This window comes from Dreissena polymorpha, chromosome 5, assembly GCF_020536995.1.
Source record: "Dreissena polymorpha isolate Duluth1 chromosome 5, UMN_Dpol_1.0, whole genome shotgun sequence".
In the NCBI taxonomy this organism is placed as follows: Eukaryota; Metazoa; Mollusca; class Bivalvia; order Myida; family Dreissenidae; genus Dreissena; species Dreissena polymorpha.
This window is the reverse complement of record NC_068359.1, coordinates 54134695-54259048: the sequence shown is the minus strand read 5'-3', so window position 1 is coordinate 54259048 and position 124354 is coordinate 54134695. Positions and strand designations below refer to the sequence as shown.

The following is a 124354-nucleotide window of genomic DNA, read 5'->3' as shown; positions in this document are numbered from 1 at the left end:
TCGTTTATCACCAATCGTGATACATTGACTTTCTACGAAATCTCCTTATGAAATAAATCGTCTGCTACTCCATTGTGGTTTAACACATGCAGTAAAAATAACTCGATAACCTCAAATGATCATGCGATGAGGTTACATTGTGTTATGTTACGGCAAAAATAACATAATTATGTCTCAAGGTTAAATATTTCTAAATGATATGCTTGTATCTTAACATATCATGCCCCTTAATGACAAAAATTTGAATAGTTTATACAAAATACGTGTAAATAGTTTTTATTACAGTTTTCTCAAATCAGCCATAGTTTATGGAATTAATGTGTACATTAGTGACACTTAAAAGCCTAGATAAACCTTAATGTATTTTTTTTTAAGGGGATCTTTGTATAAAAGTCTACTATTTATGCAAAATAAACCGTTTTTATAAAAACATTCCTATTAATGTTAAATGTTAGATACAATTAATTAATTGTTACTTAACAATGCTGCTGGCCTATTGTGTCTCAATAGAAAACGCCCAGAACAAAATCAAATATAAAAATGAGAAACCAGAGTTTCATCTTAAAATGTATTATTTCGGACAGCAATCAAAATTCCAGTTTCATAAAATGTGATGTAGCTATTAAAGGCATAGCTCCAGCAGCAATAGCTTATAGCACACGGCATTGAAAGTCCTTATTTAAAGAATTTGAGGACTCATAAATTGTATTATAATATAAAGAACTATTCTATAAAATGCATAAGAAAGGTTTAATTTGCTAACAAAGTTACAACAATATAAAGTATAATGTTAAAAGTATTGATCTAATAAATCTTCTCAATTTTAATAAACAGATTATAAGGTAATTCCAACAGAGTCGTAAACCAAAACGCAATAAGGGATTGGTGTGACCTATCTACAACCAACTAGCAAAAATGATGGCTTGATCGCGGAAAGATAACCCCATATGATGTGTATCACGTATGTCAAATTAACACACGTTTATTTGCATTTTTACTTTATGAAAAAATGCAGAAACGTTTTATTTTAACAATATATTTTCTGAACCCGAATTAAATGCTTAATTTTAAACTAAATATTGAACAACAGTACAATCATGTTTATTACCGTGTTCTGGTTTGGCCTTTTGTTTAAAGATATAGTACTTCATAACACGTCTTTTAACTATCAGTAGCATCATTTTCAATGAGTATAGTAACATAAAAATAGTGTAGTTCACTTTTCGTAATTTCCTTAGAGAATTAATTTTTGGCTAATAAAAACAAACTACAGAATGTATAAATGTATTATGAAAGGCATGCAATTTTGATCCTGTTATAAAAATCAATGCAATCAACCCTTACCTAGACTTTACAGTTTATTTCGCGATGAATGCGAACAATCTTGAATGAAAATGCATTTAACACTTACGAATGTTGGTAATCTGACCTCAACTATACAAACACACGTAACTTAATTGTAAACGATAGCTTAACCAGCATAAGGTTTAAATTAAGAGAGTGTTTTCTAGTGTATTGAAGATTTATGTGTGTGTCATTACGTTAACCCTGAAAATAAATGTTAAGTCAGCTCTAAACTAGCGGAGCTCGTCCGATAATATGGATCACCGCAAATATGTCATTCACTATATTGGGTCATATTTGTTTACAAACAAGGGTAATTATCCCCACGCTTTTTGAAAAAAAGGTGGGGATATTGTGGTTATCTCCGCCGTCCGTCCGTCCGTCTGTCCGTCCGTCCGTCCGTCCTGGCCACTATCTCCTCCTACACTAAAAGCACTAGAACCTTGAAACTTACACACATGGTAGCTATGAGCATAATTATGTGCGACCCTGCACTATTTGGAATTTTGATCTGACCCCTGGGTCAAAAGTTATAGCGGTTGGGGTGGGGCCGCGTCAGAAATTATCACTCATTTTTTTAGGTTATTTTACATTTACTTCTTTATTTCTACACCGATTCACTTCAAATTGATACTGGACCTCTCTTATGACAATACGGTCAATCTCAACCATGCATGGCCCCATTCCCAACCCTGGGGCGCCCCGCCCACATAGGCCACACCCACCACAAATTTCCATTTACTATAATTTTTTCATTTCTACACGGATTCACTTCAAATTGATACTGAACTTTTGTTATGACATTAGGGTCAATCTCAACTATGCATGGCCCCAATCCCAACCCTGGGGCGCCCGCCCACATAGGCCACACCCACCAAAAAATTCCATTTACTTTAACTTTTTTATTTCTACACGGATTCACTTCAAATTGATACTGAACTTCCCTTATGACATTAGGGTCAATCTCAACTATGCATGGCCCCATAACCAACCCTGGGGCCCCGCCCACATAGACCACACCCACCCAAAATTGCCTTTACTATAATTTCTTCATTTCTACACCGATTCACTTCAAATTGATATTGAACTTCTCTTATGACAATACAGTCAATCTCAACTATGCATGGCCCCATTACCAACCCTGGGGCGCCCCGCCCACATAGACCACACCCACCCAAAATTGCCTTTTACTATAATTTCTTCATTTCTACACCGATTCACTTCAAATTGATACTGAACCTCTCTTATGACAATACGGTCAATCTCAACTATGCATGGCCCCATTACCAACCCTGGGGCCCCGCCCACATAGACCACACCCGCCCAAAATTGCCTTTTACTATAATTTCTTCATTTCTACACCGATTCACTTCAAATTGATACTGAACTTCTCTTATGACAATACGGTCAATCTCAACTATGCATGGCACAATTACCAACCCTGGGGCGCCCTGCCCACATATGTCACACCCACCCAAAATTGCCTTTTACTATAACTTCTTCATTTCTACACCAATTCACTTCTAATTGATGATGAACTTCTCTTATGACAATACGGTCAATCTCAGCTATGCATGGCCCCATTACCAACCCTGGGGCACACCTAGGTCAAACATTCGGCGTGGGGATACGCGTCGGCCTCTGCCGCGCCATTTCTAGTTCAGGATGTTTTTTTTTCTATGGAATGAGTGATGTATTGGACGTCATCATTGATGACGTTCATTCGAACGAATGATAAAGGGGGCTAAGTTTCGTTAAGTTGAGGCATATAGCCGCGATTTGAGCGCCTTGAAAACTGGCCGAACACGTTTGCTGAAATTTGACATGTATATGGACAAGAATGCGATCTACCTGTTGGCATAGGCGTTATACCTGGCAAAAATCAAGTTTTCGAGTATTTTGTGTTTAAATACTTTTATGGGAAAGGGCACGCGCACAGATAAACATTGTGACGTCACTTCACAAACAGCGTTAGACATCCGCCATCTTGTAACGCGACAAAGAAACTCAGTGTTATTAATTCAATAAACACAGAAAATATGATTGTGTTTAATTATCATTAATACAAATGTCTATATTTTGTGCAGCGGATGTTTATTCAGACGGATACGACAGAATTACGTAAGTATCATTGTGTACTTTACAGTAGATTTTACTACGGAAGAAATTTATTATATCTTACTCAGTCACTGACAAAATGAGCTTGACACATAAACAACAACCGGATCGGATTTACATCCACATAATATTGTGCGAATCCGATGCAATTCAAATTACTAATGTTTGATAACGTTTGATGAATTCGTTATATCAATATGCATTAACTTTCAAGGGGAATAATTATAATTGAAATGTGCGATTCAATGACAGTGTTATATTGGGATAATTAGTCGTTTAGCCGTAACAGATAAGTATTTAGTTTGTTGTGTTTCATTTTCAACATAGTTTTACCGTTTTTTCCTAAAAGTAAAACAGTTCAGTCGTCATTATATCTTGAATTTTAAATATTGAAATACATGTCGGATATTTCATATTTTCGGACGTTGCTACGTAAGCTAGTTGTCAACATAATTATTAAGATACATATTTACCTTTTACCATACAGTTGTGCAGCTGTTGTCTACTTAATGACGCGCTGTTTAATGTCTATAATGTTGTTCTGCCCGTGATGATAATAAGTCTTTAAATCAACAAACCCCAGCAATGTCAATGGTCTGTCAACATTAGAAAAATATTAGCTAAAGAAACTTAAGCGTACAATTTATATGGTATTGACATACCTGTACTCTGAAGCCAACTCTGTATCGAAAGTCAACCAGAGTCGTAACATATTTATGTCACGCTATAAATCAAAGAATACTCATTTTCTTGGATACATTTCTACATATATTGGTGAATGAATATAAATTACTGCATCGAGGAATATTTTAAGGTTTAAATGTTTCAAATGCATTTAACAATAGATGAAAATAACTCTCATCAGTCTGAAATTCACAATTTTGAAGCCATTGTCGCTTTGTCCAAGACTAGTTTTCATTTGGATACTGTTGGATCATCCTAGACATCTTTTGCTGATATTGTAAACATTACCTTTGTTTTCTGAAATCTATTATTTGTGATTAACAACATACGTCTGGTGGATTATAAAACTGATTTCAGTGTGAATCAGGTAGTTTTAAATATTTACTTTGAGTTTGTATTTACACTACAATTTGTTAACAACACAAGCCAGAATATTCTAAAATACCGGGAAATGTCATTCTGAATTTGAAAACACTTGAGCACATGGTATACAAATATACAAATACAAATTTTATTTTAAGTCAGTTTGTACATAACAAGTATAACATTAACATCTACATTTTCACAACAATAACACGTATACTGAAAGCGCTTGGACAAAGCGGAAAGAATCCGGGTATTTCGGACCAGGGTATTTCCGGGACAGATTTACTCAATATGCAAAGGAAAAATATGATATGCCTAATCGACAATTTCAATTGGGTTTCGGAACGCATGGTTTTATTTTTCTATGCGTAATCGGCAATTTTACATTGGGTATTTACACAAATGCGCACCTAATTTGTAGCTCTGTTACAGTAATCTGTGAAACAACGTCATTAATAAAACAAAAAAATATGTTTGACCACAACGGTGGCTAATAATGTTTAGGAAAAATTACAAACAATATAGATTTATCTATAACATAACATGTTAGAATTTTATCATGCATTTATAATCACTCATAATGAGATTTCAATATACAGTTACATGCATAGACAGTTTTTTTAAGCCAGTGCCTTTTCAATTCAGAAAATAAGCAAGATAAACCATAAAATTGGGAAAAATAGATAGTAAACCATAAAATGGAGAAAAATGAGGCATTATTAATGTGATTATAAATAACAGAATCACAATAATATTGTTTTTAAGTGCATGATTTAGTGCATTTTTAAATTTATATTATAAAATGCTGCTTGAATTTCTTTTTACCTTTCATATGTAAAAAAAGAAATATTATCTGCTAGTGCAAAATATGACTGGTCATTTCGTAGCAAAAATGAAGAAAATAAGTGCATTAAATAAATGAATTAATATTTTTGTATCTGGAATAGTTGTATTTTAAATCGATCCTCCACCCTATTATGGCCGAATAAGGGCTAAATTGCTTTCCAACTTGAAATGAAAAGGCATATTGGTTGATCGTGTAGCGTTTATGTGCAAAATTTAAGGGCCAATTGATAAAGCTTGTTGATGCCAAAACAGGTAATAATAATAATTTATTATCAGGTACATGTACACAAGCAAATAAGTATATTTAACCCTTTCAGTGCGGTAACCGAATTTTAAAGGCCTTTGAAAACAGTTTGGATCCAGATGAGACGCCACACAACGTGGCGTCTCATCAGGATCCAAACTGTTTGCTATTCTGATAGTATTCTTTGAAAAAAAATCGAAGAAAATGCTAATTTTAGAAATTCAGCAGACGACATTTTAGCAGACGACAAATTTCCCAGCATGCAAAGGGTTAAGATGCTTAAGGTGTGGAAGACTGATAATCAGGTTTGGTGTCCCTCAAACCCTAAGCGTCTTGTTATTTCTTATGCAGTTTGTATAGATAGTGCCACATCCTGACACGTAAAGCTTGTGCTTTGTTGGCAGCGTTAGTTAGTAAATATTGGTGTCAATGTTGACAGGGAAACATCCGACTGCATTCACTGTAAGTATTGATTTTTAAAGAATTATTTAACTGCAAAGTACAGTTTATAACTAGTCTGAATTTCGTCAAAAAAATGTCTTACATTTGAGCGTTCTTTAAAGGGATGGGAGGGGGGGGTTGATGTTCAAACATCCCAAACTGAAAGCACGCAAGCATTAGAAGAAAGTAAAACAGCAGTCTTCATTTGTTTATTTGTGTTCCTCATAAATAACTTATTTCACTGCTTAACATTTCTTTTTTGATCAGCTGGCATGAATAACTGAGTAAGCAGCATTTTAGCAGTGATATAGTAAATTTTATTAGTCATATTAGCAAACTTTATTTCACACATATTGAAGGACGAGTGCATGTGTTTGCAGGACGAGTGCAAATTTAAGTGCACTCGTCCTGCAGTTTAGAAATATTTTTGTTTCCTGTAAGTTGCACACTGTTCAAAATTGTGAACAAATGACTTGTGACTGTTGGAAATTGTGAAAATAATTAATTGAGCATTGTTCAAATTTGTGAAAATATGAGTCTCAAACTGTTCAAATTTGTGATAGAAAAAAAGTCGCTAACTGTCAAAACATGTGAAAAAATGAGTTGCACACTTTTTAAAATACTGACAATTTGCATTGCAAATTCCTCTAATTAAAATACTGACCATTTGCATTGCAAATTCCTCAAATTTTTGCAAAAACAGCAATTGCTATTTATTAATTTAATAATAATCAGCGTTCTAGATAAGCTGCGTATCAGCGTAATATACGCATTCGAAATATCAAGATACGCTCAATTTATCATTTCCGTGCGTACATTTAAGCAAGCCAATCTGGACTTACGCTAATGCTGTAAATTCTTTGCGTACATGGTAAACAAAAAATAGAAACAGCTGATTGTCTTTAGCCAAAAAATGAGACTGGTTATCGTAAAAATTAGAGCTGGATTGTAGAAATAGTTAGCCAGTCGGTATGTATACTCTGTTTTATCTAGATGCATGGTAAATTTAGTATTGATTTTTTTACAGACAGTCAAGCGCTTATGTGTTTATTAAATTACATGAAGTGGTCAGCATGGCTTCTTCCAAGCCAACACAAATTACTTATCAAAGTACAATGGATCCTTTGTGTATGGCAAAAATTGTATTGAGTAATAAACTTGTACTGCCAATACTGAATGATTTAATTTCCTCTGTTTTCAAATCAAAAAGGAACCACTAAAATGCTAATAAAACTAGAAATGGCGCGGCAGAGGCCGACGCGTATCCCCACGCCGAATGTTTGACCTAGGTGTGCCCCAGGGTTGGTAATGGGGCCATGCATAGCTGAGATTGACCGTATTGTCATAAGAGAAGTTCATCATCAATTAAAAGTGAATTGGTGTAGAAATGAAGAAGTTATAGTAAAAGGCAATTTTGGGTGGGTGTGACATATGTGGGTAGGGCGCCCCAGGGTTGGTAATTGTGCCATGCATAGTTGAGATTGACCGTATTGTCATAAGAGAGGTTCAGTATCAATTTGAAGTGAATCGGTGTAGAAATGAAGAAATTATAGTAAAAGGCAATTTTGGGTGGGTGTGGTCTATGTGGGCGGGGCGCCCCAGGGTTGGTAATGGGGCCATGCATAGTTGAGATTGACTGTATTGTCATAAGAGAAGTTCAATATCAATTTGAAGTGAATCGGTGTAGAAATGAAGAAATTATAGTAAAGGCAATTTTTGGTGGGTGTGGTCTATGTGGGCGGGGCCCCAGGGTTGGTTATGGGGCCATGCATAGTTGAGATTGACCCTAATGTCATAAGAGAAGTTCAGTATCAATTTGAAGTGAATCCGTGTAGAAATGAAAAAATTATAGTAAATGGAATTTTTTGCTGGGTGTGGCCTATGTGGGCGGGCGCCCCAGGGTTGGGATTGGGGCCATGCATAGTTGAGATTGACCCTAATGTCATAACAAAAGTTCAGTATCAATTTGAAGTGAATCCGTGTAGAAATGAAAAAATTATAGTAAATGGAAATTTTTGGTGGGTGTGGCCTATGTGGGCGGGGCGCCCCAGGGTTGGGAATGGGGCCATGCATGGTTGAGATTGACCGTATTGTTATAAGAGAGGTCCAGTATCAATTTGAAGTGAATCGGTGTAGAAATAAAGAAGTAAATGTAAAATAACCTAAAAAAATGAGTGATAATTTCTGACGCGGCCCCACCCCAACTGCTATAACTTTTGACCCAGGGGTCAGATCAAAATTCCAAATAGTGCAGGGTCGCACATATGCTCATAGCTACCATGTTTGTAAGTTTCAAGGTTCTAGTGCTTTTAGTGTAGGAGGAGATAGTGGCCAGGACGGACGGACGGACAGACGGACGGACGGACGGCGGAGATAACCACAATATCCCCACCTTTTTTTCAACAAGCGTGGGGATAACAACTGTTGAAAGTTGGCAAAAAAGTTTTCCGTTGGCCACGGTGGTGGACAATAAGGACGAAGATCTTCTTAAATGTAATCTGCCAACAAGTTAAAATAACACGAAATTAAGAAACCTACTAATATGAAGGAATACAAATATAGTTAGTGGTTAATTGTGTTTAACATTATTAAAGTAGAGTGTCTGTACCCCGGCTATATTCTGGTTTTACTTTTAGCAAATTACTCTTCAACCAAGGCAAAATTTGACCATTTACCCCCATGATTTGAAAAGTGGGGGTATTTACCCCCATGGGTAAAAAATTATCTATAATACTCAATAATTGAGGGAAAAAAACAAGTCTATTATAAAAAAGTTTTCAGTTTAATGAAATTCGTAATTATTTTTTATTTAAAGTTGTTTACGGCCATTTCATATGCCTATATTTCTTTTTTTTTATAATGATATTGTGTGACACAGGTCCTAATTTAAGGACAACTTTTGTGTTTAAACTGTTAAACAAATTAACAGTATACTATATGCAAAGACTCACACTGGAAAAATTAATCATTAAATCTACCATGAATGGAAAGTAAACATTTGTCCCTCTATTTACATTGTTTTTTATCATGACAGAGGTTTTTTTTTCTCTAATCCGTGATATTAAAGAAAATATGAAACTGATCAAACAGCGAAGCTCATTCTCGTATGGTATGAAATTACTGAGGGTGTATATCTCATACACCATCACTCACTTACTAAGGCTAGATTGGTCATTGTCGGCTCGGGTACTACTTACATGTACCCTGGGTACTCTAAAGTATACTTACATGTACCCCGGGTACGGAAAATATACTTAAACGTACCCGGTGATATGAGACTGTACCTGAGTTGTATATCCTCCCAAAATCCGATGTCGTAAAACACGCTACTGATTACCGTTAAACAATATTGTTTACCTTAAACAAACTTTTATTTTAAAATATCTGCATCATGCTAATTTTTATCCCCACACTTTTTGAAAAGCGTGGGGATATTGTGGTTATCTCCGCCGTCCATCTGTCCATCCTGGCCACTATCTCCTCCTACACTATATGCACTAGAACCTTGAAACTTACACACATGGTAGCTATGAGCATATGTGCGACCCTGCACTATTTGGAATTTTGATCTGACCCCTGGGTCAAAAGTTATGGGGTTGGGGCGGGGCCGGGTCAGAGATTTTCACTCATTTTTTTAGGTTATTTTACTATAATTTCTTCATTTCTACACTGGTTGTCTTCAAATTGATACCGAACCTCTCTTATGACAATGCTGTCAATCTCAACTATGCATGGCCCCATTACCAACCCTGGGGGGCCCCGCCCACATAGGCCACGTCCACCCAAAATTGCAGTTTTACTATAATTTCTTCATTTCTACACCGATTCACTTCAAATTGATACTGAACCTTTCTTATAACAATACTGTCAACCTCAGCTATGCATGGCCCCATTACCAACCCTGGGGCAACCCACCCACATAGGCCACGCCCACCCAAAAATTACTTTCACTATAATTTCTTCATTTCTACACCAATTCACTTCAAATTGATACTGAACCTCTCTTATGACAATACGGTTAATCTCAACTATGCATAGCCCCATTACCAACCCTGGGGCGCCCCGCCCACATAGGCCACGCCCACCCAAAATTGCCTTTTACTATAATTTCTTTATCTCTACACCGATGCCAGTGCTCCAGCTAGGATTTGAAAAGGGCAGGGGGGCTTTTTTGTCAAAAGGGCACTTTCATCGCGCAGTATTTTGTGAAAAGGGCACTTTCAACGCGCAGTTTTTTGTGAAAAGGGCACGTTCGAGCGCGCGGGTGTTTCTGGAATGCTTTCTATTGCATGTTAATTTATATGTTATAAATAATTGTATTATTCCCATTATTATTAAACTATTCAAATATAATGTCTACAATGAGGATTAAACTAATTACCATGTAATAAGAGATTAATGAATTATCATATGTAAAAAAAAAACTTCACACGATACAGTCATTGTAGTTTAATTGAAAAACGCATCTTACAATGTGAGATGAGTTCTGGGTTCAAGCCCCAGCAGTGGCCTATCAAGTGTGAAATACAGAGCCATTATGATTAAATATACACAGTTATTTCTTTAAATAATACAATTAAATATAAGCAATAATGTTAAAGGGGCATTGTTGCTTAGCCATTTTTGTAATTGTATTGTGATTTTTGGCCAACTTTGACATTGAATAACAGGGTTTATATACATTCCAAGCATAAATGCTTCTGAATTTGTAAAAAAAACAAACAAGTTGAAGTTTGCAGAATATTAAAAATTTGCAACTTTCTCATGTCTAAAAGTAAATGCCACTTAAAGTTTAAATTTTTGTACAAAATGACCCATTTTGTGCTGTCCATTATCGGTTAATGTTTTACGCTTTCAGGTTCAAAAGTGCTCATTCTGTAGCTTGTTTCAACCATAATCTATAATGCAGCCAAGTTTCAGCAGATTTGGCCCAGTGGTTTTGATTTTATACGCCGTGCCTAGCTTTAATTGAGTATTACTCACTGATTTATGGATAGAAAGAGAAAGTCACATGCTTGAGTACATTTCAACCCATGCGCATTGAACGTTTTTTGGCAAAGAAAAAACAGTGGAGCGATACAGGGCCATCATGGCCCTCTTTTCAAATGATACTTTTTGGTACCCCGGTATACTTTCAGGTACCCGATATTTCCTTATAAAAAAAAATGGTACCCAAAATAGTTTGTACCCAATTTTTGTTCATAACCAATTGTTTTAGTACACACATTTTTTTTATAAGTGCCTGATAAAAAAAATTCTTTCAATAATTGAGATCATTGAAAAATTTAGTAAAAGCACAGCATTGATGTTCTTTAATGGTAATTTTTAGTGGAATAGTATGTTACAAATATAACAATTTATATTAATTACAACTATTGTATTAATGCATTTAGATTAGGTGACATCTTAAAAGGTGGATAGTCATTCATTAGATGAGATAAGCACATTCTATCATTGAAAAATATATAACACTTCTATGACTTACCATAGTAATATAAAGAAGCATAGAATCTGTTGCAGGTCATAAAATGAAAAACTGATGTTGAAGAAGCTATACAAATATGTTTCACTGTCAGCACTGATAATTTCAAAATAAAATAAAATTCCCTAGGCTACCTACCTACCTACCCTAGTTTTTTTGGTGCAAATTTAAATATTATTAATATCATTTAGTTAAATTATTAAAATATCAATATGTGATTACATTTGCTAATTATATTATTTATAATGAAATAATGTGCAAGGACAGTGCAATTCTGTTTAAATTAGTCTATATTAGCTATAAGTAAAAATGAAAATTTCAGTGACATCCAATAATTGGATTATATACATATTAATGCATGAATTCCACCAAATGACCCTATTTTATTGGATTAAAAAACAACAAATAACTACAGTTCCACAACCCAGCCCAAGTTTACTTAAACTGAAATAATTCATCAATTGATCCTATTTTATTGGATTTAAAACAACAACATGTATAAGATACTCAGTAAGATTTTGAGAATATTCCATTTATTCCAATAGTACACCAAGATGCATTTACAAATGATTTAAATGCATTCCTTAAACAGTTTAACAAAAAAATATGAACTCTAAATCCAAAGAAAACAACAAACAAGCTGCTTCATAGATAAAGTTAATTAAAGATTTCATAAGGAATATAATCATTTTGATAATAAATCAAGATTATACTTCAACCAAACAATTATACATTTATTGGGGGGGGAAGCATCAGCACTAAAACTAAAATGGGGGAGGGAAATGCTTGTGGAAAAAACGTCATGGGGGAAAATGTCTGGTGAGGAAACATCTTGGGTGGGGGGGAGATCGTGCGTTAATCCTGCTAAGGGTGACAGTATTGTTAATGGGCCTTTAGAAATATAAAAGAAATAATTGAAGGAAAGTACTCATTGGTGTATGCCCAACCAGAAGCATTTCTGAGCACAACAATTGGAAGAGCAATATTGAGTACATTTCAAAAAGATATCATATAACTGTTTCATGCATTGCTGTTGATGAAGCCCACGTGATCATTGAATGGTAACTTTTCCAATTTTATACTTATTATATACTCTATAATCTAGCTCTTTTGTCATAAAATGGTTTTATTATCCAGCAGGTTTTGTGTTTAAACCTCACAAATTTTCTGAGACCTAAGTCCCATCATATAATCATCATCACAATCATCAGCAGCATTATCATATTCATTATCATCATCATTAGCAGCTGCATCATTGTGTTGTATGAGCAGAATTCAATACAAATAAAAACACAACGATTACAACTACTACTACTGCTAATACTACTAATTAATTAACTACTACAACAAGAACAACAATAACTACTACTACTACTACTAATACTACTATTACTACTACTACTACTATTACTTACCACGCATTTCCATGTGCAACATAATTTACCTTATTACAAAAAAAACATGGACTTTGCAAAATGACTGAAGATGCTCTAAAAAAAATGCAAATTCGAAACAAAACAACCTAAGCAATACATAATTAGGAAACACTACATTATTGAAACACTGATACCTAGTTCTGGCTACCAAAACTTTAAATGTCGCTTTTTATGATTTTTGACTGGTGCGACTTTCAAGGCGACTAGTAGTAGTACATGTCTGTCAATACTATATAAACTGTACGCTGAAGTTTCTTTAGCTCAATGTGACACCTTATGTACCAGTCCTTTTATGTACCAAGCCTTTTATGTACCACTTTGAAGCTTTATGTACCACCTATATATTATATAGGTGTTATAGTCCATTAATTCATAGCAGTATGAATGGGCAATAATTATCTGTGCAAACAACTTTGATTAATTTGACTCGAATGTTGATTTAGTCAAATTTGAGTTAATCAAATATTGTTCCCACTATAACATTGCAAATGCAATTCATTGTACTGAATCAATTTGTTCTTGCTATCAAAAAAGTTTTAGTAATTTGGAAAAAAAAATAAACATGAAAGAAGAGTACCAAAAGACTAAGCTAAGCATATTTATTAAATAGTTAAACATGCTGTTAATGTATCTTTTTGTTTATACATTCATAAACTATTCTGGTTATGAATACATTTAGTAAATTATATAAAAATGAGCATAAACATTGAATGGAAAACATACAATATTATGTTAAGAAAAACAAAGCTGTAAAAATCCTACCTGTTTTACTTTGAGTTTGATATTGCGATTAGCACATTTAGCATTTTCAGTATCTACTGATCAATAAATATATGAAAGTGCCAAATGTTCATGATGAGACATGATGATACCATGACGACCTCCTTCAAATGTTTAATCCATTAACTTCCATTTGATTTCATCCCTAAATAATCCTCTCACAAATAACATGTATGTTAGATTCCTTGCAATGTTCACATCCGTTTATTTTGAATCGATGACGTCCTCAAAATTCAACAGGACTGCAGGTATTAAATTGTAAATATGTATTTATTATTTCGAAGATAACCGTCATTGCAACGTGATTAGTGAATATTACATCGATAGGCTGGCATGAATAGTAGCTCCTTTTGAAGCACAAACTGCATCCAAGAATATATCATGGCTGACCCGGTTTGATGAGGCCTGTTTTTGATAATAATTAATTACTATTTTTACTTCCGTGTTCATAATGTTTACGGGCGCCATGCTGGAAATAGTCCGTTTCCCACAATGCTAAGCGCGCATTTACAGCGTTGACACATTGGGTCTATACCGGGAAAAACCACGCGCCAGTTTTGGCGCCTTACGTCATCCCTCCGAAATTTTCATTGGCCAATTCATATGTAAACGTCATTGTATTCGCAAAAAAAGCGGTAAACTTTAAAAGCCAGACATTCAGGGCAAAGCGCGAAAGTAATATGTCTCGGATATTGGGAAAAAAAACGCGCGTGTTAGTCAGTTAAATAGTTAGATAGTTACTCATTTTGTTTAAAGTTCATAAATTTATATTGAAAAGTGTAAGGCAATAATAACTTAAACGGACTAATTGCAAGATCTTCCACAAAGTGACCAACGGACTGTCAGATACTAACGGTAAGAAAACATGCAGTTTATTGTCAATATTAACAAAAATCTGCGCAGATTTATTGGCTTTACGTGCAGATTTAAAAGGTTAAAATTTATTTCATATACCATTTCAGCGAAGTTGTAATTAAAAGCTACAAACTTTTTTTAAAGCTTGGCTTATTTGAACTTGCATTTTGCATGCATCTCGGTAGGGATACAAACATTAGCACACTGGGGGTGTTTACTTCAAAGTTAATAAATACACGAGTGAATATGTATTTTTATATCACATTTATTAATATATTATACTGGGACAGTATAATAACACTCATAAGTTTGTTTACATTTTAATGGAAAATCAACACTCAACCGTCAATACTTTTATTTCTGACACAACGTCGTACTATTTTTAATATCACAAACCTCTGTGATTAAACAAAATTTAATTATATGTATGTGTATTACGATTGAATGAAACCTATATATTATTAATATTAGCAACCCCAGCAGATCTTATCTTATCAGTGAAAGATCTAAGAAAATCAGCTAATCTGCATAGTGGTTCCATTGCAAGTTATTTTTATAAAGTATCTTAAATAAAATCAAAATAATATAAATGCAGATTGAAAGAAAAATAAATTCTCTTTAATATGATATAAATTTTAATAATATTTAGTTTATATTCGCTGCTTAACAATCTATATTGGATTCAAGTACAACGTCTGTGCAAAGACCTATCAATATACATATATTGTATATTGATAGGTCTTTGGTCTGTGTCCCATTTCCTTTGTTTACTGCATTTTCGAGTACCTGCGCTGACACCCGGTTGTTTACAACACATTTGCGACCTGACAAGGTCATTTGAATATTAATGAATGATATATTTATGTTCACCAATGAAAAACGTTTCCGATGATATTCGCGAAATTGTGCTATGTTAATTCTACGCGACGAAAAGTAGTCCAAAAGTCTATGAAAGTTTCTTCAAAATATAATGTTTTTTTTATTATTTTGCATAGAAAATCACAAAATATTAGCTCTGATGTTTCTTTTGGTACCAGAATTATAAATTGGAAACGATATAAAGTACGTTGCATTTAACATTAAAAAGCACGTGTTTGGGAATTTTCAACTAGGCCAGAGGTCGAAATAGCGGCGCCATATTGGAAAATTCGATTAAGCTGGTAGCGTGATCGATAACCGTGATTTCTTCAACAATTACTTTATATAAACCTAGAAAAACGATAGCAATCAAATTGTAAGTTATTTTTTATTTTAATTATGTTATTTTGTATGTTGATTTCCCTTTATTCATTACAAGACAGACGATCAAATTTCATTCAGATTGGTCGTGTGGAAATTCGTACTGAGTTTCAACAGTCTGCTGTCAAAATGCCTCTATTTATTGCATTTATGTTGCGTTTTATTGCCCAGTGTCTAGTATCCAGTGTGTTTTATCCCTAAATGTAATGCATGATTAATTATTATGTTGGTCAGTACAAAAGGCCTACTGAAAACCGCCGACGGCGTCTTTGTTTTATTGCTCAATCAAGCAGCGATAATATCTTTAGATAAGCACGTGTCGTCTGTCAAAACCATTATTTTATATGTCAGTAAATATATCGAAGTAATTCTCGTAAATGATCTCGGAAATGGGACTTGCTTTAAACTTTATTATTACGATATTAATTTTCATAAGATAAATGAGAACCAAACAAACATACACAGACAACATAAAATATAAATAATTATGACAAATTAAATGGAAAAAAAGCGGTTTATTTTCGAAAAATCACTTTTACTTTCTCCCAAATTTCCAGAAAATGACTTGTACATATTGCATAAAATCTAAATATAGATGACGCTGTTAATTGGTCGTTGTAAAAGAATATTCATGAACTGCACACGGCACTTTGTGTGCAATCAGATACAGTACAATAATTGTTGCAATATTTAACGAACTAAAAAATGATAATGATACAGCGTTTATTTTATTCAAGGAAATGTATAAATCATTTGCAAGATACCCCGATACTTAAATTGAAATTCAATACGAAGCTTTTACATCGTTAGCTGCGCTAAGCAGTTTTTGTGTTTAAATAAATACACTCACGCCTATTTTCGCACGCTTTTTGTCCAAACAAAGACTTGGCACGAAAATATCATGGGCATATACATGTATTTATTTCTGGCTACAATTTGTAACAGAACATTAACTGTACACGATGCGCGCACACCACATTAATTTATTTACGCGTGTTGGACTACCCTTGTACCGATTGGACACCTATTTGATCAGATCTTTAAATATAAACATATGCCGAAATTCATGTGATACTTTAGAAAAATGTCCGATGTTTGTGTTAATGAGTTTTTTAAGCACTTTGTCGTCAATATCAATCAGAATTTGCATTTGAAAATGGACATTGGGAATATACGGGATTATCGCAGGGCTCAACATTAACTGAAAAACCATTACCAGTACTTACAAAATCTACTTGCCCTGAACGTAAAGCTGCTTGCCCAAACATGAAATATCACATTAACTGTAAATCTCATAATTTTTAATAAAGATCAAGATGATACACCACAAAACCTTTTTTCTTTTGAACATTTAACAAAATGATTACTGCAATTAAAGTCTAAATTAAATGCTCTTTGTTCTTTTTTGCACTTGCCCGGGCGGACAACTAGATTATAAAATAACTTGCCCGGACCCAACTTTTACTTGCCAGGGGCAATAGGACAACTGTTAATGTTGAGCCCTGTTATCGGGTAATGGATAGACAAGGACAAATTCGCATGTATGCGGTAATCGATAGAGACGGTAATAAATGCATGTATCGGGGAATCGATAGACTCGGGATTACACGCATCTATCGGGGAAAGGGTTAAATAAGTCTGTGGTATAACATTTTTCTTTATATAAACCCATGCAAAACAAACACTGCCCAAACACAAGTTACAGCAACATTTTTGGCCGAGCTAAAATAGAGCCATGGGTATTTCATTTAATTCTTTAATTGTATTAAATGACGATTGAACTACAACTTTCTTACAAGGCTCTGAGCATTCAGTTGCAGATTTTGTGATTGACAGCCCTGGCATTACTTCTGTTGCTGTTACATTTTGCTGCGTAGTACGAGCCTGTATGTTCAGGGTTACTCGCGGCAGTAATTTCGGAAGATTCTGAGCGTTTCGAAAACATCGATGATGTCGTTACACATCCTTTAGCGTTTATTTTTCGTGTTTTTTAATATTATATTTACTAATGTGCGAAGCCATGATTGAAAATAAGTGTCTACAGATATGGTATAGAATGTGTATTGTGCGGCTCTAAATACTCTTTTGTATAATGCGGAACAGTTCGAACGTCATCGCTGAGTGTAAATGCATCCGGCAAATACACCAAAAATTCTGTGTCACTAAAGGTTTTATTACGTTGCGAAGGAAGGGAAGTCACTCTTTCGATATAAATTATGTTTACTTTTTAAGGTTTTGGAAGATTATCTATTTTGGAATTAGGAAAAACGCAATCAATATTCGATTGGGAACGGGTCTGTTTGCTTTGGGAATGCCTCCGTTTCCCGGAGGCGCAGACAGTGCTGAAAAACCCCTGCTGTCGGTTGATATTTTAAAATATTTTATGAATAACCTCAGTAATTTTGCGGCGTCGCTTTGCAAAAACGGTAACAACATATTTTATAAAAGTTCATATCAATATCAATATTGAACACATTAACAAAGTAGACATACCGTTGTAATCAGAAATCATTGAACTACTCGAAAAGTATAAAACTCAAAATCCAAATATTTTACCATAAGGTGGATTTTGTCACATCGCAGTATCATATCACATGTCATGCCAGTATATATATATATATATATCACTTGACAACTTTGGTTGCGAGCACCGGTTCCACGTGCTTTAAACTGCTTCTTGCCATTTATGCAACTGTATAATTCCCAATATTTTATTTCTTCCTTGAACACTCTATTTGGACACCTACTTTTAGCAGCTGCAAGACAACGCGAACTGCGTCTGTACATTTGAATTTTGTTAGCACTTTGATATTGTTCTATTTTACTCTGGAGACTTAGAAAAGAGGGAAATTGTTCCCCAACTCGAAAAGAGACGGCCACCATACTGTATGCTGGTATGTGCTCATATTGCACTCAATTTGTAATTAAAGGTAATAACCATTTCCAAAAATGCGCTAAAGCACGTCAGAAAGCACATTAAAGACACTGTTGGTCCTATTGAAGACAATTTAAATGTTCACACTTACCTTAAATTGTTTGCAGAAAGTAACTTCCATAAAGGCAATTACTAACTGTACACGTGGAAAACAGACGTTGTTTCAGTTCGGTAGATGTTTCAAAGTTTGACACGCTGAGTACACGCACATGCAAACTACCGAAGTTGTAAAGCCTTACCGTGTGTAAAGTTTGCCTTTGTTCATTTTAATATCTTAAAGTTCAATCGAATCAGCAATTAATACAAATAATTAAAGTTATTATATAAAAGTTCTTCAAATCAGCAATTCCTCCAAATACTTCAATTTAATTTAAAATGATACATTTCGAGGCAGAGCATTTTATTTAACAACGTAAGTATAATACATTCAGTATTGAAATACAGAAAGGTAATATTTTTTGTCTTATCATAAGATTATTTATTTTTTTAACAATTATTAAATTAAAATGCTCCCATCCGCGAGACGACAACGCTTTCACTATGTACAGAAGCAGTTATAGATTATACCATAACCGGTGTTACTCGGTTATTATTGCTGACCTGAACAATGTAAACAAACAAGTCCTCTCGACCGGATAAATTGCATTTGATTTAAAATTAATGTAAATACTTTGTTGTTATTGATCTAACATACGTGTGGAACAATTTAACTATGAAAAAGGGCATATAATATGTGAAAACGGGAGGTCCGTACCTGTAGCAAAACCCTAGTGGTTTTGGCTAGAAGTACGGATCCATACCCCTAGAACGAGATTCTAGAGGTACGGATCCATACCTGTAGTCACTTCCTAAACAGTTGTACATGTAGATATAAACCCATATTTTTTTTCTCAATAGATTCAAAACAATTATGAATAACAACAGAACTGGAAATACCCGCGGGCGTGGGAGACCAAAGAAACGACAGTTTCAACAGAAAAAGGTATGAATACTTACCTTAATACTTACTTACTTGACAACAGCGCTTTTATCTGTTTAGTGTAGCGGCCCTGGCCCCCTCACTCTGGAATAAATTAGTTGCTCATTTAAAAAAAAATTAACCAAATTTTCCTTATTGAAATAAGCAAACACGTGTTGTTTTCTGAATGTTATAAGTAGTGTAAATGACATTTTGTTAAATTTTCAGGAGAAGCTAAAATCTGTTTTATTAACATAATAAATACTTTTGAGTATTTCAATTTTATTATCAGTGTTATAGTAAAATTTGTAAAACAAAACACAACTACAAATTGAGATATCATTAAAAACAATACGAAGTTAAGAAAGAAGCATTTACCATAATTTTATCACTGAAATATTTTGAATGCAAAAAGTAGCATAAGTGCTCTTAATGTATTTCGGAAAATATGCTCTCCTGAAAAATATACAAAATGTTAGTTACAGAAGTTATTACATTCTGTACACGATATGATTGTCTTCACTTAATATGTAGACTTTTTTCTGAATACTTGAAATATGTGTTGATTGATTTTTTTTTAATGATAATAGAAAATTAAACTATTTACATTTATTATGCACCCCGTCGAAGAAGAGGGGGTATATTGTTTTGCACATGTCGGTGGGTCCGTCCGTCGGTTCGTCCACCAGATGGTTTCCGGACGATAACTCTACAATGCTTAGGCCTTGGATCATGAAACTTCATAGGTACATTGATCATTACTGGCAGATGACCCCTATTGATTTTCAGGTCACTTGGTCAAAGGTAAAGGCCACAGTGAGTGAGTGACTCTAAATAGTAAAATGGTTTCTGGTTGATAACTCAAGAATGCTTACGCCTAGGATCATCAAACTTCATAGGTACATTGATCATGACTGGCCGATGACCCCCATTGATTTCCAGGTCTCTAGGTCAAGGTCACAGTGACTGGACACAGTAAAATGGTATCCAGATGATAACTCAAGAATTCTTATGCCCAGGATCATGAAACTTGGGAACAGGAACATTGATCATGACTAGCAGATGAACCCTAATCATTTTCAGGTCACTAGGTCAAAAGTCAAGGTCACAGTGACTCTTAATAGTAAAATGGTTTTGGGATGATTACTCATCAATGCTTACGCCTAAGATCATGAAACTTCATAGGTACATTGATGATGACTGGCAGATGACCCCTGTTAATTTTCAGGTCACTAGTAATATACCTGCTTTATGTTCCCAAAACATACAAGTTGTATCAATCAGTAAAATTTATCTGCACCAGGGCCCTCACATTACTTTTGGGGAAGGGGTCCGCAGCCCTTAGGAGGTGGAATTTTCGCGGCGTTTCCCTTTTTGGGGGATTTTTTTACTTACTCTCTCATTATTTCATTTGTACATGTTTGCACTATATTCATTGCATATTTCATAATTTAGTATGTTTGAAAAAATTAAATTGAAATAGATTTGAGATATAATAATCAGGAGACACATCTTTCTATTAAAAAAAAAACATTTTTTTTTTTTAAGGGGAATTTTTTCCCCCAAAAGGGGAAAAAAGTATACTTTTCAGGTGGGGGACTGCCGCCGAAATTCGGCGGCAGATTTGATAGATTGAGGGCCCTGTGCACAGAAATAATTCCCGTATTACACTACTAACAAGTTTTCCAATTCCATATAACCATACTAGCCGGACTACTTTTAATGAAGTAACTTTGAAAAAAGAAAATTATAAGAGCATTCATTCTTCGTTAATTATGAATGCTTAAACTCATTTTTTATTCCCCCGAAGGAGTGCATAATTATAGTGCACTGTCTGTCCGTCTGTCCTTCCGTCACACTTTTACGTTTAGATTTAAAATTTCTTATAATTTGTATGTAACTTCACATTTAACCTTCACAGTTGGTATGCATGTGTATATGGACAAGGCCTTTCCATACACACACAAATTTTGACCCCTTTGACCTTGACCTTGAACTTAGGGTCCGTGTTTAGCTTTTAAAATCTTGGTTTAGGTTTCGAAAAAGTGTTGAATGTTATAAGTAATGTAACCGACATTTTTATACATTTTCACTTTTAAGCTCACTTGATTGCTCAGGTGAGCTTTTGTGATTGGTCTTGATCCGTCGTCTGTCCGTCCGTCGTCCGTCCACATTTGATTGTAAACAGTCTAGAGGCCACATTTTTTGTCCGATCTTCATGAAACTTGGTCAGAACATTTGTTCCAATGATGTCCTGATTGAGATTGAAACTGGGTCATGCTGGGTCAAAAAGTAGGTCAAAAACAAGAAAAACCTTGTAAACAGACTAGAAGTCACAATTTTTGCCCAATTATCATGAAAGTTGGTGAAAACATTGGTTTTATTGATATCTCGGACGAGTTCGAAAATGGTCCAGATCAGTGAAAAATCATGGCCCCCAGTGCAGTCTTTCCGAAATACCGTCGGTCCTCGGATTGTTCTGGTAATAATTTGGAAAATCCGGAAATGATTCTAATATTGACAGACCTGGTGTCCGGTAGTAAAATTATGGCGAAATTTGGAATTCCACAAGCTATTTCCAGAAAAGTTTCTAGGCAAAAGAGGCAATATACCGAGTTATTTATGAATACTCCAATCATGTAAAACATTTTTTTCATTTGTTGCATTTAGAATGACGTACAGTACAGGCAACGTGTACTTTGACAAACGCCACTCGTTGCGGTGTTCATTTTACGGTGTTCGCTTACCAAACGACCCCCGCGATGGGTGTTCAGATCAAATATTCGCTGGGGCTGTTTTCCATAAGGTGGAAATAATGTTTTTTACCAAATTTTCGAAATTGACATTACAAACACGTGTCATTTTCTGAATGTAAAAAGTAGCGTTACTGACATTTTGTTATATTTTGAAGAGAAGCAAAAAACTGTTCAATTAAAATAATAAATTTTTTCGTATTCAAATTTTGTAATAAGTATTATTATAACACTTGAAAAACGAAAAAAACTCCAAATTGATGTCTTTATTTTTAATTAAAAAATTAAACAAGGAGCAGTAATTATATCATAATTTCAACACTGAAATATTTTGAATTCAACAAATAACGTAAGTGCTCTTACTGTATGTCAGAAAATATCGGAAAATATATATTCTTGAACAATTCACAAAATGTCAGTTACCCTAGTTATGACATTCAGTAGATGATATGTCTTCCGATGGAGACGGCTCTTGTTTTTAAATTAAATGATTCAATTTTGTATATAATAAAAGGAATGTTACGCAAGTCAATTGTTACAAGTGCTTGTATCAGTCTCGTGGCTTGCGCTTTGATTGTAACCAACTTGTATTGCAAGCCGGAAAGAAAAAAATGCGAGTTAAAATTTTAACAACTTGCAATTTTTTTGCAAGTTGATAAAAAAGTAAATTATTGGAGTCCTGAGTCTGACATGCTACGCACTTGTACCCAGAGCTCCAGATAACATTTTGGTCAAATTCTTATTTTGCCCCCTATTTTAAAAATTAATTATTATTTTATCCCCTATTTCTAAAATTTTATCTTACATAACTCCTTATTTGTTAAATTAATTATTTCAAGCCAGGGCTATTGCTGTGTCCATGGCTCAGCTGTTCTCCCGGACAATGAACCTGAAGGTTTTTAACCGATTCAGATTCACAGTCATTTACGCATGAGCTTATAGGTTCATGAATTATTGACAAAACCATGCTTTGGTTATTTGGTTCTTGAGAATCTGGTTGAATGAATTCATGTGGTGTGAATTTTTTACACATAAAGGCTTTTTTTTGCTTCCGAAGCTTCAATACACCCCTTAAGTCGCCTCTTTTGATTTTTTATGTAATGACCATTGGAAATCGGAAAAAAGGCCCAAATTTTTAAGGAAAGAAAACACTGACATGGGTGTTTCAATTATGTCGACAAACATGTCCATGAAGGTGCTTCGTCTACCATGAAAGTCGCAGTCGATAATACAGTTGAGATGAGAGCAGCGCTTCCGTTAGCTTTTAAAAGTTGGAAGTCCTGAATTCCAAGCCTAAAATTTTGGACGTCCCAGACATAAATTTCAAAGTCCCACTTTTATTTTAGAATTTTAATACACGTACATGTTCCAACTCTATCCATTACCCGATAATCCAGTAGTATTACGATTTCTATTTTCAAAACCAAAATACGGACAATATTGACGTCTGCTACCATCCGCCATTATACACAAGTTGAATTATGGGATGGGGGAATTCCCATTGAACATGCGTTAATCACGTGACGCGATTTGAGAGAAACTAGCGAAGATATTTCGTCAATTGCAGTCCATGTCATTACCATCTGCTAACAAATCAGAAATAAATAAATAAAATACCGGAGAAAATCGGTACCAAATGAACATTTCCGAAATGCCGAATTCGTTCTCAAATGATCGCGCACGCGAACAAATTTTCGTAAATTGATAATTTGTCGGTTTATTTGCTATCTCCAGAGCCGAGATTTCATCGCATTGGCGATCAGGGGATGGGTTTATTATGCAGACTGCTTATTTTCAAATGCGTATAATCAAAGTATTATCCAAAAAAATCAGGATTTTACTATTCACGGAAAGTTACGAAAATTCTAGCAACAAATAAACATTTCTCGTGTATTTCGTGTACAGATGAAAATCATGCAAAAATTAGACTTCATGCACAACGTAACGTCATTCTTCCCGCGGGGAAAGCGTGGACTCTAATATTTGATTGCTGAATAAAAACTTCGTAATGCAGAGGTCGCTTATATTGCTAATATTATTGTATACAGCTTCACGTGGGGTCGGCGTGTATTCGGTTGCCTGAGAACTGATTGGCTGATGCGCTTACCAAGAAGACTTTGATTGAGAGCTGGAAAAATCAATATTGGCCACTCGCTGAGAAAATCATTGAAAACAGTAGCTCTTGTGCGGAGTAAACGGTCTGAATAACCCCATTTACTGTTGACATTTGAACGTGTTGTGTATTAGAAAATAGCGTACATTCATGCGGATTATCGGACGTCCAAGGGACTTCCACCATTTGCATAATTGACGTACGACTGCCAATTTCGGGCGTAATTTACGCCAGGACGTCCACTAACGGAAGCGCTGTGAGAGTAGACAATGATGCACATGAAAGCTTTCCAAGTCTTGAGTTGACATTTTGAATGAAGATTACTGTGTTGATGTGCATGGTTGCTTTGTGGATTATCAAAATGAAAGAGACTTAGTATTAAATGCTGCTAAAATCTTATCTCACAGAGTGCAATTGGAATTATTCATGTTTATTTTATGCTTTCCGATGGTTTATAGAGAAATATCAGTGAATTAAATCTGATAATTTCACTGTTTCAAACAATGAAAATTATCCGTTGAAAATTAATATTGCAGGAAGGAAGACCAGATGATGTTGTTAAAAAGGATAAGTATATGGTTGCTCAGTCTACCACACAGGAAAGTATAGAAAAATCCAATGCTAATACAAATGTAAATAAAACAACAACAAAAATTTTAACTTTACAAAATTTGCTTACTCTTGGCCCAATTAATGTTTTGTCCGTCACAACTGACTTTGGTCTACAGGATTCTGTTTTTGGACCCTGGGAGTATAAAAATGATCATAACTGCATCGTAAAGTATACCATTCAAGGCTCAGACATCAGTCATTCAATTCGCCTTGATAACATGTTAACAAGAGGAATACCAACTACTGAAAGATCATCCCTCGCTTTCCGTTGGTATTCATGGATTCGTTTGAAGGCCATTGCAAATCAAAAAAACTTACCAATAAACTCAGTGCTGACAAATGAGGGTCAATTTCTTTCACTTCTACACGAAGTAAATCTTTATTACACTAAATGTTCAAAAGCTTGTAGAGATGAAGGCTTAGAGCCAAATCGTGGACCACAATCCCATGAAGATGCTTGCAATTTAGAGCGCCTTCATTATTATGGAAAGGGCACAATAAAATACTACAGAAAAACAACTTTCTTGCAGCTAGTTGCAAAAAGATATGGAGAAAATGTAAAGGCTGAATATTTGGTAAACCCAACTACACGACTCATAAGTTGCACAGACTATGAGGAAATATTAAGGGACGTTCATTCAGAAATTATCCACAATTATTCAAGACACGAAAAGTTGTTAAAGAACTTTGCTGGGCCTCAATGTAATGAGGATCGTCCTAATAATGAAAGGATCAACTTTGATGTCAAATTTACATCTTCCTCTTCTAAGGCAAAACAGGAACTTAAGACAGACTCGGACTTGCCTTTACAAAAAGTATTAGAACCAACAGAAGCAGACACGAGCGAATTTTACCTTAGAAAATGCAATCTTTGCAGCAAAGTCCGATGGTTAGGAAAGAGAGCAGCTGAAAAGTTTGTCTTGGGCTCATATGTATATGGTAACCTTCATAAACAAGTACATTTCTCCTGCAATCTGCTTCATGGCACTTCATGTGATGAGGAAAATGACATTATTCCTCTTCCATGTTCTGAACAAAGTCCACAACTATGGGTAGCATACAACAGTCTGCACGAGTCAAAACTGACACCAGTTGCTTTTGTGTTGAAAACAATAAGCGAAGTTAGTGCAGGTGTTGAACATGTTCAGATAATGGCAAAATATGCATGCACGAGTCAAGAATTTGACATAATCAAAGGCATGGCAGTATACACTCAGTCTCTGCCTTCGGCATGTGTGAAGTTTGTTCAATCTTTGACAACTGGTCGATTTAAGTCTTATAAAGAAATCCCCCATTTTAAAAAAGGAAAGCTTAATATAACAAAACCACGCGAAGCTCTTGTTTGTCAATCATGGTTAGATCATAGCGAGCTGTCATCTGAAGACCCATCTGCTCGGCACACTGTGCTAAATCTAAGTGGAATTCGTGATCTCCATGCAACATATGGTGCCATGAAAATGATTCATTGCTCTCAATGTGGAATGTGTTCACCAGGATTTGAAGCAGATGCAGATAAATGTATACAGGTCCCTGAAGCTGGCCAACAGATTCCACTGTCAAACTCTTTTCTTCTGCAAGCTTTAAAACAGTCTCAGGTCTTAGCAGGGTCTAGTGTCACTCTCGACTCAGCATTTTCAAGTGCTATAGTTTATAATGATGAAACAGTAACAGGGATTTGTACAAATTGTTCAAAATTTTGTAAAATTGAGGATGGAATTGTAACATTGCTGCACAAAAATTCTGCTGCTGAAGAGAGTTCTCAGGGAACCACTGTTGACAGTCAGCAATCTATTAATGACAATATTTCAAATATAAACCCTTACGGTCCTGAAAATCTGATGGCTCTTGATATTTTTCAAGATGAGGCCTCATATCAGCATTCAATGTTCATGGACACTTTATCGCAGGCTGAAAAACTAGTTCTATCACCGATCCATGCTGTAATAGTTATATTGCGTTCTCGAACTAATAATATCCCATTCTCCAGATATGGATCAATATCTTTTGCGATAAAAGAACCAGTCAAAACTAAAGCTCTTCCTTGGCACACTTTTCAAAAGTTGCCATTTGTTATCATGGTCTCTAAGCAAGAAGATGGAAGCATTAATGAAGCTAAAATTAATATGGCAAAGATTGTTCATGCAAAAGAGCTTATGGAGCGTGAAGTGACTTGTCCTGTGTATGGTACCAAAAGACCATTTTACAGGTACTGTGATAAGGTTCATACACCTTTTACAGTAGCTGCCATGGAGAATCTAGCAAGTCAGCTATCAGATACAAGCACTGCTGTTTACCCAAATGGTTTGAGAAAAATCAATGTTGAGCTAATCCATGAGCGGGCTTCTAAAAGATTAACTATTCAGCTGTTCTCTGAATGGATAAACTCTGGTTTTATTATCGGAAGTGGCATAAAAGATGCGATTCTAATTGAAAATCAAAAAGCCACATCCAGCTGCCTTAACATGGAACAAATTGCAAATCTAATATGGAACGATCTAGCAAAGTTCATACTAGAGAGTCAAACTAATGACAAACTTAACCATGATCAAGATCCAAATGAAACCATAAAAATAACACTCACTGATGTTGTCTTGTACGGTGTTCAGAGGAAATGGCTCAATCCTAGCACAGATGTTTCAAATGCATCACAAAAAAACATTGAACAGGTATTATTACCTGAAGATGAATTGAAAAACCTAACCTACCTATGTTGTGAAGAAGTAGAACTTCTCCTAAGGGAGAGCAGCAATGATGAAGGAGATTCAGGTAGTGTTGCACAGGGTGGAGTTTCTAACTTGTCTGAAAACCCAGAGCAAATTCTCAAGAATGGAATGCAAAACACAGTGTTACAAAGGATCTCAGCACCAGATGTGGACCGCCAGAACCCTGTTGCTGAGGATACACAAGGATACCTACAAATGGCTTTCCCGGATGTCTTCCTCACTGGTGATGCATGTCCACACCAAGAACGTCCTCGTAGCATTAAAAATAAATCAGGCAGCTACAAATTTGCTTACCTGTATTGGGTATGCGCACAAAAACGAGCGATGGTCAATACTGAGCTTCAATTTCTAGTTCATAGCATGATTAAACGAGAACATAGCAAGGGAAAGGCCAAGCTCGCTCTGAAAAGTGATGCCTTTGAAACAACTGGAATACCTGTAAAAGAGGATTTAATGCAAAATGCAGAGCTTCGTGACTGGACCGTATCAAACCTAATGATGTTCAAGTCATCAATACCGGATACAGCTCCATTCTGGAAAAGGTCAAGGGATGATGCAATAGCTGTTCAACGGGATTGGGAAGAAAGTGTTCCTTGGCGAAAAGACAAAATGCCAATGTCAATTATGCTGTTCCAGACTCGTGCTCCACCGTATAACCATCACCCGGCAATTCACAACGTCTGTCCAGGTACAGAGACCCTCTCCATCCAGAGTGACCAAGAATTTTTGGAAGGTCGGCGAAGAAACGTACTACAGTATCCAAGCATCGTATCGTTTATGTGCGCATTGATGGCAGAGCTGGACACAACGTTTTTATCAAGAATTAGATATGATGGTGATGCCTTTTTTACACGGTTTGAATGGGGTGCAAATGCCAATCCACATGCTCATAGGCTGTATTTTAGTCGTGAATTCAGTCAGCACATGGACAGCTTGAAACTTAATATACAAAACTGCCTTCAGAGTGCCAAAGATGAATGTTTAAATACTGGCCAGGATCTCGACAATCCTCTTGTTCAAGACACTATCCGTACTAGGGTACTCGACTGTTGGGATCATGCTAGGAAGGATTACATTGAATATATGCGACCATTCTACACCAACTGGAATGCAGGTTTACTAGCAGATGGTAAAAACAAGACATTTGATTTCATCTATGAAAGGACCTCCGCCATCTGCAGACTGAACATGGCAAGTGTGATAGACAATGCCCTCACAACCGGTGATTTTTCAACATTGGACACAATATATGTGACTGTTGTCAATGGAACATGTCGCCACTTAGGTCATACAGGAATAAACGATCAGCCTTCAAAAACAGATAAATGTGCAGTGGTTAAGAAAAAGCAATCAACATGCAAGGAAACAGGGAATAAACAGTCCACAGAGGTTATTACCTGTAAAAGGCGAAAACCGCAACCAATGAATAAAGTACCCACCATTGAGCCTGACAAACACAATAAGAAAATTTTTCAACTTCAGTTTGAATGTAACGACAAATGGTTTAATGGTCATGATCCTTTTGAGATTCTGCATGTTCTTAGCAATGCTGATGACAAAGCTGTTGTGCCAGAGTTTCTCAGAAAACCTCCAGTAATAGAGGTTAGTTGTTGCCAAAATAAAGACAATGGGGTGCAGGACTTAAATCTTGAGTTCTTTTCAGATACTGGTGACTCTGCTACAGAGTATGTAACTAAATATGCCTTTAAAGATGCAATTCCCACTAAAACATCTAATGAAGTGCTCATAACTGCAATGGAGAAGTTGCAAGATGGTGAACCAATAAATCAAGGTGCTGTTCAAAAAATGTACAATAGCCATGCCATTGCTGGAACAACATCTATCTTTCAGGCAACTCACCTCAATCAAAATATCCCACATGTTCTTTCAAATGTTAACATCAAAAGTTGCAGTGTATCTGGTTTGTCTCTGCTGAGAACTGACTATGATAAAAAAGATGGCGAAGATTACATTCTCCCACCTCTCATTAAACAATTTGATGGGCGACATGGCACAACAGCTGTTTTCATCGAATGTGGCAAAGAGTCGCCAAAACTGAAGGCAGAGATACAATGCAACATGTGTCTACATCAGTTTTGTGACTTGTTTGATGTTAAAGAAATTAAACCCAATGATGGTGCAAGATTCTTACAATTTAAAAGAAGAAGTACTGCAAGAAATGGCAGATTGAATGCATTAAAGCTCATACCTTGCCATGGTATAAGAATGGCAAATCCCCGTGGAAAACAATATTGGCACTATTGTAGAACACTCTGCCTTTGGAAGATTCCTTGCCACAAAACTACTGACTTCTCACCAATTGCTGAAGATGCAGAATCTTTAAAGAAAGCTTGGATTGATCTATTCAATCAAACATTTCTTGATGGTAATGGACTTCCACCATGGGCATACAAATTTTGGAAACATCACCATCTTCCTCGAAACAACAACTCTGATTCAGATTCATCCTCAGACGAAGATGTCGAAGAAAACCAGCAAGCTTGTGCAGTAGATGCAACTGATGACACTAATCTTAGCAAAATTAAAAGCAGTAATTACGATTCCGCTTCAAAACCGATAGCACGCCCCGGAAATGAACAGTTTTATCAAAACCCCGTTGATCGCTTGCGGTCTGCCCCGCAGCAGGGCATAGATTCCAAGCCATGTTTCAGTGATTCTGACGTTTTAGCCAATCCTGAAGGTGTTGATTTTATGAAGAGCTGGCTAGGAGAGAATGTTATACCTTCTATGGCTGAAATACATGCTCATATTTCAAATCTCACAAACACACAAGGAGTTTTGTCAAGTAATTCATTTGAAGCATCTTCATTAAATGATAAACAAAAGATGGCTCATGACATTGTTGTTGATTATGTTAAAATTAGATTAAATTGGGAAAAAAATAAACAAGCACCTCCCCCAAACCCCTTGCGTCTCATTCTAATGGGCAATCCAGGTACTGGAAAAAGCTGGACACTAAAATGCATCATAAGCAGTGTAATAAGCCTCTTACAATCTAACCCTGATTCAGATGCACAGGTAAGCACTTGGACAGACAGAATCAAACTTGCAGCTCCCACAGGAGCTGCATCAAGTCAGATGTACTTCAAGTCAGAGACTTTGCATCGACTTTTTTGTATACCTGTCCATCTAAATGAAAAAGATTTGCGTCTGGAAGAAACATCTGCCACATATTCCAGACTTATGCTCAATTTTGACCCCAAAAAATTCTTTCTCCTCATTGTTGATGAGTTTTCCATGCTGTCACGAGAGATGTTTGCCTTTGTAACTGAACGACTGATTCAGTGCAACATTGATCTCGACAATATTGGCATTGTTCTTATTGGGGACCCAGCACAGATTCTTCCGATTGCAGCTGAACCTCTCTGGAGCGCTCGTTCTTACACGCATGAAAACAAAAAATGCAGTTCCCTTTCTATTAATGGTTTGATAAGGTTTAGACAGGTCTTCAAATTTCCACCGTTACAAACAATTCCAAACTATGACAAATGGCAATCGTTAACATCGCCTAAAGATCGTCTTTTATCAGAAGATATTACTGCTTGTCGGAAAGATCTGATGCTGGGCCAATTTGATGCTGTGTTTTTGACTGAAGTCAAAAGAACAGATGTTGATCCCATTAGTCAATGTTTCACTGGAAAAGTGCTTGTCAATATGAGGTATGGTAAAAAATGCAGGGAAAAAGAAATGCTTTTCCTTAGAAAAAACTGTGCAACAGAACGTGATATGAAGATGGACGGGAAGTGGAACAGTGCACATATCATCCATGGGTATCATTTTCATTCAAAAAACCATGAAAATAGGTCAACTGTTGAGTCTGAAAACGCAAAAGCTCTTCTCAGACATCACAAAATAACAGGAAATCCGATAATGCGAATAGACTCAATACATCGTCCAGCAGCAAAAGAAAACAAGCTGAGAGCAATGTCTGCAAAAGAATTTGAAGGTGCCCCACCCAGCTGGCACGCATGCAGGGGAATGAGAGTCATGCTCTTACGTAACATTGCTCCAAGTATAGGTCTCTACAATGGATCATTACATACTTTGGTGGGACCAATATATAACAGGGACAGCATTGTTGCTTCTTTAACTAGTGCAGATTTGAAAACAGGAGAATTACAGGACTGCATTACTACAAAACCAATCGATACATGTGGAAAAGTACAGCAGATTCCCCCAAAGAGTGTATTGCTTTCTGTTGATGATGTTCCTTATTGTAAGGATACTGTTGATGAGTTTCCTTCAGGCGTACACATGACCTGTAAGTTTCAGGGTCCTAGTAACCCACCAGAAATGCCTGATTTTATGGTAATACAAGCTTCCAATTACTCGGGCCCAAATATTTTAAGATTACCAGGATGCGAAAATTATGTCCCAATTCCTCCTGTTGAAAGTTACAAACAAAAAGCTGGGAAGACAAAGTCAAACATACCCATGATTAGAATCGCCTTGCCACTCGAAGGAGGAGATGCAGCAACAAGTTTTAAAGGACAAGGAGCTAATTTCCCATTGGCTGAAGTTGATCTGGATGGCTGGTTTCATGTGCCTGGCATATTCCTGGTTGCCATTTCTAGGGTTAGAAGTCCCGCCCATCTTCATATACGTACTTTTCCAAATTACATGGACCTTAAAGTACAAAGGCTTAAGGAAAATGTTCTTGATGCACAAGCATTTGAAGAAGCCGTAAAAGTTAAGTCTGAACGCATGTACCGACATAAAAACTGTGGCGACCCATTTTGGACTACTCATTATAATGATTTGGCAGACAGTATCATAGATAAAGCTTTTGCAAAAAGGTTAAGTATCAAAAAGGACAAAGAGGAACTGATTCGCATCGTGCAACTTATGTTCATAGACACCGATACAAATGTTATTATGAGAGTGCTTGAAAAGTTGATCGAAACCCAGGAATATCTGGTAGCTGAAGCAGCACCACACATAAGTCAAGAGGATTATGAAACCTTGACTAATTACCAAAAGAACAAATCTGTTAAACCAAAGGTTTTAAAAAGACAATTTGACGATAAGTTATCTCTAGGAGGCCCATCATGTGACATTAAGAAAAGGAAATTACCAACCCCAAAACAAAAATTGTCACCTCTTGATCCCATACCTAATGAAAATTTGCTGTCCCTAAAAACTCGACCTGATATTTCCAGACAAACATTTAAAGGTTTGCAAAACAGTGGAAATAATGTGTGCTTTTTGAATGCCCCAATTATAGCTCTTTGCCATACCAGAAGTTTTGATGCCTTCTTAAGGGAGTGTCAATACTTGCACCAGCAATGCTCTGGTTACCACCTTCAAAATGAGATTTGTCCTCTTTGTGCACTGAATGAGGTTGTAAATCGTGCCTATCGGCATCACAATTTACCCCTAAGGGATCTCCCTAAAATGCCAATTATAAAACTAACAGAGTCCCTGCTCCCTGGTTGGCGCCTAGGAATAGAACACGATGCGGATGAGTTCCTTGTTAAACTTTTTGACCGTCTTGATCAAACATACGATTGCCAAATTCACAAGGGAACTGTCAAAACTACAAAAACATGTCAAAGTTGCAGTTCCTCAAAAATCAAAGAACAATTCCGATCCCAAAGAATCTTAATCAATCTTGTAGATATAGAAGAAGCACAAATACGTATACAAGAGGGCATTAACAAATGGCTAATGGAACAGAAATTGCTTAATTGTGAACATTGTGGTGAAAAGTTACATGAGGTCAAACGTGAATTGGTCAGACCGCCCAGTCTCCTGATAATAAATATTCATCGTAGTGCACAAAAGAGAATCTCTCTTGATAATAACATTTTTATTAACAACGAGACCTATGAGTTCAAAGCGTCTGTCAATCATCACCACCAACACTACACTACTGTTGGGTGTGTTGATAATAATCACTATATTTTTTACAGTGATGAGCGTGTTCAATTGTGCCACGGAAATTTAGAGGAAACAGAACAACAAAATTTTTCCATAAATACAGTGAGAACACCACTTGAAGAATGTGCCATTGTTTTAATCTATGAACGACAATTGCATTTATAACTTAAAATTACATCTGGGAAATAAATACCATGTCTCTAATGCAACAAATTATATTCAGAAAACATGAGTACATGCATGTATGTAGGCACCTAACATACAACTGCTAGGCACATATAATCAATTTTGTTTACATAAATCTGATATTACAGACAAAATCATGTTCACCATCATATCAGAGATTTACGTATTAAATGCAAAGAGAGCCTGCGACGCAATGGATGAATCATCTTCGTCAAATCTATTTAACATATAAACAAAAAACAAAATATCTACAAACATGTCAAACAAATATAATCCCAATAAAAAGGTTGTCGGAATAAACATAGAAAATTTGTATCAAAATATAAATAGACTACTTATAACCTGTATCTTGTCAGCCCACTCTGACCCATCAACAATAGCCACGAGAGGTGTCGCTGAGCAGGGCATAGATGACAGGTCCCTCGACGCAGCGTCATCGGCTTCTTGTCTATTCGCCCTGCTCTGGCTGCATCTGTTGAAAGGCACATAAAATCGACAATTTTTACATAAATCTGAAATTACCATCGTCAAATCTATTTAACAAATAAACAAAAAACAAAATATCTACAAACATGTCAAGCATAAAAAATATAATCCCAATAAAAAGGTTGTCGGAATAAACATAGGAAATTTGTATCAAAATATAAATAGACTACTTATAACCTGTATCTTGTCAGCCCACTCTGACCCGTCAACAATAGCCACGAGAGGTGTCGCCGAGCAGGGCATAGATGACAGGTCCCTCGACGCAGCGTCATCGGCTTCTTGTCTATTCGCCCTGCTCTGGCTGCATCTGTTGAAAGGCACATAAAATCGACAATTTTTACATAAATCTGAAATTACCATCGTCAAATCTATTTAACAAATAAACAAAAAACAAAATATCTACAAACATGTCAAGCATAAAAAATATAATCCCAATAAAAAGGTTGTCGGAATAAACATAGGAAATTTGTATCAAAACATAAATAGACTACTAATAACCTGTATCTTGTCGGCCCACTCCGACCCATGATTTCAATCTTACTTTACTCTCAATATATGCTGGATAACGGAAAAGCATCTTCATGGGATTGAAGGGTGATGAGTTACATGAAAGTTTATGTTGTGTGTTATGTAAATATATACATGTTTCATTGGGTTTTTGTGCATGTAAATACTGTAAAATTAATGTTGTTTGTTATGTAAATATACATGATGTTTAAAGGTTTGTGTTAGCATTGGATATTAATTATTAATATATTATTGCATGTAAAATTGTAAATACTGTTAGATTAATGTTGTTGTGTTTTGTAAATATAATGTTCTCTAGTAATTAGTTTTTATGCTCTCCGAAATAAAATTTCGGCGGAGCATATAGTTGCCAGTTTGTCCTTCCGTCTGTCACACTTTTGTTACATTTTCTCATAGCACCTTTAAAACTTAACCAATCTCTTTCTTATATTTCCAATATTTCTATGAAAGTTAATAACAAATAATTGTTTTCATCATCAGTATATGTTAATCTGGCGAAACATGAATACATTTATTTATTTTTTATTATTAATACTTGTAAAACAAATCTTTATTATGTTCAACTTCTTTATTAAATTCATGTACATGTATGTATGAATATAACACTGTATTATGTGAATTTGGAATAAGACATCAAACTGCGAATGGACATCATTTTGGTGATTTTCTCAAACAAAACTATTCATTTCATGATCTACATATATTTTGTAATACATTATCTATAATTTAAGCTTAATAAGCAATTTTCCATGACTTTCATTAACAGTGATTGAATTTGTATCATTTAAAGTGTATTTTGAAACCGTGTGCATGCGCGGCATGGACACAGTATCATTTCATGAGTTTCTTTTTTTTTATTAATAAGAAATCCAGTTTTGAAGTATAATCAATTTTAATGATGCTATTATATATGCAAGTATATGTTTTAAGTATAATTTGTAAAACTAAAAAAATGCAACATATAAAACTGCATATTATGCACTTTTGATAAAACACAATTTATTCCCAAATTGATGTCTTATTCCCAATTCACATAATACAGTGTTAAATGATCTTTACGCGATCAATATGATGTTTAAATATTCTTATTTGTTCTCACATTGACTTAATGCTTTGTATAACTATTTTGTAAATGACAAAAAAACTGTAAAGTTTACGTCAATAAAACAATCTGTGTGTCTGTCTTATTTGGCATGTAAATACCTTGCATGGACCTCTACCTTATGATGAGGTTTGAGGTCAATGGGGTCAATGTCACTGAGGCTAATAATAGATTCTAATGTCTCACTTTTTTTACAGTTTGTCATAGCACCTTCAATAACTAACCGATCTCCTTCATATTTGGCACGTATGTACCTTGCATGGACCTCTACCTTTTGATTAGGTTTGAAGTTACTGGGGTCAAGGTCACTGAGGCTTATAATAGATTTTTCTGTCACTCTTTTGTTACAGTTTCTTAACAGATCTCTTTCATATTTGGCATGAAGGTACATTGCATGGACCTCTACCTTATGAATAGGTTTGAGGTCATTGGGGTTAAGGTCATTGAGGCTAATAATAGATTCTTCTGTCACACGTTTGTAACAGTTTCTCATAGCACCTTCAATTCTTTACTGATCTCTTTCATATTTGGCATGTAGGTACCTTGCATGGACCTCTACCTTTTGATGAGGTCACTAGGGTCAAGGTCACCAAGGCTTATAATAGTTTTTTTAGGTGGTTTTTAACACATAGATTGACAAAGCCCGTCATCGGGGAGCATCCATCAGTTTCACTGATATTCTTGTTTTTAAGGCTTTTGTCAGTTGATATTCTTAATTTTAAGTAAAATAGCATTTGCAAGCAATATCAGAAATGGAATAATTCTTTGACCGTGAAATAAAATTGTATAACTGAGCAATTGTTAAATTGCTAATAACATTTACAGGGTGCAGCATCAACGGGGTTCAAAATAATGTTGTGGTTACGGTTCCCCAACGGGGCCTATTATTTTGCTGCGACCCTACATCATTATATTCAAAATTAAAAGCCAAAATAAAAAAAATCGCGATAAAATTTAAACTGTACTGGAGGAACGTTTTTTAGCCACATCAACGTTTTTAACGGAGTGCGATTTTTATGCACGCACCGTTAGCATCATCGGCGAGGCACTTTATGTATTAAATGCATAGAGCGTCTGTGTTGCAATGGAGAAATCATCTTTTTTGTCAATGTTATTTAATGTTTTACGTAAATAGTAGTGCTGTGCCTCCGAACACAAGTGACACTCGGATTTTTTGTAGTGCTGTGCCTCCGAACACACGTGACACTCGGATTTTTTTAAAGTGCTGTGCCTCCGAACACATGTGACACTCGGATTTTTTTTAAAGTGCTGTGCGTCCGAACACATGTGACACTCGAATTTTTTTTTAAGTGCTGTGCCTCCGAACACAAGTGACACTCGGATTTTTAAACTACAAATGGGAGAAAAAGCCCGATAAGGTGATATAAGCCGAGCCTAGGAACATTGAATCGGATGGCGCCTGTTGATACCCCTGCCACTGAGCAGCTAATACGAGTTATAACTATAATTAAATGCATCGATTTGATTACCATGCCAATCCTACTAAATTTGATTTAATTCTTTAATATATAGCCATAGATAGTAGAGTGCCCTGTACTCTGACTATTTGATACAGAAAGGTCAATGTTTTATCTTTACCTGAAATAACAACGCGCGATTTGGTTAATTATTACTTTGGTCATCCAATCAATAAGCGGGTAACAGTCTACTTTCGGACAAAGAGTAAAAATGGCTGAAAAAGTTGTGGCCGAAAAATTGTAATAATCAGATGCGCCTATGAAGCTAAAATAAAAAGTGTGACAGTATTTTGGGTTTCGGGATGGTAGCCCTCCCTATAAAATTACATGTAAACTTTGCTTCACGGACCTGATTTACTCTATTTTTAGCTTACCTGTAACAAAGTTACATGGTGAGCTCACAGTACAGGCAATATGTACTTTGACAAAAACGCGTGTCCACGGTGTTCAATTGTCCCAATGGGTGACATTTTGGGGGGGGGGCGGACACACTACTGACCGCGGTGTTCAGCGAACACCTGAAATTGCCGCGATTGCACGCTATCGTAAACGGGAACACCCGTGATCACCGCGATGCTGCGCAGCCACCGTAAACACCTGTCTGTGAGAGTCATTCACACGTTTTAAATGTACATGTACAAAATAAAATCATATACTTTATGTACATGTTGATATTATGTGCACATTTTTTATGTGTACTTAAACTCGGGCAGTACGTTAAGTCGGAAACTGAAACTAAGCGTTTAGATAATCAATACTATTAACTTTTATGGTGTTAATCAATGCAATTGCCCTTTTTGTTTTCACAAAATCGGGTTTCATTTTTCCCGATTTCCAGAAAATGACTTGTACATGTTGCATGAAATCTAAATATAGCGTGTTACAGCGTGTTTGATTTTTATTTTAATCAGATGAAATGTCAATTCCAAATAATTCGCAAGCTACCCCGGTTCTTAGGAAGAAATTCACTACGAAACTTTAAATCGAAATTAAAAGATCCCAATGTTGTCTGCGCTACAAAGATTTTGTGTCAAAAATAAATACACCCATGCCAATTTTTGCGCGCTTTTTATGGTTCAGAACAAAGAAAATGAAAATATCATGGGCATATATACATGTATTTATTTGTGGCTACAATTTGTAACAGAACATGAACTCTACACAACGCGCACACTAGGCGTCAGGTGATTTACGAATGTTGCAATACACCTGTTCTGATTGGGCGCTTATTACATCAAATCTTTAAATAGAAACATGCAGAAATTCATTTGATAGTTTAGAGATATGGCGAATGTTGTGATTTTTGCGTTTCTATCACACTTTTATCTGTTTAAGCGAACACCGTAAAATGAACACCGCAACGAGTGGCGTTTGTCAAAGTACACGTTGCCTGTACTGTATGTGATTGTTTGTTGTCTGGCGTCCATGCGTGCGTCTCTCAACAGTTTGTGTGAACAGTAGAGGTCACAGTTTCAATCCAGTCTTTATAAAATTTGGTCAAAATGTTTATCTTGATGAAATCTGGATTGGGATTGTTTTAGGGTTGTCTGGTAAAAAACTAGGTCACTAGGTCAAAAACTAGGTAACTAGGTCAAATAATAGAACAACCTTGTGTAAACAATAGAGGTCACAGACAGACAAACAGACAGACAGACAGACAGACTTTTTTATTCAAGACTTGCACATTGTACATCGTCTAAACACATATATTTACAACTAATATGTCAACATGTTTTCATCAAATATGTATGAAATTAAGTCAGAATGTTATCTTGATGAAATCTGGGTTGGATTGTATTTGGGTCATTTGGGGTCAAAAACTAGGTCACTAGGTCAAATAATAGAAAAACGTTGTGTAGGCAATAGAGGTCACAGTTTTCATATATAATTCGATGAGAATGTTTATTTTGATGAAATCTGGGTTGGGATTGTATTTGGGTCATCTGGGGTCAAAAACTAGGTCACTAGGTCAAATGATAGAAAAACCTTGTGTAGACAATACAGGTCACAGTTTTCATCCAATCTTTATGAAATTTAACCGGAATGTTTATCTTGATGATATCTGGATTGGTGGTTTATTTAGTTCAAATAGGGTTAAAAACTAGGTCAAATCAACAACGACGGGTAAGACACCCCCGAACTCAGAGTTTCGGTTCGAGGGTGGGGAGGTGCTGATGTGTCACTCCTTAATGTGGCTTCCTGTGAACGCTTTGTTCTCAGGGAACGGTCCAAAGCCCGTGTAAACACAGATGGGGAAGAACACAATTTATGTGAGTAGGAATATAAACATACTAATGAAACATTTCCAATCGATGTTTACATTTAGCATTTGTTATGCGTTATTTTGCCATTTACAGGCGACTTTTCACCCAAGAAAAACTACATCGCAGTCAGCGCACCAGGTAAAAGGCCTGGTAAATGGCCCAAATATCAGCCTCAGCGTAGTTTCTTTTCCTGTTCTTCTTAACTTTAATTTTATTTGATATTGAAATATATGTATTATATATAATATGTTTTTTACACATTTTATATAAATTCATAGATATTTAACAAAATCGTATAATCTCGCTTTAAAATTCTTGTTGTTAGTTTAAAAGTTATTTAGCAGTTTTAAAGTTGTTCTGTTGACTCAAGTTGATGGTGTTTCTCCAACTGATGAGTCCCGGAAACACGGTACGAGTCGACAAAACATTAACAGTAAGTAAAGTTTGTAACTTCTGGTCATAAGCATTATTTCAATATGACCTACTGTAAGAGAAAGACGTATGGGAACCTTTTTATGCCCTCAAAGGGTGGCATATAGTTTTTGAACTGTCTCTCTCTCTGTCAGTCTATCTGTCCGTCCGAAAACTTTAACATTGGTCAATATTTTTGCAAATTTGAAGATAGCAACTTGATATATGGCATGCATGTCTATCTCATGGACCTGCAAATTTTGACAGGTGAAATGTCAAGGTCATTCTTCAAGGTCAAAGATCAAATATATGGCTTCAAAGTGGTGCAGAAGGGGGCATTGTGTTTCTGACTAACACATCTTTTCTTATACCCTACTTAAAAGCAATTATTAATTAATGTAATTTTTGTGCTTCATCCAGAAGTTCACAAGTTTACTTTCTGTAATATTGGGCAGTCTGCAAAATTAACCCAAAGCCTGATTGCCAATGCGATGAAATCTCGGCACTAGCGATAGAAAAATTGAATATATATTGCCTGAATTGCAATGAAAAAAATTCAGAGCAAATAAACCAATTACATGTTATAATCAATTACGCATTCCAGGTGTAAATTCTTACAGTGACAACGCTTAATTACTTCCCTTAATTTTCTATCATTAGTCATATCCATTAGATATTATAGAGAGTGTAAAGTCTGGCTCGCCTATTTAAAAGTAATACTTTTGGTAAACTGAACTTGCATTCTACGCCGATAAATAAAATAATAGTGCGAGGGGTTTTATACATTAAGTAAAACGTTTAAATTTCTTTATTACAATAGCTTTGAAATAACGAAATAACCGTAACAGTGTTTATCATTCATATCATAAATAATGAAAATAATATTTCAAAATATTATATTGTAAAAATCTCTCAGTGTCAGATGTGATGGAATAAAAGTTTGAAACCTGGGATACTGATTAGTATGCAATCTTACCCCCCCCCCCCCCCCCCCCCCAATTGCAATTGATATATAACGACTGTTGATATTACTTTCATAATAATGTCACTGTAAATTATTTTTTCTGGACATGAAACTCTTCTGGCTATGACATTTTCAAAGATTCATAGCCACATTGGCTATGAAGACAAAAAACTTAGTTTTGCAGACTGATATTGGGACGAAACACACCAGACGTTCGGGTCCATAATTTTCAAAATCCTCAAATATGAAATAGTTAAAACGCAAATTTACTTAAGGTTTTCCAAAATTTAGCAATTATAAATGTTTAATCATGAATTTGGTAAGTGTCTGGGGTGTCTTGGAGAGTACTTTTTTGTCAATAAGATAATAGAGCCAATGTTAGCACTATTGGTTTTATTTTCCCTAAGTATTCACTGATGAAATTGAACACTTATCATAACTTATGGTTATAATAATAATATATTGTGTAGGTTGTTTAAAAAAAAGATATATACAGTCTAATAACCATATTAAGTCATTAGACATGTATTTCTTAAAAAAGAATGACATTATGTGTGTTCGCTGTAAAAATATTTTACAGAAAAAATCGACTTAAGCTCAATGTCACCCGAGTTGTTAAAGTGCATTTTGACGGTATTGCCCTTGACTTTTGCCCAATTTGTAACAATGCCCTATTTTGAGAGCCCATTCTGAATTAAGTTCATGTCAAAGGGAAAAGTTATGCCTAAATAAATGAATATTACGAAACTAAACATTGTTACACTGTCGCTAATTTTTTATATAATTTTTATGACACTTGATTGTTTATGGCTTTAAAAAGCTAGTGGTCCGGCCGAAATAACAACATCTGTAATTAAGTGGCCTAGGCTTAAATATAAACAATCTCTGCAATAAGTACTGTATAGTTGCAATCATCATTTGCACAGAAAAAAATCTCAAATTTATTTGAACTCCACACTCATTCCATCACGCGAAACCCTTAAGGTGTCGCAACTCTGGTAAAGAAATACAAAACATTGTAATTTTGAACTTAAGTGAAAATATTTAAGAAATGACTTAAGATGTTTCTGGAATACGACCCCAGTACTAAATGCATTTCACACAATTAAAAAACTATATTGTTCTAACATAAATCACAGTCATCATCTTTCTAAAATAAATTGTATCCTCTTTCTAACCTCAATCTCTATCATCAACTTTCTAATGTACGTCATATCAGTTTTCTACTACAAATCACAATTATCATTTCTCATATGTTAATCACATCATCTTTCTGACAAAAATTGCATTATCTTTCTATCATTAATAACATCCAACATTTATCACACAATCTTTCCAACAAAAATCATCTTTTAACATAAATCACAATTATCATCTTTCCAACATAAAGTACACAACTTTCAAACATAAATCACATAATCTTGTTAACATAAATCACATCATCTTTCCAACTTGTTAATCACACATCTTTATAACATAAATTGGATCATCTTTCTATCATTAATCACATTATCATTCTTTAATAAATGTTATTAATTTCTTAACATAAATCAACTAGATTATTAAGCTGAACCAAAACATCATTAGTTATTAAAATAAGCATTTGTGATAAAGATATATTATTTATAGACAGCATAAAAATGTTGAAAATCAGACTCTATGAAACTGACCATCTGAACAAATAATGTTCAAAATTTATCAAAGCTGCAAACCTTTCATTCATTAGTACTTATTGACATTTCCTTGAAGTTTCAGGATAATTGCACAAACATTTCTCAATTAATTTCTATGTCTACATCATATTGGGATTATGCATTCATTCGAAGGGAAGTAACTCACCACTGAATCCTGCCTCATCTCCCACAGTTCCTTGCCTAAAGTTGTCTACCCTGATTGAAGCCAGATCAAACACATCCACATAGAATGGACTGCCGGGGATTTGCATACCGCCATACTGAATGTTGATTATGTGGCGACCTGCAGGAATGAACGAAATATGTACCAGTGAAAAAGGGAATATGGCACAAAAATATACCCATTTTTTGCTTTCCATTCAATTATATATCTAGCTTAGGTTTAATGTAAACGTTACCGTAAGAGAATGCTGGTATACTTTCAATATATATATATATATATGCTTTCGCATTGGAAAAATGCACATAAACCAGAAAGTACACAAAAACAAGATCAAAATACATTTTTGCATATAATGTGCTTGTACTTTATTTCAGTGTTTTAGTTTATCTTTGTGTTACATGTTTATCTTTGTGTTACATGCACCAATAAATTAATGTTGCATGTGCATTCAGTGTCGTCCAAGATTTGCCTGTGAAGTCCCCACAGGCTAATCAGGGATGGATTTTTTTTATATAAATTATGTCTCTTCTAAACAAAATCCAGTTTGGACAAAAAGGGTCGTCCATGAGTAGCCTGTGCAGACTGCACAGGCTAATCATGGATGACACTTTACGCACAAGCATTAAGACCAGTTTTTCCAGAACACACCTCCACTTACCTGCTACCTTAGGCTTCCATTCTACCTTGTATCCGCTACCCTGGGACGAAACCTTTGCCTTGACATTGTCACCGGTTGGTGCTGCAAATATTCAAATCTAACAATGCAACTCAAGCATCAAGTGGATTGTTCTAAACCCATTTATGCCGAGCGTTTAGACAAAAAGGCCTTGGCAAACAGCGTAGACCCAGATGAGACGCTGCATGATGTGGCGTCTCACCAGGGTCTGCGCTGTTTGCTAAAAGGAATTTCTGTAAGAAATAGTCTAAATATAGAAATAAATATAATAGACATCCCTAATTTTGGAAATAAATTGATCCAATTAAGAAGGCTGGGAGAGTCAACAAGGCATAAATGGGTTAATATTGGAGGAAAGTTGGTTGGCACTTTTTGTGTGTCATAGAACATTAATCAATCTTTTTGGTCTTTTTGCTATGTTATTAAAATGTAGATGCTTTCATATGAGTAGGTAACTTACCCTTGCACACAAGCTTACAGTAACCCTTTGCATGCTGGGAAATTTGTAGTCTGCTAAAATGTCGTCTGCTGAATTTCTAAAATAAGCATTTTCTTAGATTTCTTTCAAAGAATACTATCAGAATAGCAAACAGTTTGGATCCTGATGAGACGCCACATTCTGTGGCGTCTCATCTGGATCCAAACTGTTTGCAAAGGCCTTTAAAATTCGGTTCCAGCGCTGAAAGGGGTAATGTTTGCAATATGGCATTATCTTCCTCAAACCATGTGATAGCTATGTTTGATAAGTTGTATGTCATCTTTGTAATAATAATAATATTTACAATTATAATGGTCATTGTTTATAAAATAAAAACTTTTATTCATAAATAACTGATAACAGGAGCCAAACACTACATGTATTGAATAAGAATCTAAAAAGAACTGTTTACAATAAACTTGATTAGAATGCATAACAAATATATAATTTATGTGTTAGTACTGAATGTATAGTATATAGTACACTAGTATATAAAAAACAATATTTTGTTATAATTTTAGCGTGCTTAGTATAATTATGTATTGAACATTTAATACTATTGTTAGTCTACAAGTAATGAAAGAAACTAACAGTGACAGGAAAATCACATTCACTTCTATAAACAAAGGTTTATTAGCATTCCCAAAATATACATAATTTCTTCGTGCACATTCTATTACAGCACACAGATGAATGCATAGAATTTATATTACATATACTCGTATAATTCTGCATGCTTGTTGAAACACCAACATGTTTTAAATCCTTCTTCCATTCTTGTTTCTTTGTATTCTCTCTACTGCCAGCAGCTTATTTCAGGCTTCACTGAGTAAACCACACACATTTACCAGAAAGGCTGAATATAATTTTGATTTTCATACGTGTGAAGAGAAAATCTATCGTCCATCTTTGCTCTTCAGTGGATATGTATACATAAACAGGCATTGTTTAACCCTTTCCCACTCAGGACCAGTGAAAATGGCTATGTGCAAACAGCATAAAACCAGAACAGCCTTCAAGTAACTCGCAGTCTGTTCAGGTTTTATGCTGTTTGCTGCTCATCAATATCTAAGGGTTGGAAATGAAGCCTTTAAAATGTGAATCTAGTAAGAAAGATCTTAAATTGAATGTAACTGTCTTCTAAGGGACTAAAAATGTGTCAAAATATGTATCTAAGATGTCATGTATTGTAATGTAAGGGACACAACTCGTATTGTCTTGTTAAAGCATGCAGTCATGAGTTACTTGTATTGAGATTTATATATATGTGAATCTATGAATAAAGCCAGTTGTGAGTTACCCACCGAAGAGTTCAGAGTTATTACATGGTGTCAGAAATCTATTAAAAATCGGCGCAATCAGGCGATTGCATGACAATCGTACGTTGCAAATCTGTTGTTAAAGGTTCATTTTATACAACAGCGAAATGGCTTCGAAGGGAATCAGGCCATTACCGGAATTTAACCCGTCAGAAAGTGCATCAAGTTGGGAAGACTACAAACGGGACTTCATAATTCATTTGGACGCGCTAGGTCTGGACGACAAGCCTGGAAAAAGAAAGGTTGGTGTCCTACTTGCCAACATGGGGAGAGAGTGCGTAAAAATTTACGATTCGTTCGCGTGGGCGCCGGAAGTTGTTGCCAATCAGGATGCTGGAATCGCAGCAGTGCCAGCCGAGGATAAATACCATCTAGAAACAGTTTTCACAAAATTTGACAGACATTTCGGAGTGCATAATTACCGTAACATTAAAAGACAAGAGTTCCTCAACACAAAGCGTGGTAACCTGTCAATAATGGATTACATTTCGGAATTAAAAAGAAAGGCCAAACACTGTCAATATGGGGAACAAAAAGAAGGGTTAATATGTCACATGATCATTAATGGCGTGAATGACACAAAGTGTAGTGAAAAGCTAATGGAGATACCGGTTACACAACTTACCATCGAACGTGTCGTGCAGGTTTGTAGGCAAATAGAATTGACCGCGTCTCACATCAAATCACTGGGCGAAAGCCCTCACGTAAACATCGCTAGAACGCATCAAAACCCCCATAAGCAACAAAAATACTGTGCCAAGTGTTGCAGAAAACATGAAGTAAGGAAATGTCCCGCCTATCAAAAACAGTGTGACAATTGCGGTGAGTTTTGCCATTTCAAGGCATCCAAATTATGTCCTGCAGTCGGTGGGACATCGCATCAACAAAAGGGGATATCACACAGAGGGGCACGTGGCTATGGACGTAGACTGCGTCATCGCGGAAGTGATCGGGGAATCCACCGTGGATATCGGGGCCGTGGAGGTCAACGACATGTCAACTACACCGAAGCCCAGGAAGACCAGGTCGAGGAAATGTTTAACCAGTTTGAACATGCGGATGTGAACGACGTATTTATCGCAACATCGAGTGAAGATAATCATGAATGGTCCGCTAACTTGAAAATAGGGTGTAAAACGATAAAATTTGAAATCGACAGTGGCGCAATGTGCAGTGTCATGTCATATGGAACAGCGAAGCTATTTGAAAAGGTTGCACCAATCAAAAGGAGTGATGTTATTATAAGCGGTGTCAATGGGCCAGCAGTGAAGGCGCTAGGAATGATTACATTGCTGTGCGAGCATAAAAATATCAAGCGTTCGGTTAATTTCCAGATTATGAACACTCCAAGAGGCATAAACTTGCTTGGAAGGAATGATTCAGTTGATTTTGGGCTGATCATGAGAATACACACCGCAAGACTTGAAACAGAATCTATCATTGAGAAATATAGTGACGTCCTTGGGGAAGAGATTGGGTGTATACCGGGCGAGTACGAGATTAAAATCGATAAGTCAATAGAACCAGTAGTTCATGCACCAAGACCGGTTCCAGTCGCGATTTGTGAACAATTGCAAGCTGAACTAAAACACTCAGAGAAATGCAACATTATTGCTGAAGTAACAGAACCTACGCAATGGGTCAGTAGTATGGTGTGCGTAAGGAAGAAAAACGGAAGAGTGCGAATATGCATTGACCCCACAGATTTAAACCGCGCAATCCGAATAGAACATTACCCAATGAACAGTTTTGATGATGTTGCCACAAGATTGAATGGGAGTAAATACTTTACAACGCTAGACGCGAATATGGGTTATTACCAAATAAAATTAACTGAAGAGAGCTCGAAGCTCACAGCGTTTAATACTCCGTTCGGCAGGTACCGATACCTGCGGATGCCGATGGGCGTGAAGTGTTCGAGTGAAGTGTTCCAACGGTCCATGGAACAGAACTTTGGTAACATTGACGGGGTAGAAATAATTGTTGACGACATTTTGATTCATGGTAGAACACTGGAAGAACATAACAGGCGCTTGGAAACGGTGCTTCAAAAGGCACGTTCAATTAATCTGAAGATGAATAAGAAAAAGTGTATGTTTGCCAAGCCGGAGGTGGACTATGTAGGTCACAAACTGACTGGAGACGGAATTAAACCGACAGATCAAAGAGTGAAGGCGATAGCAGACATGAAAGAGCCAGAGAGCTTCAGTGAGCTGGAAACCGTGTTAGGCATGTTATCGTATGTGTCTAAGTTCATCCCAAATCTCAGTGAGTTGAATGCACCACTGCGCGATATGAAAAGGCTAGAAACGTGGAGCTGGGGTGACGAAGCGAAGCGCGCGTTCAATAAAATAAAAGAAGCTCTTGTTTCAACAAAAGTACTTCAGTACTACGACTTGAAAAAACCTGTCACACTCACAGTAGACGCATCAATGAGAGGCCTGGGAGCCGCGATAATCCAACAGGATCGTGTTGTGGCATATGCGTCACGTGCGCTCACACCGACAGAGCAACGGTACGCTCAGATCGAAAAAGAAATGCTAGCCGTTGTATATGGCTGTGAAAAATTCCACAAACTGCTATATGGCCGAGATACTTTCCTAGTGGAATCTGATCACAAACCGTTGGAGTCGATTCTAAAGAAAGAAATACATAAAGCTCCGCTAAGGATTCAACGAATGATTTTGAAGCTTCAACCGTATGACTTCAACCTCGTGCACAAAAGCGGCAAGGACATGGGTCTAGCAGACTGCCTCAGCAGATTACCGTTAGAAAATCAAGATGAGAAAACTATCGATGAAGAGTTGAATGTTTTGAAGCTCGACACGCTGTCGTGTTCAAACCATGACAAAATTGCACGCGCAACGCAAGCGGATGAACAATTCCAAGTACTGGCAAAGGTTATCATTCGAGGATGGCCAGAAACGAAGTGCGAAGTTCCAGTTGAAGCCGTTCCATTTTGGGATTACCGCGATAAAATATCAATTTACAATGGAGTTCTGTACCGAGGGGAACGCGTGTGTATCCCGAAAGAAATGAGAACAGAAACGTTGAAAGCGATACATAAGTCGCATTTAGGGGTAGTAAACTGTAAAAAGAGGGCGAGAGAGTTAGTATTTTGGCCCGGCATGAACAAACAAATTGAAGATCTTATTGGCAAGTGTAGTGCGTGTTTAATGCATCGCAAGATGAGCCAAAAGGAGCCAATGATCATCCAACCAGTACTGAGCTACCCTGGAGCAAAGTTGGAATGGACTTATGCGAACTAGAGGGTAACAATTACCTAATCATTGTAGACTACTTCTCCAACTTCATTGAAGTAGCACCATTGCAAAGAGACACTCGAACGAGCATCATCTTAAAACACATCAAGCAAAACGTGGCTCGTTATGGAATCATGGACTCAATCATCTCGGACAACGGTCCACAGTTCACCAGTGCTGAATTCCGAGAATTCATCGAAAAATATGGCATCACCCATATTACGTCGTCGCCTTTGCACCAACAAACAAACGGCCTTGCTGAAAAGGCTGTACAAACCGTTAAAAATCTAATTAAAAAGTGTAGCGAAACAGGGGACGACATCTACTTAGCCCTGTTAGAACTAAGAAACACACCACGCGATAACATCGGATCACCGATGCAACGTTTGATGGGTCGACGCGCAAAAACACTAATACCTATGAAACAAACATTGCGACAACCAGAAACAACCAGTGAAAATGTCGCACCAAAGTTGTTGGAATTTCGTGAAAAGCAAAAATTCTACTACGACCAACACGCGAAGAGCAAGGACAATCTTCAGCCAGGGGACGCAGTAAGAATTAAAACCCCATCTGGTTGGAAACCGGCAGAGTATGTGAAACCGTCCGAATACCCACGATCACATATCGTTAAGGCAGGCGAATCGGGGCGCGAATATCGCCGAAACACGGACATGCTAATGAAAACAAAGGAAAGACCACACATTATCACCACAAACAATGACGTGTACATACCGGCACCCACAGCGCCAACAGAGACGGTAGCAGAACAACCATCAACAACTCCAAATCACGAAAACAGTGCTAGTGCGAGATCGAGCGAAACTCGAGACAAACCGGGGAAAGAGAGTGTACAAGACACTGTTAGAAAGAAAACGAGGTCAGGAAGAGAAGTTCACAAACCGATACGGTTAAATGACTATGTGTAAGATGTGAAGTGCAAAACATGTGTCATATGACTGCCTTATTGTAGTGCAAAATAAACTTATTAATAAACTGTTTAATAACTATCATTCGGTAATATTGGTATTTGTATATGTAAGATGTATTGTGGTAGTAAACAGTAGGAACAGTTTGTACATATTTATTTTTATCATATCAAACTGTTGGTTAAGGTTTAAAGATTCAGTGCCTTCAGCGCTTTGATTTTTCTTCTAACAACAAAATGTTCATGAAATTTTCTTCTCACAAAAATCCAATATTAATTATTTTTGGGTGTATCTACTTTCTAGCTTGTTTTCGGTGTTATAACAGTCTGTTATCATTTCCTAGCTGAAACCCGACATTTACTGTATCTGTCATTTGTCATTTTGTCCTGAGCAAGCTTGAATCCGAGATAACAGAGACAATTTTTTGGAAAGTTAGCAAACATGTATTTTAGTGAATAATTTTGTCTTACATGTTGTTTTATTGTTAATTTGATTTTATGAAGTTCAATTGCATATTTAATTTATAAGAAGTTCTTCATGACTTAGAGTGCATTTTATTCATATAGAATATTCTATTTTCAATAACAATTTAACACTCAGAGGTTTAAAAGAAATTCCCACTATGGTTTTATAAAAAGAACAGTTTATATTGTGTTACTACAGGTTATGTTATTTGCTTTCTTTCATAAACCTCTTCGCATATGTAACGATAGAGTAGTTGGTGTATCATGTGTTTATATTTTTAAAAAAAAGAAAGAAAAGGGGATGTCATGTATTGTAATGTAAGGGACACAACTCGTATTGTCTTGTTAAAGCATGCAGTCATGAGTTACTTGTATTGAGATTTATATATATGTGAATCTATGAATAAAGCCAGTTGTGAGTTACCCACCGAAGAGTTCAGAGTTATTACATAAGAGGCAAAGGGTTAAGGTCCCTCCATTGTGTCTCCAACTCTGAAGTTCTCACTTCACACAAAACACCGCTATACCAACCAAGATGGAACCAATCATGCCAGCATGCCGTATCATGTCAATAATTGTATCAGAGCCTGCTACTGCTGCTTTTCAGTACCACAAATCATGCACATAACACACTGTATGCATTACTATGCTACAGAAATTACAACTCTACAATAAGTTTCGGAGCATTATATCACACCACATGCTCGGCTTAAACCTGGAGTGTACCCCACATTACCTTCATTACCCCTAACATAAAACTCTGCCTTTTAGTGCCTGGTCTCGCGTTATGCTTCGAGCATTCCATGAACACAACAACACTATTCAAATGATTTCTTCTATTTATGCCATAATATGTGTAACCATGCTACAAACTCCACTCCTAGCATTCAGCATTTGGTTGCACAACCATGCTACAAACTCCACTCTGAACATTCAGCATTTGGTTGCATAACCATGCTACAAAATCCACTCTGAGCATTAGCATTTGGTTGCATAACCATGCTTCAAACTCCCCTCCGAGCATTCAGCATTTGGTTGCATAAACATGCTACAAACTCCACTCTGAGCATTCAGCATTTGGTTGCATAACCATGCTACAAACTCCCCTCTGAGCATTCAGCATTTGGTTGCATAACCAGGCTACAAACTCCACTCCGAGCATTCAGCATTTGGTTGCATAATCATGCTACAGACTCCACTCTGAGCATTCAGCATTTGGTTGCAACCATGCTACAAACTTTACTCCGAGCATTCAGCATTTGGTTGCATAACCATGCTACAAAAATCCACTTCAAGAATTCAGCATTTGGTTGCATAACCATGTAACTAAATCCACTCCGAGCATTCAGCATTTGGTTGCACAACCATGCTACAAACTCCAATCCGAGCATTCAGCATTTGGTTGCATAACCATGCTACAAACTCCACTCTGAGCATTCAGCATTTGGTTGCATAACCATGCTACAAACTCCACTCTGAGCATTCAGCATTTGGTTGCATAACCATGCTACAAACTCCACTCCGAGCATTCAGCATTCGGTTGCATAACCAGGCTACAAACTCCACTCCAAGCATTCAGCATTTGGTTGCATAATCATGCTACAAACTCCACTCTGAGCATTCAGCATTTGGATGCAACCATGCTACAAACTCTACTCCGAGCATTCAGCATTTGGTTGCATAACCATGCTACAATCTCCACTCTTGAGTATTCAGCATTTGGTTGCATAACCATGCTACAAACTCCACTCTGAGCATTCAGCATTTGGTTGCATAACCATGCTACAAACTCCGATCCGAGCATTCAGCATTTGGTTTCATAATCATGCTACAAACTCCACTCAGAGCATTCAGCATTTGGTTGCATAACCATGCTACAAACTCCACTCCGAGCATTCAGCATTTGGTTGCATAATCATGCTACAAACTCCACTCCGAGCATTCAGCATTTGGTTGCATAACCATGCTACAAACACCACTTCGAGCATTCAGCATTTGGTTGCAAAATCATGCTACAAACTCCACTCCGAGCATTCAGCATTTGGTTGCATAACCATGCTACAAACTCCACTTCGAGCATTCAGCATTTGGTTGCATAACCATGCTACAAACTCCACTTCGAGCATTCAGCATTTGGTTGCATAATCATTCTACAAACTCCACTCCGAGCATTCAGCATTTGGTTGCATAACCATGCTACAAACTCCACTCCGAGCATTCAGCATTAGGTTGCAACCATGCTACAAACTCCACTCCGAGCATACTGCATTCTGTATCCTCCTGTGATGAACATGGTTATCTGATCCAAGGGGAGGTAATACCCCAAGGACTGCAGGAAGCACCATTGTATGTCCTGAACAATGAAATATCTTGTGTAACTTGGCAGTGCAAGGGCTCGACTGGAATCTTCTTTCAAGCTGATTTTGAAGCGCGAACCTGCAAATAAATGTACCGGTATATTGAATAATTTAATATTGGATCCCTACTTATTGTAGAAATGTCAAATTTATGTTTGATTGTTATTTTGATTTAACAATGGGGAAGTAAGAAAAACCTGTATCTGATAGAAATATGGTAAAATGATTCAACATTTTACACTCAACCCCTGTATTTGTGTTTTTATTAATTTATCAATCACAATTGAAGTGAAGAAGTTAATAATACAAAATTATGTTACTTTCAAAATATCAGTTATTTTAACAAAATTTTGTGTTTGAAAATTAATTTTAACTCTGGTCAAACAAATACAAGATTAAGTAACAAAAAAGTAGCACAAAATGCCTAAATGCCTCATTGAATTGCAGGAGGATTGTAGCCCATTTTTACTGTTACAATATTAGATGAAACACATGTCTAGACCAATAAAAAAGAGGAAAATAAAAGATTTCATATAATATGGTATTTTTATAGCATATTACCTTAATTGTGCACACGACTTTTAATTTCCCCTACCTTGGCCATGCTCAGCCAAGCAAGAATGTTACAACGAAGGCTGATTTATGGCAAGTGTAATATCAGCTTTATGTGCATGATTTTACTGTATTCAAAACATGTTTTTTTATAATGGCAAGCTTTTTATTAGTAGCATATACATTTTGTTGCTTTATTTAAACAGAAAGTAACCATTGAAATCAAGGTTGAGTTGCAAAATTATCACAAGTCAAGAACAAGAAGTTAGTATTAAGATTGGGCAATTTTGTATTCCTTGTGCAATGGCTTAGCAATGTTTCAACATTTCATTTTGTTATCACTAATGTTGTTGCCCCTTTATTTGAATACTGGGGTTTAAGCATGTGTTTAACTGTTGTCCCAGATTAGCCTGTGCATTGCACAGACTAATCAGGGAAAACGCTTTCCACTTTTAAGTAATTTTTCTTTATATAGAGGTCTTTTAAACAAAAATTCAGTCTAGGGGGATTGTGTTGCCCCTGTCCATCTGGGACAGCCCTTTACGCACATGCATTAAGCCTAATTGTCAAACAGTTTTCCCACAACACGGCTTGCCAGGAACGGGCTCTCCATTATAAGAGATGTAGATATCATAGAGGTCAGGTTTCTCAAGGTCAAAGGTCAAATGTAGAAGGTCATCCATAGCTTTCTCGATGGCTGATTGGACAGTTCCCTCGCTGTTCATGATCACGACATGAAGGTCTACAGGACCAGCTGAATTCACATCAACTGGAAAATGTAATTTATAATGGTCAACATTTCGGAATAAAATGCAACCCTTTCCTGCTCAGGAGCCACGTGAAAAAGGAAAGTAATTCACAAGTTGTTAAGATGAAAAAGAAAAGTAATTCACAAGTTGTTAAGGTTTTAAGCCATTTGCTGCTCATCAGTATTTAAGGTTTGGAAAGGAAGCCTTAAAAACTTGAATCTATTAAGAAAGGTATTTAATTAAGTTTTGATTTTCTAAGTGATTACAAATGCTTTAAAATGAGTATCTAAATGGTGAAGGTTTAACAATAACTGTGGATCAAAGATCAACTGGAATTAAGACACACATTCGCCAAACACAACGTTGTGGCCCATCCATTTTTGGAAAGATCTTTTGAACATCAAAACTTACTATAGCTAGCCCCATAAGTGACTACTACCAAACAAGATTATCTGGCAAGATGTAACCATCATGTTGTAGAAATGCTAAGTTTCAACACGGATGGACAAACACCAATGAGAAATCTGCTATACCCTCTTTAATTTATTGTGGGGTGTATAAAAATCAAATCTAAACAAAACTCTTTATTTTGCATCATAATCTTCAATATAAATCTCAGGCAAATGAACCTATGAGATGATCTTTAAAATAATAATATCGGCTAAAAAACTGTTCTTATTACACAAGATCCATCACAAGTTGATTTATTGTTATGTTACATATTTTGAGGTTTGATCATGAAACTATTGTTTGAATGTTTGTTTCCTTGGATTTTTTTGTTGTTTTCAACAGTATTTAAGTAATTACAAAGTGTTAAATTTACCAACTCACACTTTTCCCAGGGTTAGCTGGTTTGAGTTCTAAGTGCACATACTTATGCAAGAAACTGCCGTTCTTTAATCTGATGAACGGAGAGAATGGCCCCATTTCATTGCCAATACCAACTTAAGTCATGTTGTCTTGCTGCGATAGATTAAACTATTGTATCTAACAAAACAAGTATGAAGAAGATATCATTTACAATAGTTTGCTCTCAACACAACTTACAAATTTATAAGCACAATAAATATATAATATCGACGAAACCTTTCATCAAATGTCTCGTGCCGACTTTGGGCTCATCCCAGTGACCAGTGACCTTGACCTTTGTCAAGTCAAAGGCCTCAATTCTCATTGGACAGCCCCAAGCAGGTATCACATCGCCATATTTCACTTCCACGTCATAGGTCCCTGGCTTGATTGGTATCCAGTCAATGCTGTACAGGCGGTCTCCAATATTCCTCAGTTTGAATGGTACTCTGTTATAGACTGGCCCTGCAATTAGATACCATTACGCATGATGTTCACAGGAAAATCTTGACCCGTTTTTAACAACCTATTCAAAACTAAAACCAAATAATAAAGAATAATCATTTAAAAGTTATGTTGTAAATATTCTGTTTTGTTGAGTCTTCATTGACTCTGGAAAAATAGGGCTTAATAAATGTGTGTTAAGTATCATCCCAGATTAGCCTGTGCAGTTTGTAATGGCTAATCTGGGATACCACTTTCCCCATTTTATGGAACTTTTCATTTCTATATTTAAAGTCTAAGAAGCCAAGGCAGTCCAAAAATCCAGTCTAGGCAGAAAGTTTCATCCCAGATTGGCCTGTGTGGACCACACAGGCTACTCTGGTCGACACTTTTGGCACATGCATTAAGCCCCGTTTTCCCAAAGCGTGCCTCATGCGTTCCAACTGACCAATGATATGGATGGCCAGATCCTCAATGGCTGAGGGGGCACAGGTCATGTAAAGGTTCACCCAGTGGTGGCACGGATACAGGCTCCTCTCTGGTCGCTGTACCCTGATCTTGTCCATATCGGCGAAGTTGATCGACAGTGGACTACCTGGACGAAAAGTAACGGTAGGTTTGATATGAGCAGTCTAAGCAGAAAGTTTTGTCCCAGATTAGCCTGTGTGCACTACACAAGTTTTGTCCCAGATTAGCCTGTGTGCACTACACAAGTTTTGTCCCAGATTAGGCTGTGTGCACTACACAAGTTTTGTCCCAGATTAGCCTGTGTGCACTACACAACCTTTGTCTCAGATAAGCCTGTGTGCACTACACAAGTTTTGTCCCAGATTAGCCTGTGTGCACTACACAAGTTTTGTCCCAGATTAGCCTGTGTGCACTACACAAGTTTTCCCAGAACGAGGCTCACATAAAACAACTGCTTTGCATAGAAACTGTCTAGTTAAGCGGTGCAAAGGACACAGTCTGGAAACACACCAAACACACCAAATATTATCTCTGCATAATTCTTAAAATTGGAAATGCTGTACTCATAATTTAAGCTTGAATGACAAATAGCTTTCAAGTTATATGTAAATTGATTCAAACAAAAATAAAGCAAAAGAAAGAAATTGTGTTGAGGATGTCAATACATATATTCTGATTGACAATTTAGAACACTTTCATTTGTGGTGCATTATAACTTTAAGGCTTGAACTATTTCTTATGACTTGACTGATTCAAAAGCAAAAATTGTTTAGAAACTAATGGAGTGCTTTCAGAGGGGAGGAACAATTCTTGGTGTATATGGAAGGTTTTTGGCGGCTATGGAAAGATCATGGTTTCTATGGAAGGGTTTTGGTGTCTATGGAATGTTCTTGGTGTCTATGGAAGGTTATTGGTGTCTATTGAAAGTTCTTGATGTCTATGGGAAGTTCTTGGTGTCTATTGAAAGTTCTTTATGTCTATGGGAAGTTCTTGGTGTCTATTGAAAGTTCTTGATGTCTATGAAAAGTTCTTAGTGTCTATTAAATGTTCTTGGTGTCTATGACAAAATTGTGTTTCCTGAGTGTGAATAGATCGTGGAATGACTCGGTCGCTAGGCTGACATCATATCCTCTGTGCCAGTCATGTAATACATTTTGCATTGTGCAGAGTAATTGCAGATACAATGGCTAGAAGCTTACCATTGCTAACAGTCTTTTAATCTATCAGAACTTACTTGGAATGTGTTCTCCGTTGAACAAGATGGATAACTCATGCCTTCGTTCACCCTCGCCCATGAAAGTCACCTCAAAAGTTCCCTCCCCTAGTGCCTCTAGCTGGGTCGGGATTTTCTCCCCATCTGTTGTCATGGTTACCTCCATAGTCCCATCTTCAGCTTCCTCACCAAGGACTGAAACAAAGCAGCTATATAACATGAGCTGCACTCTTTGACAACTGGGCTTAATTCATATGCATTGAGTGTCCTCCCAAATTAGCCTGTGCAAACAGCACAGGCTTATCAGGGACAATTATACAATTATAACATTCCATTTACCATACATAATTATCATAACCTTAAAAGGGAGACTTTTAATATATTCATGAGGTTAAATGAAGGAAAATATGAAAATAAAAGATCTGCCTTTACAGTAAACAATACATGTACATACATAAACACAACAAAAAGAAACACATTTTGTACCTATAATAAACTGTCATTAGTTGGTACATTTAAAAACGTTTTCATGCAAAGTAGTTGATGTACGAATAAACCTGATTGGTATGTTTCATAATTTTGAATAAATAATCAGGTATTTTAATGAAAGCACATTGGCAGAATTCATTGTGCTGTATCCCAAAGTCTCAGGCCCCACAATAAAGCAATTAACATTACCAACAAACATATTTGATGTACCTAAAACTGCAAAGGCAGTTGACTTTATAAACCATGCATTTTAACACTGAAATCTTTAATTAATGTGTAGATAATCCTTCCAAGATTAAAACACAAGTGAAAATAGCAACAAGCAACCAATAAAAGACCAGAATAGCCTGCGAGTAACTGGCATTCTGTTCAGGTTTCATGCTGTTTGATGCTCATCAGTATCGTATGGGAAACGAAGCCCTTAAAGCTTGAATCTAGTCAGAAAGGTCCTCAATTTAATTTTCCATGGGACTACAAACGCCTCATAATGCATATCTGGTAAATGGATAGAGCAAACTTCACGGCAATCCAGTACCTCTGAACTTGAAAGGACTGTTGAGTATCCCCAGAGGCATCTTTGACAGCCTGACCAGCTTGGGGTCCCAGGTCTTAAAGCTGTAGGGACTGCCAGCCATGTGGGCCCCGCGGTAAGTGACACTCACCATATGCACTCCTACTAAATTAAACAGTTCTCGCTCTGTGAAAATTGGGTTTAATACTTGTGCGTAAAGTGTCCTTACAGATAAGCCTGTGAAGTACGAGCAAGGCTGATCCGGTATGACATTTTCTGCATAAACTGACTATATGCAAACCTGGAAAATAATGTAATAATTTGTTGGAGAAATGGTGCTTAATTCATGTGCGTAAAGTGTGGTCTCATATTAGCCTACGCAGTTCACACAGGCTTATCATGAACAACACTTTCCGCTTGATAGAATTTTTCCTTTAAATAAAAATCAAGTCTAGCTTTTTCAGTGCTGGAACCGAATTTTGAAGGCTTTTGCAAACAGTTTGGATCCAGATGAGACACCACAGAACATGGCATCTCCTCAGGATCCAAACTGTTTGCTATTCTGATAGTATTCTTTGAAAAAAATAGAAGAAAATGCTAATTTGAGAAATTCAGCAGACAACATTTTAGCAGATGACGAATTTCCCAGCATGCAAAGGGCTAGGCAGGAAGTGTCATCCCTGATTAGCCTGCGCAGACTGATGCAACACATTACGTACATGCATTAAGCCCCATTTTCTCAGAGCAAGACTTTAATAGTTTCATGGTAATCAATTTTGTGCAAGATGCAAAAATTGTTACTAGTTAAAACTCAACAATACAGATTTGATTTTCAAACCTATGGATTAGTGTACTTAAAAATGTTCGGTTTGTAAGAAATACATGTATAATGTTATGCTTTAAAAACATTTATATACTTTATTAAGGGTTAGTACAAATTTATTGCATAGAAACTAAATAAATAATATATCATTCAAATTTTAAATTTTTGGTAAGCAATTGGACCCGTATTCTAACATGTATCATTTGAAAATGTGTGCATTAAGCCTTAAATATGTAACCCACCTTAGATTTATTTTTAATGTTTTTCAAGAAAACCTCGGCTGGAACTTTATATATGGCCCATTTCATAATACACTTACCAACTTCTTTTGGTATAAAATCTATTCTTTGTACTCTATCTTTCTCTTGGGTGTAATTGATTGCTACATCCCTTTTAGAGGGAGCTGTAATATGGACATGCTATAATTACATAATGATCAACACTCTACAAAACATTATGTGCTTACACATTATTTTTGCAAAAAAAAGGCACATTTGAGAAATAAATACCACAAATGATTCAACCATTAACATTTAGATTCATCAACAGACTTTATAGACATCTAAACAATACAAATATACATAACTATTGTTCCACATCAAAAGTAATCAAGGTTGCTACAAGTTGAAATATACAATTATTTACTGTTTTCAATCGATGAAATATGAGTAATGCTTCACTTACCTGGATCTCAGTGTTTTCATGCATACTTCATGAGTAGAAACGTTCCTTGATCTTGCAAAATACCGATCACCCAATGCTGTTAATACTCAAATGTTCCATATACTTCAAACACTTAAATGGGATACCAGAGATACAAATTTTCCATGCATCTTTTCTTTTCTTCATATTCACAGAAAATTGTGGCTTTCAGAGTTAATATTTGTTGATGGAACAAATGTTTGATATAGTGGTACATAAAATCATGCATGCATTGTTGAAACTAAGTTCACAAATTATACTTTAATAAAATAAAAAGAACCTCACATAGTGTCTACTCTTTTCATTAGTGGAAGAATCAATAACATGCTGTTACAGTTTACTGTGAGCTGCTGGAGAAATTTTAATAAAACGTAACTTTTCACTAAAATAAAAGAAAACAAGAAACTGTCAGAGATGGGTGATGCTCCCCAAAGTTTTTTTTCTCACAATATTGCACTATATATTCAGATAAAAGAAAAAGTCTTGAGGGCACAGTAGATGGGGGGGACAAGAAGTTTTTTATAGAAAATTTCAAAGGGCCATAACTCTGTGGAAAATCATCCAACCAGAACCCGCTGATAATATGCACATCTCCTCTTGGTAGTGAAGCTTCCCATTAAGTTTAATTGAATTCCGGTCATTAGTTGCTGAGAAATAACCCGGACAAAAATTGTGCACGGACAGACACACAAACGGACGGACGGATGGACAAAGCGGCGACTATATGCTCCCCCCAAATTTTTTGGGGGAGGATAAAAAGAGTGCTTAATAACAACAACAACAAATTGTTGGGCATGCAATAAGATATTAGTTATACAATGAACATAAGCACATGATTCTCCCAAATTATTTTTTGTAGATCAGAGACATAAACAAGAAAGCAGTGCATAATATTTCAATAAGAAACAACATTTTTCATGGTTAGTATGCATAAATATCAAACACACCTGTAGCAGCATTAATTATTTATGTTATATTATATAAAAGAAACATATCAAAGTAATGCATAACTATTATTGCATACTCAAATATTGTTAGTATTAACACTGAATGAACATTCCAGCTCCAAGAAAATTTACAAAGCAATTATATTTATAAGTAATAAACACAATTTAATTTGCTAGTAATATGTTTAAATATTTAACATTTTATATACTTTTTACAAAGATTTTCTGATTTTTATATTGTTCAATTTATTGCTCAAAATGATTTGTGTGTGCACTATAAAATACCTGTTGTTCTATAAAAGCCTTTCATTTACTGCAAATACATTTGTTTGAAAACCAACCCCAACAAACACCATGCAAATCATCGTCATACACTATACATTTATACATAAAAAAGCAATTTACATATTGTGTTATATGCATAGTAATTGTCATGATTAAAAACAATAATTGTGATAAATTGTGTGCATATTGCAAAGAACTACTTGACTTACAAATTATATCAACATTGACATCCAATGCTCTTTCCGAATCTAGGTAGAAACTGGCAGACTTGTCTACAGGAAGTTGCAATTCGAAGCTTCTTACTTGAACTGCTGTAAGACTCACAGCATTGCAAGTAAATGGAGAATCTGAAGTCAAGGGAAGTAAAAATTACTCTTTTTTTTCAAATATCAAAGGAAGCAACACTTTTAAAGCAAAATTATCCATGCATCAAGGGAAGTAACTCTGCAATTTGTTTTCCAGTATGGGAATTTTTCAGAAAATTCCATCGTATTAACAAATTAAATTTATGAAATCATATCTTTAATTTCTTTGATTATCTTTTCTACTTTATTGTCACATAAGATACAGAAGTGTGTATCTAGATTGTAACAAACATGTACCATAATATTGACAAGGTTCTCATCGACTACCACTTCACCATATTAGCGTTTAATAAAGATAGAAAATCTGTATAATAATATTTTGATTTCAGAGAAATGCTTTTATCAGTTTCCTTCGGCATACCAGTTCTATGGTTTCACTAAAAATGTCTGTTGAATGCTCCAAACCTTAGCAACAAACCCGGATCTTCCCCATTCCAAGTCTGACACCATATCCATTAGGCCTTAAACAGTGACTTGCGCATCTTAACTTTGCATACAACAGATACTAATGATTAAGTAAATGTGTTGCCACAGCGCAGTGAATATGGTGTCAGCCTAGCGACAGGGATATCACAAGTCTTATCCCATTTGTGGGAGCGTTCTTTTAATCTCCAATAGACACCAATTACTGGTTCTACCCAGGTAAAGGACTCAATAAGCTGTAGGCTTTTTATGCAATCCAACTAAAATAACAAGAGCTGTGTTTGTGAAGCACAATGACCCCTACTGGGCTTTGAAGATGCACGGCAGCTATTTTAGACAAAAATGACCTTTGACCTTGAGGGATGACCATGACCTTTCAGTCTCAAAATGTGCAACTCCATGAGATACATATTCATGCCAAATATCAAATTGCTATCTTCAATATTGCAAAAGTTATGACCAAAGTTAAAGATTTGGGAAAGACACACACACACACACACATACAATGACACAATGACAGACAGTCTAAAAACAATATACCCCTGATCATTCGATCCAGGGGGAATAAAAAGATTTAAACTTTGTACCTGGATGTTGCTCCTGGTTAAAGATGATCTCCACTTTCTGCTGGCCCGCCTCCTCCGGTGTAAAGCTCATCTTGTACACACCGGTCTCCTGGGACTCTACCGTGTTGGGCAGGGTGCCGCTGTTCACCATGATCTCCAGCTGGCCCTCCCCGGCCTTCCTTACATCAACTGGACAAGGGGGGAACATACGTTTATAAGTGGTGTTCTGGGAAAACTGGGCTCAATTCATGTGCCTAAAGTGTCGGCCAAGATTAGCCTGTGCAGTCCGCACAGGCTAATCAGGGACGTCACTTTCCGCCTAAATTGGATTTTTGCTAAGAAGAGACTTCATTTAAACAAAAATGTTATAAAAGTGGAAAGTGTTGTCCTTGATAAGCCCGTGCGGACTGCACAGGCTAATCTGGGACGACACTTTACGCACATGCATTAAGCCCAGTTTTCTCAGAATGTGACTCATGTATATTAGTGGTATTCTGGGAAAACTGGGCTTCATGAATGCACGTATGGAGTGGTTCCAGATTAGCCTGTGCAGTCCACTTTTATGGAGCAAATTTTCTTAAAACTGAAGTCTCTTCTTCGAAAAATTCATGTTTAGGTTGAATGTGTGGTCCCTAATTTGGGATGACATTTTACACACATGCACTACATCCTTTTCCCCATAGCGCAACTCATTTATAAAATGAACAATGCTGTTTTTGTGTGTGAATTTGCATGTTGATCTGACCATGCTGTGGAGGATACCCCATGAAAGAATATGTACTTTTTTCCGATAGCCCTTGTTTTTGCTATAGAGGCAGTCGCAAGAACAGTTTATATTGCAATTCCCGGAATCCCAGTAAAACACTGTAGCACTTTACAAAGGGAGCCCCTTGGTTTGTGTACATGCTACGTGCTAGATGAATAACACAAAACTTGTTAGCTCAATGTTTTTTTAACCACTAGATTTGTCCTTGGATGGAAAAAAACATATGTGCTGCTGAAATTTTCAATGCTCCCACCCCGCTGGCAATTGATACACAAACATCTAGAGCATTTTACCAGTTAAACACTGCTCCAAATATTGGCAACAGCATCACCCTGATGCAATTCCTAACATGAATTACACACCCTGATCCAATTCCTTACATGAATTACACACCATGATGCAATTCCTAACATGAGCTACACACTGTAATGCAACTCCTAACACGAGTTTTTACACCCGGGTGCAATGCCTAACATGAGTTACACACTCTGATGCAATTCCTGACATGACTTACTCACCATGATGCAGTTCCTAACACAAGTTACACACCCTGATGCAATTCCTAACATGAGCGACATTTTCCCAAGGATGTACACATCAATGAAGCAATTCTTAGGAGTGACATTTTCCCAAGGATGTACACATCAATGAAGCAATTCTTAGGAGTGACATTTTCCCAAGGATGTACACATCAATGAAGCAATTCCTAGCAGAAGTGACATTTTCCCAAGGATGTACACATCAATGAAGCAATTCCTAGCAGGAGTGACATTTTCCCAAAAATGTACATATCAATGAAGCAATTCCTAAAACGAATGACATTTTCCAAAGGATGTACACATCAATGAAGCAATTCCTAATAGAATGACATTTTCCCAAGGATGTCCACATCAAAGAGGTTTTTTAGGTCAACAAATCCCCAATGCACTTAAATCTTATGTTTGACCTTTAACTTCAAATTGTGAACCTTCCAAGAACATACCATGTTTTTGAACTCAACTTTTTTTTAAATGCTTGTCACTTCTGCCAAGTATTTTAGAAATCCATACAATTTTCACACAGTTATAGCAAAGAAATCTCAACTTGTTTACTTCCAAATTCAATAGGCTGGCAGACGACTCCATCAGGGATATCAGTGACCTTGATGGCTGCTGTGTTGTATGCCTTGGCAACGAAGGGGCTTCCAGTGAGCTCTTGCTCTCCATACTTCAGGGTTATTGTGTAGTCTCCTATTGTACATTGAATAGCATCTCTTTACCACTTATATACGTATTTGTACGCATTTGTTGTCCCTTACAAAGTTAAATTTAATTTAAGACCTTTTTTACTAAATTCAAGTTTTAAAGGCTTCATTTCCAACCCTTAGATACTGATGAGCAGCAAACAGCATAAAACCTGAACAGACTGCGAGTTACTCGCAGGCTGTTCTGGTTTTATGATGTTTGCACATAGACATTTTCACTTTGCTTCTGAGTGGGAAAGGGTTAAAATGGATATGCTCAAGGACTGGTCCTATCTTTGAAAAATATGTTTCATTGTTTTTACTGCAAAATCCTCAGTATTAAGTTTAATTAAGAACATACATTAAATTTAAAAAAAAACGTACAGCTTAAAAGACTTGATATATAGACTCCGGTATAACTTTAAAGTAACCCGGTCTCGGGTATACTACAATATAGTAACCTGGGTTCAGATAAACTAAAAAGTATCCCGGAGTATGCACGGTGCCTTTTTAGTATATTTTCCAAACCAGGGGTACCTTGTTGTATACTTAAAGAGTACTCAGGAAACTGTCAAGTAGTACCTGAGCTGACAACCAATTTAGTGTTTACAAGTCTTCACCTCAAATCATCAGAGAACTATGAGATAACAATTCCTTTTAACCCATTTATGCCTAGTGGACTCTCCCATCCTTCTAAATTGGATCAATTTTTTTCCAAAATTAGGAATGTCTAGTATATTTATTTCTATATACAGAATATTTCTTTCAGAAATTCCTTTAAGCAAACAGCACAGACCCAGATGAGACGCCGCATCATGCGGCGTCTCATCTGGGTCTACGCTGTTTGCAGAGGCCTTTTTTCTAGACGCTAGGCATAAATGGGTTAATTAACCTCAAGTATATTAAGTCTTACTTATTAGGATTAATATTTAAATGTAATTATAAAGACATTCGAGAAAAATTATCAAGAAATACATTCTTTTTACCATGGCTAGTGTAACAGGATACAGTTTAATATGAGTCTCATTCTGTGAAAAAAGCGTTTATATTCATGTGCGTAAAGTGTTGTCTGTACAGGTTAATCTGGGACAACACTTTATGCACATGCATTAAGCCCAGTTTTCCCAGAATAATACTAACATAATGCCCCAATAGTGATATACAATTCTTAAAACACTCACCAATTTCCATAGGAGTGTATTTGACCTTCATTTGATTGTTTTTGTTCTTTAGTTTGTGTTGCACGCTGTTTCTATGGGGATCGGAAAGAAGAACAACACAAGACGTGTCACACAACAGACCATGAGGAACTCAACATACTGCTTTGACAAATGAAAAGCTTTAAAAAAAATTACACCCAAACAACTTAACACATGTGAAAAACCAAGTTGACACAAATGAAAAACCACTTTGACACAGATGAAAAACTGGTTTGACACAGATGAAAAACTTAAATAGGTTAACAGTCATGCAATGTACATGATTATGGAATAGTATGTTCTTGAACTTACTAATGGAAGAACAAGCAAGCAGACAAACTGACCAATGGTAAACAAAGGTATCTGTACTTTATAAAACTAAGAAACAAAATCCCATACTGACTAGCTGTTGGATCTTAAAACAGAATACTGTGTTATTTGTGCAAAAAAACATGAGGTATTCACAAACTATGAGAATTTATCAATGAGCACTATAAGACTGCCTGCAAAGTAGATTGCGAAATGTGCATTTTTCACCAATAACCATGGAACAGAGGGTGCTTGGAAGAGGAACATTTGAATCATGCAAATATTTCAGTTTACAAAATATGATACCATTAATTGAATTTTTTATTAGTGATAGTGCTGTGTTAAACATACCTGAAGTATGAGGAAAATTATACATGTGTGGAACAAAATTGTGAATCTCACAAAAAATAGGTATATATATCAGGCATTTCCCAAGGCGGTTTTAGCACAGCGGGCCCGCGGTGCCTGGACTTCAAAATCCATTTCGCCGCGGCGCTTGATTTTCCGATCATGATGCCGCAACGCCGAAAAGTTAACATGCCCTTGTAATCTCTGATCCGTCTGCATTCGGCCAACGACCAATCCGTATAAGCTGTATGTGCAAAGGCTTAGATAAGACGCGAGCACGATTTACGGGTCGTTTATAGGTGTCAACTATGGTGTTTGCCCCCTAATAATGGTCGATAATGATCGATTATTACTGGTGCACATGGCTTAAGAGCTATTAAAGGTATGCGCTATTTTGTTGATGTTTTATTTTAGTTGCAAACAACTATTTCAGCGGTGTTTCAAGAATAGTCACTGTTGTTTGTTGCGGCTGTGTGTACTATAATAACAGAACAAAAATTGTGTTCTATTATGACTTGCAGTATAATAAAACAAACAAAGCATGATTAAGATGATTCATGTCACGTTAATCATATAATTTTAGTAAAATACGGTATACATTTAAGCGTAATTGAAGTTATATTTACGGTTAATTGAAGTCAACTCTAATTTGATTGCTCCCTAAAACTTAAAATGTTTTCACACTATTTCAAACGCGACTAAAATTAACAGCACCAACATTTAATGCATTCACATCAAATAGTTTATTCGATATTTTCGGAATACGATATATATCTGCAACAAAGTTATCTTTAGTTTGTGGGCACGCCAGAGTGCTACGATCTAAGATACGACCAGTCCCTGTGCCTGGAAAATCTGCAGTTACATATTTCATTGTCAGTACTACTAATAATCGTCGCTGTCAGAGAGTGCAATAAGTGAAAGTTTCCAGGACGTTTAAATGATCCTCTAACCTCTGACCCACCAAACAAGCGACTCAAACAGCGAGCTAGTGGGTTCGACAGTAGTTGGACGCAATATTGTCCATGGGTATCACATTTTGAAGGAGGTAAGAATATCTTTACTTTTTTATAAGTTTGTAGAGAAAGCAACACTAAATGAAATCATAAGTGAATAATAATTGAAAACAGACAGATATTGTGTTGCATCAATTATAAGACTCTACAGATGATAAAATTTCAATATGAATGTCACTTTATAAACATATAATATACTATTAAATAAAACAGTTGTTGGTATGATGTGCTCTTTGTGTATTCGTCACATGTGCAGATCAGTACGTTCTAGATGAAGCAGTCGGTACTGCTCCGTGGGTACTTTACTAGACTGTCAAGAATATAAAAACACACGAAAAAAAAAGCTTTTTGCTGAAATATTTCATTGTGTTAAAACGAAGATTTAAAATTCTAATTTTCTAATTTGACAAATTGTGTGTATTTTAAACTGCGAGAGGGCATCAGCACAATGAAAAGGGTAGTAACAGAAAATCGTGCTCTCCCGAAGTCTGATGTCCTCAATGTTCTGGTTATGGTCATCATTGAAGGACCTGCCAATGAGGCAGTGGACTTCGGAAGAATGGTGGATGCCTGGCTACAGGAGAAGCCTCGGAGAACAGTTCTTCCAAGTTTACATTTTATATATGTATACGTGTGGTAAATTATGTAATTGTCGTTGTGGTTTTCTTTTGCAATAATTTTGTAGTGCGTTCTAATGCCTACTGTTATTTTTCTTGTTACAATGTATTTCATATTATAAAATATGACTTAAATAAAATAAATTGTGGAAAAATAAATAAACAATAAAATAAATAGTAGTGCTTCAATAGCTCAAAAGTAGTGTGTATTTTATAAAAGAACATGTAGAGAAGTGGTTAAATAGCTCCAAAGTATTGTACATTGTGATTAAGAAAAAAAAAATAAAAAAAATAAAACACTGAAAGCGAAATGGGCACCCTTCCGTACCAACCCCCATTCCGCGATGTCATGCCGCTGTGACTGACCAAATTCCTGGGGAAATGCCTGATATATATATATATATATATATATATTTACATAATTAATTTATGATAAATGAAATACTGAAATAAATGATAATAAGCTATGAACTGTGAAGAATTACTAAAAACATTATTTGCTAAAATACAAATAAAAAAGAAAGAAATAAACCTTGAAAATTACATTGTTCTAAATTCTTAAATGAGGAATTACATTTTAAAAATGTCACAAAACACATGTACAAAATATGTTTACAAAATTGTATCATACATAGACAGGCATACTTAACTAACAAAATCTTCAAATGAAATATTACTTAGAAGTTATCATAGACTAAAAATGAAAAGTTCTTAAATTGATTCATTTCATTATTTATATTCAATATAATATTGTTGTGTATTTTCCTTATATCATCATCAATAATTTTTCTTAATTTGACACTTAATGAACGAAATTAATTTAACAAAAAACTGTTAACTGCAAACAAATGTGAGTAACTGTGAAAGAGATAACATAAATTGTATACAATCCTTGTTGCTAAGTGGGTTAAGAGAAAACAAAGTCTATGAAGGGGCATGCTACATTTTATTGTATACATAACAATTGTTACATAGTACATGCATGCTAGTAACAAAAATACACAACATATATATTATACACCATTAATCTGTTCAATTTAGTAAAATATTATTTAGAACTCCATTCATTCATCATCAAACTACAAACTACTCAGAAACTTTTGTCATACACAATTATAATATCATAATCAGCATTAAAGAAACTGTTAACAACGATTGACGAAAAAAGAAATGTTTTAAAATACCGTATTTTTTTTACAATTATATTTTATATTGATTAAAATATCCCGACTGGTATATAACATAACATGACAAAAGTTCATATTTTCAGTATATTCGGTAATAAAATTTTGCGACGTGAAATCGAAAGTACATCGCGAAAAACAGGTGACATAACGATATACACACTATAAATAATGCAAGTAGATTAAAGGGATCTTTTCACGCTTTGGTAAATTGACAAAATTGAAAAAAGTTGTTTCAGATTTACAAATTTTCGTTTTAGTTATGATATTTGTGAGAAAACAGTAATACTGAACATTAACCATGCTCTAATATAGCCATTATATGCATGTTTTGACGATTATGAAACCTAAAAATTATAAAGCGTTGCAACGCGAAACGATTGAATAATTTGGAGAGTTCTGTTTTTGTCGTTAAATTGTGTATAACTACGAAGATTGCTTATATAATGTACAAAATACGTCAAGTATGTATACTCGGCGGAATAGCTCAGTAGGCTAGAGCGTTTTTACTTCAGGACTCTGTCAGTACTCCAGGGCTTACTGGTTCGAAACCTGCTCCGGGCAATATTCTTTTCCTTTTTTAAATTTTATTCTTGATTTTTTACTGGAGCTTTTACGATCAAATGTTTACATTTATCAATATAAAGCATTTAATGAATAAGTTAAAAAATGCCAAAAACTGTGAAAAGGCCCCTTTAATCATTTTATATATAAAATACATACAATTCACTACACATGCACAAGTTGCATTCTTGGGTTTACCATGTGACGATGATGATCAATCTACTTACTATTTTAATCAATATAAACTAATAAAAATTGTAAAAAAAATACGGTATTTTAGAACTTTTCTTTTTTCGTCAATCGAGGTTGACAGTTCCTTTAAATTAAAATGAATTTTTAATGTTGATAAATACTATGCCTTTGATGTCTTCAAAGACAAACCTAAACAACCATATATCAAAATTTATGAAACACTACAATATTATCAATTAAAGTGACATTTCTTGTTCAATTATCAATATAACCCAGATGTATTTGATTTTTTTTCGTGGAAATAATGTATGTGTGTGCACATTGTTAACATCAACGCTGAATTCCCCTTTCAAACTGGTTAAAATGTTCATGCACAGTCAGAGAAATTTATAAAAAGAATAGAAGTATTATTAAACCTGGTATACAATGCCTTTGCACAAGTTTAAGTACTTTTACACTGGCCCAACTTCGTAAAAAGTATTAAAATATAAACAACAAATGTTCCAGATACAAACTTAATATATTTTAATGGTTTATAATACATTCGGAAATAAACCGTCTATTTAAAAAAAAAATGCATTTATAAACATATTAAACTACAAATTGTTCACAGAAGCTGATCCCCCCCCCCCTCCTCTCACACATTTTTGGACACAGACAAATCTAACGTATGAATAATTCTACAGTGAACAAACAGGGCCAACATTCTGCCAAAAATGGTCGCAGTACAATTCCATTCTTTATGATCATACACGTATACAGGTCATTTAACTTTAACAAGATTCACCTAGTAGTTTAAAGTGACATACACAATATATTGTGGGACTATACATACTCAAAAGAGACAAAAGGTTATTAGTTGCTAAAACTTGTTGCAGCCTTATTGATTTTTTTTTAAACCTCTTCCACTTAGATATGTATTTTGACCCATTTGTAGTCCCTTAGAAAGTTAATTTAATTAAAGACCTTTCTTACTAGATTTAAGTTTTAAAGGCTTCATTTCCAACCCTAAGATTCTGATGAGCAGCAAACAGCATATAACCTGAGCAGACTGCGAGTTACTCCCAGGCTGTTCTGGTTTTATGCTGTTTGTGCACAAACAAGCACAAAGCAGTTTTCACTTTGCTTCTGAGTAGGAAAGGGTTAAATCATCTACACATTAAGTTCATTCAACTGTAAAAGCTCGAGCGAGATTCATCCAAATGTTCACAGAGGGGGTACTCACATGACAAACAAGATAGCAACGTTGATGCCGAGACAGGTATTTTGAGCTGTTTTATATCCTTTATTATTTTATTAATTGTTAAGATGCTACTCAACTTCAAACCATATCCGCAAGAAAGAGATTAGTTTTTATATTGAATAAATAGTCGCTCTATATCTTGACTTTATTCTCTGCAAATTTTTTTAGTGGGTCACAAAATTACAGCTCCGCCAAGAAAATTTGCAGCAAGAAGTCACGATACAGAGCCAATATTAATACGAAATTAAAGCTAATCACTTTATTGCTGGCATGGCTGGAAAGTGAGCTGCATTTAACAATTCATTCACGTATTAAAGGGCATAAAACTCTGTAAAATACCTGTCTTGGCATGAACTGCGCTATCTTGTTGGTCATGTGATTACCCCCTCTTGTTCAAGAGGAGTTCAAAACATATGCTTGAGGTCATTCATATGTACATACAAAGAGAGAGAGGGGGGGGGGGGGGGCATAAAATCAAATTAAAGGGAAAAAATGTTAACATGGGTTATATTTAACATGGTATACCAGGCTTTAAAGTCAACATGGAAAATATTGTGAATCAAAAGAACTGGAGTAAATAAGATATAAAACTCTAAAAGAAATAGGTAACCAGTCTAGCAGTGGTTCAGAAAACTGGTTTACATGCTCGTACAACAACTGGGTTACCTAGAATGGACACTGCAAACTGCTTGGGATCCAGATTATTCATGATTATCGAGAATGAGGCCGTTTTATTGACCTGGACATACTCCAGGCCTCGGCCCGAGACTGTCATGCTTTTGGCATCTGCGATCGTGATACGCCACGGGGAGCCTGAAACAAAACTTCAGCTAAGTTACAGAATTCAATGGGTGAGCGTGATACTACAATATAGCCTTGTTCTGGGATAACTGGGCTAAATGCATATGCGTAGAGTATCATTCGGATTGGTCTGTGTAGTCCGCACAGGCTAATCAGGCTGAAAACTTTGCATCTTAAAACTGGATTTTGTTTAGAAATTTAGGGACTTCATTTACAGGCTTATCTGGAACGACACTTTACGCCCAGTTTTCTAAGAACACGGCTCTCTATATCAAAAAAGTGTTACACTAAAGTTTCACACTCAATAATGGGTTAGCTGAAAAAGATCTACCGTAAATTCGCGAATATAATACGCCCTCGTGTTTAATACGCACCCCCAACTTTGGTCCAAATTTTTTGGTCAAAATTCAAAATCCGAGTAAAATACGCACTAAAAAATTCAGTGTCCGAAATCGGCCATGACACTGTCATCCGAAAAAAATGTATTCACACTTGTTAAAATAAAATTTCAGATTGAAGATTCCTGTTTAAAGTGATCGCTGTCATTTGTTCTCCCACATGTTAAATGTCTTTATATATTTTCTCCATTAAGTTTATTTGAACGTATTATTTTAAACAATAACGACATTTAGAGCAATACTGGTAATTATTGACCATATCGGCAAGCTATTGCATTCCCAGTACACATTACGTTCGACAGGGTTTACACCCACTCTAATTTTCGCGCGCTTTTAGACAAAGACTTGACAGGAAAATACATGAGAAATAGATTTGCTAGCGTAAGCGTCGGGTAAGCAACAAAATGGGGAAAATATATTTGTGTGTTGTGAAAATAGCAAACCAATTTGGCGTTATCACACATCTGTTTCACAGTGCTACCCCGGTATATTGACCGCGATGTGTTATCGGGCCGTTGTCATGACAGTTGCATAATAAATATCTGTCTATTGTTTATATTACCGTTGATTGTTTTATTAACGCAAACATATGGTTAATTTGATACCAATGTGACAATTTTGAGACAATTCTTTCAAAATGGCTTACGCGCAGCGAATTACAACGATTAAGTTGAACATTTTCACAGGAAAATTTTTGTTCTGATCTAAATTCGTATATTATACGCACCCCCTACTTGAAGAAAAATTTGGCAGGTAAAAAAGTGCGTATTATATTCGCGAATTTACGGTATCCATCAAAGTCATAAATAAGACCAGAATGCACCAACCAATGCTATAAAATATACGCTCAAAACATTATGTTAATCAGTCACCTCGAAAACATTAATGTCAGTCATAATTTATGTTTATAAAAAAACACAATCCAAAGATAGAACTACAATTTAACTAAAATGTTCCTCAGTAACAATATTTATACTAAAGTGTATTAGCATTTTGTTTGTTATTTTCAACTGAGTGAATTGAAGGCAATACTTGTAATTGTCATAAAAAGGGAAATAACTCCTTCAACATAACTGAGGAAGAGTTTGCAGCTACAGTAAAATCATGTGTATATTAATTGGCATGAAATTTTTTGGTCTTTCAAATAATGACTTTTTGTGGACACTTAAATTCAAAGATTTCTTTATTGAGAACAAGAGCTGTGTTTGTGAAACACAATGCCCCCTACTGCGCTTTGAAGCCGCACGGCAGCTATTTTAGAAACAAGGTTATATTTTGAATGTAAAGGTAACAGGGACCTTGACCGTTGACCTAGTGACCTCAAACCATGTTTGATTGTAGATCTTTATGAGATGCATGCACATGTGAAGTTTAAAGATGATAGACCCAAGAGTTTTCATTTTATGAGCAAGGTTAAAGTTTTGGGACAGACACACACACACAATGACAGACAGACAGGCCAAAAACAATATACCCCCTGATCATTCCATCTGGGAGCATAAAAATTAAGAAATTTGGGTTGATCATTTTCAATGTTTTTTTTGTAAAATTCATGGATCAATCCCAGCCTACCTGGAACATGTTCTTTGTTGAACTTCATCTCAATGGTGTGATATTCTATGGAGACAGGGAGAAAAGACGCCGTAAACCAGTAGTTACCATGGTTCTGTACACTGCAGGCAATCTCACCTCCACTAATCATTATCTCTATGTTACCACTGCCTGCTTTTGAAGCATCAACTGAAAATGTCGATGAACAGCATTTTATTTACAATATAAAACACACAAATAACAAATCAATGCAATGTTATTGACACAATTATTGTTGTAGTATCTGTATCAATTTTTGAAGAAAATGTTGTTGTTTTTTAATTATTTATTTAATCATATTTTTAAGACTTAATATTGTAAACATGATTGTTTGACTGGAAGGAGTCTATGACTCAAGGAGTAGATGAAATCATTATTATATTTAGGATTTAAGATTTTAATTTTATGAGTGTGTTCTTGATACATCAGAAGCCTAAAATGTCAACAACATTTTGCCTTTAAAGGAAAACTTATCACACAACACCAATTCAAACTAACTATACATGGAACCATTTTGCAAACATATCCGGCTACTTACTGTCAAATACCACGGGCTGCCCTAGCAACCCAGACGAGGGCATGTCAGATACGGCAACCCGACCAGTGTCATAAACCCGCACTGTGTACGGGGATCCCTGGATCTTCTTGCCCCATAGCTCACCGTGACCTTGTGATCGCCTGAAAGAAATATTGCGTGTCATTGAAGCAAGTATAGGCGGTCATTGGTTGCAATACACACATGGATTAACCAATCAAAACTTGGGCAATGGTATATAAAGTATTTGTACTAAAATGTGTTGCAATAACCATTTAAGCAAGTAGTCTGTTCTTGTCTAGCGGATATGCTTACCACAATTCAACTCTTTGGCTTTCCTAAAAAAATTGTTAGTTTGTGATTACCCGAAAAAAATGTTATGTCCTTCTATTGAAAATAAACTAAAGAAATACATTTCGCTTTCATTGAAATAAACAACATCATGCAATACAATTGGGAACAAAAATACTGCAAGAAACCAGTTTAAGAGGGTGTGCCATATTCTGGGAATACTAGGCTTAAAGCATGTGTGTAAAGTATCATCCCAAATTAGCTCTTTCAATGCGGGAACCGAATTTCTAAAATCATCATTTTCTTCACTTTTTTTCAAAGAATACTATCAGAATAGCAAACAGTTTGGATCCTGATGAGACGCCACGTTCTGTGGCGTCTCATCTGGATCCAAACTGTTTGCAAAGGCCTTTGAAATTCGGTTCCCGCACTGAAAGGGTTAAATGATCACACATAAAGACAATTCCCATTGAACAGCTTACGCAGACAAAATGTGTCAAGATATTGCTTAACATGCAATTAAATAGCAGCTTCATTGTGTTGTCACTTTTAAAGGTTGGTTAAAAGATTTTGAAAAAAAGTTTAATTGTTAGAAAGTTATATTTATTCTAGCTTATTATTTGTTGGCCCATAACCATGAAGAGAAAATCAAAAATAAAATCTATATTGTTAACATTGATCAATGTAGTATTAATCATTAACATGACTTATTATTAACAAACATTTGGAGCAAATAATTAATAAAACAAACGAAAACAGTATTAATTTTGATTAATCAATGTGGAATGGTCAACCTTATATCTACTAAATTTTAAATTGTGAAACATGTATAATGAACAAGTACAAACTGTTTAGGAATGTTGTTTTGCTTTGTGTTATTATAAACAAATATTGGGGTTTGGATGCTAAAGTTATAAACAGCAAATTATTGTCCTATACTCATCATTTGAAGATGACACTCAGTCCATATGTAACAAGGAAACATTTTGAATGTTACCTCATTTTAAGGCAATTTTTAGACAAACAAACATTTTGCAATATTTTATTGATTAACAAGAGATGTGTTTGTCAGAAGAACAATGCCCACTATTGCGCCACTTTGAAGCCATAAATTTGACCTTTGACCTTGAATGATGACCTTGACCTTTAGCCACTCAAAATAAGCAGCTCCATGAGATACACATGCATGCCAAATATCAAGTTGCTATCTTCAATATTCAAAAAGTTATGACCAAACTTTAACGAAGGTTCAAGTTTTAGGAATGAAAAATACAATGATATTTGATCTTTGACCTTGAAGGATGACCTTGACCTTGACTTTTCACCCCTCAAAATGTGCAGCTCCATGTGATACACATGCATGCCAAATATGAAGTTGCTTTCTTCAATATTGCAAAAGTTATAAAACTTTAACCAAGGTTAAAGGTTGTTTCACAAACATACAATGACTGACTGACACAATGACAGACAGACAGACAGACAGGCCAAAAACAATATAATCCCGATCTTTCGATCCGGGGGCATAAAAAAGTTGACCATACCAACAAGGCAAATCAACTCACCTTTCGGCCCTACTTGTGCAGAAACAGAACAGAAAATAATTGCCGACGTGAAAGGTGAAGTAATGCATCAACAGTGGCAACTATAGTCCAGTCCGGTCACACGAAAGTTCTTAGAAATATAGCGGACGCGGTGTCAGTAGCGGATTAAATATTTTCGAATCTGAAGAGCAGAATTGTGTCAGAGGTGTTCAATATCTAGACATTTCATCTAAAGTTGATACTGATTGCAAAGTGCATTTTCATTTGAATGATTGTCATGCTTGATGTGTGCTTTAAATGATTATTAAAAAAAACAGAATGGCCATCTATGCAGAAATTTAACTCAGGAAAAATAAATTTAGAGTAGCAGCTGAACACATGTCAGATTGGTTAAGTTTCAAAATAGAGGACAATTTAACATAAGACATAGGAAGAAAGTTGGAGGAGAAACAATGATCACTAGGCAATTGTTGAAAATAGTAAAAACCATTATCAGAATTAGTAAAATAATGAAAAAAATGGTGTGAAGTTGATTTATAAATGAGTTTTAAGTTTCAATTTATTTGCAAAATCAGCAAAATATTCATTTCATACAGACAAAATATTATGCTTTTTATGACAATGTGAACAGTGCCCTGTCTCAAAATGTAAATATAAAATAAGGTTGTAATTAAACTTGTGCATGAAATTGTCATACAATAATGGTTAACTGTTTCACAAGTTACTTAAAGCTCTAGTAGAACGTATGTGATTTAAATATTTTTCATAATTAATATTCGCTATCATAACAACTTTGCAAATGCACACTATGTTTTAAAGTATAATGAACTTAATTTGCTACGCCCTTAGTGCAAATCCTTATTTTTATTATTTATATGATTGGAATATTGTTCTCATATGAAAAACATTGATATAGACACTAGATTGTTTCCATATTATAAAGGCATAAGAAATGTATCAGAGTTATAAAGGACATTTTAATCATTATACTTTACAAAAAAACTACAAATATGATATTTTTTAAGCGTTTCTATAATAAAAAGATGAGTTAATAGGATAGGCGCTATCAATTATTTGTGTTTTTTCCAAACAAGTGTTTATTCTTAAGATTGTAAATGAAGGTCAACTAACAAATTAATAAGTGAACAATAAATTCTGCTCTTCAGTAAAAAGAAGTCTTCAAATATGTTGACATATAATATTTAAGGAGGAATATTCAATTTTATACAATCTTTTTGGATGTCACATGGCAAGTGAATTAGAAATAACTGAACAATAAACCATCATTACTAAGAATAACAACTATTAAACTATTAGCTTATCATGCAGTAAATGAAGAATTTATTGGAGACAGAAAAATGATAAAATAAACCTTAAAAAAATCCATCAACCTGACACAAATAAGTTAAGCAAGGTTATATGCCATATATATGATTACAAAAGCACAGGGATAGAAATTGGTGTTTTCCCGTTTGCTCAGGGCAAGTAGATTGAGGCCCCGGGCTTGTGTCAATTTCAAAGCTTGGTTGTCCAACTACCTTTTTCAGAAAAGATTGAAACATTCTTTCCCCGGTTGATCAGTTTATTTTGAATGAAGTCTCAGGCTCATAAATAAGCAATGTGCAACGCGTCAAGTCAGCGATGTTGTATTTATCCCCACGCTTTTTGAAAAAAAGGTGGGGATATTGTGGTTATCTCCGCCGTCCGTCCGCCCGTCTGTCTGTCTGTCCGTCCTGGCCACTATCTCTTCCTACACTAAAAGCACTAGAACCTTGAAACTTACACACATGGTAGCTATGAGCATATGTGCGACCCTGCACTATTTGGAATTTTGATTTGACCCCTGGGGTTGGGGTGGGGCCGCATCAGAAATTATCACTCATTATTTTAGGTTATTTTACATTTACTTCTTTATTTCTACACCAATTCACTTCAAATTGATACTGGACCTCTCTTATGACAATACGGTCAATCTCAACCATGCATGGCCCCATTCCCAACCCTGGGGCGCCCCGCCCACATAGGCCACACCCACCCAAAATTTCCATTTACTATAATTTTTTCATTTCTACACGGATTCACTTCAAATTGATACTGAACTTTTGTTATGACATTAGGGTCAATCTCAACTATGCATGGCCCCAATCCCAACCCTGGGGCGCCCGCCCACATAGGCCACACCCACCAAAAAATTCCATTTACTATATTTTTTTCATTTCTACACGGATTCACTTCAAATTGATACTGAACTTCTCTTATGACATTAGGGTCAATCTCAACTATGCATGGCCCCATAACCAACCCTGGGGCCCCGCCCACATAGACCACACCCACCCAAAATTGCCTTTACTATAATTTCTTCATTTCTACACCGATTCACTTCAAATTGATATTGAACTTCTCTTATGACAATACAGTCAATCTCAACTATGCATGGCCCCATTACCAACCCTGGGGAGCCCCGCCCACATAGACCACACCCACCCAAAATTGCCTTTTACTATAATTTCTTCATTTCTACACCGATTCACTTCAAATTGATACTGAACCTCTCTTATGACAATACGGTCAATCTCAACTATGCATGGCCCCATTACCAACCCTGGGGCCCCGCTCACATAGACCACACCCGCCCAAAATTGCCTTTTCCTATAATTTCTTCATTTCTACACCGATTCACTTCAAATTGATACTGAACTTCTCTTATGACAATACGGTCAATCTCAACTATGCATGGCACAATTACCAACCCTGGGGCGCCCTGCCAACATATGTCACACCCACCCAAAATTGCCTTTTACTATAACTTATTCATTTCTACACCAATTCACTTCTAATTGATGATGAACTTCTCTTATGACAATACGGTCAATCTCAGCTATGCATGGCCCCATTACCAACCCTGGGGCACACCTATGTCAAACATTCGGCGTGGGGATACGCGTCGGCCTCTGCCGCGCCATTTCTAGTTTTGACTAATTTTGTTTTCTTTAAACTCAGAATTAGACACTTATGACATGTACTTGTAACAGGGCTGCTTATTCGTTGCCCAGGCAACCAAAGTACCAAGATAGTAGCTCGTCTGGGCAACCTACGGTAAAATGTTAGGATCTGGCCCTGAATAGCAGCATACGTAAAAAATATATAGATTGGGAAGAATAAATCTGCATCCAACTAAAACTTGACCCTTTACATGGTTAAGATTATTTGCCCATTTTGCTTATCATCGTGGCACTTATAACTAGGTTCGTGCGCAGTAGTAGACGGCATTTAAGGAAAGATTATAGAACATTATGGGTGTTCTTGTGTGCCCCACAGTCCACACAGGCTAATCAGGGACGACACTTTCCGCCAAAATTAGATATTTGATAAGAAGATACTTCATTTAAACGAAAATTGCATAACAGCGGAAAGCGTCGTCCCTGATTAGCCTGTGCGGACTGCACATGCTAATCTGGGACGACACTTTGAAGATTATAATATTAGCATAAATTCTTCAAATACTCAAGAATGTTAATTAACCTGAATACAAGAAGACGAATAATACTCTGGTACAGAAATATAAAAGGATAATGAAATGAAGTTGAAACAAGCAAATTCGTTGAATTGATATCCCCCGCCAATATGCTTCTGGACACATAAGTATTATATTTGACACTCAAAAAAGCATTTTTTAAAGATACAAAGGGCCATAACTCCGTTATTAACAAATGGTGAACAATGCCATTTGGTGTGCATCATCCTCTTATCTATATACATACTCATACCAAGTTTCAATGAAATCCGCCAAAGCACTTCCAAGATATGGCTCGGGACGGACGGACAGACGGAAGGACGGAAAGACGGACGGACGGAAGGACAACCCCAAAACAATATCCCTCCGCCTATGGAGGGGGATAACAATAGGCTACTTATATCTACCCAGTCTATGATCATTGCAATGGCATACTTAATTTTTAAATGAAATGAGCATCAAATCAATTGCAAGACTGCATACAGCACCTAAATCATTTGCATCAACACTTGAAACAATTATCACAGACAGGTCCCTCCCACCAAATGACAAAAGAATCCATGCTTTGCAAATTTATGCACCTACCAAATAAAAAAAGTGTTTTATTGGCTAATTTCACTGAATTTACACAATAAAACTACACATGGGGAGGTAAAATATGACCTTAATAACCTTGACAAACGTGAAACATGCTAAAACAAAAACTTTGTACAATTCCCACCCGCTTATTTCATGCATACATGTACATAGTTACTACAACTACTGCTAGTGAAATATGAGCTAACCACAAAGTTAAAATTCGTGCAAACACCTGATCAAATACTTAAGTTGAATAATTAAAAGTGCCTTGTATATTACGATTTTGTTTTATCTGATTCTGTGCATGAGAACTTGTTACTACAGACCAGAAAACAAGTATTTTGAGAAGCTACACTAAATGGCATTGAAATTGATTATCACCCTTCCAACAAGTACTAATTGAAATTTAAAACAACAAAATATAAAAAAACATACTTATAGCTGCAATACCCTATTGTTCTAATGTTATACAACTTACCAATGATTTCCACATCCAGTTTTCCTGATCCTGACACTCCATGGATGACAAACGAGGCTGTGCGGTTGACGGGAACCAGGCTCAAACCATTGCCACTAAAAGTGATGTTGGAGGAATCAACAATGTCAAGGTCATATGGGGAACCTGAAATTCAGGGCAATGAGATTATAGACATTTACACCTAGTACTGTTTCCAAAAAGACATTTATTAGATTGTCACTATGACCAGTTTGAAATTGTGTCTGTACAAATGGTCTTATGTGAGTCAGAAGAGAGAAGACTTGTTCCACTCAGAAAACCGACCATACAGCTTATTTTATATTATTTTATATTGTTAAAGGGAGCTTGCCCAACAGTTTAATGGGTGCAATTTAGTAAATTAAGGATGTGGTCTTTCCAAGTTAAGTATTTGTCAAATATCATCCCAAGGAAGGTAATTTTTTCAAGGTACGGAAGCATAGTGCCACAGAGCGTTAATTGAGGAAGGTCTGCAATTTTGTTAGATGTCGCTTTGGAGGTGCCGTTTGAGAAAACGATTGCTTGAGTTTTAGTAGGATTAATTATAAAACCGTATGTTGAACTCCAAGTTTCAATAGTAGTTAAAGCTTTTTGAATTTTGGAAATTGCTATTTTTGGTGATTTAGATGTAGTCCATATAGCACTGTCGTCAACGAAAAGAGAGAGTTTAATTAGATCGATTTCATTTTTAGCATTATGCTCGTTGATTGCACGGTCTAGCGTGTTCATTGTAGCGGAAAATAGAATCGGTGAGAGAACACTTCCCTGGGGGCAGCCGTTTATAGTGTCGACCGTTTCGGAGGTCGCGTCCTGCAGTCGAACTTTGATTTTGCGAGTTGTGAGGAAAGCTGCAAGCCATTTTAGCATAGTACCTTGTATTCCTAGCTTATTTAGCATTTGAATCGCGTTTTCGTTCCATAATTTATCGAACGCGGCCGTTAGGTCTAGGAATACGGCTGCTACAGATTGGCCGAGGGTTTGAGCTCTCTTTATATCGGCTTCGAGGCGCACTAAATGATCCTCACATGAGTGATGGGCTCTACACCCTGATTGATTATTTGAAATTAGGTTGTTTTTTTCGAAGAAAGCGCATAGACGTGGTTTAATCATTTTCTGCATTAGTTTTGTAAATGTTGAGGTTAAGGATATCGGTCTATATGAGGCTGGGTCATCTTTAGGCTGATTACGTTTGAGTATCGGAATAATTGTGGCCTCGTGCCATTCCTCCGGCAGCGTGCCTTCGGTCCATGATTTATTGTAAAGAGCGAGTAGATCTTGTTTTGCGGAGAGAGGAAGTTGTTTGAGAATTTTATAATGGATGTTATCATCGCCTGGTGCGCCATTTTTACACGTTAGTAAGGCTGTTTCTAATTCAAAGAGGCTGAACGGGGCATTATAATTATGGTTTGCATCTTGCTTATGAGTTTCGAGCCAGGCGGGGAATTCCTGTTTGATTTTAAGTTTACGCTCTATGAATTCTTGGGTGTAGCCTTCGTCGCTGCTTACAGCTTGATAGTGATGGACTAGGGCCGTAGCTTTATCGGCGTTTGTTACAAGAATTTCGCCGTTTATACGGAATATAGGAGTAATGGGGGGCGGCCTACCTTGCATACGGTGTACCTGATCCCAAAGTTCCTTGCTAGTCGTTTTGTACGAGAGATTGTTACAGAAATCATGCCAGCTGTCGAGTTTCGCTTTTTTGATTATTTGTTTTACCGTTGCGCGAGCTTCTTTAAGTTTTTCATATTTAGGGCCTGTTTTTATTTTGTTCCATTTTCTCCTACATTTTTCACGGTATTTAATGGCTGCTTCGCACTCCTGGTTCCACCAGGGGACAGAGCGTTTAATCTTTTTAGGTTTTTTGTTAACTACAGGGATTGAGTTGTCTAGTGCTGTTTTAAGTTTAGTTAGATATGATCGGAAGTGGGTGTTAGAGTCAGTAGGGTCTTGGTTTGGGGTAAATTCATTATCGCATTGCGCTTTAAAGTTGTTCCATTGCTCAGGTGAAGCCTTATTGATTTTCCACTTGTGTTGCATTGACGGAAGGGTGTGCTCTATTTTTAGTTTTAGACTTATTACTATAGGGAGATGGTCACTCCCAAACGAATTGTCAATAACATTAAACTCGCTAATAGCTTGTAAGTTAGCCGACGTAAGGGCGAGGTCAATCGCGCTATCTAGGTGGTCGGCGCGGTCGGACAGTCGCGTCACCTGTCCGTCGTTTAGGAAGTTGAGACTGTTGTTATTCATAAATTTTAGCAAATTTTCTGCATGATCGTCGCATCGTGGATCGCCCTCGGGGTTCCAGCAAGGGTGTTTAAGGTTAAAGTCCCCAACGATAATATTATTGTTTCTATGTTCTATAGAGTGGAAAATTTTGGAATAGTTTTTGACAGTGTTATCTGCGGGTTGAGCATAGACACATTGTACACGAAAACAAAGATGTTTAGTAAGGTGAAGTGTGATGGCACACGATTCGATAAGGCAATCTTGGTTCGACGATGTAACAGTTACATGAAGCAATATATACGAACGTTGACGAGTGACGTCACGCGCACCTGCTAAATGACCCGAGTTTCTACTGGAGGGCAAAAGCGCATATACAGAAGCTCTATCTCAATATCTATCTCATAGTACTGCCTTGACAAAATCAACGTTTTTGCTGATAATCATGCATAATATCAAATATAATTTTAATTATGATGTCTGAAAAGACATAAGCATGAAAGGAACTTTATTTTTGAATAATATTGTTATTATTTGTTTTTACTTCAAACGAACTTGGGAGTGGAAAACCATTTAAGAGCACATACTGGTATATGGTTACCACAAAATTTCTCTACTTGCACTTCTTTGCGACCATTTGAAGTTAAAACAAGTCTCAGAAATTGTAATTCTTTCAGAATAAAATAGATTTAATGAACGAAAACAATTGAGGATGAAGACAAACAACAAATAGATAGATTTTATCTTAGCAACATACCTGTATGCATGTAGTAACCTCTATATGTCTTAAAAAACTAACCTTGTTACACATTAAATAAATTTTATCGATTAATGTTATTGATTTATTTAATTGTTACACCAGTTTTGACACTCTGTGTTGCAGCATAGGTGTTAAATTGCACCTTTGTTCATCACAAATCGATTATCTCGTTATGATCGGAGACCGTCCAGACAAAGACAAAAGTCAAAAATATTGTTTGAAAGTCTGTAGAAGATTTATTCGGGTTGACAAACGGACTCGAAATATTGCTCGGTTTTCGACTGACTGTGAGTTAACGGCTGGACAGATATTTTTGAAGTTAACTTTTTTTGAAAGGTTGTCCAATTGCCCATAGGAGGATCAAGGGATGCTTTGGATTAAAGCTATTTTTGACATTTTTGCGGCCCGCGAAGACAGGTCTATAATAAAGTCTAGTTAATGACCTTGTTATGATTCCAATATCAGAGGGTGGGGATTTTTTTCATGGCTCTTTGTCAATTGTTTTCTCATTAAACATGATTTTATATATTTATTTGAATATATTGTGCTGCTAAAAAAAAATACTATCCAAGGTACGTAACTTCCACCTGTGTTTATACATGCTTTACGTTACTGTAACCAGTGTTTTTGCCCTCCAGTCAATGCGCATGCGCGGAAATATCGAAATGTAAACAATAACAATCAACGTTCGTATAGCAAATAATGAAAGAAATAATGAAATGTTTAATAGCACAAAATAATATTTTAAACTCGGCTGTATAACTTTGAAATGATTCCAAGACAATAATCATCCATTTAATCAATACAAATAGAACATCGTCGAATTTAGGTGTCGTCGAATTTGGGTTGCGGTAGAATATAAATCCTTGTTTAGTAAAGGTTCATGTTATCTCCCTTGGTGAATACGAGCTCGACATTTAACATCGCTATCGAACTGGAGGTTAAATTCAACTATGTTTGTAACTGAGCTCGGACATTAAGTGTTCAATATGCGCAAAACAGTAAGAAATGAAATTGGAAATAATAATCATGGGAAGAAGAAGAAGCAAAAGAAGAATTATATCTACCTTATAAAATACTAATAGTAGCTGATTAAAATAATACTTCTAGTAATAGTAACAACAACAACAACAATTAATTGTTAACAATTAATTTATAGTTAAGTATTTGTATGTGAATACGTTCCATTTACAATACTATGATTAATGATTTACAACGTAAACATTCATAAGAAAATGTTTCGTATAATAGTTACAACAACAGCAGCAACGATACTGACACTAGTGCTCACTGAGGATTTTTTTATCTGGTCTGCTTTTCCAGGACAAAGGCATTGTTCGTAGCACACACTACAGCACAAACACTGTTTACACACGCACACATCACATGTGTTCTCACAAGAATCATGGACGGGGATCGACGACTTGTCCATATCCTTTGTAAGCAAAGCTGTGAGTGTCCTGTTCCTGACACATACAGCAGTTGTTAATGATTCAGAAAAGTCACCATCACACATGGATGTTAGGCAGCTCCGTTTGTAGGGGATAAGCACGGCCAATGCCTGTTTCCCCTCTCGACCCGCACGTCCTACCTCCTGCCAGTAAGTAAGAAAGGATTTTGGTGCTCCCCAGTGAACAACCAAACTGACGTTGGGGATGTTAACGCCCATCCCAAACGCAACCGTTGAAACGATGATCCTTATTATTCCATTTTAAAAGTTGTCCAGTATGCGGTTCTTGTCCTTTTCCGTTGTGGATGCAGTGAACATCTCCACTCTTCTGCCTTCCACAGTATGTTTTTCTTCTGCATAGACCTTCAGCCCAATGGCATCTAACAACCAAGACCAAACGCCATATACCATCCTGTATGATCTGCAATATATAATATTTTCAAAGACGTGTGGATTCATGTTACGTCGCAATACAATAAGCAACAATTATGTCCATTGTACTGCTACAGTATAGTAACAGTTAATTAAGTAATTATCGGGTAATTGTTAAATTATTTTTTAAAACAGAACATGTATTTTAACCTAGGACTGGATTGTAAGATTAAAATTATTATCTCTGAATATTGCATTATTTTGATAATATAAATGCCCGACCTGCAGAAGATGATGGTTTTAGCCATTGATTCGTTGTCAATGTGCACACGTGCATAGTCAAGGAGCCACTGCAATTCCTCCTCGTAGCGCTCTGAACCCGTACTTTTCACAACGAGGGTTATGTTAGGTCTGCATAAGAAATAGATTCAACAATGCATAAGTTAAGGAAACCAGTATAACTAAACAATTTGTATCATGAAGACAGCTGTTTGAAGCATATTTCAACCGGGACCCTTAGTCCACAGGGTAGCCGTAGCCTATCGAGTAAAACAGTTACTGGCGTAGTAATGAACATGTCATTTTCCTAAATGCCCTTCATCAAATAAATACGGGTATTATGTGTAAATATAGTCATAATTTACTCCAGTGCATGGAGAGCAACGCCACTCAAACATTGTTGATTGACCAATAACAATGATAACACAAACATTATTTAAATTATTATACGTGTTAAGATGCATGATAATTATACTAGTGTAATAAATGGGGGTAATTGATTCTTCTAAATATTACGCATGTAGCTGTTTGTGTGTTCCGGCCAATATGAGGGTAAAATAATGTAATAATTCATTATACGTAACCCGTTACCTGTCAGGTACAATAGCGATGCTGAATGCATTATCAGAAATCTGCAGGTATTTAACAATGTCTTCTCGAACCCGCTCTGTAGCCGTAGCCGTTATTGCTAGCAACGGAACATCAACCACACTTCGAATTTCCGACAAGTCTCTAAATTCTGGGCGGAACTCATATCCCCTGCAATACAATTTTATCGTATTTTATAATTTTTGTTTTATTGCATGATTATTGAAAACCTGTGGCAACATACAAACAATCATTGAGTAATGCTTCATATGAACGTAGCCAACTGAGAAGTATTGGAACAACCACTATATGTAAATGGTTAAAATAAGATGTCAACCTACCAGTCGGACACACAATGCGCTTCATCGACCGCAAAAAGGCACAAGCGTGTCTGAAACGTCGGGTCACGCAAAAGTCTTCGCCAATGTGTCTGCTTCAGAGCCTCTGGAGTCACATAGACGATGCTTACGTCGGCATGAGCTAGATCTGTGTTACAAATGTAAAATTGATGTTGATAGTTAAATGATAAATTACACGTAACTAACAATTAAGACATATGCTCATATTAGTTTTAACCTATTGATTGAAGCTTGATTGCATATAAAGCGCTTATTTAAAACGCGCTCGAGTCCGTTTCCTGATACTAGAACCAGTACTTGGTGTCTATGGGGGAAATCTAAAGAACGCCCCCACAGTAACAATATTTGCATATATGATATAATGAAGTCGAAGATTAAACTGGGACGTACCTTTAACAGGAAGACAATCATCACAAGACAGCCAGCATTTAATACCCGATTCTTGTAGTTGGCTCGCCTGATCTTTCATAAGGCTTATAAGTGGTGATACGACCAAAGACAGGAAATGCTGTTCACCCAAGTTCTGAAAAAGAAAAAGAACAAATGTTATCTAAATATGTTAAAATAGAAAGACATAAAATGGAAACCAATAATATAAATTTAGATTGTTGATATAATAAAAACGTGCGGATAGAAAGTTTTGTGTTTAATATAAGAGCCAGCTTAATTGCTAGCGTTAGTATAGGCGGATACCTACGGGATACGAAAGAAATTATATGCGGTTGGTTATTTAAGATAAAATAACAAAATAAACATAGTGAGAAAGAAAAATACACAATATTTGCAAAATTTAAAGATCGAATTTAACACGTTTGCGGACAGGGAACGTCAGCTTTCGCCTCTACAAAAATGACGCTTCTAATAGACAGATGTACATGTACCTGCATATCCTTGATCAATGGAGGAACAATAAAACACATGGACTTTCCGAATCCCGTCGGCAGCACTGCATTAACGTCTCGTCCTTGTAAAATTTCATGAATAATTTTCTTTTGTTCAGGTTTAAGTTCAAACTTAAAACGAAGTTTTATGGAATCAAAAACGTTGTCGTTCGTTGTTCCAGCCATTTTAACGATTTCCGGGCATGTGTTAGAAATATGCTATTGGTCAATCCCAAGATTGCGCTTTTGTAACCATCATGCAATAAGTATTAATATACATGATATAAAGTCATTGACATCCGTTACAAGTTCATTACAGCGGATGCGTTGGGTGCGGGTTTTTTTTTAAAGCGCGGCATTAGTATTAATGGAAGCAGAGTGAACAGATGCAGTACCTCTGCTATATAAAATTTTAAATAGCGTGAATTTAACAAAAATGCAGTGTGCGAATTGTTTGAAAACTTTCTCGCCAAAAGCAAAAGGGTTTAAAAGAACTCCGTTAGTTTCCAAAAAAAGAGACCATGGACTTGTCGAAGAGGCTTTAGACATTTCGTTGACGCCGTCAACAGCCAAAAAAGGCTATTTTTTATGCACGTGTTGTGAAAAGCTCGTAGAACGTGCTACAGTGGGTCATAGTGCCAAAAAGGATCTATTCGCCACTACAAGCAGCGACTCTTATATAGGACGTAAAAGAGCCACACAGATACCCACAAAGAAACGAAAAGCTTCAACGCGAAATAAGGTAAGTGACAAATACACATTATTGTAAGCCATAATCATAATAATAATAATAACACTACTTCTACAACAACAACTACTACTATTACTACTACTACCACCACCACTACTACTACTATTACTGTTACTGAAACTACTATAATTAGAATGATACTAATACTAATGTATACTGATTTAAATTCGGAAGAGATATCAGACCACAAGCACCGTAACGTTGTACATAAAAAATCCAAATTAAAGTAAATTTTGTAATTTCTGTTGAGATTTCGACGTTAAAACGTTGATGCTTTCGACTAACATCGCCCAAAAAATAGGGGCAGGTACGTCGACGTAACATTTTTTCATTAAACTTTTTTTTTTACCTTTTTAAGTTATTTCCCGCTTCAAAGGGGAATTTCAAGAAGAAATGCATTACATATGTTTTTGCAACATTATTTCTGTATAAGTATTTTATGTAACGATCTTTATTTTGATAAATAATCAAGTTTAACAAACTTTATTGAAAACAGCGAACGTTTATCTCTACATTTGAATTAAAATGGTACAAAAAGTTTAATGTCGGCACAAACAAATAGGGTCGGTCGGGTTAGTGGACACAAACAACTTTTTTAGGCCTTATATATAATATATATATATATATATATATATATATATATATATATATATATATATATATATATATATATATATATATATATATATATATATATATTAGCGTATTAAATATGGCATTTTGTTATGTTTGTGCAGATAAGTTTTTGGTGTTTAATAGGATAGAGGATTTAACATGAGATGCTAAATATGATGCTAAAAAGATTGTTTTTGCATATTGTTATCATTATCTTTGATTGTATATTCGCAAATAAAGTTCTAATTGTGTGCTTAATGATTACGAACCATTTAAACGACGATTGTGATAATGAAATTACTAGACTTTGTTAATTATGTTTCATTCCAGAACAAGAAAACGAACCCTGGATTGAAATATCTGGCGCAAAGTCACTTTAAGTTAGGTTTCCGCTACTTCTTAAAGAAGCAAGCGGCTCGAAGGGCTTTGGCAAGTCTTCTAGTAAAAGAAACACGGCGACTAGTCAAACGGGTGATTAAAGACAAATTGTTACCGTTGACAGCCAAAGTCAGCGTGGACGCCTTTCGCCAAATGAGCCTCAAGCATACGATCGATGTATTCAAACAAGAAGTACCATTTCTGCATGACATCCTTGTAGCCGCATTCACCGCTTTGACAGGGCGTGGGTACGAAACCAGGTAATAAATGAATCAAACAAAACAAACAAAACAAACAAAAGTTTTAGCGGGTTATTTTTTTAAGTAATGATGTCTGTCTGTCTGTCTGTTTGTCGGTCGGTCGGTCCGTCCGTCCGTCGTCCGTCCGTCCGGCCGTCCATCCATCCATCCATCTATCTATCTATCTTATCTATTCTACTCCTATCTATCTATCTATCTAGTTATCGATCTATCCTACGCTAGCAAGGAGCGAGCTAGCTATCTAGCGAGCGAGCGATCGAGCGAGCGAGCGAGGCGAGCTGAGCGAGCGAGCGAGCGAGCTGAGCGAGCGAGGAGCGAGCGAGCGAGCGGCAGCGAGCGAGCGACGCGAGCTGAGCGAGCGAGCGAGGCGAGCGAGTCGAGCTGACGCGAGCGAGCTATCTATCTATCTATCTATCTATCTATCTATCTATCTATCTATCTATCTATCTATCTATCTATCTATCTATCTATCTATCTATCTATCTATCTATCTATCTATCTATCTATCTATCTATCTATCTATCTATCTATCTATCTATCTATCTATCTATCTATCTATCTATCTATCTATCTATCTATCTATCTATCTATCTATCTATCTAGCTATCTATCTATCTATCTATCTATCTATCTATCTATCTATCTATCGATCTATCTATCTATCTATCTATCTATCTATCTATCTATCTATCTATCTATCTAGCTATCTATCTATCTATCTATCTATCTATCTATCTATCTATCTATCTATCTATCTATCTATCTATCTATCTATCTATCTATCTATCTATCTAGCTATCTATCTATCTATCTATCTATCTATCTATCTATCTATCTATCTATCTATCTATCTATCTATCTATCTATCTATCTATCTATCTATCTATCTATCTCTTCTATCTATCTATCTATCTATCTATCTATCTATCTATCTATCTATCTATCTATCTATCTATCTATCTATCTATCTATCTATCTATCTATCTATCTATCTATCTATCTATCTATCTATCTATCTATCTATCTATCTATCTATCTATCTATCTATCTATCTATCTATCTATCTATCTATCTATCTATCTATCTATCTATCTATCTATCTATCTATCTACATACATATATAAACAGCCTTGACATACGTACCATACTATTTTAGCTAGAAAACTTATTTATTTCAGGCTTCCAGAAAAACACCAAGCAGCTTTAGGTTTCGTGCTTTCAATAGTCGCAAGTCGAGCAAGTCCGCTGAGCTCGAGTCTCGTCCAAAAGATGAACGCCGTACAGATGTGGCGAGCAGATTGCAAAAGAACGGTAAAGTTGCAATACATTTTTATAAACATAATTGGACGAAAATATATTAATCGGTCGTGCATCGTTCATGTAGCATTCCGCATTTAAACGTGTGCATGAGTGACTTTCTTACACACTTCTTTAAGTTTGAAATTGCCATTATTTGTCTTTATTTAAGTTTCATAATGAGAAGTTTACGGAAACACCATCGGAAATATGCCCGGTACCTTAACCCATTCATGACTAGCGTCCTGAAAAAAAGGACATTGCAAACAGAGTATACCCAGATGAGACGCCGCATCATGCGGCGTCTCATCTGGGTCTACGCTGTTTGCTTAAAGGAATTTCTGTAAGAATTGTTCTAAATAAAGAAATAAATATACTAGACATCCCTAATGTTGGAAATAAATTGATCCAACTGAGAAGGATGGGAGAGTCCACTAGGCATAAATGGGTTATTTATTATGCTATGTACTACACCACGGGATATAATACTATTCGATCAGGATTGACTTTTTACACTCCATTGAAACCTTAGAATTAAATTGCGGAATTTTATTTCTTACGAGATTTTTGTCACTTACTATCACTACGTAATGTCTTGGAAATTAAAATGAATGTGTATTACATGTAGCATAAGTTGCGGTACTGCACATTCAAGTTGCGTTTAGCAACCATCGCGAAGTTCAATAATCCCTTAGGTTTTCAGCTGTCGGATTCAATTCTTTGCATTTGTTAAAAAAAAACAACGTACATTCACATTGCTAATTGTTTCAGCTTCTGCAAGACTTCAATCACTTAGGAATCTGCTGCGGCGAAAAAGGGATGATGACAACTCTGGACATAATTAAGAACAGCTTTGATTTTGAATTGATTGAATGGAAAGTAGAATTGGAGGTAAAATGAATGTAACACTTTGGTATTGTTTATCATGCCAGTCAAGTCATACATATTTGCACTATTAAAAACAATAAGTACTTGCCATTGCATACGAGCAATAAATTAATTGTAGAGAAGCATTAGCGCAAATAACAACTGCATCTAACTGGTGGTTAAAACACCGTATAACATTAATTACATGTAAAACATAATACTTGTTTATATGCCCCCGAAGGAGGGCATATAGTGATCGGACCGTCCGTCCGTCTGTCCGTCTTTCCGTCACACTTTGCGTTTAGGTTTCGCCTTTAGGTTTCGAAAAGTGCTCATTATGTCCCTTCACATAGCAACTTCATATTTGGCATGCATGTGTATCTCATGGAGCTGCACATTTTGAGTGGTGAAAGGTCATCCTTCAAGATCAAATGTAAAAAAACATGCATCAAAGCGGCGCATTAGGGGGCATTGTGTTTCTGACGAACACATCTCTTGTTTGATTTCACGGACAGGAAAACTGCTGTTCAAATGAAATTCTAAGCATGATGAGCATTGTGAAATTACAAGTATTAACATTCTAATATGTAAGAAATATGTTTAATATATCACTGTTAAGCAATATGGTCATTGGTGAAATTTGATTTTAATGAATGCACACTTTTTCTCCGATTAATTTCAGTTCAACATAGGCGTTTTAGAAGAGAACCCGTCGACAATTTCTAGGGTAGTAAACATACTTGGCCACCTGCACAACTATGTCCCTACTGACGGAGGAAACGTGCACACTATTATCACTTGGGGAGATGGGTTATCGTGCGAGCGCCATGCAGACGCCCAAAACGCTCGTGCAAATGCAGAAACACCAAGAGATCGTCTTGAGGGTCTTGAACCGGCAGCGCAAGAATTTCATAAGCGCATGATTCTTCTTCAGGTATATGTACTTCATTGCAGAGTTTAAATTCTGTAAAACTCGATTTGTGTGCACATATTGTCAAAAATGGTTAATACTGACTTTATTAAATTGAAAGCAAAATGAAAAACATGTCAAGTGCTATAATGATACAGTTATTAAATGTAACTGAAGCAAAAATCATTTTAATGAGTTTTCCCTTTGTAATTGAAATAGAAATCAAAATATTCACACAAATTGTAACCTCGTTATTGGTGCGATTTTCCAAATTTCAAAGTTCAAACTTTCCATTCGGTATCGGTTCTTTTTATATCTATATTTTTATGCCTCCTTATGAAAATTAAATTTAAAAAGCTGTACGATAAACAAGAACGGGTCGCCAATTGTTTAGTAGCTTAAACTTATAGATTAAACCATATATATGAACAATTCATTTCAGGACGTGATGGACAACTTCTATGATGGTAGGTCAGCCACAGACAAGGGTACTTTGTTTCATCTCAGAAACGTACGGAAACGTATATGGTACACCCCAATAATGTGGTCATGCCGGAATAATCTATATCGACTTACTGTGAAATAACATGTTATGTCGACATAGTTTTGTAGCTTTCCCCACCTTAATTTTACTCGTCATAACGACATTAAGTTGAAGTCTCGACGTAAATGATTCCGGCTTTTCCCGAAAATATATTTGGTCGACATGATCTAAGTCGACAAATCTACATAACTTCTAGCGTCATGCTACGGAAACGTATATGGTACACCCCAATAATGTGGAAATGCCGGAATAATTTATACCGACTTACTGTGAAATAACATGGTATGTCGACATAGTTTTGTAGCTTTTCCCACCTTAATTTTACTCGTCATAACGACATTAAGTTGAAGTCTCGACGTAATTTTTTCCGGCTTTTCTCGAAAATATATTTGGTCGACATGATCTAAGATGACAAATCTACATAATTTTTGACGTCATGTACTTGTGAAAATGACTTGCCATCATAGTTTTAGTCGACACAATGAGTTAATTTTTTAAGCCATGACACCTTTTCCATATCATGTCGTCATAGAATTTCGACATCATCACATTATTGCAACATTGGTTCATGACTTCCGGCGTCGAACAGATGTTTAGTTTCTGGTATATTCTTTTGAAACACGCAAGGCCTCAGACAGTCCATTTTCACATCAGGAATGCTTGGTATAAAGGTAAAAATAACATTTGCAAACAATAAATATTAATGTGTTCGTTGGATTTTATGGGCATTTAGATGGTTTAAATCTCGATTGATTCGGTTAGATATTTCTCTTTAACTAATGCATGCAAAACGTGTGTTTAACGACTCACAACTTGTTTTTATATTGCAGATTTGTGTCTTAGTTGCGCTGAGGTTTTTCATTTCGGTTTCCTTGCGAATTGGAAACCATTGATCGTATTCAAGAGAGATACTTTGTAAAGAAACCGCAGTTTGAGTGTAAAGATGACTTCATACCCGTCCTAGAACATGTGTGTGAAATGCAGCGGGAGCAACTGCCAGTTCCTGATTCGATTGAAAGTGCGACTTCTTTGTTCTTTGCCTTCACTGAAATATTGGATGGTTACTAATTACATATGCACAAATATATGCTTAAAAATTGGTTATATTTTGCAAATTTTATTGTGAAGTTAGTTTAGTTCAAGTAAGTTTCGTTTCGAGTTTTATTTACAATGTTTCGATAAGCAACAAAAATTGATATTCTTGTTATTGGAATTGATCTTGAAGTAGTTAAACGTTGTTATTTTGTTTGCTAAAATAAATTCACTCATATTGTTGTATACATTTACAGACATTGCAAACTTGGCAAAAACAGATTCACAATGTTCTTCATTTCATTGTTAGATTGCAAAAGAATGAATGAGACGTTACTAATTGTTTGAAAACATGGCGGTCATTTAGTTATGAAATCCTCGTAAATTGTGGAATGTTCCTTTTAAAATATGGTCCTTTTAAAAGATTTATTAACATTTTATTTCAAACTTCAATATAATAAACAAAACGACTATTGTAAATCTTATATTTAATATTAACACTGTCGCAAATATATGATATGATTATTTTGTACTTTCTTACTTGATTTTCTATTCCTGAAACTCCAGTGTATATAGTACATGTTTGAAATAAATGTTCATACTGCAATAAGATTTTTTTAATGGTCAAATAATTCGTTTTTGAGGAAATGGAAAATTATTCAAATGTGACACAAAATTGGGTTATTTGTAGATCAATTTTAGGGCTAGTCAATGTGATCGGTCTTTCTTCATTGTCCGTCAAAATTTGCACTTAAGCGAAATCACCTACTCAGCTGTGTCAATAATACCAAAACATGAACAGTCTTCAAAGCTAGTAAGGTTGTAGTTTGCTTTTATTTCCATATTATGTCCACATCGCACATTACTTACCAAAATATTTTCAAAAATTTGAAATATTTGTTTACGAGCCGGTATAGTTTTTGTATGAGTTGTGATACACGTAACGTTTGACTAGATCGGTTTATGGTCTGACCCTACATATATATATATATATATATAAATATATATATATATATATATATATATATATATATATATATATATATATATATATATATATATATATATATATATATATATATATATATATATATATATATACTCAACAAATGTGTTATTGAAAGCGAATTATGCATTTAATCGCCAATTATACGTGCAATCATCATTGTAAAACGACAAAAATTAACGGCGAATATAAAAGTAACGCTTGGCTTTAATGGCATTATATTTTTCTTGCAGTTGATTACATAATTACAAGTACCCTATGTTTCACTAGTGTACATTATTCTGATTGGCTAAAGTATATCATTTGACTGGGCTTTACTATTCAATGCAGCGAGTTGCCTCCACGAAGCGCACGAGGAAATCAAGCGTGGGACTACTTGGATTAATTATGCCATTTGCGACATGTACACAGTCGAAACTGCGAATTGGAAAAGGAGGCGCTTACTTAATTCATGCACGAATAAATCCCAAATTATATTGTCTTTTAGCCAAACCATTGAAAACATATGCGCATGCAGAATGATATTGCAATTACATGTATAAGAATTGAAACGCTCTTTTTTTCGCTTCATCGATGTAAGTAGGTTAGTTTTGGTATTTAATTCGGCTTTATGCAAATTAGTTCCTCACAAAAAAAAACATGCACATTTTCAACTAGAGACAACTTAACATCTTACATTTAAAAGACCGAAAAGCGCGTTCAAGATAACACTTCAATAGATACAGTGAAGTGTCAATCAGATACTATAATGGTGAGCATTAAAATTCGATTCAATAAAAGCTTTATTCAGATTTAACAAAAGTTGAGCTTCAAATCTTCGCATAGAAGCTGATTATTTAAATTATAAATCTTTTATTCTAAATGTCAAATTTAAAAAGATGAGTTATAAAACAACATAACAGCTAATGAGTTTCAAACCGTTCTTCAGTATTTATTCAGAAAAAGTAAGACAAATGAAAACAAAGTTAAGGACATATGAAATGGTCAGAAGTTGGTGGGGTAATGTAATTGCTTGCATTAACATTCTATTATGAAGTTTGGAATAATTTGTACAATTAAAATAACATATACTTCAGTGATACATGAACCAGTTCTAATGAAAACTTTCCAAAAAAGTAAATAATAACATGTTTTCACCTTATAAACCACTTTCTCCTTGGGCTTTGGAAGTCCTTATTTTCATGTTTTGTTCATAAATCTATTGACACCAGCTGGAACTTACTATTTATAGACATTTCCGGAAAACTGTCCCGCCCCCTGGCGGCCATGTTTTTTCAACCGACCAAAACCATTTTCAAACTCAAGAAGTGACATATCCTTTACAGAAACATTTTGGAAAAGTCAATGCGACTTCTAGAGTATTCACAAGGTCTTTATTTTTTAACCTAGTTTTCGACCCCACATGACCAGTTTAGAACTCAGTTGAGGTATGATTTGGGCAAATGTCCTGACAAAGTTTCATGAAGATCGGACAAGAAATGCGGTCTCTAGTGTTCATAATGCAAAGGTTCACGACGGACACAGGTCAATCAAATATCACCATGAGTACTAAAGTGCTTATGTGAGCTAAGCACTGGGCAGCCAATTTGTTGACATAGGCATTGAAAGGACCAATAGCTGTTGAAGGACGAGGCGCTGCATGCATGCATGGCATGTCTGTCTGTATGCATGTATGCATGCATGCATGCATGTATGCATGTATGCATGCATGTATGCATGTATGCATGTATGCATGTATGCATGTATGTATGCATGTATGCATGTATGCATGTATGCATGTATGCATGTATGCATGTATGTATGTATGTATGTATGTATGTATGTATGTATGTATGTATGTATGTATGTATGTATGTATGTATGTATGTATGTATGTATGTATGTATGCATGCATGCATGCATGCATGCTTGCATGGTTGTATGTGTGTATGTGACCATATGCGCATCTTGGTACTTCTATATTTTAATATAAATTCAATTAGTGGCTTCTGAGTGCAGAAACCTTAAAGGTTATACCTTGTAGTGCCTATGGCATCAAGGGCAATAACTCATCGAATCAGAATGATTAACATTGACATGAATAACATTGTTTGAGAATTATAGAAATGGTAAAAGTTGATAAAAAAAACACATTTGAACGTCCATCATTTGGAGAAAAATATATCATAAACATACAAACATTATGGAAAATAACTCATCGAATCAGAATGATTACATTGGCATGAATAACAGTGTTTTGTACTTTCATTCAAATGTTTTGAGAATTATAGAAATGGTTAAAGTTGAATAAAGAAGAGCTGTCTCCATGTAATGACATATGCCCCTGAAAAATGCTTTGATAGAGTTATGAGCATTTTTCGAAACCTAAACGCTGATTTTGAAACCTAAACGCGGACCGTAAGTTCAAGGTCAAGGTAAAAGGGGTCAAAAATTGTGTGCGTATGGTAAGGTCTTGTTCATATACGCATGCTTACCAAATATGAAGGTTACATCTGAAGCGACATAGAAGTTATGAGCATTTTTTGAAATCCTAACGCAGATTTTAAAACCCAAACGCGGACTCTTTAGTTCAAGGTCAAGGACAAAGGGGTCAAAATTTGTGTGCGTATGGAAATGCCTTGTTCATATACACATGCACACCAAATATAAAGGTTACCTCTGAAGTGACATAGAAGTAATGAGCATTTTTCAAAAAAGTATGACGGACAGTCCGATCACTATATGCCCTCCTTCGGGGCATAAAAAACAAAAACATTTGATCTCCATCATTTGAAGAATAATATATCATAACCATACTAACATTAAGATAACAAGCAAATTCCTTGAATTGATATCCCTGCCAAATAAGTTGTGTTTATGGATGGGTGTAGAACTAAAAGAAAAGATATAAGTGAAGGGTTGTGCCTTTTCTCAATTATTTTTGATGGGTTTGCAGACAATAAAATGCAAATATTACAAAATCCTTTGATGCATAGTAAATGAATAACCTAATAATGAATCAAATTTGTGACCTTTGACCTCAATGTGTGACCTTGACCTTAGACCCTAGGATTATGGGTGTTGAATGTGAACACCCCCTGATGATTGAGATCAACTATGGCAAGTTTCATGGCTCTGACTCATGTGTTAATGGAGATAAAGCTCTAAGCTTATATTAAAAACATTTTTTTTTCAAGATATAAAGGGCCATAATTCCATTATTTACAGATGGTGTACAGTGCCATTTTGCGTGCATCATCCTCTTATCCATATATATACTCATACCAAGTTTCAATAAAATCCGCCACAGCACTTCCAAGGTATGGCTCCGGACACAAAAGTGCCGGTAGGACGGACGGATGGACAACGCCAAAACAAAATCCCTCCGCCTATGGCGGGGAATAACAAAATCAAGATTAACAACAGACATATCATGTTTAAACTTAAAAAAGAGTCCCTCAATTAGGTTTATCTGAAAGAACTGAACAAAAGTGTCACTATCTATGTAAAAGCCATACAGCACTAGTGTATGGATGAATCGTATTGAAAGTACTGAAGTACGCTCAATAGAACATTTGCGATAAAAACTAAACTAAAAATGAGCAAAATAAATAAAACAATATAGCACAATAAAAACTGAACTAAAAATGTTATTTCACAGTAAGCCGATATAAACTAATCCGGCATGACCATATTATTTGGGCACCATATACGCTTCCATCCTTTTTAAACAACGACCTTTGCCCACATAAATTATATCGACTCCTTCAGTTATATCGCCATGTCAACATTATGTTTCTTGCAAGTCATCAAGATATATGCCGTCATACAGTAAACAACACAGAAATAATTAAATTTACAAGACGGCTAAAGGTTAAAATATCGTCAGAGATTTAGGCTCTTATGTCAACATGCGGGTTGTTTAAGTCTTGACAACTTATCTTATGTCGACAAATCAACATAATTTTAGGCGTCATGCTCTTTTGAAAATGACTTTCCATCGTAGTTATAGTCGACACGATGAGTTATATTTGACGACATGACACCTTTTTCATATCATGCCGTCATATAATGTTTACATCATCACAGTATAAGGGTGTACCATATACGTTTCCATACTGCACAGTGTTCTTGCAAATGCAATGATATTTGCTTCTGTTATAAATAACTAGTTGCAAACGAAGCTTAATGATCATTAAATGCTCAACAAAAATATAAATTTGCAAAGCAATAGCAATAGTCCATTAATCTAGCATTTTACTTTGAACTGTGCTTAATAAAGACATTTAAGGGCCATTGTGGTTCATATTTTATATGTTTTTCAATTATGACAACGGTTTACCAAGTTCAGTTTTACTATGTTTCGACTATGGTGCATATTTTGTAAAATTATAATGACACTTGTAGAGTATGGTAATTTATTATTATGATCATGGTATAATTTAGTCAAGTATGACAAAAGTTGACGATGCTGTGTTGTATTTACTTTGCCTATGACCATGGTAATTCATGTCCAGTTGCTGCAAGTGTTGACCAATTGTTTCATTTTTGTCAAATAATGACCATGGTATGCCAATGCCAGTTATATACATAACAAGTTAACCATGATCTGAGTTTGAATGCACTTTGATAGTTGACAATACACTGAGCATTTCAATTTAGAGCTTTAACTATATTAACTATACACTTTGGATAAACTGTTTGGAACGTTTAGTTCTGGCTATTGTTTTTGTCACAACCTAAATGATTTTTTAAAACGATGTTTCGGTATATCATAGGTATTTTACTACTTCTACTGAGGTTTAATAACCGTCCTTAAAAACCTTTTATATTTAAAGTGAATTTTAAGGACGTCTTGATAGTTGGCCATGTAGTCTGACATATTTATGATATTATTTTTTTCAATATGAACATTTAGATTCTGTTTCAAATTAAGTCAATAACGGTCATTACTATGAGAAAATCATGCATGTGAAGAGCTCAATTTACCTTATATTACATGTTCAAGATGGCTTGATTAATCTTTAAATATTTGTCTATAAGGTCTCATGAACAAAATATGTGTAAATTATTGAATATTTAAGCTTAGATTATGTTTTATTGCCAATGAAAGATTATTTATGACCCTTATCCAAGTTATTTTTCATACATAAAGGTTTATAATGTACCCCTGAGAGTTAAATCACACAACGGTATTGAACATCAATAATTCCGAACAGTGTGCAGTGTTATTTACATGAAGGTTTGGGGTGTTGTCTGGTTTAAATATGGTCAGTTAAATAAGATAGAAGTTTGTATTTACTGTATATTGCTTGTTTTTTCCATGTCACATGTATGTTATTTTATTTTATGTGTTAATAATTTTGTATATTTAGGTAAAAACCTTTATGTTTTGGTGACCATTTGTTTAGTATGAATTAACATCCTGTTCACAAAAATAAAGTTATATCTTACATAAATCATTATTGAATTCAACAGATATTTGAACACAAACATTTTCTCGGGGGACGTCTGAGCGGCCGAGGCAATTTAAATAAAATGCAATAACACAATATTGACACGCCAAATTAATCAATTATTTTTAGGAGGCCATAAACTTCACATAAATTATGTTGTTTTATTGCTGAAGGAGCTGACAAATTTATGTCAGTTAAAGGCGAATTTCGTACTTTGTTTGAGAACAGTTTAAATCTCTTACAAGATAATTAGATACTAAATGACTCGTCGTCTAGAAAAATGTTAATTTACGTACCTTTAAAATGTTAAATGTGTTTGTCAGAATTTTCTGATTAGGTTTTGTGCGTATAATGTATTACTCATGTTACCTGAAATAGAAAATGAACTGTGAAATGCATATAGCTACGATAGTCCGTGCTGGCTATTCACGGACGACACCGTCAGCCTTAATTGGATTTTCGCTAAGAAGATTCCACCGTAAAACGAAAAAAAAACAATAAAATCAGACAGTGTCGTCACGTATAAGCCTGTGCGTACATAACATAGGCTACTCTGGGACGACACATAACCCACATGAATTATGCCTGGTGTTTCTAGTGTTTTAGCCCTTGCCTTCCTGACTAAGGCTACTGTGGGACGACCCATTACACGCATGCATAATGCAACGTTTTCCTAGTGTTGTCACTTATTAGCCTGTGCGTATGTGACAGAGGCTACTCTGGGACGTAACGTTACCCAGATGCAGTATGCCTGGTTTTTCTAGTGTTGTCACTGATAACACTGTGCGAACGTGAAAAAAGCTACTCTGGAACGACACATTACGCGCATGCATTATGCCTGGTTTTCCTAGTGTTGTCACTTTTTAACCTACGCCCTACGCGACAGAAGATTTTCTGAGACGACCCATTACACGCATGCATTATGCATGGTTGTCCTAGTGTTGTCACTGATTAGCCTGTGCGTACGTGACAGAGGCTACTGTGAGACGACCCATTACACGCATGCATATGCATGGTTGTCCAAGTGTTTTCACTGATTAGCCTGTGCGTACGTGACAGAGGCTACTGTGGGACGACACATTAAACGCATTCATTATGCATGGTTGTCCTAGTGTTGTCACTGATTAGTCTGTGGGTACGTGACAGAGGCTACTGTGGGACGCCCCATTACTCACATGCATTATGTCTGGTTTTCCTAGTGTTGTCACTGATTAGCCTGTGCCTACGTGAAAGAGGCTTCTCTGAGACGACCCATTACACGCATGCATTATGTCTGGTTGTCCTAGTGTTGTCACTGATTAGCCTGTGCCTACGTGACAGAGGCTACTGTGAGATGACCCAATACACGCCTTCATTATGCATGGTTGCCCTAGTGTTGTCACTGATTAGCCTGTGCGTACGTGACAGAGGCTACTGTGAGACGACCCATTACACGCATTCATTATGTCTGGTTGTACTAGTGTTGTCACTGATAAGCCTGTTGGTACGTGACAGAGGCTACTGTGAGACGACCCATTACACGCATTCATTATGTCTGGTTTTCCTAGTGTTGTCACTGATTAGCCTGTGGGTACGTGACAGAGGTTTCTCTGAGACGACCCATTACACGCATTAATTATGCATGGTTGCCCTAGTGTTGTCACTGATTAGCCTGTGCGTACGTGACAGAGGCTACTGTGGGACGCCCCATTACTAACATGCATTATGTCTGGTTTTCCTAGTGTTGTCACTGATTAGCCTGTGCGTACGTGAAAGAGGCTTCACTAAGACGACCCATTACACGCATTCATTATGCATGGCTGCCCTAGTGTTGTCACTGATTAGCCTGTGGGTACGTGACAGAGGCTACTGTGAGATGACCCAATACACGCCTTCATTATGCATGGTTGCCCTAGTGTTGTCACTGATTAGCCTGTGCGTACGTGACAGAGGCTACTGTGGGACGCCCCATTACTAACATGCATTATGTCTGGTTTTCCTAGTGTTGTCACTGATTAGCCTGTGCGTACGTGAACGAGGCTTCACTGAGACGACCCATTACACGCATTCATTATGCATGGCTGCCCTAGTGTTGTCACTGATTAGCCTGTGGGTACGTGACAGAGGCTACTGTGAGATGACCCAATACACGCCTTCATTATGCATGGTTGCCCTAGTGTTTTCACTGATTAGCCTGTAGGTACGTGACAGAGGCTACTGTGAGACGACCCATTACACGCATGCATTATGCATGGTTGTCCTAGTGTTTTTACTGATTAGCCTGTGCGTACGTGACAGAGGCTACAGTGGGACGACCCATTACACGCATGCATTATGCATGGTTGTCCAAGTGTTTTCACTGATTAGCCTGTGAGTACGTGACAGAGGCTACAGTGGGACGACCCATTACACACATGCATTATGCATGGTTGTCCTAGTGTTGTCACTGATAAGCCTGTGGGTACGTGACAGAGGGTACTGTGGGACGACCCATTACACGCATTCATTATGCATGGTTACCCTAGTGTTGTCACTGATAAGCCTGTGGGTTCGTGACAGAGGCTACTGTGGGACGACCCATTACACGCATTCATAATGCATGGTTATCCTAGTGTTTTCACTGATTAGCCTGTGGGTACTTGACAGAGGCTACTGTGGAACGACCCATTACACGCATTCATTCTGCATGGTTGCCCTAGTGTTGTCACTGATTAGCCTGTGAATACGTGACAGAGGCTACTGTGGGACGACCCATTACACGCCTTCATTATGCATGGTTGTCCTAGTGTTGTCACTGATTAACATGTGGGTACGTGACAGAGGCTACTGTGGGACGACCCATTACACGCATTCATTACGCATGGTTGCCCTAGTGTTGTCACTGATTAGCCTGTGGGTACGTGACAGAGGCTACTGTGGGACGACCCATTACTCACATGCATTTTGTCTGGTTTTCCTAGTGTTGTCACTGATTAGCCTGTGGATACGTGACAGAGGCTACTGTGGGACGACCCATTACACGCATTCATTATGCATGGTTGTCCTAGTGTTGTCACTGATTAACATGTGGGTACGTGACAGAGGCTACTTTGGGACGACCCATTACACGCATTCATTACGCTCGTTTGCCCTAGTGTTGTCACTGATTAGCCTGTGGGTACGTGACAGAGGCTACTGTGGGACGACCCATTACTCACATGCATTGTGCCTGGTTTTCCTAGTGTTGTCACTGATTAGCCGATGGGTACGTGACAGAGGCTACTGTGGGACGACCCATTACACGCATGCATTATGTCTGGTTTTTCTAGTGTTGTCACTGATTAGCCTGTGCGTACGTGACAGAGGCTACTCTGGGACGACCCATTACACGCATGCATTATGTCTGGTTTTTCTAGTGTTGTCACTGATTAGCCTGTGCGTACGTAACAGAGGCTACTCTGAGACGACACATTACACGCATTCATTGTGCATGGTTTTCCTAGTGTTGTCACTGATTAGCCTGTGGGTACGTGACAAAGGCTACTGTGGGACGCCCCATTACTCACATGCATTATGTCTGGTGTTCATAGTGTTGTCACTGATTAGCCTGTGCGTACGTGAAAGAGGCTACTCTGAGACGACACATTACACGCATTCATTATGCATGGTTTTCCTAGTGTTGTCACTGATTAGCCTGTGGGTACGTGACAGAGGCTACTGTGGGACGACCCATTACTCACATTCATTATGCATGGTTTTCCTAGTGTTGTCACTGATTAGCCTGTGCGTACGTGACAGAGGCTTCTCTGAGACGACCCATTACACGCATGCATTATGCGTGGTTGCCCTAGTGTTGTCACTGATTAGCCTGTGCGTACGTGACAGAGGCTACTGTGAGACGACCCATTACTCACATGCATTATGTCTGGTTTTCCTAGTGGTGTCACTGATTAGCCTGTGCGTACGTGACAAATGCTTCTCTGAGACGACACATTACACGCATTCATTATGCCTGGTTTTCCTAGAGTTGTCACTGATTAGCCTGTGAGCATATGGCAGAGGCTACTGTGGGACGACCCATTACACGCATTCATTATGCATGGTTGTCCATGCAGGGTTGTCACCGATAAGCTTGTGGGTACGTGACAGAGGCTACAGTGGGACGACCCATTACTCACATTCATTATGCATGGTTTTCCTAGTGTTGTCACTGATTAGCCTGTGCGTACGTGACAGAGGCTTCTCTGAGACGACCCATTACACGCATTCATAATGCATGGTTGCCCTAGTGTTGTCACTGATTAGCCTGTGGGTACGTGAAAGAGGCTTCTCTGAGACGACCCATTACACGCATTCATTATGCATGGTTGTCCTAGTGTTGTCACTGATTAGCCTGTGGGTACGTGACAGAGGCTACTGTGAGACGACCCATTACACGCATTCATTATGCATGGTTGTCCTAGTGTTGTCACTGATTAGCCTGTGGGTACGTGACAGAGGCTACTGTGAGATGACCCAATACACGCCTTCATTATGCATGGTTGCCCTAGTGTTGTCACTGATTAGCCTGTGCGTACGTGACAGAGGCTACTGTGGGACGCCCCATTACTAACATGCATTATGTCTGGTTTTCCTAGTGTTGTCACTGATTAGCCTGTGCGTACGTGAACGAGGCTTCACTGAGACGACCCATTACACGCATTCATTATGCATGGCTGCCCTAGTGTTGTCACTGATTAGCCTGTGGGTACGTGACAGAGGCTACTGTGAGATGACCCAATACACGCCTTCATTATGCATGGTTGCCCTAGTGTTTTCACTGATTAGCCTGTAGGTACGTGACAGAGGCTACTGTGAGACGACCCATTACACGCATGCATTATGCATGGTTGTCCTAGTGTTTTTACTGATTAGCCTGTGCGTACGTGACAGAGGCTACAGTGGGACGACCCATTACACGCATGCATTATGCATGGTTGTCCAAGTGTTTTCACTGATTAGCCTGTGAGTACGTGACAGAGGCTACAGTGGGACGACCCATTACACACATGCATTATGCATGGTTGTCCTAGTGTTGTCACTGATAAGCCTGTGGGTACGTGACAGAGGGTACTGTGGGACGACCCATTACACGCATTCATTATGCATGGTTACCCTAGTGTTGTCACTGATAAGCCTGTGGGTTCGTGACAGAGGCTACTGTGGGACGACCCATTACACGCATTCATAATGCATGGTTATCCTAGTGTTTTCACTGATTAGCCTGTGGGTACTTGACAGAGGCTACTGTGGAACGACCCATTACACGCATTCATTCTGCATGGTTGCCCTAGTGTTGTCACTGATTAGCCTGTGAATACGTGACAGAGGCTACTGTGGGACGACCCATTACACGCCTTCATTATGCATGGTTGTCCTAGTGTTGTCACTGATTAACATGTGGGTACGTGACAGAGGCTACTGTGGGACGACCCATTACACGCATTCATTACGCATGGTTGCCCTAGTGTTGTCACTGATTAGCCTGTGGGTACGTGACAGAGGCTACTGTGGGACGACCCATTACTCACATGCATTTTGTCTGGTTTTCCTAGTGTTGTCACTGATTAGCCTGTGGATACGTGACAGAGGCTACTGTGGGACGACCCATTACACGCATTCATTATGCATGGTTGTCCTAGTGTTGTCACTGATTAACATGTGGGTACGTGACAGAGGCTACTTTGGGACGACCCATTACACGCATTCATTACGCTCGTTTGCCCTAGTGTTGTCACTGATTAGCCTGTGGGTACGTGACAGAGGCTACTGTGGGACGACCCATTACTCACATGCATTGTGCCTGGTTTTCCTAGTGTTGTCACTGATTAGCCGATGGGTACGTGACAGAGGCTACTGTGGGACGACCCATTACACGCATGCATTATGTCTGGTTTTTCTAGTGTTGTCACTGATTAGCCTGTGCGTACGTGACAGAGGCTACTCTGGGACGACCCATTACACGCATGCATTATGTCTGGTTTTTCTAGTGTTGTCACTGATTAGCCTGTGCGTACGTAACAGAGGCTACTCTGAGACGACACATTACACGCATTCATTGTGCATGGTTTTCCTAGTGTTGTCACTGATTAGCCTGTGGGTACGTGACAAAGGCTACTGTGGGACGCCCCATTACTCACATGCATTATGTCTGGTGTTCATAGTGTTGTCACTGATTAGCCTGTGCGTACGTGAAAGAGGCTACTCTGAGACGACACATTACACGCATTCATTATGCATGGTTTTCCTAGTGTTGTCACTGATTAGCCTGTGGGTACGTGACAGAGGCTACTGTGGGACGACCCATTACTCACATTATTATGCATGGTTTTCCTAGTGTTGTCACTGATTAGCCTGTGCGTACGTGACAGAGGCTTCTCTGAGACGACCCATTACACGCATGCATTATGCGTGGTTGCCCTAGTGTTGTCACTGATTAGCCTGTGCGTACGTGACAGAGGCTACTGTGAGACGACCCATTACTCACATGCATTATGTCTGGTTTTCCTAGTGGTGTCACTGATTAGCCTGTGCGTACGTGACAAATGCTTCTCTGAGACGACACATTACACGCATTCATTATGCCTGGTTTTCCTAGAGTTGTCACTGATTAGCCTGTGAGCATATGGCAGAGGCTACTGTGGGACGACCCATTACACGCATTCATTATGCATGGTTGTCCATGCAGGGTTGTCACCGATAAGCTTGTGGGTACGTGACAGAGGCTACTCTGAGACGTGTGTACGCGACAGAGGCTAGTCTGAGACGACACTTTACCCACATGCATTATGCCTGGTTTTCCCAGATTACGCTCATGCACTAATGTTTTAGTTTGCATTTATAACAAAAAACCTACTAACGAGTCGTTACCTACTTAAAGAAGTTAAACATATTTACAATGCTAAAGTTTCCCCAGAACAGTCTTTACTATTGTTTTAATAAAGAAACACTTGCAGCTGAATTTTTCATAAAACGATGTGTCAGCTTACAAAATGATAAAATATCAATCACTTAACCGATATGTTTTAATAAATGTTAATGTGAACATGCCTACACAATACGGAGTCAGATACTTAAGGAATGATAATGAATTTAAGGAATTAGAATTTTGATTTTACCCAGGAGCTTGGTGAATACGGGTCCAGAGTTACTCGATGCTAGACTCCGTCATCTTATTGTTACAACGAACGCTTAAGAATAAGAACATACACTTTAAATGTCACTTTTATTCTTCATATACACATTTTTCCGTATATTTACTTGTTTGATGTTGTGTTAACGGAACACCGAAAATAGTCGTGATGAAATGTTAAACAATATGATGCGATACATCATCCAAGTCCCTTAATTCTTCGATTGAACCCACGTTTTGTTGAAATATCATTGGAATGACTATACACCTTAACAACGCAAGCTACTTTGTAGAATGTTTTGAAATATGCCTGCTTACTGTTTACGCGAATCAGCTAGGTTGCAATGGTATACGGGAAGTGTAAACTTGGTAAAATGATAGCTAAAAAACAAGTAGCCATAAAAAAGAAAAGCAATTACACCATGTCATGGCTTTAACAAATCACATTTCGGACATACGTCTGGTAGCTAAAAACAACAAATTGCCATATATAACACCGACCGGAATTTACGACATTTCATAACTTTAACAAACCACGTTTCAGATATACAACTCTATTGTTTCGACTTTGCTGGATTTTTGCTAAGAAGAGACTACCTTTAACCGAAAAATACCAATAACGCGGTAAGTGATTATTTTTAAGAACATTCATTAAACCCCGTTTTCACAAAGCGCGGCTCAAATGTTTGTTGTAAACGTAACATAACCAGTGCTTCAGATAAGGTTTTAACCCCACATTGACCATGATTTCCTATCAAACAATATTGGTGGTTACTGTCTGATTAAATAAGAACTGATGTTACCTGCTACCACTGTTTATGCTGGTCATGTCATGAGCATGTTTAGATATGTGATACAAGGTTTGATTTGTGTATGAGAGGTAGAAGATATTCAGGATAGATAGTAAAACAGCTGTATCACAGATAACATGTATATAGTAGATGTAACAGTTTCCTGATAATCTCTCTTGTTATCTAATTTTGCATAATGCTATTTATTTCCTGTAAGATATATGGGACCGTTTTTTCTTAAGGTACCAACATACCATTGTGTAGATTGATCGCGGTACAAACAATAATGTCTGCATTTGAAGTGCAGTGTTAACTGAGAAGGTTGCATGTAACCCAAAACTTAATGGTACACTTGCATGAGGTTAAAATCAATCTTAACAAGAACTGTAAGACTTGAGCTATACAAACAGCAGTGCATATCATTGCATTTTTCAGAGTATTTAAAAATGGAAACTGTCAATCATTATGTTAACTTTGAGTTTGATCGTTGCCAACTCCTTTTTTTACGATGTTCTGGCTGAAGATACTGTTGTGACACCTTACTTTTAAATTGCAAAACTGACTGCATGAATAAGTCTGCGGGATGTGTTATTACGTATGTACAATCATCTGGCAGGAAAATTCGTGCAGTTATGAGGCGACTATTAATCAAGCGGCCAGAATCTTCGTTTTGAATTGTAGACTGATACTTTTTTGCATTGAGCTACAGTCTCTTACATACAACAAAATCAATAAAGCAACATTTTAATTAAAACACATTTTGTAAAATAATTTTAGATAAATAAAATGAATGACCCAAATGTTTTGCTGCTTATTGTACGTTGTAGTGCATACGATTGTTAGAGGATAAGTGCTGAAGAAGCTGAAACACCTTCATCCTCCGGCGCCGCAGCATCCGCGTCGTCGTCCACGCCAGCCGCTGGGCGTGCAGTTCTTGGAGCGATACGAAACCGTGTTCTCAAACTGCCACATAACGGAGGACGCTGGCGGCAAGAAACGGTACGATGTGCACCACGGCACCTCGTGCAGCGACAACAGCGGCCTGCTGGGCGCGCGAACGTCGCATCGGCCTGCAGCTGTACGCAGACGACCTATGGCTGGCGCTCCTGTACATGTTCGCCGCCATCCTGGCGGCGGCGACCGACAAGGCGCGCGTCTACGAGTACCTCGGCACGCCGGCCAACACGGTGCGACTGCAGGACCCCCACTTGCCCCAACACTGGAAAGACGCGTGGTTTCTCGCCGGTGTGCGAGAGGACGTCATCGCGCTGGCGACCATCGATTTCGCGGTGACCACCGACGATCGCCAGCTGGCCAAGGCCATGACTCTCGCGTGCGCGTGCGAGCGACGCGACAAGCCGCCGGCGCTGTTTCTGCGCGAGCCGTCCAAAGAGGCGCGTTGCATCAGGTACGTGAATATTTTGTTTCGCAACGCGACTGGACGCGACTGCGTGGGCACTCGACGACCTTCGCTCCGTGTACAGCCAGTGCTTCGTGTTCCAGTTGCCCGCCGACCGGCAGTGGTTCGAGACCACGAAGGGCGTGTGCGAGAAACTCGAAAAGATGTACGAGGAGAACGACGCGGCCTGGTGGAACGCCGCCACCGCCACCGACGGCTGGCTGACCCAGCTGACGTCGCCGGGACACGTGTTCTTTAAGGCGCTCAACGTGATCGTGAACAGCGACGCGCCGGCGACGGTGACCATCGAGGCGTGCCACCTGTCAAAGTTCGTGTACGACGAAATCGGTCCTCGGACAGGCCTTCGATACGTGTGGTGGTAAAAAAAGACTAATCGGGCGGGCAAGCCAGCTCGAAAGAAACAACAGTTTTTTCTGTCTTTTTTGTGTTGTTGATTGCAGTAATTAAAACAAAAAACACTTTTACAACGTGTTTTCTTTTTCTTTTCTTGCGGTTAAGAGAGATGACTCACCACCCTCGCTTAGCGCGCTTAGCAGCCATTATCGCACAAACGTTTGTACGATATGGAAGTAGTAGAGCGAATACAGCGAGATTCGCTGCTCGATCAAACGGCCGTGTACGTTCTGCACCACTGTTTTTGGGAAACGACTTCGCGAATGGACGTGTACTTCGCGGCAGAACCAGCACGCAATTGCGCGGTTACCTGCCAAAATTATCCCCCTCGAAAGACGTGCGAGGACGTGATCTGCATCGTGCGCTGCTTTCACGATCCCCGCTACGCGGTCTACCGAAACGGCGTCCAAATGCCGCTCGAGAAGCGCGAATGCTCGCTCCGGTGCTGCCATCGACGAGGCTATTACAGCGAGAGAGACGGCTTTTTCCGCTTCGGACGATGCGGCGGCGTCAACACGGGCTCTCGACACGCCGACCAAGACTGCCAGCAATGGAGCGGCATCGACCGCGACAACGGCGACAACAAGCCGCCGGTAGCGAACGACGACGACGGTTGCCGCGGACGTGATACGATAGTCGCGGCTGGATCGAAACAGCGTGTTCGAGGTGCGGCACCGACAGGCGCCCGTCGACCTGTTCTTCCGGGGCGAGCTGGGCGAACGGCAGATTCTCGTGTGGACCTGCCGCGAGTACCAGCGACACCGCTTAGAGGTGGACCCGGAAAGCGTGTTGTTCGTGCGCTGCGTCCTGAAACCGCCGACGGCGGCGTACAACGGCCAGCGACGTTTACCCGTGCGAAGGCAACTTTGCGTGGCGTGCCTTTCCCAAGAGTAATTTTCTTTTGTTCTCATGTCAATAAAACAAAACGCAAAAACCACAGGCGCTTTTTTTTCTTTTTACTTTTTCCCACGCCTCTCGACACTTTTCGGTTAACCAATCAGCGATTGCCGCGCTGGCGCGCGCGGTATATCAAACGCAGTTAATCGGTTTGTTTTACCACTTGTTTAAACAAAAATGAACATCGACGACGACAACGAAGACTTGGGCAGCCCGTACTGGCGCAGCGGCAAGTCGTACCTGAAAGAAAGGGCGCGTATGCGAAGAATGCGCGCTCTGCGTCGCGACATCGAGAAGGACGGCCTGCTGACAAAATCGAGAAACTCTCCTGGAACCGTCTTCTTCATGCAACACGCAAATGGCCGGAATCCGCAACGCTTTGAGGCGTTCGTGAACGGCGTCGAACTGCGGTAACACCGGGACTTCAAACAGCGGCGCTGCGCGTGCTGCCTGTGCTCGGGCGGCTACCGGGACAAATACGGTTGCAACCACTGTAGGGCGTGCAACGGCACGAACACGGAGACGCTGCACGTGACCGCGAACGACTGCGGGAGCGGCGTCGTGGACATCGAGCGTCAGCAGCGCGTGAGCGCGGAGTCGAAGGAGTGCTCCGCGGGCGGCGGCGGCATTCAAATCGTCGAGCACTCGATGCTTCGCGAAGACAACGGGCAGTACGAGGTCTACCTGGACGGCATCGCGACGCCGTTCGATGTGAACAAGTGTGGCAAGCACGGCTGTCACCGGCGCCTGTTAGAGGTGGCGGGCGAAAAGTGGTTCATGTGCGAGCAGTGTCGCGGCTACAACGTGCCCGAGTCACACACGTCGCCGCTGGACTGTGAGCAGTACGAGCAGCTGTTCGCCGGCGAGAGCTCCGAGGTGCTCATACCAACGCGGACGCCGCGCGACACGGCCGATTCGATGTGCTGGGTGAACGAGTACACGACCGGCTTCGAGATGCTGCGCGCGCCACTGGAAGAGAAACGCGAAAAGCTTCGAGGCGAGCGGCACGACGCGCTCTTTCGCGAACCGCTTGAACACCCGACCGTCGCCTACTTCGTTCTGCACCGGAAAGGCCGCTACCCGTCGCTGGACGCGTACTGCAACAGCGAGCTGCTCCTCCAATTGGTGCTCGAGGCGTGCGACCCGGACAATTGCTGCCACCACCAGAACTACGTGGACGCAACGGGATGAACCGGTGCCGTGCCTGTTGCAACGACGAGACGGACGAGCCGCACCTGGGACCGCCGGCGTGCGACCTTTGGCAAAACGGCGGAAGCAACGATGAGGCGACCCAGAAGAAGCGTTTGTGCGACAACGCGGACCGTGTGGTGCGCAGGCAGGAGAAGCGGCGCCAGCGGCTTCGTCTGTCGTCGGCGCTCTTTCGCGACGTCGTTCACATGCAGCTGCACGACGCGGTCATGGGTTACGTGCACGCGTTCGGGTACGGCGAACCGGTGTTCGAACACACGTCAATCTGCGAGCACTGGTTGGGGATGGGTTTTGAGGACGAGCACCGCGGCTACTACCACTGCAGCCTGTGCAATGCCCGCGACACGCCGCTTCTGCACGCCACCGTCGAGCATTGCCGAGAAGCCGAGAAGCGTGGCAAGCGGTCCGCCATCATCGACCGCGGCCCTTCCAATTTTTTTATGTACATTTAGAAAAAAAAAAAAGCAACCGCTGAAAATATCACCACTTTCTTTGTTGTTTCTCTCCCCTCTCGCACGACCATCAATCATCGCAATCATCGGTGAGGAAAATCTCTTAAAACATGTAGGGCGGAATGTTAAATACGCAGATTAATGTAAAATGAACATCATGCTTGTTGTATTATGTGTGTGGCTGTTTGGGAAGAGAGGGGCATCTATTGCTACTTGTCATTTGACACTGGTTTCTTTTTTTAACTCAAGTTAATTGGTTGTGTAATAAGCATGTTAGATTTATTAGATAACAGCGATACATAAAGGTAATTCTTATCTGTGTGATTACTAACTGCACCTCCCGTGCGTTTTTTTATACGAGACTTCACTGCAATTTAACCAGTACAAAATGAGGAAAACGAATCTTTCAATGAAGACTTTTTAATGTGCCTGTAAAAACTACAATTGAGCCTCGCTCTGGGAAAATGGGTTTTAATACACGTGCCGTAAGTGTTGACTCAGATAAACCAGTCTTATCAGCACATGCTTATCAGGAACACGACGTTCAGCCTTAACTGGATATTCGCTAAAAAGAGTCTTCCTTTAAACGTTAAATTGTCCCCATGTTGCCAGAGCAAGACTCTATTGCATATTAGGAACCTTTCTGTAAACACTCTGAACGGGGTTTGCCTCTGGGAAGGGACTTTCTTGTATATATTGAAGAATAATTATGCCGTTTCCCTTTCAACACCACTATCATCTATTTGAATCTTAATGCTACTTAAATGTTTATAAGGAAAATCATCTGACATGTTTCATAATTACACACGTTAATTTGAACCGATGATGTTTACATACTTGTTTACCTTTTGAAAGCATCATTGATTCTTTACAAGGAAATACGAGTGTTCAATGTTTAAGTTTATCTATGCAAATATGTAGATCAACAGCAACATTCCAATGGATTTGTGCCCATATGTTCTGCTCATGCATTTTTCACTTGTTATTGCGTTATAACGACAAAATAATGAGATTCAAAACGACGATTTGACCCTATACCAGAAAAAAGGCCCAAGATACATGTGGAATTATTAAATAGTAAGAATGCATATTCTGATGCGTATTTTATTCAAAGAATTCATATTTAGGATTGTTTTGTATGCATCTGTTTAAATGTTTATGCATATTAAACAATGTGAATTCTAGTTGGGGAAATATGTTTAACGTGCAAGGCATGAACGCCATAGTAAAATCCAAGCGCTGAAGGCACTGAATTTGTTCTCTGTTGTATAATCTTAGACGCAACTCAGTTTTCAAAATTATGTTATAGCTTTTTATATCGCAAGTTTGAAATGACCACAACCCATTCAAATTTATAAAAAGTGTGTCTCAAAGCACATATCGAGATGTGTGTGTGTTTTTTCAAATCATTGATGCAGCTAATCTGTGTGCACAGGCTAATCTTATTTGACATGCATTAAGCCCCGCTTTCCCTGAAAGCAGCCAATATGTACAGATTTCAATGATAAACACTAGACTGACCAAGGTTGTCTTACAAGCTGTTAAACACACTGTGTAGTGTACCAGTGATAACAGGCAGATGAGATGGTTAAACAAAATGCTTTAAGCATTTGTCGTCTGCTAAATTTAACTAGAGTTATCCACACAGGCAGTCATGGGTATCGGGCCCTACCTTAGCTAAGGCATACTGATTTGCAAAATAGCGTCTGCATTATTTGTGATCGAAGCTCACAAATAATTAGCCTTTGGAGAGGAAGAAAAAAGTTGTAATGAATCTTTTTCATTTTTATTTATTTCAACTCTTTAATCCTGCTGTTGAGGTGTTGCACTAACGTGTTATTAACATTAATCATTTGCAAAGCTAAAACATATGTTTTTCAAGCTTCCCTTAAGTAATCTAATGCATACATACTATTCCATTCTGTAATCTCAATATTTCAAAAATTTGGTTTGACCATATGTCATAAATTCCCAGACTAAAACAAATTTGATAAACTGATAGCACGATGAATTTCTTTAAAATGTATTTCAAAACGTTAAGACGCCATGCTTATTCTAAGAAGAAAAGTCCTTGAGTAGGAAAATAACGGTCACCAACTTGTGTAGTCTTATCATTAGTTAAAACTCATAAAATACAATTAAACATTAAAATGCGATAAACCCTGCATGAAGCAATGTTGATCCTTTAATTTATGAACAAACGTAGAGTTGATTGACCAGGTTCCGTTTATCTGACTCTCATATCAAAGAGCAGGTGTGGTTAAGTGAACAGAGGAATCCGATCATGAAGGCCATGAGTGGTTACATTTATAAATTTACATAAAGGATACTTGAAATGGTCATCTATCTTTGCCCACCTACCAAAGCCGGCACTTCAGTTGCAGTGGCGACTTCTTTGCTTGCAGCCGCCTCTTTGATAAGGACTCTAATTAAAGTTAAATGTTCTGTCCTTGCCAATGTATCTTCAAAGTGTGAATGAGGGCAATAAATAGTAAATATAGCATTACTTCAATATAAGATTTAAATAAAAAACGAATTATTTATTCACTGCAATCAAAATAATTATTTTTTGTGAAACAAATGCTCACAGTTATCTAATTTATTTATGTGTCATCCATTCTTTTTTATTACCTAACTGAAATTATATTTCAGGATAAAGTGTAAGTTCAATTTTGAAAATCGAGCAATAATGAATAAGATGATGAATTTTATGTATTTGCTATTGATTATGGTTTGTTTCCTAAAGGCTTCAGACACAATTTGGGATAAATATTGCACAATTATTATGCATACTTAACCGTAAAGTGGGATCACAATGTATGTGACATTGTATTCGTAGGTGATTATTTTTGCGGATCATTTAACATTTGATTGCGTCTACACATTGTGTTTTTGGCATAAGTAAGTTATTAATTTTATTTAAATGTTTGAGACTTAAAACATCTGTTAAGGTTTTATCTCAAATATCAATGTGTATTTATGAGGCCAGCATTTTTCTTAATTTGTTTTACGGGAAATTTTTCAAAAAAATAGGTTGGGGGGGATAAATAAAAATAAAATCATGAAAAGTGAGCAGTCTACCAAAAAAATAAAAAAAATAAAACTGTCTAAACTGATTATTTTTTTATTTTTGAAAATTTAAAATTAAGCCAATTTATCCTTATGTATACTTGCATTTACCTTTAAGTGTTTTATATATCTTATTACACTGTTGTAGAAGCTTTTTATAATAAAAGTAAACATATTTATATATATATGTATATGTAAAAGCACCTTTCGCATGTATTATACTATATTGCTTCAATAGAGACCATTAACCACGCCAGGTGTGTAGTGTATTATAGTGATCGTTAAACTTTTGTTGAGTGTTAATCATATGTATGTTTATAACAAATATAGCATGCATTTGACTTAAATAAAAAAGAATTGAACACTTTTTACATTGTTAAATAGCTTTAAATAACAACCAACTTTGTAACTTTCATCCATGGGTGGAATATGCACACTAAAAAACTATTTAATGTACAACAGACTTGCTTTATATCATGATAATTTGTATCAATCATGAGAAAAAATCAGCCACATAACAGGAAATTGGACCTTAGGACGATTGCGACCATTTTGGCTCCAAAAGAACAGTCTGATCAGGACCCAAACTGTTGAACATAATTGTCATTCAGTCAGTAATTGTAAAGATGTTAAGCGAACACTTTGGACCCTGATTGCATGCCAACCATATAGTGGTTCTTTGCTAAGTTTCCTCAAAGCATGTCTCCGTGGTCAAAACTGTTTGCGCTTCAGGGGTCAACTGTTTTATATAGATTAATGTCTTTGATTATCCCTAACAACACAGACACCGCAAGGGTCAGGGGTTCAATATTTGGTGTGTAACATGTTAGTGTTTTCTTCTTCTAGGTGTGATCAAATCATACATTTGGAGTTAAAAATAACCCGTCCTTGTTTCACATGCTTAATATTTACTTATATAATAAAGAGTTAAACAATATTATTCTCTCAAAACGCATTGGTTAGGTGATAATTTTTTTGTATATGTGGTCCTCATGTTCATTATAAAGAAACGTAAAGTAGTACTTCTAGGACATTTTCGGGATGTTGATTTTAATCTATAAAAATATCACAGGATATGCATTTGAATAAATACGCATATTTATTAAACCTACCCAAAACTTTTTAACACACCGAAAGTTATCGATGGTGACACCTCTGCATCATCTGCAAAAACTCATTATTATTTTGAATATCGTATCACATAATATGGGCATGATGTCAAAATGGTGTTCTGAAGATTATCTTTTTTCTAATTGAAATTGTTTCTGCTCCGTTTATTATCCCCACGCTTTTTGAAAAAAAGGTGGGGATATTGTGGTGATCTCCGCCGTCCGTCCGTCCGTCCGTCTGTCCGTCCGTTCTGGCCACTATCTCCTCCTACACTAAAAGCACTAGAACCTTGAAATTTACACACATGGTAGCTATGAGCATATGTGCGACCCTGCACTATTTGGAATTTTGATCTGACCCCTGGGTCAAAAGTTATAGGGGTTGGGGTGGGGCCGCGTCAGAAATTATCACTCATTTTTTTAGGTTATTTTACATTTACTTCTTTATTTCTACACCGATTCACTTCAAATTGATACTGGACCTCACCTATGACAATACGGTCAATCTCAACCATGCATGGCCCCATTCCCAACCCTGGGGCGCCCCGCCCACATAGGCCACACCCACCAAAAATTTCCATTTACTATAATTTTTTCATTTCTACACGGATTCACTTCAAATTGATACTGAACTTTTGTTATGACATTAGGGTCAATCTCAACTATGCATGGCCCAAATCCCAACCCTGGGGCGCCCGCCCACATAGGCCACACCCACCAAAAAATTCCATTTACTATAATTTCTTCATTTCTACACGGATTCACTTCAAATTGATACTGAACTTCTCTTATGACATTAGGGTCAATCTCAACTATGCATGGCCCCATAACCAACCCTGGGGCCCCGCCCACATAGACCACACCCACCCAAAATTGCCTTTACTATAATTTCTTCATTTCTACACCGATTCACTTCAAATTGATATTGAACTTCTCTTATGACAATACAGTCAATCTCAACTATGCATGGCCCCATTACCAACCCTGGGGCGCCCCGCCCACATAGACCACACCCACCCAAAATTGCCTTTTACTATAATTTCTTCATTTCTACACCGATTCACTTCAAATTGATACTGAACCTCTCTTATGACAATACGGTCAATCTCAACTATGCATGGCCCCATTACCAACCCTGGGGCGCCCTGCCCACATATGTCACACCCACCCAAAATTGCCTTTTACTATAACTTCTTCATTTCTACACCAATTCACTTCTAATTGATGATGAACTTCTCTTATGACAATACGGTCAATCTCAGCTATGCATGGCCCCATTACCAATCCTGGGGCACACCTAGGTCAAACATTCGGCGTGGGGATACGCGTCGGCCTCTGCCGCGCCATTTCTAGTAATTAATTTGATTTTAAAATATGCTACATTTGTCTCGTTGATGTTAATGTCCGCCATTTCGGAAATGCAATATGAAAATTATTCGTTAAATACTCACCGATTGGCCAATAGCGTGTGGTATTGGCTGATATAGCCAATGAAAATCGCTGACGCTTTACAAGTCGAAATGGCACAACGAAACAACCCATATTATAAACAAATTTTGAACAACACTTTCGGCAATCTGCGCAATTTTTTTCTAGTTTTGGAAAAAATACTAGGTCGGCGGGTAAAATGTAAATAAAAAAACGAAAGTGACTTTTATTTTTATTTATATTTGTCGAAAAATAGGGTCGGTCGCTCCCGTAAAACAGATAATAAAAAAATGCTGGCCTTATAGTCATATTTATATATACTTTATGTATGTATGATTTATTGATGCAAATGTATGCGTCATATTACGAATATAGTAAAAGGAAAATGTTTTGCTCAAATATAAAAGATTTCTATTTTTTAGAAAATTTTACTTTTGCACTAATACGTGTTTTGTTATGTATTCACAGCTTAAGAAAATGTTTATATATATGTTAGTTTGATTAGGAAAATGACCGCCGGTTAGTCCCTTGTAATAAAAATTAATGATTTAATGTAAAGAGCCATGAATTGTTTAAAATACGTTGTACATTCGAATGATAATTGGCAGATATAAAAGTTGCATTCTCATCACTGTATTAATTTTTTCTAACTGAATGGCTGTTAATAAAAATCAAAAATATTTATGAACTGATTAAATTGGGGAATATTTCAGGTTTTACTTAAATCAGTGAATTTTCATTTATTGTAATATAATGAAAGGAAAAAATATAAACTGTTTAATATGACGAACCATTTTTTAAATAAAAAAAATACCTCTGTTGAAAGGAAAATTACCTTATTGTTGCTATTATCAAAGCGCTGAAGGAACTGAAGTTGTTCGCTTTTGCATAATTTAAGACGCAACCCATTTTCAAAATTAATCGCAAGTTTGAAATGACCACACGCCATTCTAATTTATGAAGAGTGTATCATAACGCACGGATCGAAATTTGTGGGCACTTTTTATCATCTTATTTACTATAGAGATAACTTAGACAAAATAACAACAATATGACCCTTTTTTACGTTCTGAAAGGAAAGAAAGTATGAAAATGGTAATGAGAACTGAATATAAAGACAATTTCTAATCACCATCATTTTAAATGAATATTGTTGGAATTTCGAATACCTATCTCACTAAGAATACAATTGCTTGATTAAAAGTCTCTATACAAAACTTATGATTTTTGACACCATATACAAATTCAAACAATTCATTAAGATATTTGATGAAAATAAATAAAAAATAAATCTGCGAGAAATACTTTTTACTCACGAATTAGGTAGTCATAAAGACAGTCCTGTTGACCCGTACTTTGTTGTTTATGCATTACTTGTTACCCTAGCAGTTCACACGGTGCACTTATACGCTTTTTCGGCATAGCTGTTTTATCCAGCTTTTCACCATAAATGACTTTTACGTAACGCCAGCAGACACGCGAGAAAATTTTCGAATATTTCATAGGCTGATTCGAGGTAAAAACTCTGAACTTTGGCTATATCACTGTGTTTGTGCTCAGCGCAAAGGATGTAGCACTGTTCAGTGTAAGGAATTCCGGACTACTCTCTGTGAGTTCAAACGACACAAATTGTGGCCCAGTGATATCTCATCCCAGCAGAACATTTTTCCCAGTTACAATTACGCGTTAAAATCAATCACGCAGAATTTCTGGGTCAGTACTTGTTCACTAAAGCGTCCGGGGAATATATAATTGACTATCGATAAACACATTTTTGCTTTCAAGATGAGAAAACATACATTACGGAAATGGTATAGTGTCACGGTAAGACTAAAATCTTTCATTTATTCAATCACAAATGTTTACCGTACTCGGTCAGCACGACCGGAAATCGTTCCTGAACGTCCGTATAGGTTGCCCTTATTTACAATTTAGCTATTATTTGAATTGAATTTTGTAATATGTTTATCAGCAAAGTGTTTTTTTCTCGCATCTATTAATAGCCTCAGATGCGGCAGATGCGGACGATATCGTTCTTAACGTAGTTAAGAGCAGACCGACTTGCAAAGCGTAGTACTAACCTTAGTTGTACACAAGCGAACAACTAAAAACCGTCAGACCGATGGAAACATTTGACATTTAAATTTAAAATATAAATTTGACATTTACAAGTGGTACAGATGCTTTTGTGTGTCGGTATCGCAGCAGTTTCATTTGATGTACTCTACGTTGGAAATGAATATGAATTAAAACATAGACTGAAAAGGAAAAAAAGAAAGAAAACTATCTACATATAAAAACTGATTTAAAAGATTATTTAGCCTTTAAAGTAAATATATTAAATGTATGTGGTTAAAAACATATTGCATGTATGATTTAAGTTTGGATCCCAATTGTTTACATTTTCTCTAAATTACGAAATCCTTATACATGTGTTTTTGGCCAAACTTTGGACTCATTCCCAGTCTAAACATTTCCAAAACGACGGTTTAAAAAGAATCACATCACCCAGTTTATCTTTCTATCCACTTGATTAGTTAACTATTAGCAAATATAATTGTAAAAACACTTCTTTTCCAATTGTCTAGTATTTACCAGCAAACTACAAACAACTTAATTTGGAAATTTTAGTCAAAACATTCCCAATTCAAAGGTGCGCTGGTCTAATTCCGTAAAATGTTGCAAAAACACTGTTCTTCTTTTTTTCTCATTCCTAAAAATATCCATAAACAATTTCATGAATTCCTTCCATCGTTCTTGTCGGCAGTAATTTAATTGTTTCTACTCTCCATCTATCACACTGCTAATTATTATGTAAATATTAGTCTTAAATAGGGATACATGGCATTATCTAATTAGTTATTTCAACCTTGAAGCAAATCCATTACAAGCTTGACTACTAGAGGGATTTCGTTTTTATGCTTCATCATTTTCTTTTGTCTGTCCAAACATATCATTAATGGGAGCCGGACAGATTTTCTATTTAACTTTGATACTAATCTTTGTTTGAAATCAATTTTAGCTATCTCTCTGCAAAATAATGTTGAAAAACAAATTATTTTGAAACATAATTAGGCGCTTGTGTTACTAATATCCTCCTTTAAATGCAATCTAGGAGTGGGTTAACAAACAATGGAATTATTGAAGGGTTTGTTTGTATAACGTTATTTTTTATGTAACAGTTTGCAGATCTTTCGTTGATAAAAAATGGGTATGTAATGTTTCAATTTTGTAGTTTATAACATCTGACTCTATTGTTAGAAAGTCTTTTGAAATTGTATAACGTTATTTACAGAGCAGGAGATCTTCATAAATACTGTTTGCTTTAGTGGCGACATTGGTTGGGAAATATAAGTTAAATATTTTATGTCATGTATCTGAATGACAATTATATATGTTTTGTGGTTTGTCAACATTAATTTTAATACATCAGAAGATGGTCTTTTATTTATTATAATGATTACAAGAGCTTTTGTGTTCATATCAATAAACTGAAGGCTATCTTCTTAATCCACATATATCAATTTTCATCAGGAATCCGGACTAAAGGCAGTTGACAACTGCATACGTTAGTTATATGAACCGCGCTGTGGGAAAACTGGGCTAAATTCATGTGCGTAAAGTGTCATCCCAGATAACCCTGAGCAGCCGCACTGGCTAATAAGGGATAACACTTTCCGCTTCTATGGAATGTTTTGTTATAATTATGTCTCTTCTAAACCACTGCATAGGTTGATCTTGGACGACACTGTACGCATATGCATTTAGCCCTGTTTTCCCAGAGCGGTGTTCATAAAACTAAAGTTATCAGTTGTTATGGGTGGCCTTTCAACTGCCTTTAGTCTGTTTTCCTGCTGAACACGGAAAAAGGCTCATATTGCCTCAATGGGACATAACAAAATATGGTCCTAAACCAAAAGAAAAGGTTTTGATCCTGTGATTGTTAGTCATGTTTAGAAAACTGGATGTAGGCAGTCTCAGAGTCCAACAACATGCAAGATGGGGAATGTGTACGTAGCTAACGGGACATATTAATTGCGCTATGATTGCTGTCAGCGGAAAGATCTTCGGAACTATTCTCAAGGGCCCTTGTTGGAAAGATTTCTTCCTATGTTTCCTTTGGGCAATACTAATTACTTTTTAGTTATTTTGTCGTCATCTGAATTTCCTTGCGCCAGTGAATAGTATTGGTCTTAAAGACAATATGCCTTAAAAGTGATATCAGAAAGTTAAGTTTTCTGTTTGTTTAGCGACTGCGGTCTATTGTTGCTGCACTGTGGTCTAATCCGGTAGTGAAGCTAGTGATATTTGATGGAACTGTACGGTCATTTTTTAAAGCATTGAGTAAGGGATATAGCATGTTTGCTTTTCCTTGTAGCTTGGCTTTATTTGCACGCATGATAAAATAGTTGGTGTATAACATTCAAGTGTAAGTAAGTATAGTTTTGTATGGCAATTATTATTAAATGGTTGTGAATTCATTTCAAGTGTTAATCAACAGTATCTTTTTAAATGAAAAAAAACTGGCTTCAATTTTTCATGGGCGGCAATTTTAAGGTTGAATAGTCTGAGTTTTACTACTCATCCAGATTCGGGCACAGCTGACAGCGCGATGAAAGGCGCTGGTTATGGTAAACGCGAAACATATCCCAATATTTTGTTTCTTCTACAGGCTGACAATTTAAACTTCAAACATGCGTTTGGGGTCATTTAGCGAGGTCATTCACTAAGGTCAATGATTATGACCTTCAATTTAAAAGAGATTCGCCACACCACCCTTAGAAATTTAAAATGTATAAACTGAATCAACATAACAGTGTTATAGTATTTGAAAATAGCACATTTCATGCACGTATACATGTTTGACAAATCTCCGAGTATCATGTTTACTGTATGAAACAATCCTAAAACTCTTCAAACAGTCGTGAGCATATCATCAATAGCTGTATAACAAGTCCCTGTCACCATTGCACATTCAGTGTGGTTAATATAATTAATGAATAATTTTGTGGAATAAATTACTGCCTAACATTTGAGGTGACAGAAGTCAAAGGTTAGGGTTTAAAGTAGAGAAAGACTGAATGTCAAACATGCTCCTATCACATGCATCCTCTGTTAGGAAAACCCATTCAAACATATAGGGTGGCATGTTAAACAAACAGCTTAATTCGAAATGAACGTCATGTTGGGTGTATTATTTGTGTGGCTGCGCGGGGGGGGGGGGGGGGGGGGGGGGGGTGGAAAGGAGGGGCTGGTTTTATACTTCTTCTTGAAATTTGACACTAGTTTCTATGTTGTAACTGCTGTTAATTTGTTTATTAATGGGCATGTTAAGGTGGCTTAGATGACTGTTATTCACGAAAATCATGCTGTACCTTTGTAATAACCAACTTCACATCCCAGAGGCTTAATGTTACTCAAAGCGCTGAAGGCACTGTAGGTGTTCGCTGCTGTTTACGTTCAGACGCAACTCAGTTAAAAAAATTATGTTATAGTTTTTATATTGCAAGTTTTAAATAAACACAATCCATTCAAATTTATAAAGAGTGTGTCTTAAAGCACAGGTTCAGATGTTGTTTTTTTTTTAAATCATTAATAAAAAATATAATTTAAGCTTCATTTTGGGAAAACAGGGCTTAATGCATATGCATTAATTGTCATCCCAGTACCAGAGACTCTCTTTAAATGAAAAACATTATAAAATAAAAAATGTCGTCATTGATTAGCTTGTGCGCATTGCACAATATAAACAGATTTCAATGATAAACACTAGACTGGCCAATGTCGTCTTACAAGCTATTAAACATCGTAAGTCATATACACCCACTGCAGTGTACCAGCGGTGAACGAACAGGCAGATGTGGTGGTTATCTTTCCTAGCAGACGCTCCTAGCATTTGTCGTCTGCATAATTTTACTGCAACAGGCAGTGGTTGTATTTCCATAGCGTAGTTAAGCAGTTAAGTGCAAAACTTAATCTTTAACATTAGTTTAAGCTAACGCTCACATTCACAACACCACAACCCCTTTAAAAAATATGGGGAACATACGTATTGAACATAAGGA

General features: G+C 36.9%; 4 protein-coding genes and 1 long non-coding RNA gene across 6 annotated transcripts; 1 reads left to right on the top strand and 4 right to left on the bottom strand.

Annotated features, from left to right (window-relative positions):
• Positions 1-14350: 14350 nt before the first annotated feature.
• On the top strand, positions 14351-24600 carry LOC127881328 (uncharacterized). The gene is made up of 2 exons (XR_008050011.1): positions 14351-14596; positions 19668-24600. It is a non-coding gene; the product is annotated as an uncharacterized LOC127881328 (long non-coding RNA).
• On the bottom strand, positions 19700-34804 carry LOC127881325 (uncharacterized). Of its 2 annotated transcripts, none has more exons than XM_052429086.1 (4): positions 34680-34804; positions 34359-34488; positions 32383-32576; positions 19700-19833 (listed from the first exon to the last, which is right to left on the bottom strand). In XM_052429086.1, the coding sequence occupies exons 1-4, from the start codon at positions 34772-34774 to the stop codon at positions 19806-19808; spliced, it is 447 nt and encodes a 148-aa protein (XP_052285046.1). In that variant the 5' UTR covers positions 34775-34804; the 3' UTR covers positions 19700-19805. The 2 variants fall into 2 exon arrangements, with proteins under 2 accessions (XP_052285046.1, XP_052285044.1); XM_052429084.1 differs by lacking the exon at positions 19700-19833 and adding an exon at positions 27878-28005.
• Positions 34805-43065: 8261 nt separating this feature from the next.
• LOC127831233 (filamin-C-like) lies at positions 43066-65421 on the bottom strand. The gene is made up of 6 exons (XM_052356219.1): positions 65148-65421; positions 63836-63973; positions 62000-62167; positions 60834-60971; positions 43765-43845; positions 43066-43226 (listed from the first exon to the last, which is right to left on the bottom strand). The coding sequence occupies exons 1-6, from the start codon at positions 65176-65178 to the stop codon at positions 43066-43068; spliced, it is 717 nt and encodes a 238-aa protein (XP_052212179.1). The 5' UTR covers positions 65179-65421.
• A 5842-nt stretch (positions 65422-71263) lies between these two features.
• Positions 71264-80505, bottom strand: LOC127831232 (filamin-B-like). Its single transcript, XM_052356218.1, has 4 exons — positions 80366-80505; positions 73966-74105; positions 73410-73577; positions 71264-71451 (listed from the first exon to the last, which is right to left on the bottom strand). Exons 2-4 carry the CDS (start codon positions 74006-74008, stop codon positions 71264-71266), a joined length of 399 nt encoding a protein of 132 aa, XP_052212178.1. The 5' UTR covers positions 74009-74105; positions 80366-80505.
• A 4012-nt stretch (positions 80506-84517) lies between these two features.
• Positions 84518-87518, bottom strand: LOC127832213 (uncharacterized). The gene is made up of 5 exons (XM_052357518.1): positions 86808-87518; positions 86400-86544; positions 86062-86229; positions 85474-85602; positions 84518-85240 (listed from the first exon to the last, which is right to left on the bottom strand). The coding sequence occupies exons 1-5, from the start codon at positions 86884-86886 to the stop codon at positions 85081-85083; spliced, it is 681 nt and encodes a 226-aa protein (XP_052213478.1). The 5' UTR covers positions 86887-87518; the 3' UTR covers positions 84518-85080.
• Positions 87519-124354: the final 36836 nt, after the last annotated feature.

Coding starts and splice junctions, on each gene's coding strand:
- LOC127831232 (XM_052356218.1), bottom strand. CDS start 74,008: ATGCCCTCGTCTGGGTTGCTAGGGCAGCCCGTGGTATTTGACA. Junction 73,578..73,965: donor GCAGCCCGTGGTATTTGACA/GTAAGTAGCCGG, acceptor CGACATTTTCAG/TTGATGCTTCAAAAGCAGGC. Junction 71,452..73,409: donor CAACAAAGAACATGTTCCAG/GTAGGCTGGGAT, acceptor GTTTTGTTTCAG/GCTCCCCGTGGCGTATCACG.
- LOC127881325 (XM_052429084.1), bottom strand. CDS start 34,774: ATGACGCTGCGTCGAGGGACCTGTCATCTATGCCCTGCTCGGCGACAC. Junction 34,489..34,679: donor AGTGGGCTGACAAGATACAG/GTTATAAGTAGT, acceptor GCCTTTCAACAG/ATGCAGCCAGAGCAGGGCGA. Junction 32,577..34,358: donor AGTGGGCTGACAAGATACAG/GTTATAAGTAGT, acceptor TTGTACTTTAAG/GTCCATGTAATTTGGAAAAG.
- LOC127831233 (XM_052356219.1), bottom strand. CDS start 65,178: ATGAAGGTCAAATACACTCCTATGGAAATTG. Junction 63,974..65,147: donor ATACACTCCTATGGAAATTG/GTGAGTGTTTTA, acceptor AATGTACAATAG/GAGACTACACAATAACCCTG. Junction 60,972..61,999: donor TAACCAGGAGCAACATCCAG/GTACAAAGTTTA, acceptor CCTTGACTTCAG/ATTCTCCATTTACTTGCAAT.
- LOC127832213 (XM_052357518.1), bottom strand. CDS start 86,886: ATGAAAGATCAGGCGAGCCAACTACAAGAATCGGGTATTAAATGCTGG. Junction 86,230..86,399: donor GCGCATTGTGTGTCCGACTG/GTAGGTTGACAT, acceptor ATTGTATTGCAG/GGGATATGAGTTCCGCCCAG. Junction 85,241..85,473: donor AAAACCATCATCTTCTGCAG/GTCGGGCATTTA, acceptor TATATATTGCAG/ATCATACAGGATGGTATATG.